The 144,179-nt window shown below is 41.1% G+C and overlaps 2 protein-coding genes across 3 annotated transcripts; both read left to right on the forward strand.

Moving 5' to 3' along the window:
• The first annotated feature begins 2,056 nt into the window (after positions 1-2,056).
• ITGA6 (integrin subunit alpha 6) lies at positions 2,057-78,403 on the forward strand. 2 transcript variants are annotated; one of them, XM_072961163.1, is made up of 26 exons: positions 2,057-2,445; positions 35,736-35,860; positions 37,526-37,605; positions 38,971-39,226; positions 40,895-41,026; positions 44,164-44,374; positions 45,035-45,228; positions 45,374-45,462; positions 46,168-46,286; positions 53,050-53,148; positions 53,400-53,461; positions 58,089-58,249; positions 58,425-58,568; positions 59,978-60,093; positions 60,196-60,385; positions 60,476-60,559; positions 60,656-60,735; positions 60,887-60,964; positions 61,052-61,154; positions 62,578-62,751; positions 64,055-64,153; positions 64,243-64,353; positions 64,453-64,551; positions 70,713-70,838; positions 73,903-74,032; positions 76,192-78,403. In XM_072961163.1, exons 1-25 carry the CDS (start codon positions 2,264-2,266, stop codon positions 74,008-74,010), a joined length of 3,222 nt encoding a protein of 1,073 aa, XP_072817264.1. In that variant the 5' UTR covers positions 2,057-2,263; the 3' UTR covers positions 74,011-74,032; positions 76,192-78,403. The 2 variants fall into 2 exon arrangements, with proteins under 2 accessions (XP_072817264.1, XP_072817263.1); XM_072961162.1 differs by lacking the exon at positions 73,903-74,032.
• A 14,155-nt stretch (positions 78,404-92,558) lies between these two features.
• PDK1 (pyruvate dehydrogenase kinase 1) lies at positions 92,559-123,256 on the forward strand. The gene is made up of 11 exons (XM_072961174.1): positions 92,559-92,908; positions 94,746-94,887; positions 96,971-97,042; positions 99,055-99,239; positions 99,558-99,653; positions 100,672-100,749; positions 102,220-102,296; positions 104,066-104,164; positions 113,586-113,696; positions 116,523-116,636; positions 118,651-123,256. The coding sequence occupies exons 1-11, from the start codon at positions 92,707-92,709 to the stop codon at positions 118,789-118,791; spliced, it is 1,317 nt and encodes a 438-aa protein (XP_072817275.1). The 5' UTR covers positions 92,559-92,706; the 3' UTR covers positions 118,792-123,256.
• The last annotated feature ends 20,923 nt before the right edge of the window (positions 123,257-144,179 follow it).

Genomic DNA, 144,179 nt, shown 5'->3' on the forward strand with positions numbered 1-144,179 from the left:
ATTGTGTGAGCTGTTTATATATTCTGGAACTTAAGCCCTTGTGTATCTCATCTTTTGCAAATATTTTCTACCATTCTGTAGGTTGTCTTTTTGTTCTGCTTATGGTTTCCTTAGCTGTGGAAAAGCTTGTAAGTTTAATTAGGTACCATTTGTTTAAGAGATGTTTTCAATAGCTAGTTTCTATGTTGCCTAAAAGCAGCAAATATGATCTTCTCTGCTGTTGGTGATGAAGTCAACAGACCAGGGAGCCTGAATGTGAAACTGATTAAAGTAGGTTATTGGGTACTTGTTAAAACAGTGTAATGTCCAAGATTGTCTACTGAACTGGAACCCACTGTACCCCACTTTGGACTATATATGACTGGAGATATTGATTGGGAGAGAAGTGGGAATACCCTTATTGTGCTGAGGGATTCGCTCTGGCAGCTGTGTCCACCCATAGACCCTTGATAATGTTCAGGTGGCTTTTCTATGTGGCACAGGCTGCTCCCTTGGTACAAATACCCCTGGAGGTTAAATGGCACACTTTTGTTGTCTTATTTGTATCACCAATTCAAACAAATAAATGAAACGCATTGTTAAAGAAAACTTACACCAATAAAATCCCCATCCCCAACCCCATGTGCACCCTGTGCTTCTGTTTCCAAAGCAGGGATGTCACATTCCAAGGCAGGCTCCTCAAGGCATTCCAAGAGCCTTCTGGCTGGCACTTAATCTTATTTATGCCATGGGGTCCCTTTGGCAGACTGCTGAAGACCATGGCCCACTTTTCAGAACCAGGTTTTTAATGCATAAAATAAAATACATGGGATTACAAAGGAAGCCAATTATATTAAAATATAGTTAACACAATGTTTAAGAAGTTTGTTACAGCAATATGATACATACTTTTAAATTGACATTATATAATAAGATCTAGCTAGAGTTTATCTAATAACTACTGTAATTTAAGATATTTGCAACAAGTGTGATGTGATGTAAACAACCTATGGGTTCTACAGGAGACTAAGTCATAGATACCTACTGCCACTGTGGTGTTGCCTACATTCATAACGGAAGGAAATGCTAAATGTCAGTTAGAGGATTAGTGAAAATAAAAGTGTAAAAATTTTTTGTCATCCAAATTCATAGTAACCTGAATTCTCTCTCCCCTGGTTAAGAACTCCTCCTGGATAAAGTTACCCCAGGGGTTCACACTTCACTGGAAGCCCCACCCCACGTCCTGAAGGCTGGAGCCTTTAGGCCACCCACACAGAGCTCAGAGCTCTCTCTGCGGGGAGGTTTTCCTTCCAACTAGTCCTAGGAATTTGAGGGCAGAAAAGAAGGGCTCCTTAGCTCGTGGGTGCCACTTTAAATAATGCATCCTTTACTGTGGAGGGGCTTTTGGGTCTCAGAACACCTGGAAACCAAGTTTTAAGTTGCCTACGCCAGTGTGACTTCTCCCCCAAATTCTTCTTTTAAGCTGGGCACAGATCCCTGGACGCTCCGGGGCAAGGCTGAGCTTCAGTTTTCTCATCTGCAAAAAGAAAATACTCACTGCATAGGATTGTTAGGAGAATGAAATAATAGCTGTGCGTTGTAAATTGCACAGCACTATGAAGGTTTGCACTGTTATTCTTTTTGACGGTTAGGTCTGTGAGGGAATGAATGAGGAAAGACTGCATTTGCACGTGGGCCTTGGTCAGCGAGCACCCGCTGATCGGGCGATCAGGGCGAGCGCATCACAGAGACTTGCCTTGCTAACAGGTAATAAACGCCTTTCCAGTTCTGCGCCGAAATTGCAACCGTACAATTAAAGGGCTTCTCTCCGGGAGGACCCCCGGCCTGGGGCTGCCCAGCCCGCAGCTCGCCTCCGGGTCTCCCCGCCGCGGCTTCCGGGCCAGGTGCGGTGCGCCAGGCAGCGCGGGGCGGCGGCGAAGAGCAGCGACGGGCCGCACCGCAGCCGGGCCGGCCGGGAAGGTGCCGGCGGCGGGCGCGCGAGGAGGGGCCAGGGGTGGGGAGGGCCGGGGCGGGGCCGGCGTCCTCGTCACTTGATAAAACGCCTGCGAGTCTCCAGAGAACAACGGGCTCATTCAGTGGTCGGGAGCTGCCCGCGAGGGGGAGCGGCCGGGCGGAGAGCACGACTCGTCCCGGGGGTGGGGCCGGGCGCGGCAACGAGAGGAGACCGAGGTGGCCGTGGCGGCAGCGGCGCCGTAGCCTCCAACCCGGCCCGGAGCGCAAGGCGGCCGCGCAGCTTCCCGCTCCTCTCCCCGTGCGCCGGCCCATGGCGGCCGCGGGGCAGCTCTGGCTGCTCTACCTGTCGGCGGGGCTCCTGCCCCGGCTCGGCGCCGCCTTCAACTTGGACACCCGCGAGGACAATGTGATCGAGAAAACCGGGGACCCCGGGAGCCTCTTCGGCTTCTCGCTGGCCATGCACTGGCAGCTGCAGCCCGAGGACAAGCGGCTGTGAGTTTCCCGACTCTGCCCACCCCACCGGGGCGCCGGGCCGCGCGCGAACCTGGACGAGGGCGCGCCGCGTTCCCGCCGGCCCGCCTGCCCCGCCCGCCCGGGACACAGTCGACCCCGCCGGGAGCGGGGCCCGGCGCCCCGCGCGCTCGCCTCCGGCCCCGCCCGGCGCCGCGCCTCCCCCCTTTCAGCCCCGGAAGGAGGAGAAGCCGGGGGTCGACCCCTGCGAATCGCGTCCCGGTGCCAGGCGGGGCTGTCCTCGGAGAGTTTACATTTTTTTTTTTAAACGAAGTGCTTTCGGGCGGTCCTTGCCTTCGGGCATGTTTGCTGGGAACCAGGCAGGTGGCACGCTTCGCCGAGCTTCACGTGTGTGTTTGGGGCGGGGGCGACGTGGGAGTGGAGAGGTTGCCGTATCGCTGTGGTGAGGTGGCTGGGAGGGTGGTTCAGGGAGATCCAGGCCTTTTCCAAACTCAAAGAACACCCCGTGTCCCCGCAGACCCACGTGCCGCGGAGAAGTTGGAAAGTCACCTTTCATCACGTCCTGCGTGGCTCTCTCCGAAGGGCGGGTGCCCCAGTAGGAGAGACTTTTGCATGCCCTCCCCCACTTTTTAAAAGATGGAACTAACCAAGCACCTGTTCTCGGGACTCTATCAGCTGAGAAAACAAGACCCCCCTAGTGGTGTGTCCGGCCCCCGCCCAAACTCCAAAGCTTCCGGCGCCACCCGAGACCCTCTGGGCCCAGCATTGGGCAGGCCCTGCCGAGGGGTTAAAGCAAAATGTCCGTTCTGGGCTGGGGCTTTGCAAACAAGGTTTGGAAGTGACAACCCCCCACCGTGGCATAGAGGCGCTCCTCCCTGGAGGAAGTGGAGACCGGCACTCTGAGATTCTCCTTTTCGTTCTTAGACAGTGTTGGGTTCCCACATGATCAAACTACTTAGGCTGGAGAGGGTATTTGGGAGTTTAGTCGCCTTAATCGCTGTGGGGCTGCATTCTTGATCTGTGCCACCGAAAAATAAACTTCACAAAAGGTTCCCCCTCCCCCCAGGCCTTTGGTTGAACTGAGGTCCTTCCAGGACCAACAGACCGGAGAATGCAAAGTGCGGCCACAGAAAAGAGAGGACTTTGTGTTTGTGAGAGGGAAATGGAATTTTAGGGCTGGAGGAGACCTCCTGATTTCAGCAATTAAGAACTTTGGAATGAGTGAATATTGTGGGCCCCTGAATCTTAAAATCAGATTTTTCAGATAACACCTGCCAGCGAAGCAAAGAAATTAGTTGGGGGTGGGGAGGCTGAGGGCGGGTGGTCTGCAGGCTTGGCCAGCTGCTTATACTCTGCTTTCTCTCAGTAGAAATCATTGTTAAGCTGTAAATTTGAAATGAAAGGTGGTTTCTGTTAACTCAGTTAATGGATGACGTTTAGTGTCTCTGAAACCTTGCATGTGTAAATAAATGTGCATCCACCCATATGGAGAATGAACTTGTTAGTGCAGAAATGATTGTGGGCCAGCAGAGGGAATCCATTGTCATTGGCATTCTTTGGGCCAGTCGCCTACTGAAGCTGGTGGTTTCCTTGAAATACTTGTTCCAGCAAACACTGTGCAGGGGAACGACTGGGGCAAGAAAATACCCTGGGGATGGAGACTTGTGAAACGTGACTTCAGCCAGGAATCTCTGTCACTAAGGGTAGCAGCATGCTTGCTAAAACTTGTTCTTGCTGGTGGGCTTCTCTGTTATTAGAGCTGCTGCAAGGGTGAGAGTAGGCCTGTGTTTGAGCCCTGATGCCTTCTAGAAATGCTCTTCTTAGAGGTGACAGAGGGAGGTGGCCCACTTTAAGGGGACTGTATCTTTCCCTAGAGTTTAAAGTGTGGCAGTAACCACACTCTTAGGGGTCTGTGGTTTATGTCAAAAGCCGCTTCCTGCCCCGCTTCTTTTGGTCAAGTATTGCAACAGCATTGGCCCTCTTGGGAGAACCAGCACACACGGGCCATACCCACATCAGTTATCACCTTTGTCAGTAAAGGGTGTGGGTATAAATAACAGCCAGTGAGGATGAGATCCCATGACTCATGGGCCAGCTTCCTAAACTCTGCACTTTATGGAAAAGCTCAGTGGGAGTATTTCAGGGACCTGGTGAGAGACCTGAGCTCAAATTCCTTCTCAGTGTTTAACAGCTGTTAGTCTGAGCCTTAGTGTCTTTATCTGTAAAATGGAGATATTACTGCTTAATAGGGTTGTTATGAGTATTAAGAGTTAATATGAAAAGTGTTTAATTCCTGCCTGGCATGGGTATTTGCTGACTATGTGATAGCTGTTAATCGCGATAAATTTAGAAGCAGTAATTGAATCCCTACTGTGTGCCTGCTACTCTACAGGTGTTAAACATCCTGTGATTCTCACTCTGTCAAAGAGGAAAGCCAAAGGTTATTGCAGTTTGGGTAATTTTAAACTTAGTCACACTATGAAACCCGTTTTCAAAGCAATTTAACTTTAATCCATCTTAATTAGACTTGTAACAAAAGTAAATTTCTTAACAAAGGACTTGATTGAGGCAGGTGAAGTAAAGTATCAAACATGTGTGAGCAGACCAGATGAATGCAGCATTATGGAAACCACCATAGATTTTTGTGGGTTAACTTTTCTACAGTGCTATTTAAATATTTAATAACATCTTCAACTCTGGTTAAGACTTTATAACAGAATAATATTGTATCTGAGAGCCTTAAAACATGTTGGGTGTTCCAAAAACTTTGGGGACTGTAAAACTGGAATAGAGACCGTAAAACTTCACTCTGGTTTTTAGGCTGTGTATTAAAGAAGGTTCAGGCTCCAAAAGATTATTAGATGGTTGGTTCAGTTACTGAGGTCAGGGTCTGAGCGCCTTGGAATCTTTCATTTCTCTTAGGTAGTTAAGGTTGAGTCACCCCGGCCTAGGTAGACAGTATGGGATGATGTCTGTGGGTATGTCCGTCCTCTGAATCATCCATCCCTCTTAGATCCATCTCTTCCCGGAATAGCTGTGTGTGACTGTCTACAGGACAGAATCTGAAAGGAAGAGTGATATTAAGTGAGAATAAGTGATATTCTCATGGAGCAATTCTGGGTATGTCCCAGTCACCATTTTGTTCTCTTGGGAAGTTTCTGATGACTGCTGTCGTCCCAAGGCTCTCCAGGCCCACTATCACTGCTGGTGTGACTCTGTAATGTCGGCTCTTGATTTTTTGCAGACCTTTGATGTTCCTGCTTTAAAATTCATGTTTACTAAACTAGAGATCATCTAGTCAGACTGGCTCCCTTTACAGATGAAGATACTGAAGCCGAAAGTTAGGAAGTGTCTCAAGTTTCACAAGTCCTTAAGCAGAATCTTAGCAGAATCTGGATTTGAACTTGGTATTTCTGACTCATGCTCATTCCACCTCTAAAAGGAGAAGTCAGAAGTATCCTTCAGACCTGGAGAAATTGGCCGGCATCTGAGTTGTGGAAATGTACTTTGTTAGGCTGATTTATTAAGCTGCTCCCCATGTGGGTCAGGGCTGTCTAATTAAATATCTGTGCCTGGGCTCTCTTCCTGTTGACCCTTATTCCAGCTGGCCTTGGATCAGCTTCTGGGTCCTTCCTTCTTTGCCTGTCACTCCTTCCCCTTCTGAAAAAGCCCAGTGAGAGGTGACAGGAGCCAGCCCAGGATCGGAACTATGTCCAGGATGTCTGCCTAAGCACTTGCTTCCTTGCATTCACAGTGCCATGTGGCTCAGGGCCATCACCCAGGGACTGTGTAGGTCACCTTAAGTCCTGAGAGTGGAGAACAAGCCAAAATGGGCAGGGAGATTTAGAGAAGATCTTAGGACTCTGCAGGAAAGCAGAAATAGACAAGTTTAATTGTAACCCAGGCTGGTGTGAGCTCATCCAAGCAATGACTTAAGGTTGGAAAGAAAGGGTTGGAGTATTCCTGTGGTATGAATAATATATCGGGAAAGTCAGGTGAAATGCCCATGTAATAAAGTTCTCCGCTATTGTAAAGAAGCAGTTACTGTGTTCTTAGCTGTTTAATACTCTATTTTGGCATGACATTTAAGCTTTTGTAACAAAATAGTACTGGAACTGTGGTGCATGGTTCCCCTAGGACCTTGGCTCAGGGTATGGCTGTGGACAGAGTGGCCAGTGAATTATTTGGCACTTTTAAGGTAGACAGTGGAGACATGATAGAAAATACTATCCTATGCTTAGATGACAGGGTCAGTTTTACCTGGAACACTGATTGGTTCCGAGTCAGCTCACCTTAAAGAACAATCGTTGTGAGAACCAGTTTAAATTTCTCCATGAAAGCCTTTAGAGTCCACCCCATACTATAGCATTTCTTCTTCCTTTGAAGGTCTGTAGCCCTTAGTACCATGTGCCTGCCAGTTCTGATGGCTTTGTTTAACTGTTACCTGCCATTTTCAGAGAATGATCTAATCCCTCCCAACTGAATGATAGGTTATGTGAGGGCAGGGGTCTTAATGTTCATTTCTTTGCCTGATAGCACCTACCATATGCCTTGCAAATACAATAGAGTCAGATCATACACTCAATTTAACTTGTGAAATCAACTTTTCCAGCTCAGGGTAGAGAGGGAGAAAGCCCTTTATTTAACCCTTGGCCCTTCCCTGCCCCCATTAGGCATTGGTCTTTGCTGCCCCCAGGGAAAGGGAAACTGTAGTGGTAGAGCAGAGAGACACCTAAAACGTTAATTCTTCGTTTTTGAGTTTTCAAGAGCCCAGGTCCCAGCTAAGGGGTTTTCATGAGTGATTTTTAATTACACTTGACTTTTGCCTTAAAGGCAGACTTTCGAACTTAACCCCAGATATACAGGCTGACTTCCACTGCAGTGGGTACTCAGGATCTGTGGGTGGTTAAAATGAGACTGGATAGGGAAGGACAGCTGTAGAATAAGATCCCAAAAGCTACTTGACAAGGGTGTGCGGGTCAAATAGAAGTGAGCATGTTGAGGGCATTTGTGAGCTGATGGCTAAAGCTGTAGGTATTCATGGACAGGAAGGGAATCTTGGCTGTATGTAGCTCTTCAAGTGCAATGGTGGGGAAGCTGCTGACCCCTCCAGTGAGAGCTGTAGGATGGTGATCTGGGTGGATCACGTGTTGGGACCAGAGTTCTAGTGGCCTTTTGGGAGGGTGGTCAAGGTTGAGCCCCAGTAATAGGCACAGGGAACAGGGCCAGCCCCCACTGCTCGTCTTCCCCTTCTCTGTTTGGGTATAAGTTTAGAGTCAAATAACTAGGAACCTTAGGGGTTCTTAAACCTACCTGGTCATCAGAGTAACTTGGGGAATCTTTTTATATTTAATTTTAAAAATATAATTTTAGGCTCAGCCCAGATCTGTTGTACCAGTTTACATAGATGTGATTTAAGAATCTGTTCATAGAGTTTGAGCTAGATGAGCTTTCCTTTTTTTTTTTTTTTAAATGCAGAAGGTAACACATCATGTAGTGAGTAAGAGCAGATTCGAGAGCTAGAGTCTAGATCCCAGCTAGAGTCTTGAACTAGATAGGACCAAATCCTGCTCTGGCATTTACTAGCTGTGACATTGTGCAGGATACCTACAGCTCTGCTCCCGGGTCCAAGGTGTGGGGTTTCCCCCTTACACCACCAAGCAATTCTCAGATACCAGCAGTATGTCTTAGAAATCGACTCAGTTCTGACACTCTCTACCTGGAGATCGCATCAGATTTCACAGATGGGGGGTCAGTCCTACAAGACTGCCTGTCCCCCATTTCAGATGCCCGTCTCAAGTCCAAGTTGCCACCTGTGCAGCTGACAGACCAGCTATAGATTCGATCTTCCCAGGACCCCTTCCTTGGGTTTGATTAATTTGCTAAAGCAGCTCGCAGAATGCAGAGAAACATTTTACTTACTAGATTACCAGTTTGTTATAAATAGATATAATTCAGAAACAGCCATATGCACGGAGCAAGGCGTAGGGGAAAGGTTTGGCGCTTCCATGCTCTCTCTGAGCAAGCCACTGTCCCCAAATCTGCGTGTCCACCTACCCGGATGTTCTTCGGACTTAAGCCTTTTGGGCTTTTATAGACTGCATTACACTGGCATGATTGATGAAATCATTGGCCATTGGTGATTGAACTCAACCTCCAGCCCTTCCTCCCGGGAGGTCAGGAGGGTGGGACTGAAAGTTCCAACCCACTAATAATCAAGTGCTTGGTTCTCCTGGCAACCAGCCCTCCTCCTTAGGTGCAGTCGGAAGCCACCTCATTAACATAACAAAAGACACCTTTGTCGCTCTCCTCACTTAGGAAATTCCAAGGGTTTTAGGAGCTCTGTGCCAGGAACTGTAGATGGAAACCAAACATGTATTTCTTACTATAAGTCACGGTACCTAATCTCTCTAGGCCTCTCTTTCCTCAGCTGTAAAGTAAGGATAATTATACCTTAGACTAGTCCTGGCCCAAAGTAAGCACTTTGTGTTTGTTAAATAAATGTGGAGACCAAGGCTTTAAGAGGTGAAGTGGCCATGTCACGTGGCACAAGGTGCTTCTAAATCCACATCTTCCTTGCTTCCTGGCCTGTGCAGGGTGTGTGCTTTCTCTTTTGGGGGTTTGATTTCGATCAGGTTTACGTATACATCATCCCTTCTCTTCCATTTTACAGTTAACATGTTTGGAAAGCACATCTCAGAAAAGTACAGAGTACATCTCAAAGTACACCTCACCTTTTGGTGGCCTTTTGGTAGCTGCCAAGCAATATATAAATACCAGCAGGGTTTCAGTATACAGAGGAGATGAATGGGCAGACCGGTGAGGGGATGCTGAGGTTCTGGACAGGCAGTGACTTCAGGCATAGGACACTCATTCAGGGTGGAGTTACTCATAAGGAATACCAACTGTCTGGTTTCCAGATATTCTCAAACCTCTGTGACTTTGAAAGTACCACCCCACCCCTATCCCTGGCAGGCCGGGTAATTTGCACTCCACCCAGGGCAAGGCTGATGACGATTTGTTTTTCTTAGTCCTTTGTTTGGCATTAATGTATGTTAAGAAGGAGCTTGTGCAAAGCTGGATCTGATTGTCAGTGCTGAAGCTGCCTAAAATTGAAAGATGCATGGACAAAGTGTGGAAGTGGTGTTTTAGCAGATTTGTGTTCATTTGCTATACTGGTATTTAGAATTGCACACAGAGATCTCTTGGTACTAAATTAAGAGGCTAGTTAGTTGTCAATTAGCCCTGAACCGGCACAGGTCGATTGACTCTACCAGTGTGGGCCCCTGTTAGCTAATAACAAGGTGGAATGATCGCCATGTAAACTGCTGCTGTCTGGCTTTTTGTTTAAACAAACAGGGCAGGACAATTCCAAATCCAGTCACCTGTTCCCCGGTTGGTGTGTTTGCAGAATGACACCTTCATAGGCCACAGTGTAGCCGCAGAGCTTCCCTACATCACGCGTGCGTGCACACATACACAGGCTGGATTCTAGTGTTGGATACTGTCATTTTACCTAATCCCAACTTGGCCAAAAAAAAAAAAAAACCCCTTTAAGCCTCTAAAACCAATTAAGCGGTAAAAACAACTGTTCTGAATTAGGGGGAATGGGGAAAGTGCCATGAAAGAGTGCGGAAGGCCAAACCAGTGACATGGAGCCATGGATGCGCGCGTTTATTTGCCTACCAGCTGGATGTATTTTGCATGTCGTACAGTATGAAGATTACTTTTTTGAAAAGCCACTTCAGATAGAAGAAAAACCTTTTAGAGAAATAGGCTTTATGAGCCCGGGAGTATAGAAATAAAAATAAACTTTGGTATAATTTGAAAGGGGCACATTGGTTAGTGATATGAAGAATAAACAAAGCCCGGGGTAATGCCTGTGTCCCCGTGGTCTGTGCTTGCTTTCCTGGGTGATAGCCACGTTGCTATGGTCTGTTCATTTTGAAAGGGACATTCGTTTGTACTGAGGTTATTTTAATTCGGTGTGTGTGTGTGTGTGTGTGTGTGAGAGAGAGATACACAGGATCATAAACATTTAAGACCCAGAGGGTAGGATGTCACTGAACTGCAGGTCTCCTGAATCAAGTAACCTCTTTTCTTTGAAGAATCAGAGTCCTGTCTTCAGGATATACGGCCGTTGATAAGGGATCAGTCTTCTGTGGTCCTGATAAAGCAACATGCTATAAAGTTAACCAGAGGATCCCATGAGACTGAGCCATGGTGTGGGTGTGGGACGGCAGTATGGCTGGCCCATTCTGCACACTGGGAGTTTGGAGTTCTGTGCTCTCCCTCTTTGCTGAGGAGAGTGAAGAAATCTTTCCCACGTGCCCTTCCCACTGATAACGTCCTGTCAAATGATGACCTGACCCCTCTCCTACTGGCAGGTTAGTTTCACCTGTCCCATCGAGAACAAAGGTGTTTTGAAGTAGCGAGACAGAAATGTTTAGAATTCTACAAGGCTCTGGAGAGATTGGAGATAGGTAAGAAAAGATATTTAAAAACCTAGGGTGAATGTGAGGTCTTGAAAACCTATGGATTGGGCTTAAGGAATCCAGCTTTGCTGTGACACAAATAAACCTAAGAGTTTTTAAATAAGGAAAAGCTTCAAGAGGCTTAGATGTGATCAAATGGATATACAGAGACCTCATTCTAGGAAAATGGCTTTGCCACTGATGCCTCCTGGCTGCTGGGGAGAGTAGGTCCACGGGCCAATTTAGGACAATACTCAGAAAAAATTGAGAGCTGGCTTTCAGATCTGGGTGACGAATAGTCTCATGTGAACCCACAAGTGCAGAAAGAGATGGGTCTAGACACTGTTAGACCTTCTAGAGGCTCAAGGACAGGGACTTGGGGAGGACTGAAGGAGAAGCCCACTAAATTAGATGGTCCAAAGCTCAAGGGAGGACTTTGGGGGCCAGCTGGAGAAATGTTTTAATGCCCAGCACATGGTAAAGCTATTTCAGATTCCATGTTAGATTGGCCAGATTGGAAAGAAAAGTACTTCCTAAGTCTTGTATTTAGGAAAGGCCCAAGGGAGGGAACTGAGAAAGGGTGTAGGGTGTGGAGAGGCAGCTTGGGGACCCCTACTTAGAGCATGATTGCAGAAGGTGAGTGCTGAGAGACAGTGACTCCCTAAGGTCAGCAGCGCCACCAACCAGAAGCCAGCTGAGAAGGTGTTTCACTATCATAGGGTAAGAAATTGGTCTTCTGTAAACTCATTTCTTTCTTTGTGTGTGCATGTATATATACAGGAATATTTTATATTTCAACCTAAAAAAATAGGGATTTTTATCTTTACTGGAGCATGAGGACCAAGTAAAAACTTGGAAGGGAGAGCACTCTGGACTTGCTAGAAAAACCATAACCAGCTTCCCCTCCCCTGTAAAAGTTGTTAATAAATGCCCAGGCACTGTTCTAGGGCTGGAGATAGAGCAGCAAACAAAATAGATAAAATTCTTGCTCAGATTCTGATGGAAAAGATAAAGTAAATAAGGTATTATGTTAGATGGTAATAGTGATATAGGGGAAACTAAAGTGGAGAGAGGGACTAAAGAGTGAGAGTTGGGTAGGGAGTGGGTGGCCACCGGGCAGCCAGGGAAAACTTCCCTGGGAAGGTGCAAGCCATGTCAGTATTGGGGGAAAAGTATTTCTGGCAGTGAGAACAGCAAGTGCAAAGGCCCTCAGGCAGAAGCATGCCTAGCGTGTTCAGGAACAGCAAGGAAGCATGTAGTTTCCTTGGCGCCAAATTGTGTCAAGCTTTAAAGATCATTGAAAGACTGGCTTTTACTTTGGAATGAGATGGGAAGCCATTAGAGGGTTCTGACTTAGGTTTTACATGGATTTCTCTAGCAGCTAGATTATTGAAGATGGACTGTATGAGGGCAAGTTTAGATGCAGTGATCTTAATGCAGAAGGTCTTTTTAGTAATAGGTAAGAGATGATAGTGGTTTGGCCCAAGGTGGTAGTGGTGAAGATATTAAGAAGTGGTTGGATTCTGGACATATTTTGAAAGTAGAGTCAACAGGATTTCCTATGGACTAGATACAAGAGAGAAAACCTGGAAGGATAAAGTTGTCATACAGTGGTTTAGGGAGGACTATAAAAGGAGTAGATTTGGGGGAAAGAGCAGATGCTTAATTTTGGAAATCTTAGGTTTGACATGTCTAGACATCCAAGTGGAGTTGTTGAGGAGGCAGTTGAATAAAAGTCTGAAGTTTGGGTGGAAAGGTTTGGATTGGAGATGCAAATAGTGGAGCCATGTGCTTCTAGGTTGTACTTAGAGGGATGGACTGAATGAATGAGATCACCAAGGAAGTGGTGGACAGAGCTGCAAGGCACTCCCACGTAGAGGTTAGGGAGATGGGGGAACCAGCACCAGGGACAGAGAGGAATGGTCAGTAAGGTGGGGAGCTAGGCAGTGTGCTATCCTGGAAGCCACATGATGAGGTCATGTCAGAGAAGGAGTGACCAATCAGTTGTGTCAAAAGACACTGAGAATTCATCACTGGAATAGCAATGTGGAGGCCCTTGGTGACCGTATCTGAACCCTTGTGGTGGAGTGGGCGCACTGCCTGGTTGCAGCAAGTGAGTTTGTGAGAGACTAGAAGAATTGGAAGCAAGGAACACGAACTCTAAGTTCTGCTGAAGAGGGGAGCAGGACAAGAGCTAGAGGAGAAACTGGGGTTAAGAGGGAATTCTCTTCTATTTTTTAAGATGGGAGGAAATGACAATGAGCTGGTTTGTTGATGAGGATAATTCAGTAGGAAAGGCCAAGTGAATGCAGGAGAGAGAATTGCCAGTGTGATGTCTGCAGTAGGTGAGAGGGGTACACCCAGTGGGGAAGTTAGCCTGGTTACTGGAGCACAGGTAGCTCATCTCATCACTGAATAAAGGGGCACAGATGCAGGTAGGTGGGTAGTGGGCAGTTATCCTGGTGGGAGACTGTGAGATTTTTTTTCTGGTTGCTCCTAATTTCTCAGTGAATAATAGATCATTAACCCTAAGTTACTCAATATCTGTGTAGAAGTTTGCCTCGTAGGAGGAAGAATTCCATTCTAGAGACAGAGGAATGTGGGGTTTGAATCCCAGCTTCTCCACATTCTACTGACTTGACTTCGGAAAAGTTGCTTGTCCTCATCAGTAAAATGGAGGCACTAATGGTAACTACCCCGTAGGGTTGTGAAGATTAAATGAGGTGAGTGGGGGAAGGGTATAACTCAGTGGTAGAGTGTGTGCTTAGCATGCACGAGGTCCTGGGTTCCATCCCCAGTACCTCCCTAATAAATAAATAAATAAACAAACTTAATTACCTCCTCACACCAACCAAATTTTTTTAAAAAAGAAGTTACTTTTAAAAAATAAAAAAATAAACGTGGTAAAATAAAAATTGATAAATGTGGTAAGTAATAAAGCCTTTAGCATAGTGCCTGGCACATCCAAGAAACATCAGCCTTTACTGTTGAGAGTGCCGTGAAGTAAAACATGAGTGTAATTCCCTCACGTGGGGAGTTTTTATAGCTATCTTGTCTTCATAGTCTGGCAGACAGCAGAGGTTACCCTATGGGGGTCAGGTCAAAGGTGAAGTTGCTCCATGGGCTGGGCTACAGCCAGAGTTGGGGACAGTTCACAGACAGGTGGGAACTATAATACTGCCTTGAAGAAGAGGGTAAGGGGAAATATGGGTCCTGGTGGAAGGAGGAGAAAATGGTGATGGGCAGAACTCTCTAAGGATTTCCAGTTTCTTATGTTATATTTGAGCTACAGAGAACCACAGATTCTTATTTTGTTAAATTCTTACTTACTTTTGTTAAAGGCTCACTTTGTGCTGAGTGGGCGTTTCCATGTGGGAGTAGCTGCAGCTCCAGATCTGGTTCTGTCTTGGACGGCACAACGTCTGTGTGTCCTGCAGGCCTGGTGGACACCAGGACGTTGACAGGTGGATGTGTGCCATGCAGGCTGGAAGTGAGCCGGGAACACACAGGGGTGCTGGGGCCTGGCATCCTGTTCCTACTAGCCGAGTTGATTGTCTCTGTAATCCTAGTCCACACACCGAGAGTTTCACTGCGTGTACTGAATAGAAATGACACATGTCCTCATCAAACTGTCAGGGATGCAGAAAACAAGGCTGAATGATACTTTGGGCTCTAAAGTACTGTCAGTTTTCAGTCCCTTTCAGGATAAGTGGTATAGACTAAAGAGGTAGCTTGAGGTAAATCTGAATCTGAAAATAAATAGACCATCTCTGAAATTACGCAAGGATGTGACTCATCAGGACCTTAGCACCGTCACCCCAGGGCGGGCTGCAAATTCTTTAGGGGACATCTTCCGAGGTAGCTTGGTGGTAAGTTATTTTTAAAAATCTAAGAATAGTGCAGATTGAAGTAGTGTAAGTTTTTAATATAAAATACGAAGCTTTAAAGACAGTTCAAGCTCTTGGTGGTTGCTGTGCCTCTGCCCCCAAACCCATTCATCTCCTCCGTCATCCAGGGTTTCTGTGAAAATGGTGGAGAAGCACTGACTGGCCCAACCCTTTCTCTGCAGAGGGATGAGTGACACCCAGAAAAGTCAAGAGACAGCTCGGTAGTAGCAGTATGAGCCCTGAAACCGAGCCACCCGAGGCCCAGTCCACCCAGTGCTATTCCATACATGCCTGCATTTTGATGATGTGGCCCATCCCTGGAGTTAGACCTGTACGGCATGATCTTGCTCTCAATAGAGCAGCATCTTACATTTTTAAATATCATCCCCCATAATGGTATGGAATAGCAATAGCAAATATACAGCCACTCTTGCCCTGTCACCCCGGCTAACTGGGGGCTTTCCAAACAACCATAGCACTGCTAGCTGAGTCAGTTCTCCAGGTCAGCATGAGTTAGCCTCTGCTGACACACGGGTGTTTGCACATCGGACAGCACCTGTTTGCCCTCTTGACCTGGCCAAATCCCCGCATGTGGGAGGCACTCTACACGTCTGCCTGATGGACACAATCCCTGCTGGTTTGAGCTTCTCAAGAGCAAGGCTGATGGCTTGTCCACTTTTTGTTCAAATCTAATAGAAAGGGATACCCAAATGGCATTTGTTAAGCCCTTGGTGTTGATTTAATTTCCCAAATCAGTGAAAGATTGTAGAAAATAGGAAGTGGGATGACCATTTCTTTAGAATGAGCCTTTACACTCTGGTACCACTTACACATGAGATCTGCCATCTTAACCATTTTTAAGTGTACAGTTCAGTAGTGTTAAATATATCCACATGGTTGTGAACACCCTGGTACTTCTTAAACATCTTCTGGAGTGCCCAGAAATCAGGATGGCCATAGTGTGAGGCCGTAAAATATTGATAAACCAAACTTCAAGTACCTAAACATAGAATTGTGCTAAATCCTATTATCTGATATGATATGCTGATGTAGATTAGTGGCAATGGAAGTAAAAGTTTAACAAATTAATGATTTTGGAAATTCTGTCTCCTAGCTTAGTATATGTTCTCCAATTTGGTAAAGGACAGCTCCTGGTTGAATTTTGCAGCTGTGTCCTTGGCTCCGTTTGTGGAACCTTAGGATTCCTCACACAGACCCTTTGAGAAACGGAAGTAATTCTTTTACCGAGTTGTGAGAAAATTGCAACAGATAAATAGCCTGGCTGTTTCTGACTTACGTCTTGCTACTCTCCGTTCCTAACTCTCAGTAGCTTTAAAATGAAACAGATTTCGGTGGCACGCTGACTCCAGGTGAAGCTGAGGTTGGATATGACAGTGGCACGTTCATGGGTTGAAATTCAGAAGCGTGTGTGTGTGTGTGTGTGTGTGTGTGTTCAGGAACATCAGATTAGACTGACAGCTGTCCCTGTTGGTTAGGGCAGCTTTAGTTTGTCTTGCAAATATTTTCTGTGTTCATGCTATCCTCCCCACTCCCACCCACCCCCTGCTTCCTTTAGAGCCATGTTAATCTCATACCTGAGCAGTTTATCTTCTCCATGTGTTCCTTGTCTGTCTGGTTTTCTAATGCCTAATTTCTCTATTGCCCAGAACCTGCTGAATTTAGTTTAATAGACTTTCTTTGTTCTTACTGATGTTTTCATTATGAAACTTCTAGTAAGCTATTTGGGAGCTGTCAGAATAGAAGCTTACTGATGGTTCTGAATTGTGGGCCCTCTGAAGGCAGGGGGTTGGGTCTGAGGGATCTGTGTTCGCCCAGAACTCTGACATGGAGCCTGACAGGCGTCACTCAAAAGTAAAATCAGAAATGTGCTTTAAAAGAAATCCACATGCAAGCCCTAGTGTTTTAACCTGCACAAAGAGGGGGCATGTTCTAGTAATACTACCTGTAATGCGTTTGTGGATCTCTTTACCATCCTGCAGAAGTTAGGATGGAACCTGGGGAATGATCTAGAAAGGTAGACACCTCCTTCACTTTACAGACCAAGAGCTGGGGGCCCAGGGTTTATTGTTGGCCCCACAGCCAACTACCGACAGAGCTGCAACTCCGTCCTCCGGCTCCTGTTCAGAGGTCTTTCCCCATTTGGACCCCATACTCCACCCCCAGTGCCCACCCCTGCAGGATCCATCTAGCCAGGGTGTCTGCTTTATGAAATGTCACTGGAAGCTTAAAGAACTGTTCAAGCCCCACCCAACTTCTCTGAAAATCTTTACTCATCAAAAAGAGTTGCCTTGAGGGGCAGGATATAGCCCGTGGTAGAGCAAGTGCCTAGCACGCATGATGAGGTCCTGAGTTCAATCCCCAGTATTTCTGCTAAAAACAAAGAAGCAAACAAAAAACCCTCATAACCCCTCCCCCCAAAAAGGTGCCATCCTGAGTTCCTATCTCAAGATAAGTATTTCTCCATTAGGAACTGGGCCTGGCATTGCGTTTGGACACAAGCCCAGAGGCAGTTGTGTGCCCCCCACAAGGACCCCCCACACTCTGTTTCTGAATGAGTGGTCCAGGCTCCCGTCACACCTCTGATTCTTGCTTTAGACTAGAGGAAAGGTGAGGTGCTGACTCAGGCCATGACTCACTTCCGCTCCTCCGTGGCAGGTGTGGCCGCTCTGGGCTGGGCTGGGCTGGGCTGGGCTGGGCAGCGTCCACAGCATCCAAGACAAAGGCATTTGAACCCTGCAGCTATTTATCAAAGGTCCTTACCGCACTTTAGCAGGGCATATAGGGATGCCTCCGAACTGAGCACATCCAGTCCTTCAACGGAGGATACGAGGGGTGAGGACTTTGTATCATTTCTCTGTAGCTGAGATGTTCCCCTGAATGCTGTCAGTGCCATGGATTTTATAGTGAAGGTGAGGGTTCCTCTCTCTGATGTCGTTGCATTTTACTCTGTACCTCACTTGACTATGGTGGAAAGCCTGTCCTTCCTCCCAGCTGGTGGGATTTCCTCTCCTCTGTATATTTCAACCTCTGCTCATTACAATAAACGTGCACTTTATTGTAATGGCCAGCCGGCTAGCACAGCGCCTGGTGCACCGTAGGTCCAGGCTTATGTGCTTCTTTATTGATGTGTTGTCATGCGTCTGGAATGGGCTGTGAAAGTCAGTCTCTGACTCCTGCCTGCCTGCAGCTGCCTACATAAAGATAGCACGTGTGAGCTTGTCTGACACAATTATGAGGTTTTGCCTTTTCATGATTTCTGGGCATTGATTTTTTTTTTTTAATCTCTACGACCATCTATCTCTTGTCATTTTCTCTGCAAGGCTTTCAGTGATCCAGTGTCCATCAACCTACATCATTTTAAAAATTACATTTTGTTTAGTTTTGAATAGGTAATAAAGTCGCATGGTATAAACATAAAGGCTAAAAAAAAGGACGTGACATGAAAATCCCCTTGCACCACTAGTGCCCTGTTGTCATTTACTTCCTTGGGGGCAACCATTGCTTTACCAGTTTGTTGTAAATCCTTTCACAGGGATCTGCAAGTTTATAAGCGAATATAAACGTGAATATGCACATTTTGTGCACATGATAGCAAGCCGTATGTGTTCTTTTGCACCTTGCTTTTTTTCCTTTGGGATGTTTTAAAGCTCCTTTGATGTAAAGAAAGAGCTTCCTTAGTATTTTTAATGTCTGCATAGTGTTCACTTTTAAAGATGAACCATCATTCATTGAACCAGTCTGGATATTCAGGTATTTTCTAATCCTGTGCTGTTCAAAACAGTGCTGCAGTGAAGAATTCCGAACCTCCCTCCTTTCACCCTGAGCAGAAGATCAGTTCCTAATGCAGTGGCTTGCCCAGGGTTGTTTTAACGATCATGCCTGGTTCTGGACGAGTGGCTGGCTGCACTTCATGACTTTCTATCACAAACTGTATCCTACCATCTGATATCATTAGAGGCTGTTCAGCTGGTGGGGTTGCTGGAATCTTTTTGACAGCTAGAGTTGACAGTCTTAAGCCCAGGCTGTTGGATTCCTGATGGCTTCAGCATTTGTGCCCCACCTGGACTTAGGCTTGTTAAAAAGTACTTGTTAAAATTAGAACGGCTTGTTGGAATGTGTGTTAACCGGATACTGATAAGAGCACATGCAGTGCTTTATCACTGCATTAGAGTTTACAAGGGTATGTGACATTTCACTTGTTCCTGCAATGCAGAAAACGCACACCGGAGTAACCTGTACAGATGACACCCAGCGAATAGGCAGGACAGCCAGGACTTGAGCCCACTGGGTCTTCCTGGAACTCCCTTAGCATTTCTGACTATGGTTTTGGCTTGCCAGTCTGTTACGGGGCAGGCAAGAAGGCATGGGCTAGCCAGAGGTGGTAGCTGCTCTCAGCTCATACCATGTTGTCCCGATAATCACAGGCCCAAGTAGGATGGATGTTCAGCCGGTGCATCTCAGTGGAGTAGTTCTAGTTGTTAAACGATTGAAATATTTTTAGTTGGTAAGAGCTTTGTCCAGTCCCCCTTAATGTCCCTCAGCACTGCCCTGGCCACTCTTCCCATAGGACACCCCCCTCCTCCCATAGTTACCACAGTCCAGCAACTAATGGGGAAATGTCTTAGTACAACGAGGGTCTCTAGTGCCACACCACCGTCTGTGCTGATGGATTGGTTTCCAAGCCACACTGGCTGCTAAACATTTTCAGATACCATCTTTAAATGTGAGAGTAGGGTGGTGAACATTTAGCAATGTAACTTGACTTCTATAAATATTTACCTATTTATATACATACACTTTTAAAGGTGTTTTCATTGTTGTTCACAGCGTCCTATTTCTAAATCTTTTTTTTTTAACCTGAACATCTTTTGGTTTTGCTTTTTGTGTTGCTTTGTTGTTGTTCCTGTGTATAAGTCTGGGTAGCAGATCTGAGGTATCAGGAACCCAGAGCCGCTCCACCCCCACGCGGAGCCTCGGGCCCCTAGTCCACAGTCCACAATGGTAGAATCTACATTCTAGGCATGATGAACAAAGGCACAAAGAATAGACCCGAAGGCACACATGCACCAGCTCCTAGAGAAGGATCCTGGAAGCAGCAGTGTGCTGCTTGGAGACGCATCCCATTGGGCAGGACCGAGTTATACGGCACGTCCTGCTGGAAAGGGACGCTGGGGTGAGTAGCCTTTATTGAGGGTGGCCTTGTGTGCAGCTGAAAAGTACTATGGAAAGGGGCGAAGCGGTGCTGGGTGACAGCCAGCGGTCTCTGGCATAGCCGCTCAAAACCTGTTGTTCCAGTTATCTCATTTAGAAAATAAACTATGTGATCATACTAATTTCCTTTTCAAAACATTGAAAAATCTGGATTTTCTACGCCATTGAATTAGTCACATGGGTATGGTGGCCTGCCAGGTGTGTGCTTTTTAAATACACCTTTTTTCTTCTTGGTTTTTATTAAAAGTATTTTACTGAAAAATTATGAAAATGAAGAATTCATTTTTTCCTTTGCAGATGAGCTATTTGGTAACAGCTTTTAAGGAATGAGTCTTTTTTTTTTGAGCTAGCACTGATAATATGCTCAGTGCACTTGGCATATAAAAACCATATGCTAATAACGTACTTGAATTGAAAATTAAGTACAATGACAATTATAAAATAAACTTCATTTAACAGAAATTGACTAGATGCCTATGTCCCAAGCACTGTGTGAAGGTCAAGGATGGGAGGGTGAGCTCACGGTCTAGTTCAGACAGGTCTTTGGACTTGGTTTCTTGAAAGGACAGTTCACTAGAGGGACAAATGTGATTTGATTTGGCAACTGGAAAGTCAGGTATCTGATGATTCAAAACCGCAGGAAGTGATCAAATGCACAAGCGGCTGCTTTGTAAAACTAAAAGAACAGGATTGCTTGGGGACTTGCATTCTTTTCTTACTGCAGTAGATGACAGTATTTTTATTATCACTCTTCAAGTGATGTCTCACTGGTAATGAGCTGCTTGGTCAGCTGAAAAGCCCTTTTCAGCTAATGATTTTATTCTTAAAATGAACTGGTTATATATTTATACTTGATCATTTTTGATTGATCTGAAGTGGAATTCTAGCCATTCTAAATGGAGGCCAGTATCTATTGTGATTTAACCTTGTTGAGTGCTAACTGTATTCTTTTTCCTTGAGATTATTTAAATCTTTATTGTTGGGAGATAAGAAGCAAGTGTTGAATGAAGGCCATTCCAAAAATTGATGCCAGGGATTCCTTCCCCACCCCCGTCTCCATTGTGCTAATATGACCACTCTTGTTGGCATTCCAATTAAATAGCTGGAAATGGATGCCGTGATTTCACATTTTGCCCCCTGGTAGGTGGTAGAGGTTTCTGAGTTGGAAGAGGGGTTGCATGTTGTGGGTAATAAAAACATGTTCTGCTCTGGGTGTTCCTTTATTGTGTGGGCTCCCTTGTGCTTGGTCAGAGACACACCTATAGAAAAATGTACCAAGTCAGGTAAGAACTAGAACCCTCAGGCTCAAACGTCACAGGAGTTTCATAGTCACTGGAGACTGAATTTAGTTCCAGCATGTTTCTCCAAGGAGACAGGAAGAAAGTCTCAAGAAATCTTGGAAGGCCAGGACAAGATGACTGGTTTTGAGATCCACATAAAGGCCACAGGTATCCTTTGGGCCCCTGTGGCACAGATCTCAAAGCACTTTATAGACCTTAATTACAGCTGGCCATGCTCTTGTAAAATAAGTTATCTTTTTAAAAGGCGGATAGATCAAAGTGCTTTAGTGACATAACCCAACAAAGCAGAAAGAAGATTTTTGGGTGTAGTAGTTCAGAGCAAGATGCGAGAGTTCAGCACAACTCCTATTTCAACACTTAACAGCTGTGTGACATCAGACAAGTTACCTGTCCTCTCTGAACCTGCATCCACATTTGTAAAATGGGGGTGGTAATGATGTCTACTTCTTAAAAGAACTCATAGCGAAGTGCCTGATACATTGAAAGACCATGGGAGATGATAACTCCAGTGTATTATTAATAATAGCTTGTTTGCCCAGATTTGCGGGTAAGGTATGCATTTCTTATGCGATTTCTTAGAAACTTATTAGAAATCTAGACTTTTGAAAGTGAGATTGTAGTTCATAGAGAAAAGGGAGCTTCAACCTTTTAATCACCTGTGTAAATGGGAAAACCAGAGGCTGGGAAGTGAACAGATTTGTTCCACTGTGAATTTTAGCTCATACTTGCCCTATTGGATCTGCCAGTTACTGTAGTTAAATAGGGTTTTGGTTTTTCTTGGTGAAACACCCCTTGAGGTTATTTAAAAAATACATATATATGACACCAGATTCCTGCCCTGAAAGAGTTTATAGTCTAATTAAGTGGACTTGGGAGAAATCCTTGTCTAGGAAAGAGAGGTGAAACTCAAGCAGGGTCTTGAGGCAAATTCATACATAAAGCCTAGAGCTGGAGTTTGGAAATTGCTGTTGAGCAATTGAGTGGAGTAGGGGCGGGACGGCTTGAGCCAAGGCACCAAGGCCTTTGTGTGCTGGAGAAGTGAGGGGAGCAGGGGCAACTCAGGTGATGGCTAGTGTGGGCAGATGGCAGGGAGGCTCCCATGTGCAGTGGGAAGAGCATGGCACATGGCCAGGGCATAGGACTTGAAGTCCTACCCATGCCAGGTGTTGTCTGAGCCTCAGTTCCTTCATCTCTGAGATGCAGACACCTACTTCCCGATTGCTGAGACTTAACTTGAATAAAAGTGTATGTTAAGGACTTGTAATTATAGAGTGTCTTACTGTAGAGTGTTAGGGTAATACTGCAGTTGTCCAGGTGCCACCAGCAAAGGACCATCCTTACAGCAAAGGAGCCACTGAGAAGAGTGTCAGAGTGAAGTGTGGAGGCAGAGCCAAGAGAACGTATTGATGCCTTGGATGTGGGAGATGAGGGAACGCGGGGAATCAAGGATGACTAGGTTTCCGACCCGAGCAGCAGCCTGGGTGGATACATATGTTTATTGAGAGAGGGAAGGCTTGTGCGGAGCATGGCGGGTGGGAAAGCCGAGTTCTGTTTTGAACATACTAAATGTGAACTGCTAAGTGCAGACATCTAGTAAGCAACTGGGTTGGAGTGTGGAGCTAAGGGGAGAGGTCTGGGCTGAAGAGAGATGTTCTGAGAGTTATCTGTTAGTAGAAGGTGTTTCCAGCCCCAGGACAAGAGTATAGCCAGAGATAAGGACAGACTCCAAGGTCTGTTGGAACGACAGCCCCAGTGAGGGGGAGGATGAATCAGGCAAGTATCAACGGTCTCCCTGCCCTTTTCTCCAACTGCCCAGTCTAGTTCTTGACTGGATGCAACTGGAGAAGTCAACACTGAACCAGACTCGGGAAGGCCCTCTCCTCTTAAATGAGGAAGTGAGCCCACAGTTCAAAGCTCTTCTTGAGGGGTAAGATAGGAATGCATGGTGGACAGAGTTCCTAACCTTGGAGAATATTCAGGTAACGGACACTTCCAGTTAAATAGGGGGAGGAAAGTTTAGGGCTCTCTGCATGGTACCCTCCTAGAAAATCATGTAAAACTCCATAGAAGAGCCCCCTGTGCTTAACCCTACTGCTGTGATTGCGGAGGAATTTGACATTCTGGGGATTCCTCTCAAACTGAGTGAAAATGTGGTTTTAGAATTTGATTCAGAAAAAGGTGGAATGTAGTCAGTTTCCTTGCCAGTCTGTGTCCCTCGATCTAGCTCCTCTTAGCAGGTGGTTAATGGTTTTCATTATTAAGGTCTTTAGACTGATAATCATAAAGGCTCAAACACATCCTAAAAAAATGAAGGAAAAAAATCTACATTTTCTTGCTTCCCTCTCTCACATTTTATGATTTTGATGTCATTTTACATCTTCATGTTTATTCTTTTGCTATTCACTGTAGTTATCACATTTCCAATTATGATTTTCTCTTTTCTGTAGATTCTGACTTCTTTTCTCTTTAGAGAAGACCTTTCAATATTTCTTTCAGGGTAGGCTTAGTATTGCTGTATTCTTTTAGTTTTCACTTGTCTAGAAATTCTTTATCGTCTATTCTAAATGATAGTCTTGCTGGGTAGAGTATCCTAGGTTGCAGGTTAGTCTTAAATGCAGGCTGCATCACCAGCCATGGGATCTGGGCAGGTCCTTTTTGAAACTTTGTTCTTGTTTCCCTAAAATTAGGGACTCTGATGAGGTCAAGCTGGGCCCCAGGAGCTCCACCAGGAAACCGGGGCCTGATGGGAGTCGGTGGGCAGTGGATCTGCCTAAAGGGATCCCAGGACTCAGTTACGGTCCACACGGCATCCAGCACCTGAGGAGGCAGAGAGGGCTGGGCTTCACCGCAGTGATGCTGGAGTCAAGTGGAGGTGTGGCCAGGAGTAGGGGACAGGGCAGACGTTCTGCGGGGAATGGACTGCCTCTGCACAGTGTCAAGTGTGAGTGAAGAGCCTGGTGGAGAGGACACATTTAGATGGTCTGGTTGGAGTCCAGGCCATGGAGGCAAACTGCTGTCTATGTCAAGTGTTGCTAAGCATTGAGTTTTAAAAGACTGGTTTCCTTTGTGCCTCTCAGGAAGTCAGGAATCCTGGAAATTGGAACCACTGACTCCTGACAGGTCCAGTTGAGGCAGGAGGTGGCCCAGTCATGGCTTGCGCAGAGCGCTCCTTGATCAGGGAGCTGCGGAAGGACTTGCTGAAGGAGTGAACGGAGGGATGATTGACAGGCAGTGCTCAGACTCACTGCCAGCATTTCACCATCATTTACTCAGATTTGTTGGCAAAACTGTTTTTAAAAATGCCACATTATTTGTAATAATCAAACTTTTACATACAGTTTAAAAACCACCTTACAAAACAGAATGCAGATGCTTTTTGAAAACCAACTAGAACCCCCAAAGGAATGTCTGATTTGCTGGAATTAAGCTGAGGGATCAGAAGTAACAGCAGGCAGTGCTGTTTTGGATTTTCTTCCACCTTTAGGGCCACTCAGAAAAACAGTGGAAGGTTTCTCAGTTTAAATCTGTTGTGTTGAAATTATTAAGAGTGAACTTTAATAATAAGCATAAATTACTATAATGAACTTAGTTCATTAAAAATACATGGCAGGTGTCCTTCAAGTGCTAAGCTCTAAGCTGGACACTGGCCACAGCAGTGAACAGAACAGGTGTGGCCTTGCCTCCATCAGCTGACTTGGGGAGGGAGGTGGCCAGTACACAAGTCCTCTCACATAGTTGGAATCACTAACTGTGGTCATGCTATGAAGGGAAGGTGAATGAGAACTTACAAGAGGTGGGACCAGACCCAGCCTGGAAAGTACACTAAGGTTTTTAAGCGGAGACCTGAAGGACAATGAGTAGGATTCCAGGGGGACAGAGGAGCATGTGCAAAGGTCCTGAGCCAGGAGACAGCACGGTGGATGACGGATTTGAAAGAAACCCAGTGTAGTTAAAGGTCAAAAGTGAGGGAAAGGGTAAACTCAGGGTGTACTTTTCCCATATACTTGGCCTCAGCAAAAGCATTTTAGGTAACCATCCAAATTCAAGGTCTTGGTGTCTGAGTACAATTCAATAAGGAAGAGACTGTTTAGATTTCCTGCTGTAATAGGCAGAACGCCTGCAAATAGTCTATGTTCTAACCTCCCCCATCCCAAACCTGTGAATGTATTAGATTAAGTGGCAAAAAGGAATTAAAGTTGCAGATGGATCAAGTTTGCTAATCAGCTGACTTTAAGATTAGGGAGATTGTCCTGGATTATCCAGCTGGGCCAGTGTGATCACCGTGATTCTTATAAATGAAGAGGGAGGCCAGAAAGAGAGTTGAAGATTGTTGCTGCTAACCTTTCAATGTGCATTGAGGAATGCTGGCAGTTTGAAAAGCTGACAAGAGTGGGAAACATTCTCCTCCAACCTTCGGAAAGGAACTGCTGACACCTTGATTTTCAGCCCAGTGAGACCCATTTCAGACTTCCGAATTACAGGAACTTTAAGACAGTAAATCTGTATTGTTCTAAGCCACGAACTTTGTGGTAACTTGTTACAGGAGCCATGGAAAATGAACACACCTGCCCAACTCAGGGTCTCATTGCATGGATGGCTGTTGCCACCAAGTCACTTGGTAGTAATGACCTCTGGTACTCTGTGGTTTGCAGAGCAGTGGGGAGTGGCCCTTACACTTCCTACCTGGAGGGGGCTGATTGATCTGTGCGCATTCTTCAGTAAATATTTATCATGCGCTGCCACGTGCCGGGGCCTGTGCTGGATGCTTGGGATAAGTCCAAGGGTTGAAAACGAGACTTTTCGTGTCCTCGTGGAGCTTCCTTCTAGATGTGTCACAGCCCTGACCTATGCAGAGGGCTGACAACAGCCGAAATTTCATGTCCAGACATTCAGCCAGCTGGTAGGACACGGCTACGTGGTTGTGAATAGCAGTGACTCTCCCTGAAAAAGAAGTCAGCTTCCTATCTTGACTACCTAGATAAAACTAGTTTTCCTGTAACATAGTTATACTTAGTTTTTGGGTTGTTTGGAAATGATTCTTCACGACTAGTAGCACACATTCAATACAATAATATTTGCTAATGCACAGCTCACTGCTCCTGGATATAAATTCTTGCGAATGCAGAGTTCTCACATATATTTTTTTCCTTACCATATGTATTTTTAGATCTCCAAATAACCAGTCATCGAAATAAGGAGAATAGTTTAAGTTTTATAACTTTAATAATATGGAATAGTAATATATAGTATATGTGGTGTTTGGAAAGCCTAACATGGGGTTAGTCTGATGATTGATTTTTCTAATTCCAAAGAGGGAAGAAGCAGGCCCTTTCTCCTCTAAAGGAATTTGAGGAGAATTTGAGGTGCAGGGCTTAGATGAAAAAATGAGCAAGCTTTAATGCCTCCTCTTCTCCTCTTCACCAGGTGGAGAAGGAAAGGACAGAATTGGGCAGGCCACCAAGTTTGCTGATGGGGGCCGGGGTGCTGGGAGGGTGTGGACGTTCCCTATTGACCACTGGTCCTTGGAAAGCAGGTCGTTCTCCCTCCAGCCAGAGGAGGGACAGTGCTTCTGGCCAGGAGAGAGGGGCTCTTATAAGGCCAGTGGAGCTTTGGTGACCAGACAAGCTGCCCTCGGGTAATCTGGTCATGTAGGGATGGACTGTAGGGCCTCCAGGCCAAAACAGCTCACCAGTACCTGTGAAACCGCGGCCAAACCCAAGTATGAAGCTGGAATTTCCAGGACAGTATTATTAAATTCAGGTGGTTGCACCAGTCAGGTTACATGGCTAGCTTTCTATCTGAGGCTGGGATGACCGTATAATTTGTCTACCAAACTGGGACGTTTTTGACAAGGAAAGGGAGCCCAGGACAGCAGGTATGAATCAGGAGTGTCCTCGGAAACCCTGGACCTGTGGTCAGCCTAGCGAAGGGCTGGAAGCTTTAACCACTTTGTGGACAGTCTGACCAGAAGTGGCCCAGTACAACATGGTCTTTGTGTGGAAGGGCCTAGACTTTCCAGAGGAAGAGAAGGCGTGACCCCTGAGAGGCCTGTCCACAGCACAGAGCACTCTCCAATTTGGGGTTTTACAGATGTTTCCCATACATCCTTAAATATAACTTAAGATCTCTTTTTTATGCTCAGATTATTTTCCACCTTATATTTGAGCCCTTATAAAATTGTTCTGTGAGAGCTGCCCTCTTGATTACTTGAACAGCAAAGTTTTGTTTGCTATAAACAAATTAGCCTAAAAGGACAATCAGTTGTAATTGTGGATGCTGATAGAGGTTAATTTTGTTTTAAAATATTTTAAATAAAATAAATTGATTTTTAAACAGGAAGCAAAGAAATTAGCTCACATTTAGTAATAATTCCTCAGGATTGACACCCTAATTGCAAGTCTTGGATGTTGTTATAAAGTTTAAAATGTCCTAGAAATGCTCTGGGAAACTGGTTTAGACATTGCCTTCTGAAAGTAATGTCAAAGCAGCATATGGGGTGTGAATAAAAGGGCCTCATGGAATAAGAATAAAACTATGAATGTTTAATATAATGTTATTTTAAATGTTGGCATAAATGATCAAATGTTGTCAATGGACTATTTCTCCTACATTTGTAAAGGCTTATATATACAAAAAACTTTTTTTAAAAATTTTTTTTCCCCATGCATGGAGTCTTATGAGGCATACCTGGTGTATGAGGGGCAGTGATAATGATGCAGAGATGTGTGGTGACAGCTGGGAGAAAGCTAGTTGCCTTCAAACTGTGAGGAATCTTGGCTAGGTTGAAAATCTGATTCCTTTAAGTAATGACTGAATTTTGACTTCCGGTTCCAGCTGGGTGACTAGCTGTACAGATTTCCCTCCGGGCTCCTCAAGGCTCCATGATGGCTGAGAGATTATTACTAAATGGCAGAAAGCAGATGGGATCTGGCTGATGACCTGAACGAGGGAGGAGGCCACACTCAGGATCATCCTGCAGGGACTGGGGAAAGGGGGGCAGATGATCTGCCCTGTGACCACAATGAGAATCATCAGGTGAGGCAGGGGTTGGGAACGAGGCGTGACTCTGGAAGGCCTGTGTGCTGGACCACAGATGCCAGGTGACACCGTCATTCCCTGTCTCTCCAGACAGAGTAGAGGATGCTGGCATTTAATAGTCTGGCAAAAAAACAAAACAAAAACCCATAGTACTTTTTTGGGGGGGAAGGGGATGGGAATGTTGACAGGTGCATGTTTTCCAAAGCTTAAATTGATTATAAGTCAATTAAAAATAAGAAAGAATGGATTTTTGTAGAGGTAGGCAAGGCAGTTACAGTATTTTAAAAAAACAGCTAGGGAAAGCTAAAGCTTCTAGTGTGAATGCTGGCACCCCAAGAACTAAGCCTTTCTCCTCAAGCATTTGAAGACTGGCTTGCAGTCCTGACAGCAGCTCCCTACCCACTCACTTAAAGCAAATCCTTCTGTCAGCAGACCCCACCCAGGACTCCCTTTCAGAATTCCTGATCCGGGTGAGACCAAGCCAAAAATGGACCTTTTTAGACAAGAGCAAAACAAGAGAACCCAGGATTATCAGGCATGTGATGAGAGCTAGCCCCATAAAAGGGAAGTAAACCAAAAGAAAAATTGGAAGAAACAGAAAATCCAGGAACAGAAAAAGAATGGAGGGGAAAAAAATACTTCTAGGCAAAATGCTTAGAATTTTAAGAACATGTTAATCCACAAAATAAGAATAGGGTGCATTGTTGCGTAAAAGGCACAAGCAAAACAAAGAGCGAGTTTTTGGCAATTACAGATATAACTGATGAGATTTCAAAATTTCACTAGAAATACTAGAGAATTAAGGCAAATCTCAACCACAGAGAGGGAAGGAAAAAGATTAACCCAGGAGGTCCGACACCTGACTAGCCATGCAACAAGTGGCATGATCTATGCACTGTAAGAATTTCTTGGAAGTTAGTGTCCTAAGTGTCTAGGCTGAAAGAGGCCACGCAGTGCACAGTGAGTAAAGGCTCGCACTCACGCTGGGTACAGTGGGGAGCCTAGGAGTTGCCTTAAAGAAATGAAAAGTGGACTTACGATGGAATTTTCATGGGCAACACTGGATACTAGAATAAATTAGAGCAGTAACATTAAAGTTCTGAAGAAAGTGTTTTCCAACCTAAAGTCTTACACCCACGCCATCAGTCAAGAGTGAGAGCAGAGTGACATTTTTTTATAGCAGGGACTCAGTTTACCTGTCATGGTCTTAGGATGATACTTAAGAAAATAATTCAAATGGGAAACGTGCGATCCTAGGACACAACAGATGAACCCCGGAGGGCAGTGAGGGAAGTGCTGGGATGACCCGGTACAGCAGGCCTAGGGGAACAGGCAGCCCGTGGGGTGCCAGAAGGTCAAGGGCTCTGGAGGAAGCCTGAGTAAACAAGAGATCCTGATCCTATATAAGGTGTGATTGGGAGCTTAGAAATGATGGAGACTAGAATAAAAGCAAACAACCTAACCGGGGGTTACGAGAAACGCCAAGAAAAGCAAAAGTCACAGTCCAAATGTGAAGTACACCAAACAATTGATAGACTGTAAGGAAAACAAGTCTGTCTGACCTTGATGCTAGGAGCAGTATCCTTGGAGGCCAAGGGCTTCTGATACTGGTCCCAGATAGAGGATAATTTAATGCAGTTTGGTTCAGCACTGAATATTTACCTGGTTACATAAAAGAACAGGTTACCAAACTGTGGTTACCAGACAAAAATGTAAATGGTAATAGCCCTGCTAACAGTGTAAAAATATGGCCAGGGGATGGTAGGACTTGGAGAAATTAAGAGAAGTCGGGGAGAAAGTGTCAGAGTGCTGATGGCGTAAACTTCTCAACTGGGGAGTGCAGGGATTTTGTCAGAAGTTGATGAAAGGAAAATAGAAGTTAAAATATAATTACTTAAAGGGTAGCAAATAGAAGAATTAAAGTCATATAGTTATTAAACATAGGAGGGAAAGTAGCAAATAGTTTAAGCTCTCCCCTTTTCATATGTGCGGTCAACAGTTAATTACCTAAAGCTGATAGATAAATATATCAGCATCTTATCTAGAGTCATGGAGAAGTAAACCCAGAATTAAAAAAAAAAAAAAGTTTTGCCCAGAGAGTGGGGCTTGGAATGAGTGGAAAATCTGTGGCTTTCTGCTATAAGTTTTGTTTTGTTTTGTTTTGTTTTCAGTTCTTTCTTTTTGATTTCTTGCCATTTATATTTATTAAAAATTAAAGATTGACTTTGAAGATGGGTTAAGTGTAGAGGTGACACAGTTGAATTATTAATGCCATCTTCTAATTTAAAGCTAATTCGGACAAACTAAGAAGGCTGTGTTTTAAATTAAGCAATAATAGTGTCCTTGTTCTAATGAAGCAATATTTCACATTTCCTGGGACAGAGTTGCACAGTTAGAGGCAGAATCTTTAATCCTTGAGGAAATGAATTATTGCCAAAAACAATGAAGCAAAGCTGCTATTGTTCTTAGAGTTTTCAAAGTACCCCAGTACTTAGAGCTTTTGAAGTAGTTATGCAAAAGAATACCAGCTCTACTTGGGGGAGAGGTTGACTATGTGAAAAAAGAAGTATGGCATACTTGGGGTCTGAAATAACCCTGTGGCTAATAGCATGGTAGTGGGTCCTGAGTCTGTGCTAAGAATTCTGATCCAGACTCCAAAGACCTGAATTTATATCACGTGCTCAGTCGCTGCCACACTTGTGTAGTTAGCCTTTCACATTGTTTTACTCTTTCACATTTTATTTCTCATCTTTAAAGATGATATGGTTTTGAGTTTAGCATTTAAAAGGAGAGTTTCCAATGTGTTGGAATCCTAAAGCAGTTTTGGTCTCAGTACAGCTTGAAAACAGTAGAGGTGATTGTCTACTGGCCCTGTGGAAAGCAATTTGGGAAGTAATCTTCCTGTTCCTTTTGGTGTCTAAAACAATCTTAGCTCAAACCAGGTTCTTGCCCTCCCTTGACGACAGTCTTTCTTTTGACCTGATATGGGAATAGGCTTCGCAGACCCTGTTCCGTTCGTTTCTACCACTTCCCTTCAAAGGCCATAACTTCTGTCCCTGGGTCTGTTACTCTGAACGTGAGTTGTTCCTGTAGTTCTTACTTCCTCCTCACTGGGTGGGTTGGTATAAAGAACCCTGTTGCTGCTGCTGCTGCTGCTGCTGCTTCTTAAAAGAAAATGAACCGAACAGCCTGGCAGCTGCTGCCCAAGCCCTGGGAGTTGCTGTGGGTATCCTGGCAGTGCCCAGAGTGCCTGCTGCTCACACTGAGCCCAGCCTCAAAGGGATCTGAGCAGAAACGATTTGAGTGTGGCCTGCACCTTCCCCCAGATGCAGACCGTCCTTCCTAGAGCTGCGCGCGCTCGCCTGCTGGCGCAGGAGCTGGCTGTGTTCCTGTGGCTTAGATCAGTGCCCAGGTCCTCAGGGACTTAATTAGGATGTCAATAGGTTGTACCAGGGATGGTCTCGTTGACTAGACACGGATCTATTTTCAGTTATTTGTCCTTGCCAGACATAGTCTCAGCTGATCATCTTTGATTAAAGCTGGTTCTAAGCAGAACTAAGAGTTTGCTTATTTTCTGAACCAGGGAGGGCAATTTTACCTTGAGGATTAAGACACCTGCTAGTTGCTGAGTTTGGGGGGATTACTGTGTTCTCTCCCACCAAGGTGCTTCCTTACCTTTTCTATGACTGATTTTATCTGACCTAACTCCACCTGATCCCCCCTCCCTGCAGTCATTGTTCTCCTGATTCTTCTGTAAGTGCAGTGCAGTCCCAGGGAATGGAGTGCAGCCAGAGCAGCACCCCCCCCCCCACTAGTGGGCATCCACTCTTCCTCCTCTGGCTGCCCAGATGGGGGCTGAGGCCACAGAGCACCCCTGCCTCCCTCCATATGAGTTCAGGCAGATTCTGAAGTGGGCTCACTGTGCCAGCTGTCCAGGGACCTGGGAGGAAGGGCAGTGCTGCGGACACAGGAGGCAGGGTGACAGCTGACGTTATTCTCCAGAGGTACATTTCTCTTATTTTGTCAAGTTCTCTTTTCCTATGTGTTGCCTGCCCCTACCACCAAAACAAACAAACAAACAAACAAAAAGCAACCTTTCCTACTGCTTGCATCCTTCTGTGTGGTCAGCTTTCAAGTGCAGTGGCCACCACAAATAAAATGGGAGGACTTCTACAAGCGCCCGGCTCTTGTAGCACACAGGAATTCTTGTTGCCATGGCCCCTACAACCAGCCAGCAGGCTGGAGTTAAAGGTCTACCCTGCCATGCACGCGTGTTAGAGGCCTGCCCTTTAAGGGTCAGGGGACAGTGTAAGATGCAGGGACCAAGGAGGGAGAAACCCTCCCCACAGCCAGGGGAAGAGGGGCTGGAGGGAGTGGCCCGCTCTGAAGGACTGCCCACATAAGTGGAACAATGTCCGCAGCCTTTTCAACAACAGGAAACCCGGAAGCACCTGTCCCCTGACGGGCACAACGCTCAGTGAAGGCGGGGGCTCGAAGGGCTCCGCGGATGCGCTTCTGTGACCCTTCGCACCCTAATGCGGAGCTCTGCGGACCAGGCCGCCCAGCCCCAACCTTGCTGCATCGCCGATCCCCCTCCTCCATTTCCTCCGGCTCCTTCCCTCTCAGCCTTTGCAGCCTAAGGAAGCAAAGCTGTGCCCCTGACCAGGCCACCTCCAGCTCATGTCATCGCTAGGTGACACTCTTCCTCCCCGGCAGGTTTGGCGCCCTCTGGACCGCGCACAGCACCCTGCCCACCTCGCATTGCCTCTGCTTCCCTGTGGTTTAAGGAGTCGCTTGTGGATCAGGCTCCCGCAGGGCCAGGGCTCAGCAGGGAGGGGGCAATTCTTATGCACCCTAGGAGGCTCTTGGGTGTGAAATGACTAATGAATGAGTGAGCGAGTGAGCAAGTCAACAGGAAGGAACAAGCTGGTACCTGCCTTCCGTAGCTGGTCAGCCTCCTTGGGCGGGCCTGAGGAGCGGGAGTGGTCAGAGAGGCTACACAGTAATAACCTTGGAACTCCTGGCCTGTTCTTTATGGCCTTCCCCATTGGAGTTGGTTACCTTTGCAGGAAAACTCCTCCCCTCCTTCACCCCACCCAGCTGCAGTAATGCTTTGACTCTGCCTTCCCTTACCTTCCTGAATTACTTACTGATTCAGAAAATGAAACGGTTCTTGTTTCAGTGTTTCATTTGTGTAGGTTTTGCCCTTTCAGCTAAATCGCAAACACCTTAAAATCCTGGGTTTTATTTCCTAGAAAGCGATTTAGAGGAATGGAGAAAACGTTACTCCAAAGTAGCTTTTTTTCCCTGGCTATCATCTGAGATCTTACTTACCCTCCTTCCAAAGGCCTCTGTTTCCTCATCCGTAAAGTTAAGGAGCTGGACGCATTCTCTGGTTCCTCCAGTGCCAACATCCTGTGCTTCTGTGCTTCTGATCTCAGCCCTTGGCTTATTCCTCCCAGACTCTGGGACGGGGTTCCTGCCCCACACCTGCTGGGTAATTGAACTTGTTCACACACAGTCTAGGCTCATTCACCTCTCAGCTATTTGTCGGGGCGCCTGGGATCAGGGATTATGTTAGTGGAATAGATGGAGGGCAGCTCTTGGCCTTGCCTCTGCCTAGAAGCTCCACGCACCAAGGACTGCACCTTGGTCCTGCCCAGTCTCTGCTCCAGTTCTGTACCTTGGTGTTTGCTACTTCGTCCCTTAAATGTAGGACGGATTAGAGGTGGAGGCTGATGGTGCCATGCTATCTAGGGCTCAGAGGAAGGATGGTGCTGGGGATACGTGTTCCCACGTGAGCCAGCCCTCATTTTGTTAGACCCACTTCACTGGCTCTCCATGGGCAGAGTCTGGCTCCCCTCTCGTTTCCTGAGTTCATTTCCCTCCCATTGTACCCAATACATTGCATTGGTTTAAAAAAAATGTACATCCTTTATTGGGATTGCAGTGGAGACAGAGGTGGTAGGGACTGTCATTTGTGGGGTTTATTGTTCGTTTTTGTTCTTTTGGCATCTGATATTTGTGAGTTTCTTGAAGGCCAGGAGTGGCTTTTCTGTTTGGGAGTTTGTTGTCTGTTCACTCTTTTCCCATCCCTTTTCCCTGACTCCAGCCTTGTTTCTCTTTCAGCTCTGTTTCTCTCTGTCAAATCAGGTGTATGTTGTTTCTTTTTGTTTCTTTTCCCTGTTGTTCATCAGTCAGCCAGATCCCAAAGGTTGCAATACTGATGGTATTATTAACGAAAGTCAGGCAGCAGAAAAGTAATGGGTCTCTAAAGATCCCCCTGGCTGGGAAACTGAGCTTTTAAGCATTGTGGCTTTGGATTAGGAGCCCCTCTTACAGGAGATGGCAGGAACCCTGGGGCGGGAGGAGAGAGGGAATATTATGATGTCTAGTACATAAATGGTATTCTCAGACCCTCCCTGCGTCCTTTGTGGAGGCTGATGGGAAGATAGAGGGAGGAGCTTGTTGGAGATGACCAGCGCCCCAGGAAGTAAGAATCGATGCAAAAAGAGGCTGCAGAACAGAGCAATTCGGTCCAGTTTTTTTCTTGGGCAGAGGTTTGGTCCTGAATCAGTATTGTTAAAAGGTAAGCTGAGGCATAGTACAAATTTTATAAGTTTATCTGAGCAAAAGTTGGCGCAAATCAGGCAGTGTCAAACTGGAAGTGGTTAGGAGGGCTCTGCCCACAGGAGCAGGGAAAGATTTAAAGAAAGTAAGGGAGCAAAGCAAGGAAATTATTTAATCGGCTGTGGCTGTTTGTGATTAGTTGTCCTCAGGGTTTGGTTTTGTAACCTTGAGGCATTTCCAGGCTGAGATCTTGCTTTGCTTCCTTAGGCTGCTACAGAATTAAGGTCACCAAAGTCTCATGGCCTCCTAGTTCATTAATTTACCAGTCTGTAAACGGAAAGTCTCAGGGATAGTCAAAATTACCTTTGAAAAATACCTCAGGAAGGCGTAGTTGGAAGTGGGCATATTATCGGTTGTTAAGTTTGGTGTGACCATTTTTTTTCTCCAGTGTGGGAGTGTTTGTTTTGTCTGAGTTCCTCATGATGTCCTTGTCTCAGATGTAGGAGGCAAGCCCTATGGGAAGTCTGTCTTCTAAAGCACCAGCCACACTCAGCGGAGATACTGGTACTATGGTAGTATGATGCTGATACGTCTGCCTTGTTTCAGCAGCCCCACTTCCTGTGCTTGCCTTGCGTTAAGGTGTGTGTGGGTTGCATGAACCAGCCACAGGGCTCTGCCTTTACCCTCCCTAGCAGAGAATTAGGGGTCTCCTTGACAAAGAATAATCCTGATATCTCTTGCTTCTGACTAATTGAAGTGTTAAATGCAGTATTCAGCTTAAATCTCCATATTCTCTGTTTTGTCAACAGGTTGCTTGTGGGGGCCCCACGGGCAGTGGCCCTTCCGCTGCAGAAGGCCAACAGAACAGGAGGCTTGTACAGCTGCGACATCACCTCCCGAGGGCCTTGCACGCGGATTGAATTTGATAACGATGGTGTGTTCTTCTGCACTTGCTCGGGGTTCTGATCAGCTCGCCTGTACCCCCACTTGCCCTTTCCAGGAGGAAGGAACGAGGGGACAAGGATTTATTCTTGGAGAGAGTATCAGCCTTGACTGTTTCTTGCTTGCCTTGAGAATATTTACTTTCTAAATCACTTGGGCTGCAGGATGTTTGTTGCCCCGCCTGACTTGCTTTCTAAACTGATACAGTGTATTGATGTTGCCACCTAGTGATGTGTTCCGGTTCCACAGGAGATTGTAGAAAAACTGAATTCAGAGCAGGGAAGAAAATTGTGCACATCTTGTACTTGGCAGCCAAAAGTTCTCATTTGCTGTTAAAAAATATTTGTGAGAAAGACTACGTGAATATCAGCTCTTTCTAGAATAGAGAACTGACCAACATGGATAAGTTTTGCCCTACTATCTATTAGACAGAGGTTTGTTTTGTTCAGACTCTGTGTGGTAGGCAGAGCAGTTAGTGTCCTGAGAAGCTCCAGACAAACCTAATTTGACATACTTGGTCTAAGGAGATTTGCTGATTCATGTTAATGTTCTCTTTTTTCCATCTTTTAGAAACTTTTTTTTTTTTTTTTTTTTACTGATTAGAAAACAATACACGTTAGCTGTGGGAAACTTGTAAATGACATTGAACTATAAAAAAGAAATTTCAAACCCACTGGTAATCTAGACATAATCACTCTAACATTTTGGCTATTTTCCTTCTGTTAAAGTTGTTTACTTTTTAATATTTTTGTAATGATTCAAGTAAAAATTATGCCTGCCTTCTCATTGAGGAAGGCAAACATTTGGATGTAGGGTCATACAGGAGGTTCAGATCGATACTGAAATGAGCACATGGTGATACTTGTGGTTTCTCTCTCTTGCTCTTTTTTGTAGGGAGGAGATAAAAAAATATCGCTCTCTTTTTTGCATTCATAGAAAGATATCAAGTGAACCTGAGGCTTTGTCTTCCCATCTCCAGTAAAGAAAAGAACAGTTCATGCTGTAACAAATTTAGGAGTATGTAAAGTGCCTACTTCTTGTTAGTTTGGATGGTAGTTCCAATTTGGAAATTGGATTTTTACGTTGTTGCTTTAAGGGGCATATGTTGGAGGGCTTACTCCTTAGTCTTAAAACAAATACCTTTTTATACTTGACCCTGCAGGTCAGAGAGGGTGAAGAGCTACCAGGTAGAGATATGTATTTTATATAAAGAATTTTATGAAACATTCATACTAATAACCACTTACCCATATTCTTAACATGAGAAGTAATTTTTCTAGAGTGAGTAACTGAATTTTCTAAGTACTTAGACTTGGAGTCAAGGTAATTTAGAAGCTATTTCTTATATATATATATATATATATATATATATATATATATATATATATTTAATTTTCCTTATTGAGGTATATAGTCAGTTTATAATGTGATTTCTGGTGTACAGCACAGCGATTCCATTTTATATATATAATAAGTATATAGAATATATATATTCTTTTCATATTCTTTTTCATTACAGGCTATGACAAGGTATTGAATACAGCGCCCTGAGCTATATAGTGGACTTTGCTATCTATCTTATATTTTTGTTCATTTATTGGTTCATTGTGGTGGCTTTGAAGTCCTGTGTGTATGTAACCTGTGCTTCTTTCCACAGCTGACCCTTCATCAGAAAGCAAGGAAGATCAGTGGATGGGGGTCACCGTCCAGAGCCAAGGTCCTGGGGGCAAAGTTGTGGTGAGTGTGTCCATTCCACAATGTCCAAGTGCCTGCTGGGTACCAGCACTGAGCTTACAGCAGTAAACAGAACAGGCAGAGCTCCTGCCTGCATGGAGTGTACATTCTAGAATACTGACTGCTTTAAAGCAGGAATTGTCATCAAGTTTCAAGAAGAGGTCAAAGCATTATTTTTCCTGTGATTCCTGATATACTTTGAAACAGCTTTGCAACCTGTTTTTCTGAAGAACTTTCAGATTCAAAGAACTTTTTAAAAAAACTTTATTGAATATCCTTAAAATTCTAGATGGTCTTTAAAACAAAAAAGCAAAGCAAAACTAGATGTAGTTTTTGTCCCAGGAATGAATGTAGATGAGTTATAAAAAATGTGAGAATGGACATGGAAAGTAAGATCCGATCATGGATATACAAGATGGCCTTGGAGGTGCCAGGCTAGATTATGATGATCTTTTGTGTCTCTTTCAAAGTTTGCTTGCTGTAACAAATTTATGTAGAATTTTGAAAAAAAAAAAAAGGAGAATTTCACTGAACATTGAATTTTTATAGTTAAGGAGTTGCATTATGGGAAATTGACTTGGACATTGTATTTTCAGCCTGTGTTGCATGGAGGGTGACCATGAATGACCTGTAAAATTAGAGATTATTTCATCTCTCTTGGCAGCGTAATTCTCTCTGACTTTTTCTTTTTTTTTAATTTTGTGGGGAGGAGGTAATTAGGCTTATTTATTTTTGGAGGAGGTACTGGGGATTGAACCAGGAGCTTGTGCATGCTAAGCATGTGCTCTACCACTTGAGCTATACCCTGCCCACCCCTACCCCCCACCTTTTAAAATAAACTTAATCTTAGAGTTTAGAGGCTAAGTTAGTTTGGATTGGTTATAAGGAAATAGTGTGGATAAAAGGGAAATGTCTTTGTTTTAGCTGTGTTTGCCTGATCCCTCAGAAAATAAGCCCATGATTTCTCTCCTTTGGAACATGATTACTTATTTTCACAAATAAACTGATGTGAAGCTTTATACAGCCATTAAAAGCCAATTAAACTGAGAAGATGAAATAAGGTGTTGCCCATTGTTTATGTGACAGGTACATTGACAAATAATTGCCCGGATTAAAGATTGACGTTCAGTATTTGGATTGGAGCGTTATTCTCTGAGTGAAGCTAAGGCAGAAGTCCTATGCTAGATAATGTCTCCCTTGTGACACTTTGGGGACAATTTACTGGTTTTTGGATCCAATCTCAGGATGAGGACGCATTTAAATCCCATTTAGATTTAGCCTCTTTACTATTGACAATTTTATCAATTTAGAATAAAAAACGTAAGGTTTGCAGACATATATGGGCTACTTTCTTCCATCTGTTTGCAGACGTGTGCTCATCGATACGAAAAAAGGCAACATGTTAATACAAAACAGGAATCCCGTGACATCTTTGGAAGGTGTTACGTCCTAAGTCAGAACCTCAGGATTGAAGATGACATGGATGGAGGAGACTGGTGTTTTTGTGATGGCCGACTGAGGGGTCATGAAAAATTTGGTTCTTGCCAGCAAGGTGTAGCAGCTACTTTTACTAAAGACTTTCATTACATTGTGTTTGGAGCCCCAGGCACTTATAACTGGAAAGGTATGACATGTATTTATAGAAATAGAGATTTTATATGACTACATAATTTCTAGTCTATGCACCATAATTTAGTACATTTTAAGTTAAAACAAAATGTGTTACAAGGCACTTGTGTGTTATAGAAATAGGATAGGATATTAAAATATCTAAGTTCTGATTTTTAAAAAGTTATAATGGTGGAAATGTATGTTTTAAGAGATTTTAAAACATGATGTTTTAAAAACCAGCAATTTATGTTAATGTAAGTAGTTATTTTTTTTCTGTAAGAATATAATTAACATGGGTATTTTTTGCTGTTTTATATTTGCCTATTTCATGAAGCTGAAAGTTCTAATTTTAAGGTAGGGATCTGAAAACTGAGAAGAACTGAGTATTGTCATGTGCAAATAACATATTAATACAGAATTTTGTTTCATTATATATTGAAAGGCTGTGTTTTGCAAAAACGCAGTAGAGTTAGAAGGATAGATGACAAATTAGGGAGTTTTGAGATGCTAACTTCAGATAACTTGGGGAAAAGTTGTTTAATGGTATTATTGAGATAATATCTTGATGTGGGTAAAAGGAGACATTGGGAGGAAGGGAACAGAATGGCCCACATTTTTTGCCTGGATGAACCTGGTCAGAGCTCCTGGAATAAAAATTTAACTTCTCTGAAGAAATTAAGCAGATATAGAAAACCCCTGTGTTATAAAGGACAATTAACCTAACTCTAATCCATAATGAAAAGAAATGCATCTGATTTGAAAATAAAACTTTTTTTGGAGAAAATTTATTAAAATGAATTCTATGTTATAACATTTTCGCTAGTCAGGAAAAACTTGGGATAAAAAAATCTCCAAGTTTTAATTCTAACTATTAGAAATGATCCTTGAGAACACCTTCCTCTGTATGTCATTTACTTTGAGAGCAAAGTTTCTTTGGCCTCCCTGCCCACAACCGAGTCTTTCATAGAACAGTGTTAGTCAGGTGATCTTGACCCAACTGAAGTGTCACATTGAATTTAGAAAGAATTTTATTTTAGCAAGAATAGATGCCCTACATGTAAAACAAAACAATAAAAACATCCACCAATCATTTATGCTTTAGTTTATGGAAAACATGTCTTAATCTGTTTTATGAACTCTGACATAAGATTTTACTATTAAAAAAGAAACCATACAGTGGGTTTACCATATGAAATCTCTTTTCAGTTATTAGTTGTAAAATTTTTTTTGAAGATTTTAAATCTTTGGTCAAAGTGATTTGAAGAAAAGATCAATATATTAATTTCACTTTTATACTATAAACAAGAAGGTAAATTGATTTAGAATGATAGAAAATGTAAAATATGCCAGGCTCATATAATTTTTAAAAATGTCTTTTGTAGGTTTGCTTAACTAAGTAAACATTCCATTTTCCACCTAGTTTCATGGCGTTATAAAGATAATTCATGAAAATGCATGGATTTTTTTTTATTAGTGGAACAGATTTCTTTGATGTAAACATTTACATGAACATGATTTTTTTTAACATTTCATAACCTCAAAAGTCATCACTTTCTTCTGCCTTTTCTTCCGCTGAACTTTTCTTTCTGTGCTTAGTGGTAATGTGGGGAATATTTATCACGAACCATCTGTTTTATTTTGTTTCATTTTATTTTTTTTTCTTTACCATTTCACTCTTTAGGCATTGTTCGCGTAGAGCAAAAGAATAACACTTTTTTTGACATGAACATCTTTGAAGATGGGCCTTATGAAGTTGGTGGAGAGACTGACCATGATGAAAGTCTAGTTCCTGTTCCTGCTAACAGTTACTTAGGTAGGAATGAGAGTAGATGGCATGCCTACCTCTTCAGACACCTCTATGGGACGTTACTGTCACAGGACCCTGCACTTTTAGGCTGAGGACAGGCCAGGTGGCGCCAGGAGTCTGTGGCTGCATTTACTGGAATGTAAGCCTTAGAGATCCCGAGGTTCCTGACTGATGCTTGGGATCCTTCCCCTCTCACCTGAGCTCCTTCAGGGCAGGAGGAAACCTACCAGCTTCTGAAGTCTTATGTCCTCCCGTACGGAGGTCTGTTTCCTGAGCTAATATCGGCCTCTGTCACCTGGAAGGGGCTGTTCATGCAGCCATGGTAAAAGTGCATGGACATTATTAGCGGGGAGATGAGCTGCCTTCCCTCTCCCTCAGTGCGGCTTTCTAGAGATCCTCTTTAAGAGCTACATTTCTGAAGTTACTCTTGAGTGGCAGGTCAAGACCTCCAGGTCCTTCCCTTGTGATTGCCATACTCCAAGGCTTGGCCTTGCTTCTGGATGGGCCCTCTTGTCACAAGGCCCCTGGCGGGTGGCATGGGGCCTTTCCAGCCGAGCCTGAGCAGGACTGCTAAAGCAGCTTGGAGGACACCCAGATTGGGTCTAAGTGCCAATTCCTTAACTCCTAAGGCTTGTTTGCATTACTAATGGGTGTCCTAAATTATTCATGTGCATTATGGTAATTACACAAAGGCTTTTAAAAGCTTTAATTCTTGGTATGAGTTGACATAAAGAATAATTACTGTGCATTTCTTGGAAAAATATAAAAAATCTCCTAAACCTAAATAGTAACCTATTCTTTTAAAAAATAGAGACGTACCCATGTTCTAGGGATATTACTGGAACAACAAAAGGTTAAAAAAAGGAGGAAAATAGATGTAGATCTAAGAATAATTCTAAATAAGGTATTAGTAAACATATTCTTAAAAAATTATTCTAATTATATAGATAATGTATGAACAATACTGTTAATCTAAAAAAGAGAACTTTTCAGAAACTCTGCCCCTCCTCCCAAATTAAAAACTTGATGTGACGGCACAGAAGGGAGAAAAGAAAAGTTATGCTTATCACTTTATGTTAAGTGTCTACCATGTATTGCAAATAACGTACTATACTTAACTGCTTTATAGGTCTTATTTGATCCTCCCAACAATATCATGAAATAAGTATTATTTTGCTGATGAAAAAAAAAACTGTGATTTAGGGAGATTAATTTCCTAGTCCAAGATCACACAGTTAATAATCTGCCAGCCAGGGGAAGAAATTCTTGTGGATTTCTAGGGCAGAGTGGGAAGCAGCAGGGCGTGTGAATACTGTTAGTGATTTTGCAGGACAGGAAGGGGACACAGGGCTGAGTGGTTTGTAGTCTCAGTTATTAAATAGGGGTTTTCAAGGTAAAATATTTTTCAAAGTAAATATTCTCAACACACCATTATTTTATTTGAATGTATTTTAACAACCAGCTTCTCTTCAAATGCTTATTTAGAGATTCATTAATGATATTTCAATTTTAAAGGCTCTGGTCAAGAAACCAACACTTTGGTCTTTAAGGTAGATGTCTGTGGATTTTATAAACTTAGTTTCTATTGGAACATTTGAAAATATGAAACATTTTTTATTAGCCACATTTGCCATTTTAGGATGGATTTCCTTAAAAAGGGATGCCTGCCGGGGAGGGGGTGGTGGTCAGGTTTGTACTGTTAGGTTTTGGTTGTCCATGCTGTCTGTGCATCTGTCGTTTCAAAAAAAAAAAAAATCAGTGGGTTTTAGGAATAAAATGATCTGCTTGAGATTTTGGAAGCTGGCAAAGAGGGTGGCTTGCCAGATGCTGAGGTGGCCTCATCACCCAGCAAGAATGGCGGTAGCTATCGCACCTCTTACCAAGCATAATTGCTTTTTCTTCAATCTCTTCCATCCCGTGCATGTGTACAGGCCTGCTGTTTCTGACCAGCGTTTCCTACACAGATCCCGATCAGTTTGTTTATAAAACACAGCCTCCCCGGGAGCAGCCCGCCACATCCCCTGATGTGATGATGAATAGCTACCTAGGTTTGTGACCTCTGAGATGACAAATAAATTGTCTTGGTCATGGTCATTTAAGAATTTTTTTTTGATCCATGCAGAGCATAAATCTTTTTATTTTCTATTTCATTTCAAGTGAAGCACACGTAAAAAGCATGCCACGGTCGAGGCTCTGCCGCCAGATGGTTTTCAGAGCTGGAGTCCATCGGGTCGCCCTTTCCTAAACTTGTAGCTCATCATATTTTCCAACCCACTTCACAATTTGAGAACTGCAGCGGTAGTGGTGATGCTTTTCATAAATAAAACCCAGTAAAAAGGGTGAGCTTATAGTATGCTGCATCAGCCCCACCTTTTTGTAGGAAGATCTGATGAATTTGAATGGTTTTGATCTCAGTATTTGTGATCTGATGTTCTACCTGATACTTTGTAATGAGGTGCTCGAACATTTTTCTGCCCCCGGAACAAGTATGTAATTGATATAGATGACAGCTTGCTCACCTCTATTGTTTATGCTAGGTTCTCAAATACCCTAGCTCATCTATCATGGTTTTGTTTGCATGTTTGTGTCTGGGAACTAAGTTGACCCCAAATAATGAAATTCTGTCTCTGATATGTTAATGATGTTAGCATTTGTTCTTGCCTGACAACTAAGGAGCTTGATGAATATGGAAGTTACTAATCACTACATTATAGTAAAACCCTTTAATGTGCTGTTATGCTATGTCAGGTTTTATCTCTGTGTATATGATGTAACTTTTCCACAGTAATTCAGTGTCTAGCTTGATCTCCTTACCCAGCAGTTTGAGTATTAAAATGGGGTTCAAACTGATTCTTAAGATGCATGAATACTTCATGATTCAAGTTACACAAATGCTAAAAAGCATAGATGCTTTTCCTTAAAAGGCTTAATAACATTCCCATAGAAAGCAGTACGGTAACCTGCTACTTTGTACCTGTGTCAAAGCTCTTGACTCTGAGACTTACATATCTTGGGTGTGATAGCTGGTAGGAAGGGTCAGAAGAAGAGGAGTAGGAAACAAAAGGAGAAAGTAGTGATGGAGTGACCAGTTTAGAGACTGCCTTAAAAACAGAGTTGATGTGACCTGTGTTTTGTTTTTCTAGGCTTTTCTTTGGACTCAGGGAAAGGTATTATTTCCAAAGACGAGCTCACTTTTGTATCTGGTGCTCCTCGAGCCAACCACAGTGGAGCTGTGGTTTTGCTTAAGAGAGACCTGAAGTCTGCACATCTTCTCCCTGAGCACATATTTGATGGGGAAGGGCTGGCTTCTTCATTTGGCTACGATGTGGCGGTGGTGGACCTTAACAGAGATGGGTAAGAACCTCTTAGGTTATTTGAAATTTGCAAAGAATTCGTGGCTACTTTGGCTTCAACAGGTCTTGAGAAGAACCACCCTTTCAGGTTAGTTGATGGGAAGAGTAGTTTTGCTGCCAGATTTTGCCATCCTGTCACATCTTCACCACTTACATTCAGGCAGCAGATACTCATTACCCTCCCCAGGGTGTAGAATTACATTTTCAGTTATGTCTTAGGATCATGGGTCCATGAGAATTACAATTTGCAAAGAAATTAACTCAAAAAAATGTCCCCTGTATGGTTTTGTTCTGTGGTTTCTTAATTCTGGTTGAGCGTCCAGAATGCCCTGTTGAAAGTAGGGGTTGGTGACAGTCAATACAAAGGTCTCTGTGGCTGGTGGTGCCAGTTTGGGTCTGTGGTAGAGGGTGGAAGGTGGAGGGGAGTGGAGTCTTTACTGGGAGTCTCTCTTCACTATAGATGTAACTTGGGAACTGGCTTCAAGTTCTTATCCTTGATATTTTTGGGGGTGTTTATTATAATGAGGCTACCTTGGTCCAGATTTGAGGTCCTATTATTATCACAACTCTTTGTATCCTTAGTACCTGGGCTGGTGGGATTCTCCCTAAGCTCGCTAGTATTTTAGCTGATGGTTCACAGTTCCTCTCACTATGTTTTCAGGTGGCAAGATATAGTTATTGGAGCCCCACAGTATTTTGATAGAAGTGGAGAAGTTGGAGGTGCAGTGTACGTCTACATTAACCAGCAAGGCAGATGGAATAATGTCAAGCCAGTTCGTCTCAATGGAACCAAAGATTCTATGTTTGGTGTTGCAGTCAAAAATATTGGAGATATTAATCAAGATGGCTACCCAGGTAGACAATAGATTGGGAGATGGTCACAATTAATAGATAATTTGATTGTGTAAGATAGGGAGTACTTAATGGCATCTTACTTTAAAACATTGTATTGGAATGCTTTTAAAATGTAATGTTTGTTAAACTGTGCTACTGTCAACAGATATTGCGGTTGGAGCACCCTATGATGGTAAGGGGAAGGTTTTTATCTATCATGGATCTGCGAACGGAATAAATACCAAACCGACACAGGTAACTGGATAACCTAGATTTCTACAATAAAGGTCTCAGCATTTTGCTTTCGAACGGAGTGTTTAGGTTGATGTGAATTTTCACACTAATCATGTTTTATTTGCAAGTCTACAATAGTATGAACTTTGTTTTTATAAAAAATATATCATTAGAAGGTAGTTTGGAAAGATATGAATGCAATGACCTGCTTGTTTTCATTGTAAAGTTTCTTTGGTAAATTAGAAATCAAAGTAAGCCAAAGAAAAAGAACGTTCTATCCTGACAGCATAAATAGATGGAAATGAAATACGTTTCCTTTAGTAGCGTACTAAATAGAGATGAAACTGGATGAACATTAAGAGATGATTGTAATTATATGGAGAATTTAGACACCAAAAACTAAAAACTGTTTTAGAGAAAAGTAAGTAAGACATTTGGAGGGCAGGTAGAAAGGTTTGGTTTGAAATACCCTGATTAACTTAATATAGTACACAAGCTCATCAGAAATTGGCTCTTTTGTTCTTTGAGATACAATATACATCAGGTGACTTTTATAAAATAGTGTTTGAGTCATGTGTATATTTATTTTTAATTTATTTATAATTTAATATAATTTATAAGTAAACTTAAATTTCAGTTAAAAGAGACTTATGTATCTTTTTCAAAGCATGGATAAGAGGCTCATTCTGGGGCCCAGTGTCCATTCTGATGCCCTGTTCCTTTCAGATTCTTGAGGGTAAATCACCTTTTTTTGGATATTCAATTGCTGGAAACATGGACCTTGACAGAAATTCCTACCCCGATGTTGCTGTTGGTTCCCTCTCAGATTCAGTGGCTATTTTCAGGTGTGTTATCTCTGACTTCAGTTAAGCATATTCAATAATCAGCTTACACTAGAATTTTTTTTACCTTTGAGTTGAAATTTGTAACAACTATACTTCAAAGGCAAAGGTTTGTATGAATTTTGAATATTTTTTTCTTTTGAGAGTTGTATACCAATAGAATAAAAACCTATTTTGTAAAACCTTGCTATAATTTTGAACTAATTTTTAAAAAAGGTCAGACTTGTTGAACATCTTTACTTGTGAATATATTTCAAAACTCCTTTTCATAAAAATTGAAACACATAGAAAATTTGAGAGTATAAAGAATACAAAGAAGGAAATAAAAATCTGTATTTCACTATCCGTTACTGAACTCCAGAATTTTGGCTTACACTCTTCTAGTTTTTAATTTTCTGTGAATATACATGTGCGTTTAACGAAGTTGAGACTGTCAGGTACATAATGTGTACCTGCATTTGTCAGTTTGTAATGTATAGTGGACTTTTTCCATGAGTGATTTTATAATGTAACTTGTCCCCTGTGTTGAGCACTTTTCTGAAATGAAGTTGAGGACTGTCTGAGACATCACATGGCTGGATCATAGTTTATTTAACAACTGCCATACTGTCATTGGACGTTTATATTGCTTTCCAGGTTTGGTTGTTTGCTCCCATGATACACAAAGCTGTAGTAAGCATCCTTACTTTTGTTCATGTCCTGGATTATTTCTTTTTTTTTCTTTAACATTTTTTATTGACTTATAATCATTTTACAATGTTGTGTCAAATTCCATTGTAGAGCACAATTTTTCAGTTATACATGAACGTATATATATTCATTGTCACATTTTTTTCTCTGTGAGCTACCGTAAGATCTTGTATATATTTCCCTGTGCTATACAGGATAATTTTGTTTATCTATTCTGCAGTTTAAAATCCCAGTCTATCTCTTCCCACCCCCCGCCCCCTTGGCAACCACAAGTTTGCATTCTATGTCTGTGAGTCTACTTCTGTTTTGTATTTATGCTTTGGGTTTTTTTTTGTTTGTTTGTTTTTTTGGATTCCACATATGAGCGATCTCATATGGTATTTTTCTTTCTCTTTCTGGCTTACTTCACTTAGAATGACATTCTCCAGGAGCATCCATGTTGCTGCAAATGGCCTTATGTTGTCGGTTTTTATGGCTGAGTAGTATTCCATTGTATAAATATACCACATCTTCTTTATGCAGTCATCCGTTGATGGATATTTAGGCTGTTTCCATGTCTTGGCTATTGTAAATAATGCTGCTATGAACATTGGGGTGCAGGTGTCATCCTGAAGTAGGGTTCCTTCTGGATATATGCCCAGGAGTGGGATTCCTGGGTCATATGGTAAGTCTAGTCCTAGTCTTTTGAGGAATCTCCATACTGTTTTCCACAGTGGCTGCACCAAACTGCATTCCCACCAGCAGTGAAGGAGGGTTCCCTTTTCTCCACAGCCTCTCCAGCATTTATCATTTGTGGACTTTTGAAAAATGGCCATTCTGACTGGTGTGAGGTGATACCTCATTGTAGTTTTGATTTGCATTTCTCTGATAATTAGTGATATTGAGCATTTTTTCATGTGCCTGTTGATCATTTGTATGTCTTCCTTGGAGAATTGCTTGTTTAGGTCTTCTGCCCATTTTCAGATTGGGTTGTTTATTTTTTTCTTATTGAGTCATATGAGCTCCTTATATATTCTGGAGATCAAGCCTTTGTTGGTTTCATCTGCAAAAATTTTTTCCCATTCCGTAGGTTGTCTTTTTATTTTACTTATTGTTTCCTTTGCTGTGCAGAAGCTTGTAAGTTTCATTAGGTCCCATTTGTTTAGTCTTGCTTTTATTTCTTCTAGGAGAAAATTTTTGAGATGTATGTCAGATAATGTTTTGCCTATATTTTCCTCTAGGAGGTTTATTATATCTTGTCTTATGCTTAAGTCTTTGATCCATTTTGAGTTTATTTTTGTGTATGGTATAAGGGAGTGTTCTAGCTTCATTGTTTTACATGCTGCTGTCAAGTTTTCCCAACACCATTTGCTGAAGAGACTGTCTTTATTCCATTGTATATTCTTGCCTCCTTTGTCAAAGATGAGTTGACCAAAAGTTTGTGGATTCATTTCTGGGCTCTCTGTTCTGTTCCATTGGTCTATATGTCTGTTTTTGTACCAACACCATGCTGTCTTGATGACTGTAGCTCTATAGTATTGTCTGAAGTCTGGGAGAGTTATTCCTCCAGCCTCTTTCTTTCTCTTCAGTAATGCTTTGGCAATTCTAGGTCTTTGACTGGATTATTTCCTTATGATAAATTCCTAAAAATGGGTTGCTAAGTTGAAGGGCATGTGTGTCTCAAGATTTGTGATGCAGATTCACCAGAAGGACCTCCAGAAAGGCTGTGGTGATTTGCCTTCAGCTTTGCCTTCATCCCTTATCCAAGTGATTCTATCACTGCTGGAAATCAGCAGTAAAATTTAAAAATTTTTTAATTTAAAAAGTAGCACATTCTTGTAAAAAAGTTAATGTAGAAATGTAGTTAGTGCAAGTTCCCCAGTATTCTTTTCTTCCAAGAGAAAACTTTTAATAGTTTTGAGTATCTCTCCACTTCTAGGGCATCATCAAAAGGTTCTCTATTCTGGTTTTTAAAAATTATAATCTCTTTCAGTTCTCTCTCCTTACTCTCTTTATCAGCTTAATATTATTCCATAATATGCATTTAATGAATCTTCAGTTGATGGAATTTTCAGATGGTCTCTGACTTTTAGCTGTTATAAACAGTGTGCTATTGTATATATCTCTATGTAATGGATTTTTGCTTTTGCTTTTAAGAAAAATTCCTTGAAATAGAATTACTGGGATAAGGGTTAGCACATTTTTTTTCTTAGTGCGTATACCCACATAAAAGTTGTAATTTATGCTCACAGCAAAAACCTACCAGAGAGCCGGCTCATTTTTTTCACATTCTTACCAACATTGAACATGATGAATCTGTTTATTAAACAAATTTTTGCCAGTGTGACATGCGATCTCATCTTTTGATTGAATTTGCATTTCTTTGATCATTAGTAAGAATGAACCATTTGGTGGTTTTGGTTTTTTTTTTTTCAGGCTATTTGGCTTTATAGTCATTCTTATCTCAAAAAATCTCTTTAAAGAAATCAGCAATGATGTACAGTGAAACCCTAAGTGAAAAAGCTGTGGGAAACAAAAGCGTGCCATATGTTGGTGCCATCATGGCCCTGTATTGTTCCAGGAGGCTGGAGTGTAGATATAGCCTCTATGTGTGAAATAGCATCATAAGTAAAACCCCTGGGGATAGAAAATGACACCAGGACACTTCTGAAGAGAATTTTATTTAAAAAAACCAAAAATACTGTATGTATATAGAATATTGTAGGCAAATGGTTTTCTGATTAAATGGCAAGATCTATGAAAGCCGTTTTATGTGAAAACTAAGAACCGTAAGAGAAGTTAACAGATTTCAAAAGTGAGAGACGTGAAAACAAGTGGAGAAGACTGTATCTGGGATATTAGTGAGACCAAAGGAGGAAGTAAAAAAAAAAAAAGTTAACTAAATGAACCTGTGTTACTGCCTTTATATGCCTGCTTCTCTCTGTTCATATAGGTGTCAGGTATTAACTTTAAAATAGTCAGCGTTTTTAAAAGGTGGAAGAGTATAGTATAACAACTATTTTGGCAAAGCTTCCATCAAAAGCAATGTGAATGTCTGGTTTTAGTGTGAGGTATAGACCTCATGTATCAAGAAGACTGGAATTCCTGTAGCAAAGTTTGGTCACCTAGTCTTTCCCAGCAGATAACCTATCTTTAGTCAGTTGAATGTTTGCCTCTGTATAGAGCTGATATTTTAATATCCTTAATTTCCTGTCCTCATAAGTAGGCTGACTATGAACCCATAATCTTGTTCCTTGTTTCCTCAGATAGTATGAAAGTAAATTTCAAAAGCCTTTGATAATAAGGAGAGAGCCAACACCCTTATTTTATAAACAAGGAAAGCAGGGGGAGGGTACAGCTCAGTGGTAGAGCGCATGCTTAGCATGCACGAGGTCCTGGTCTCAATCCCCAGAACCTCCTCTGAAAAATGAATCGGTAGACCTACTTACTCGACCCCACCCCCCATCCCCACCATAAAAGGAAAGCAGAGGCCCAGGGCTTGCTTGAGCTTTTAAGGGTGTATCCAGTGAGAGCAGTCTAAGTCTTCCCAACTTCAGTCCTGGGTATTTCTCCCCTCTAAATCATAGTAGTACTTCAGGGTAGTTAATAAGTAGATGCCAAATTAAACATCAGACAGCTGAGCCAATATGATTTGCTTTATGTATTAAAAGTCATTTTTTGTGACTCATATCATGTGCACTCAAAATAGTGTGTTTTGTGTTTAAAAGCAGATATAAAAAAAGGATTTAGGTAGAAGTGTATGTTAAAATAGTTTCTTTTGAAATTTGTGTTACATTAAAGCCACACCTATGGGATTGCTCTCATCTTTAGGACTGTTACTACAGGCACACCTCATTTATTGCTGCACTTGTGTTATATTGTGCTTTGTGGATACTGCATTTTTTTTTTTTAACAAGTTGATGGTTTGTGGCAAGGTGCCATTTTCCCAACAGCATTTACTCACTTCATGTCTCTGTGTCACATTTTGGTAATCCTTGCAGCATTTTAAACTTTTTTCATTATTATTATATTTATTACGGTGATTTTGGATGTTACTGCTACAACTTGCTAAAGGCCCAGATGCTGGTTAGCATTTTTTTAGTAATAAAGTATTTTTTAATTAAGGCATGTACATTGGGTTTTTTAGACATACTGCTATTGCACACTTAATAGACCACAGTGTAGTGTAAACATAACCTTATATACACTGGGAAACCAAAAAGTTCAAGTGATTCGCTTTATCATGATCTGCACTATATTGCAGTGGTCTGGGACCAAACCCGCAGTACCTCCCAAGTGTGCCTGTGGTTTGTATCTTAGAAATTAGCAGCTGTCTAAATGTAAAATAACAATAGAAGGGTAAACAATTAAGATAAAGGGAAATGAAGAAACAGAATGTGGGCAGCATTTGCCCTTTTATTGGCTCCTGCCTTCTTTATGCACTCTCTCTAGCCCACTAGTAGATTGATTCCAGAAACTCAGACTAGCTGTTTGGAATTTGGAATGCATTTTCCTATCGAAACACTTTTCTCCAGGATGGCCAGGTTTACAACAAGCCCACTGAAGTTAGTGTGACTGAATCTCTATAGTAATGAAACCATAGAACCTGGTCTGAGTTCTGCCTGGGGAGCAACAGAGGAGGGAGGCGCGGTGGAATCTCCCCACCCAACTTGCACCCCCAACAACCATACGCTTGGGTTTCTTGTGCCTGAGGCCGATGTCGAGCCTGTGGTGACCCTTTGGCTGTGGGGAGTAGGGGAAAATATTTAAGGGAGAAAGGTGATGTTTTTACCTGGTGAGATGGTCTCAAAGTGTGGATTTAGTTTCTTCCATGTTTGTGAGGCTTTGCTTAGAGAGATGTTGTGGGGGTAAAAAAGTTGTAGTCAGTCCCCGCAGCAGGACAAGACTTCAGGTTGGGGATGGGCTACTCCGAGGGAGAAGGGCAGATGTTTGTAAGATGGGGACCTATAAGTTCAGGATTTGTCTGGATTTCTAAAATTCATGTGTATGTAGAAATCCTGACAGTGAGCATCCCAGGTGTAACTTTTTTGGAGGGTTTTTAGCAAGATTACTCAATTCAAAGTACATTTTTTTTAAGATCAACGTAAATATATTATAATTTATTACCTAATTATTTACCTAATAGGGCAACAAAATACAGATTGTTTTAAAATCTATATTTTGCTAATTCTAAAATCATTTAAGATTTCTTTTTAAAAATGCATATATTCTTTGACTTGGAAATTCTGTTTAGGAATTTATGCTACAGGAAATGGGTGTATGTACATGGATGCATAGTTGTGCATACAAGGATGTTTGTGAGAGCAGAAGGCCTAAAAAAAATCAGTGTTTACTGATTAGGGACTGGTTAAATACACGATGTTACACTGGCATACGCAACACCACCAACTGAAAAGCAACCAGATGTGACATGTGAAGTAGTAATGAATGAGGAATGTTCTGCAACATATGCAGAACAATAAGCATGAAAAACTCCCACTTAAAAAAATTTGATACATGTTCTTGTATTTAATTTTACAAAATATTTTTTTAACAGAAACAGACTGATAATGTCTGGAAGGACTTTCAAGGCTTCTTGGGGGTTTGCCTGGGGTGAGAGATGTATTTGCCTGAAAACTCTTGAAACTTTTACATATTGCCCATTTTATTTTTAAAGTTTAAAAACTTAAAATTATAAAACATTTTATAATTTTAAAGAAATGTTATATTTAAAATTTTTATGAATACTGTTTAATCAGGTTTTAACCTGTGTCTGTTAAGTTATCTTCTTTATCAATTGGGGGGGTGGAATCACATGTGGAGACTTTTTTTGCTGTGGATTTAAAAAAAATTTGTTTTGAATTATTTTATTTTTGGGCGGGGGTTAGGTTTATTTATTTATTTATTTTAATGGAGGTGCTGGGGGTTGAACCCAGGGCGGCGTACATGCTAAGCACACCCTCGCACCACTGAGCTAGACCCTACCTCCCGCTGTGGTCATTAAGATGCCGCAGGGGAGGATGCCATCTCATTTATGAGCTCATCTTACGTTCCTGTAGCCAAAAGCTGAGCTTGTTTTCTACTCCATTGTCTTCAGATCCAGGCCTGTGATTAATATTCAGCAAACCATCACAGTAACACCGAACAGAATTGATCTCCGTCAGAAAACGTTCTGCGGGGCGCCTAGCGGGATATGGTGAGCGTTTGCGCTGCGTCCCCGTAATCCCCCCGCAGTTTCACGCCTCTACTTTGTGGCGACCCTGATGCCCTGAGACCCAGGGACGATTGAGAGAAATGGGCAAAGGGAAGGGGAATCTGTCAAGTCAATATATAACGTTTTACTCATCATTAGTCCTTGGGGGGATTTGAGAGTTGGGGAACACGTTGGGATTTTTTTTCTGGGATAGTAATGCATCTTTTAAGAAATATGTGTTTGATTTTACACAGCCTCAAGGTTAAGGCCTGTTTTGAATATACTGCCAAACCCACTGGTTACAATCCTTCAATAAGTAAGTATCTAGTACTTTAAAAATTCTGTCTTTTCTATCTGCCAGGTTGGAAGTTCTGCATACGTAATAGGAAAATAAAACTGTAATGGCCAAAATGGGTTCGTAAATTCTTATTTAAAGAATTAAGTCGATCTGTTATCTTCTCTTTAATCGGGAGGGTGAAGCACAGGAAGGGAGAAATTCTGCATTTGGTCCCCATTTGAATTTTCCAGAGCAGATGCTTTAGGACAGAATGCCTTGGAAAGTACTCATTTGCTCCCACAACCGTTTCCTCCATTTCTGTCTTTAAAAAGCAGTGTGGAAAATTGGTTTTGTGGTTGTGATGTGGTGGACTGCGTTGGAATAATTGCCAGTTGATAGTCTCTCTGCTGCCCTGTCCCCGCCCGGAGGCCCCCCGGGGCTAGAACGCCCAAGCCCCCAAGCTGTGGCCCCAAGGGCAGGCGCTGGGGGGATTTGAAGGCTGGCCTTGAGAACTTAGAGACTTGGGCTCTGCTCCCGGTTCCAAATGGTGACCTTCCCACAAAGCAAGTCCCTTAACGTTTGAGTTTTTATTTTCCTATCAGTTAAAAAAAGTGCCTCTGATAGGAATTAATACATAGGATTGTGGTGGAGATCAGATGAGATAAGGGGGTGAAAGCAGGCTGTCATATATAAGATCTTATTCTGTTTCCTTTTGTTATGTTAGTCATATGGACCCTGTTCCTGGCTGGGCTGAGGCTCTCTGCTTGGCAGGGGAGATTCTTTTTCCTTCTGGATTCCTTCCTAGAAGTAGTGAGGCTGAAGCTGAGATCAAAGCAGCACAGGCTTTATTCAAGGACTGAAGAAGAATGGAGGAGTGGGAACTCAGTTCACAGAGTCACTTCTCTTCGCGCCCATATGGGGAGAGGGACTCAATGTGACTTAATTTTGCAGAGTAAAGACAAAGGGTAGAGGAGCCAGGCTAATGGGGAGGCATATGCATTAGTCTGCCCAGGAAGTGGCAGGGCTTTCTGGGGGAGTGGGTGCCACCCTCTTTTTATCCTTCTTTTGGTCCGTAATGTCCAGTCAAGGCAGCTGGTAGGTGTGTCATTTAATATGTTATGTAGTAAAATCAGCAGATGATGAGACTCAGGGTCTAATGGAGGTCAGATTGATTGTCATCTTGGTCCCAGCTGGTTCCATCTGGTTTTTTGGTTTGTGGCATCCTTTCTCATCTCTGGACCCTTTAACTTTAAAGGTTGATGTCAACTCCTGCTAGAAGTGATTGTTGAAGGGTTTTGAGCAAAGACCTGGTGCAGTTCTGGCAACACTTTCTTCATAATCCAAACAGGAGTTTTGTCACAAGTTTTGACAAATGTTTAACAATTCTCTAACAATAGTGATGATCACCAGGGCCTTCTCGGGTTTGTCTTAGGAGCAGCCGTACCTCCTCAAGAGTAAGCCATCTGCTCCAGCTCCAGAGTGAAGGTGGGGGCCTGGGAATTTAAAGGAGGAAGTACAGAGAGTGAGGGTGATTTCCTTCTGGGCCTGCCGTGGTGCCACAGCTTGTATTCTGGTGTAGCTGTGCTGCCAAGGCTTTCTGGAAGGATGAGGTGGCTCTGTCCTCATGGTTTTCAGTTTTTACTCCACCTTGAGGAGCAATGAGTTCTCTTAGGGTTTCTCCATGTTTTCTACAGTATGACTGTTCTCTGTATTAAAAGGTGTCCCTTTTAATATTCCCAAAATTTGACAAATAAGTCTGTCTTCACCCAATCCACGTTGTCATAGGCCCACTTGGCCTTCATCTTCCCACATTTTAAGCTGTCCTCGGGCAGTTCCTCCATCTCAATCATTTTAGGCCCCTCTTCTGCTGTACTGTCTCCCCGTGGGATCTCTGGACCTTGTGTGTGGCGGGTGTGGTGTGCCTTTAGTAGGACTTTATTCATGGACTGTGTTCACTTTGCCTGTTATGTAGCTTCTATTTTATTGAGTATAGAGAATACTTCTTTGTGTGGCTTTTAATGACAAAACATATTTTATGATTTCTCACAATCTGTCATCCTCTCAATATTGTTCTTGTCATCTCTACCCAAATGCAATACTCTACACTTGCCAGCTTGGATGACGGGCCTTTTACCATTGCATTTGGAAGTAGCCCAGAGAGACCAGGAGAAACAGTGATTCTTTGACCAGACAAAGAGAGGAAATGGAGACACATTTTTAGTCTATTAGTCATTTTCTCAAACCACTCTCAGTTTGCCTGTAGAAATGAAATCTCATCAGAATACTCTTGGTCTTCCCCCAGATCAATCATTTATAGAAAATAAATTACAGATGTTCTGCTAGCTTTAATGCTGCATTTGACACCATGTGGGTTAATATTAATATTTTGTATTCTATAACGACTCCATTAACCAAGTGTTCATGGGTGGCCGATTATAGATAGAACTTTTTTCTCTGAAGGCATTGAGAGAAAACCTGTTTTCATCACCTGTGCTTCCATGGCATTGGGAAACTCTAAATCAGACTAAGTGGAGCTTGCACAAAGCTGCAGAAGTTAATACATCTAAAATCTGTCCCCCGTGTCAGAGTGAGAGCTTATTGTTTGACTAGGCTGTTTTAACTCAGCAGTCCTCAGATATGGTGCTCAATATGTACAGATATTTATAATTGAGCCTTAATGAGTATTCTAGTTGGCTTGCCCCTCAAAAGGTCAGCAGAGGCGGCCAGCAAGGATTTTAAGATGATGTGAACTGTCTGGAGGGTTAGGAAAGGTTGGAGTCGGTCTGGTAGATAAACGGTTTTAATGCACCCACACCCTCCCCAGCTCTTGCCGTGAGGGGCACTCAGCATGTGAGCCTTCGTCTGGTTCATTGTGAAGGTAGCAGGTCACTGATAAATGGCTGATGTCAAGGCTTACAGGGGCCTAAGATGGAGGCACTTTTCATTTGGCAGCTGTGACATTTAAGAATTCTTCAGATGGACACAGAAATTACCATTGAAACTGTTGTTTCTGAATTTTGGTCTTATGCATTGGAACAGCTATTGTTTCAACATAAGAGTGACATCACTGTGTGTACGTGTGTGTGCCGATGTGCACTGGGTATATGTTGACGTGTGTGCCTGTCGATCTAGTCTACAGATCGTATTTGTGTCTGGTGTTGTGCTGTCCCTGGGGAGTGCAGTGGTGAACAGATTGGGGTGGTCCCTTTGCCTGGGGAAGATGATCAGGCAATTACAGTACAGTGGGCCAAGTGTAGTGATTAGAGAAATAGAAGTGTCTGACCCCCCAGGATGGGCCAGGAGAGGCTTCCTGGAGGCAGTGAGGTCCACGCTGAGATCTGAAGGTGGAGTATTATATCCAGGCAGTGAGGGAGAGGCAAAAAGGAGGGGGTCCAGCTGGCAGAGGAGAGAATGACTTCTGCAGAGGCTGAGAGGAAGTAGGAACCCACACATCTGAGAGGCTTTTTATAAAGCAGTCGTCTTTTGTGTTTGTGACAGAGGCTTAGGAGCTGGCCCTGCCTCTGTCTCTTACTGTGCGACCCTGGGCCAGTCGCCTAGTTCTGTGTACTTCTGTGTCTTCACCTGCAAGAAGAGGATATTAAAACAGATGCTCTCAAAAAGATCTCTTCCAAACTTTAACATGAGCATGAGAATGTGGGTTATGTGTTTTCTCCATTTCCTGGACCAGATTTCTTTTCCTTGAGGCCGCCTTCTCTGGCCCTGTACACACTTCGGTTTGCTTCGCCTTCTGATGGTTAATGATTAATGATAAATAAATGTAAGTAGTTCAAGTATTGGCCCCTAAAGAAACAAAGCTGCTACGTTTAACAAACTGGCAAAGAGTGTGTCCTGATCATCTGAATCCTAGCTTGTCTATGAGCTCCCTGAGTGTGGGGAATGGAGCCTAGGGTGTGCCTTCTGGGGTTTGGAAGTGGAAACCTTGGTTGTGGGAGTTTTATTAGCTGACAGATGTGCCCTCTAGCCACTGAGAGGGGTTCTTTTACCCCTCAGTTCTTTTTCTTTTATAAGCAAAAAGTCTCATCCTATTGTCAAAAGTTGTCTCCATCTTTAATGTATGTATTATTCCTGCTTTTTAGACAGCTATCCTTTTTCCCAGCTTCTTAAACTTGGATGTATGTTAAGAACCACCTGTTGATCTTTTTTAAATGCAGATTCTGGTTAAGTGGGTCTGGCTGGGGCTCAAGGCGCTGCATTCCTGACGTAGCTCAGGAGAAACTGCTGCTGCTGATCTGGAGACGAGTTTTGAATTTAAGTGTCAGACTGGAAGAGGGGGTGGGTTTAGGCCCCTAGGGTGTGTTGGGTGCCCTCCGTAGCGGTAGTACTCAGAGTTCTTGGAATGCAGCCAGAAACGGAGTTCTTAGATTCTGCTCTGAGGTTTTGACTTATTCTCGAGCTCCCCCAGGTGGCCCAATGGACATATAACTTTCAAACATGGTGAACAGCCATGGGCAGGAGAGGACAGCTTGATCTGAAACATCAGGCAGTCAGGATGTACATTACCAGGAAATACGGCAGAGAGACGATGGCAACGGGAGAGAGCATTCTACAAGGAATTAAACTATTTTTAAAAAGAGCTCAATGTACTTATTGCTGTGCTGTGCATGAATGCACTTTAAGGTCGTATAACGCTGTTGACTTTGTCTAGCCATTGTGGGCACACTGGAGGCTGAGAAAGAAAGAAGAAAATCTGGGCTGTCATCAAGAGTTCAGTTTCGAAACCAAGGTTCTGAGCCGAAGTATACTCAAGAGCTCACTCTGAACAGGCAGAAGCAGAAGGCATGCGTGGAGGAAACCCTCTGGCTCCAGGTGAGGACGTCAGACGGTCAGATCTGTTTTTTAAAGGGGACAGAGTGGGGTCTTGGTGACATATGTAGATCTGACATTATGCTAGCAACCCGTTATCTGCTACAAAATAAAGCACTGTTTTGCAGTTCCCCAGTAGCGTTTACACCGCCCTTAACTCTCTCTGCATACTTTTCAGGAAAATATCAGAGATAAGCTGCGTCCCATTCCCGTAACAGCTTCAGTAGAGATCCAAGAGCCAAGCACTCGGAGGAGAGTGAACTCCCTTCCCGAAGTTCTTCCAATTCTGAATTCAAACGAACCCAAGTCAGTTCATACAGATGTAAGTCTTTCTAACTTCCATTTCGCCAAAGTTTTTGCCATATTATTATGCTAAATCAAACGTCTCTGAAGGCAATAGAACGAGTGATTTGCTTTTGTATTAAATTCTTTTGTATTAAATAAGCTTTTTAATGTATGCAGAGTTTGAGAAAATGTGTTTCCCAAATTAGCAATGAATACAGAAACATACAGAATACAATTTGGAGCCAGAGAGTATTTTTCTTAATTTTGGGCCACTGCAGCTTCCTGAGACTATAATTGATAGAATTTATTATTCTCTCATTAGGTTTCTCCTATAGCTGTATGTAGAAAGAAAGATACATTGTATTTTACCATTGAGAACATTAAAATGTGGAAAACAAACTGTTAGTCTGAATATTAAAATCAAGCAGTATCAAAATTCAGCAAAGCAAAAATGTATTAGTGGTGAAATAGTCATTGGGTGCCTAATGTAGCCTGTGTAATCCTTGGAAGCAAAATTTATATTAATAGCTTGCGGTATACCTCCTGTGAGATGGAGTCTGTTTGCTCAGGTTTAGGATGGCAGAGATGCAAGATGAGGCTGGAGGACCGTGACATCTTGATTTGGCATTCATGTCCTTGTTGTCAAAATCCAGCTGGTACTGGAGTGTCCACTCTGAGGCTCTTGGTTCTGGTGGCCCACTGACAAAGCTCTTCACGAGTAAGTCAGGCTTAGGGGCTAATGCCTGAATCTGCACATTGTGATCTGTATTGTCTCCAAGCCTTAGTTCCTTGTACCTTGTATAATTTTTAATATGCTTTTGATGTCATTGATTATCACATTAATATTTCTAGTGTATATTCCAAACTATGTAGTCACGTTAAACATAACAAGCAAGGAGACCATTTTCCAAATTATTTATCACTGTGATTATCAAGCACCCCTCAGCACTGTGCGAGATACTCTACCGTTTGCTTTCCTGACCTTAACCTCTGTTTTCCAATCTGCGCATTGGGGCTCTTAATAGTGTCTCCCTCGTAGGTCCATTGTGAGGATTCCGTGAGTTAAAATGCATAATCATGCGTTTGGTAGCACTGTCATCATTACTGGCAATTCTTTCAGCAACCCTACAAAGTAGGGTGGAGGTCCCCCCAGCTCACCTGTGATGAAGCCTAGACTCTGAAGGGTTCGGTGACCTGCCCGAAGCCACACAGCCGAGGGAGCAACAGAGGCAGGCTTATTCTTTCCTTGCCCCGCGGTATCTCAGTGCCCTGATCAAAGTGCTCTGGAGACAGTTTTGTTAAAGGGTGTTCGATGCATGGCAGAGTATATTTGTAGCTTGAATTCTGTATGAATTGTCACACAGGGAAGTGGGCTATGATAGGGAAACAGTCACCTAGTTGAGAGTCCTAAATGACATAAATGACAACGATTTTGTTTTCCTCCAGGTGCACTTCTTAAAAGAGGGATGCGGAGAGGACAACATATGTAACAGCAACCTTAAGCTAGAATATAAATTTTGTACCCGAGAAGGAAATCAAGACAAATTTTCTTATTTACCAATGTAAGAATCACTCTGTAGTAATAGTAAAAATGACTCTGGCTTTGCAGTGACTTTGTTAAGAAAGGGTTACTGAGAACTTTGTCATTTTCTGTTTTTTAACAGTCAAAAAGGTATCCCAGAGCTAGTTCTAAAAGACCAGAAGGACATTGCTTTAGAAATCACGGTGACGAATAGCCCTTCCAACCCGAGGGATCCCACCAGAGATGGAGATGACGCTCATGAAGCTAAACTCATCGCAACTTTCCCCGACACCCTGACTTACTCAGCATACAGAGAACTGCGGGCTTTCCCGGCAAGTATCGTTAGGACCAGGTTGGAGAAAAAACTAACACCATGTGGCAAGTGAATGTATTGTGCGATCTGGTGTGTTTTTCTGTTACAGGAGAAACAGTTGAGTTGTGTTGCCAACCAGAACGGCTCACAAGCAGACTGCGAGCTCGGGAATCCTTTTAAAAGAAATTCCAGTGTAGGTGATGCCTTCACATACTATATTTCAATGTTTTAAGTACCATTACAGCGTTGATATGCTCAGTCTGTGTTAACAGCTATTTCTGGTTTTTAGGTTACTTTTTATTTGATTCTAAGTACAACTGAGGTCACCTTTGACACCACAGATCTGGATATTAATCTGAAGTTGGAAACGTAAGAGTTCCTTCAACCTTCCGTTCAGAATTATTTCGGGAAAACACAGCCAGTCAATGAATTGGCCTTTATCTAGCTCATAAAAGAAGTGTAATTTAATGAGAAAACTGACTGTTAAAATAAAACCCTATTGTTTCCTTTTCATTTTCAGAACAAGCAATCAAGATAATTTGGCTTCAATTACAGCTACAGCAAAAGTGGTTATTGAACTGCTTTTATCGGTCTCCGGGTAAGTGTTTGTGTTTAGCATAACAAATCAGTGTTTGAAAGAACCATTTACATTCCTCACTAAAACTGGTGTTTTTTAATTTAACAGAGTTGCTAAACCATCCCAGGTGTATTTTGGAGGTACAGTTGTTGGTGAGCAAGCTATGAAATCTGAAGATGAAGTGGGAAGTTTAATCGAGTATGAGTTCAGGGTAAGTGGCCGCAGCGGTCCTTTTATTCTATATACTGGAAGCTAACATCATATATGGTGTTGAATATGTAACTTAATAAATAATATCAATAAACATGATAAAGTGAGTTTGCCAGTTTTTAAACACTATCCTGGCTTAGGGTAAAAGTTGTGTCTTCCAGAATGGAGAGCCACAGCTGCCATTCAACATAGGACTTTGTTCAGAATCCAGTTCAGGTTGGTCTTTTTCTTATTAGAGAGCTTTAGTGTATATGTGGTGTAGAGACAAAGGAATTCTCGATTTTCGCCCCCAGAGTCTGTCTGTAAAGCAAAAACCTCAAAGTAGTTTGTATTTGGCTTTAGAATGTGTTATGATTTATTTCTTCCTCTGTTACAAGGTCATCTCTCTTATTGCTTGTGGTTAATGTTCATTGACCTTTCCCATGCCCAATTTCGTGATGGTGAATGAGGCTTTGGCGTAAGCCAGGGAGGAAGACTAATGATTGCTCTGACCCATTTCAGAGTAGCTGGTCACAGTGACTCGTAAGTCCAGGGGAATGAACATAAACACACGGTACAGAGGTGGCTCATAACTCATGTGGGTTTGGGTTTGTGCGACTCAAATCGCGTACCTGAAAGTGTCGTGACCATGTTGAGGTGAAAGTGAAGTGGCACAAATGGGCCCGCCCTTGACTCCAGCAGGATGAAGACACTGAAGTCTCCTCTGCGCATCTCTTAGCTTTACAGGCACAGCTGTGACAGGTAGGGGTGGTGGTTATGACACTGCCTTTGCAGGTGTAGCTGAGCTACTCCGGGTCGCAGTTGTTTTTCCGAGCCTCCCCTGGGTGGTAAGGACAGAGGCAGCTTCATTTTTGCAGTCGTGGGGGACTTCTTAGAAGCAGGTAATGGGTACACTGCCACCACACAGGCTTGGTCCTCTGCCAGGCAGAGTGGTTACAGAGTTGCATGCAAACACACATGTGACTTCCCTGGGCATATGGAGAGTGTGGCATATCTACAGTGCAGATTCTGTTGCACACAGAAGTTGTTCCTGGATTGATTGAACAGTCATTTCTCTTTGATCTTGATCTTTTTTCTTTCTTCCTTTTTTTTGGTTGGGGGTGTGGTAGGAAATCATTTGACCTATTATTTATTTATTTGCTTTTTAATGGAGGTACTGGGGATTGAACCCAGGACCTTGTGCATACTCAGCATGCATCTACCACTGAGTTATACCCTCCGCCCCCTTTCTATTTTTATTGACGAGAATCTTTAAGCACAAATCTCTATTTTGAATACCCTACCTGTAGTCCATTTTTGGAGCCTATGCTGTTATTGTAGGATTATGCCAGATATTTCAGCTTTTTCTCTTGGCAATAGGAACTGCTTACTTAATCTTATGTTGCGAGAATTACACTGAGATAATACGTATTATTTTCTAACAGGTCATTAACTTGGGCAAACCTCTGAAAAACCTCGGCACGGCAACCTTGAATATCCAGTGGCCAAAGGAAATTAGCAATGGCAAGTGGTTGCTTTATTTGGTGAAAGTGGAATCCAAAGGGCTGGAAAAGATAGCTTGTCAGCCACAAAGTGAAATAAACCCCCTGAACCTAAAGGTACGTCAGTGGATTTCTCTCATGTCTCCGTAGATGTAAAGAAGAGAAGGGGGAAATCATTACTTTCCCTGGGAAACTGACATTCTGGCCTGTTGACTTTTTCTTTGGTGTCACAGTTTCTCTTTTATGGTTCAGTAACCAGATCAGGCTAAGGAGTTCTGCTGACGAGGGACCGTTGTACACATAAGTCAGGGTCTGTCAGTGCCTTTTGAAGAAAATGACGTTTCTGTAGTTTTAAGACCCAGTGTGACATCTGAGGGGGATGGGGACATGCTCCTGGGGATGGGCCAACCAGTGTTAACTCCTGGTGGAACCAGACTCATTCCAAAAGGTGGTGGCACCTTAGCAAGTGACCTTGAAGCCTTTTCGTTTTTTTTTCAAAGTAGTGAATATTTATTGAGTACTTATTGTGTCTCAGGCACCATCCTAAGCTCTTTGCTGCATTTTCTCAGTTCATTCACTTGATAGTCCCATGAGGTATTTTTCTTATCGTCACCATATCATAGATGAGGACACTGAAAATCAGACAGATTAACTTTCTCAGCGTCACTTGGGAGTTAAGAGGGCAGTGCATTCAAGCTTAGGTCCACACGCTTTCAGAGCCTGCGCTGTTAACCCCTCTCTTGACAGCTCCACACTCACGTAACTGGCTTCTCCTTTAACCTCCAGTTTGATAGAGATTTTTGTTATTGAATGTCTGTTTTACTGTAAATTCTAAGGTGACTGCATGTGATCAGTGTTCATAGTTGGTGGCTTATAGAATGATCCTCTATTCATCAGCTTGGAGAAGCAAGATGGTCCATTATTCCTAATCTTTATTTTAAGAAACCTGGCATTTCAAAACATCTCCCTTGGCTTAGTTTTCAGTAGTCTACTTTGAAGAAGTCATATGCTAGATCTTTTTGCTCCTTTCCTGATCGTCAGTGCCATTTATTCATTCAAGATGTGCTGACTTTTTACCATACTGAGCTGGGTGCTTATGAATACAGGAATGAGGTTTTGATCCCTGATCTTGGGACACTCAGTTTGGTGGGGAGACAGAAGAACAAAGAGAGCCTCTTTCTTTCTCTGAGTTTTAAGGAAATAAATTACTTTAATCAGGAAATTTGAAGTGAGGTTGGTAACAACACTTGGTGGATTTTACACTTAAATTACTTCTGTGTTTTTGGTGATGGGAGAAGAGTAAAGATGAATTGTCGATCGTGTGAATTTGGCATTATTTGGGAGGGTGTACTCTAGAGTGTGTACGACAGTGCCAAAGAGTTACATTAGGTGGAACTATCTCGGGTATGATTCTTTCCAGAAGTCTCACAACTCAAGAAAGAAGCGAGAAATTGCCGAAAGACAGACGGACGATGGCAGAAAATTTTCTTTATTTGCCGAAAGAAAATACCAGACCCTTGTAAGTAGTTTTCAAGAGCTGTGCTGGACAGAGGGTGGCAGGGAGGGCTTCCCCAGCCCGTCACGCTATGACTCTTCTTCTCTCCCCAGAACTGCAGCGTGAACGTGAACTGTGTGAACATCAAGTGCCCTCTGCGGGGGCTGGACAGCAAGGCCTCGGTGGTCCTGCGCTCCAGGCTGTGGAACAGCACGTTTCTGGAGGTGCGGCCCTGCCGCGAGCCCACACCCCGCGAGACATTGGCTGCCTCCTAGGGCGTGTCTCTCTTCACTAATGCATCCGCTAACTGTGTCCCCAAACAGGAGTACTCCAAAATGAACTACTTGGACATTCTTGTGCGGGCTTCCATTGATGTAACAGCTGCCACCGAGAATATCAAGCTGCCAAACGCAGGCACTCAGGTGAGGATCCCCCTGTCTTCGTCCAGCTCAGAGCAAATCTGTCCCCTTCACCCCAACCTGCAGCCTGAGGATGGGCTGCTCTGGGACTTGTTTCCCTCATCGCACCGTTACGCACTTGTTTCCCTCATCGCACCACTAAGGAGAAGGTAGATTGTGTCTTGAGGTGCTGCCCACCCTGAGCTGTATTTCAGTAGAATCATGGGAAAAAAGAAGTGACTCTGGGGTCACCTGAGTCTGTGGTGAGGGGGGTGGATTTGAGAGCTGCTGGCTCAAGGAGAGAATGGCTGCACCTCCCAGCTCTGTAAAGCCCCCACGTCTTGTACCTTCACTGATGCTGTCGCCATTGTTGGAGGTCCCCCCATGACGGTAACCTCACCGCATCATGGGGTAGCTCATGGCATGTGTGGCCAGCTGAAGTTATTAGAAACGATCTCCAAATACGAATCCAGAACTGAATCTTAAAAAATCCATTCCTAGTTATGCTCCCTGGAACAAGTCCAACATAAGTCCTCTCTCAGCCACATAGCAGCCTTTGAAATAATTGAAGGAAACTGTCTTGCCTCCTTGGACAACATGCTCTTATTCTCTCTAGTAGTAAGCACCCGGGTCTCCAGGTCCCCGTCCTGCCTGGCACAGCAGAACTGGTTCCAGATCTCTCCCCATCCGGGGCCGGCCCCGTTTGGGCAGTGTGACCCCCAGATGGGCAGAGCTGGACGTGCGGTCTGCCTAGTTCGGCTTCTCTGGAACTGCCTGCCTCCCAGCATCTCAGCCCCACACTTCTGTCAGTCCAGCCTAAAATTTGGTTTTTTAATGGTGGCCGGTGATTGTTTGCATTTCTAGCAACTACTATTTTGTGTTTATGTTCTGCTAAGTGTTTTTATCAGAATTTGTTGTCAAGCTTTAGTCACCATATCCCATCCTTGAGCAATTAAAAAAAAATCTTAAGTGCATGCCTTTAGTGCATGCGATTTACTCACATTTTATGTGATTCACTTTTGGTCTGTTGTTTCAGTTTACTGCATAATTTTGCGTCTTGATCATTTGCTCTTTCTTGACTTTCTATCCCCATAAGCTTTACCTTTTTTTAAAACCAAGAAGCATGCCTTCTGTGTCTTCATCTAGGTAATTAAGAAAAATGTTGAACTGGAATAGGAGCAGAAGCTGGTTACCACAGTGAAGGAGGGGTTTCTTGTGGGGGTCTGACATCAACAGGGGCTTATATCAGGCTCTCAAATGACCACAGGTCACAGTTGGGAATGTTTTGCAAAAGAGACTGAATGGAGAAAGAAAGATTCTGAATTACTGTCCTTAAGTTGATCTACTGATCTGCTTACAGGAATGTCCTGCCTTAAGTCCTTTAGGCAGCTGAAAATTCAGTGAGTCTCCCCAGTCACTCTGGTTTCTGGAATACTGTGGCTGTTAGCTGTTAGAGTGTGTCTTCCAAAACAGAGCACATTTGGGGCAAGTGCTAAAATAAGCTGGGCGGGATTCTGGAGCACATGGTGCAAACCAGGACTGTCCCAGGCTCACCAGGACATACCGTCACCTGGCCTTCTGTTGTCTTTGCAGGTTACTCCAGCCCACCTTCCTGCTTCTTACCAGTAAGGCATCATAAGGACTGTCAGCTAAACCACACCCTCCCTGAGCATCCTTTCTCTCTGACTGAAGGCAATCGCTATAACTTTCTGTAACTTTGAATCAGCAACCCTGAGAATCATTGAGTTTTTAGAGCTGGAAAGAGAAAATACTTTAGAAGGAAGGGACTAACATGAATAAAGCATTAATAAAATGTCTACCATCTATTAGATGCTTCACCTACATGCTATCCTTTAAACTTCAGAAGAATGCCAAGGTAGACTTTGTATGCATTTTACAAAAAAAGGAAGCAGGCACAGAGAAGGATGTCATTTGGGCTCCTGGATTGAAACCTGTGCCTGTCTGACTTCAGGGCTCCTGTTCTTTGACTCTGTGACAGTTGCTCCCCATTAAGCCCCCAGATCTCAAGTTCAGATGAGAAAACTGAGTCCAAGGAAGATTGTCTCCCCCTCAGGACCAGCATGTGGAGGTGAGACCAGACCTTGGGCTCATGACTCCTCGTCACGTGCTCTTGTTTTCTGGAAGATGATAGATCTGGGGCCCCTGGAATCCAGTCTAATGGCTGGGGCACAAATGCAGATGACGTCCTCTTGGGCATTTCATGTTCTTGGGGCTGGGAGAACGTGTGCCTGCTAGTGGGAATTGGAATCTTTGCTGGAATCCTGCTTGGTTTGTTTAATAATTGGTACATTTGAAAACATTATTAGTCTCACAACTAGAATACATTTCTTTTGAAAATGGAGACTTTTTTTTCCATCTCTGATACTTCTGTTAATTGTGATTTCTGAGATACAATAGCTCAGATATCATATCTACACCTTCCTTTAGTATTTTAAGGTGCAGTTTTTTGGGGCCTAAAGATTTAAACTTAATTCAAGTGTCAGGATGCCTTCTGTTTTATTCCCCCACTTACTGAGGGTTTTAATTTCATCTTTACCTTGGGTCATCTATTCTTTCCAGTGTCTAGATCATTCTTCTTTGGAGATAGAAGCAAATGAAGTTGAATAATTAATTCAGTCTTGTCTTTTGGTCTTAGTATTGAAATTTTCCCCATTGCTTTTACTCAAATCCCGGCTTAAAGAAGACTGAAAAAAACCTTTATGTTTCCGTATAACCCAAGGAATTTTCAAGAGATCTGTGTCCATTTCTTAATAAAATACTTTCAAACATTATTAGAACAAAGTCAGAGAGAGCTGGTCACCTAACTGAATCAGATAAGATGGTTACCTTTAGCATCAATTAAATGAAAGCCATCCAGTTAAAAGCACTTACTAAGGACACAATGTGTGCTTTTCCTGCAAAAATGCTAGAGAAGCAAAGTTGAGTAAGACCCAGCGTCAGTGTTAAGAATTTCACGGCCTAGGAGACAGTGTCTGTCTAGGTCTAGGAACCAGGAGAGAATTGTTGAAGGAGAGTATTACTTAGGAGTTGTATTCATATACCCCCACTTCATTCCTAAGGAGGTAGAAAGAGAGTATCTAAGCTTCCTGGCTGCCAAAAATAATAGGAAATATGAAAGGCACATCATCCCTCAGGGTAGGAGATTCTCTCTCTCTCTTTTTGGTTCTAAATTCAGAGAAGAACTTGAGTATGGATCCTTTGATAAGACATTTCTGATATGAAGAACACTTACTAAGGAGGGCTGGTGCCTTTATAATAGAGTTTTATAAAAGATATGCAAGTCCCTTCATAGGGTGATTTCCTATACTGGTGTTTAGCACGGAGGACTTTACATTCGAGAGTGATTTAGGGAAACCACTCTGGCGGGGGCAGGCTAATGTGGTCTCAGCACTGCTCACGGTGATGGAATTTTATGCATCAGCAGAGCTTCAACCCTTTTCCCCTCTATGGGCACATGATGGATGAGGTTCACATGCACAGGTCATCCCTCTGGAAAGGCCGAGATTTTAATGAGACCAAAAAAAAAAAAGTTTTGGGAGTTGGAGTAATTTCTACTCTCCTTAACCTGTCATTGTCCATCAGTAACAGCTGCTGTGACAAGATGAGACAGGGCTTCCCGAGCTCTGGGAGTCGCAGCTCACAGTTGGTCTCCTCTCTCCCAATTCTAAGGCCAGTCCCAGCTGAAGAATGACCCATATCAAAAAAACAAAACAAAACAAAACACTGCAGTTGACAGTTTAAGGAAACAGACAATAAAATCTTGCTGACTGGCCTCTATCCCCTTCCTGGACCACAGTGTGGCCTTGCACGCAGACTAGGTTTGCAGATCACATCGGTCCTTTAACTGTGCGACCCAGCCCCTAGCTTCAGTCCTCAGTCTTTGCTGCAGTGTGAATTGTTTTACATTTTCTAAAAGGCTCTAAGATCTGGTTTGAATGGTAGCCGACCTGGGACTTAAGCTCTCATCTGGGTTCCCACCTACGCCTCACCCCACCCTCAACCCCACAAAAGCAAAAAATACCTGTTCAGCCCTTAAGCTGTTGGATTGCAGCCACTTATGGGAGTGGTTCCCCTCCTGATCAGCCATTTAAAGGGCTCTGGTGCTCACTGTGACTATAAGGCTGATTTCCCCTTGCATGGGACCAGTCTCCACTCTCCACTTCAATGTTTTATCAGAGCTTATTCTCAAAAATGAGGATGGCCCTTCCAAGTCATCACCTTGCCCCAGGGACACACTGTGTGCCTTCCCTGTGCTACATACTAGGGAAGCAAAGTGAAATGAGATACAGCAGAGGCTAATGGAAATAATCTTTTATCTTAGAATAGTCCAGTTTACCAATCACATCAACTATATTATTTCTTCACTGGTCTCTCACCATTCTTTCTTCCCTACTTGGTGGGTACTCCTGTGCTAGAACCAGTCATTTCAAAAAAAGGTTGTTTTAGCTTAAAGCTGGGACACCTGTTGGGGGAAGGGAGGCAAGGGGAAGTGAACCATGAGGCCCTCCTTGGGGCTGGGAGCTTGGGTGAAACCTCATTGAGAGCATAACAGGAAACGTAGTAGCTGATTAGGTGTTTATGCTGGAGACTCTGAATGTGAATTCTTTCCTATTAAATGTTTAAAGAAAAGCAATTATTTCAAATATATCCTAATAAGCCAAATGAGGTTGAGAAGCTGTTTTCTAGTATAAGTAGGAAGGGAAGTACTTTAAGAAAAAAATTTTTTATAGAGTTCAACTACAGAAGTAATAAAGCACAGTGTAGACATAGAGGCATTCTTAGGCAGCATCCAGAATTCAATACTAATAGAGAACACTTGACTAGGAACTCTTCTCAGAAGTTAAATTGCTCCAAGTTTTTTTTACCTTTCAATTTATAGTCTCAAAATTAAAAAAAAAATCAGAAACTGAAAACTGGTAGATCTCTAATCAGTATGGTTTACAAAATCCTGTTTATAGCTTTCACCAGGTCTTTTATGTGCTCTGAAAAATAGTCTCCTGGCATCATAGAAATCCACTTGAATTCTAAACCCACGCAACCAAGTTGTTGCAAATTGCCATGAGCAACGTTTTAGATTTCTGAATAAACACTAGTTCTATTGAATTGGTATCTGCCAGCTATCAAATGTTTAGACCTTAAGCTTCTTATCAGCTGCTTAAAGTTCTGTGCTGCCTCTGAATGAATCCAGAGTCTAGTTTGCCCATTCTCATTGCTGTAGAAGATGACACCGAGCCATTTCAGGAAATTTTATTCTTTATGATGGGCTTTAGTTTGCTATCTTGTTCCTGAAGTCAGATTCAACTGCTCGTTGCTCAGGAATCTAATACTGAAAAATAAGTGTTGGGTAAAAAGAAAGCTTTATTGAGGAAGCTGACAGTCCTGGGGAAAAGGTGGACTCATGTCTCAAAGAACCAACTCCCAACTCCCCAGGCTTTGCTCCGAGGGAAAAGAGGAAAGGACTACATGCTGGGGAGGGGGACAGTCTTCTATTTTCAGAGACAACTGTCTGGATTCTGTGGTTCCCAGTAGCCATCAAATCTTACTTGTAGTTGGAACATTATCTGAGCCATAAATCTCTGGTCAGCTGGAGGGCCCTGCAGGGTCCTGCTCAGTTTCAATCCTAAGAAAAGTTGAAGTGGTATCAGTAATGCAGTTCCATCACTGTTTTATGTTTCCTAACATCTTTAAAATCTGAGTGAGGAATGTAGGCTAATTGTGCATACAGTGACCCTTGTTGCCACTGTTGAATACTTAATTGAGAGAGAGGGGAATCATTCTCAAAAAGACACCAGGCTGTATAGATGTAAAAAGATTGGCTGTGTATTGATAATTGTTGAAACTTGGTGACAAATAAATGATGGTTCATTGTACAATCTTCTCTACTTTTGTTGATTACAAACATTTTAAAAAGGTAAGTTAGCAAAGAAACAATTACTTTGTCAGAACACAATCCAGCATTTTCCAGATTCTGGGAAAAGATCTCCAAGAAATGCCTCTTGAAGCAGTATTCCATTATTAAAGGAAAGGATCTTACATCAAAAAGGCATCTCATCCAACCATAGTCTGCATTGTCCAAAATGTGTATGGAAGCAAAATTAGTACTGTAAACTCCCGGTATTAATTCTCCAATTTATAATGATACTACTTTCTTTTATGCCCCATAGGTTCGTGTGACTGTGTTTCCCTCAAAGACTGCAGCTCAGTATTCAGGAGTACCTTGGTGGATCATCCTAGTGGCCATTCTTGCTGGGATTTTGATGCTTGCTCTATTAGTGTTTTTACTATGGAAGGTAAGTCATATCTAGCATTTGAGTTTTGTGAAAGGAATTTTATTTCACGTTTTTAAAAAAGTAAACTAACACTGATAGTATATAAATTTTTTTCATTGCTTCCTTTTCCTAACATTTTACTGTGAAAATTTTCCAACATACAGCAAACTTGAGAATTATATAATGAATATCTAAATACCTACCTCATATTTTGTATTTGAAGGTATGTTTGTACACTGTAAGAGATTTCTTAAGTATATACATTTTGGTGTTTTTCATACATAATTTAGCATGTTTGGCAAATAATACTTAAATTTTTTTTTTACCACTATGGCATTTTCTTTATCTAAGATCAAATTCTGAATCTAAGCTAAATTTTTGGGTATCACATTAACTGGAATCTGTGTCCCTGTTAATTTCAACTTCTGTAAAGAAATGTTCATGGCAGCCATTGGGGCTTGTCACAGTTGTAGCCAGATTAGGAATAGAAAAGCATGAAATTTCTCAAAGTGGTTATCACTGCCTGTATCACAGAAGGAAGATTTGGGTTTAGTATGATGTTCTTCATTAGAATTTGGTCCTGCAAATATAATATAGTATCTTCCCCCTGCTTTCTACCAGTGAATAGCCTATGTTACAAAAAAAGTATGAGATGGATGCATACTTTTGTTGCCAGAGATTATGGATTATTCTCAGTGAGTAATGGAGGTTCACAGACCCTTATCAACAATTACAACTTGTAAAAAACTCAGAACAAAGTTTGTAATGACTTATTTGGTAGCACAACTTGATATGATGGGAGAAGAGTTTATTTATAGACTTTATCCTTTATTCATTAGTCTCACTGCAGAAATACTAATGTTTTGATTACTATGACATTATGTATGCAGTGTATTACTTTTCTAAAATGCCAGAAATTCTGGATTTACAAACATGTCTGGTCTAGTGGTAAAGGATTAGGAAACACAATTGTTAATCTCTAGGATCAAACCATCCTTATCTTTTCCTTGGATCTGAGAGGATAATTGACAAGGGCTCAGGATATTCTCACTTTCAAATATTGGTCATCTCTTTTTTGCTTAATTTTTCCAAGTAACTTCCTTTTGCCAATCTTGGATAATTTTCTCGTGTTCTCCGATTGTGTAATTGACGCTTGGTGTCTATTCGTGCCAAGACTCCCTCCCATGGGATGTTAGCCAGTCCTACCTCTGATGTTTACTCCAGGTAGTAGGTTTCTCTGATAAGCACAGCCAGCCAATACAGGAGATGCTCTAGAAATTATGTTGATATTGAAAACTGAATGTGAGGTTTGATATTTGAGGGTGGCCTGCTGCTCTCTGGAAGAAGTCACAAGGACAGTCTTTTTCAGAGCCAGTCAACTGGCAGTCTATAATGAAGGGAGGTTGAGAGTTAAGAAACCCAAGCTATTTAATCTTGCACAAGGCACTTCATCCCCCTGGGGTTTGCCTTCGCTGCTTAATAAGTGGATTGGACTAGGTGATCTCTCTCTCTTTTTTCTTTTTTTTGGATGTTCTAAAGTATCCAGACTCACAGGTGAACTCTAAAGTAATCAGACAACTTCTACAACCCCCACATGAAAATCACTTTTATTTATACTTTTCTTTCTGAAACTGAACTATTTATTTTTATGTGTTAAAATAACAGAATTTGAGGGCCAGAAAGGACTCCAGTTCAGCAGCCTTTAAATTGGGTTTTGTACATCTATATAGGTTCCAAGACTAAGCTAGGCAGGTGGGGGTAAGGCCAACATCCCCACTTCAACCACAGTAGTTCTGACTTATTTGCTTAAATATCAGGATTCTACATAGGATTTCGGTTGGGGAGTGGGGTGTTGGTCCTCCAGACTGGTCCAGGCACCTTCATTTTGTAAACAAAGATGACCATGCCCCATGGATGTTAAGAACGTTGCCAAGTTAGAGGCATAACCAGGAATCTTGGTTCCTGGTTCATTCCTTTCCTCACTATTTAATAGCGCATGTAATTGAAGGTTGGTTGGGTGTGCTTACTTACAGTAAGTTGAGAGTCACAAATAAATATCAAGATAAATAGTTTAGATCAATGCTGCCCAATAAAACTCTGTAATAATGGAAATGTTCTGAAGCTGCATTATCTATTAAAGTAATCACTATTCACATTTGGCTGTTGAGCACTTGGAATATGGCTAGTGCAACCAAGGCACTGACTTTAAAATTTAATTTAAATTTAAAGAGTCACACGTACTTAGCAGCTACCACTTATATAAAGCAGATCTAGATTTTTACCTTCATGGCAGGCTAGGATGCAGAATTTTCTGGGGAGGGAAGAAATTTGTTCAGTCAAGTACATTTCAAAGCACAGCTCCATGGCCTTATGAACTAGATAAAAGTAAACAGAAAAGGTTCTCCACGGCTGAATGAGGAAATTTTAGTAGAAAGTGGAATTACAGTTTTATACTCATTTACAGTGACCTAACCTGAGGAGCATAGGTTCCTGCCACTTAAGTGTTAGAGTGGTTCAGAGTGTGGGGAGATGACAGCAATCATTGCTTCATGATGGTGTATTCGGATTTATATTGTGATTTATCCCACAAAGGCTTCACCTTAGATGGCATTTATTCTATAAAACTCACTGTGAAAGGCAGAAAAATACTCACAGTATCTATTTTATTTAGATTTGTGCTGTCTTAGAGAATTTATTCTTTAACCTTGGAATCAAAAAACTGTAGATGTCAATCTTTTGCCTATTTTTGGAGTCGATATTCTCTGCAAGAAGAAACCATCAAAAGATATAACCAGATGTGTATATATTTTCCCCTTTCAGATGATTTTGTTTCCCTCAGGATTCGTTACAAATGGAAAAATCAATTAGCTAACTAATGTCATCCATATAAAATCTGACCAGAGACCCATGGTAATAGAGTTGGGTTAATTGCTGTCACAATGTAATATAGTACAGGAGCTGTTCCCTTTTGGTTGGTCCACAGTGCTCTCTTTGTAAACAAGCTATAAATAAAAAACAGGTTAAAATCTGAGATTTTCTTTTACACAAAACTGTAAAACTGACTAAATACCTTGCTTCCTTGTAGTGTGGTTTCTTCAAGAGAAATAAGAAAGATCATTACGATGCCACATATCACAAGGCTGAGATCCATGCTCAGCCGTCTGATAAAGAGAGGCTTACTTCTGATGCATAGTATTGATCTACTTCTGTAATTGGTAATTGATCAATGTTTTTAATTGCTAGCTGTGGGACCTGCTATGGTTGTGGTGGCTAACTTTAAAAGCAACAGCTTGCTGTGTGTGTCCCATTAACAGATGTTTCCAAATGTCCACAATGGCTTGCCTTGCTTGAATTTATTTTACTTTATTTATTTCACTTGAAAGCTTACAGTGTTTTAAAAAATGCACAAAGAATCTTGTTGCAGGTGAGTTATTTTGTGGTGTTGTTATTGTTAAATACCACCCACAGCACTGAAGAAAACTGCAAACTATATGTACACACAGAAGGAGGCTTTAGACCTCTGTACGAACCCAGTTTGCCCCACGGTGTTAATCAAGTATGTAGCATCCCACTTGGAATTTCAAAGATGCATAAGAAATCATTCCAGATTTCTTGTCCATTTTGGAATTCCCCACAGTTAGAAGCTTGTGTTGACTGCCTAATTAACCTGTTGCATGTTGGAAACATTGTGTTTCTCTTGAAGAGAAGGCTTTCTCACTGTCATCTTTTGGATCTCCTTGCTATAAAGTGATGGGGGAAGGCTTGGAATGCTTTTATTGTTGCTCAGGAATTGTTTTATGCTAGCTAAGCATGCAGCTTCCTTTCCCTGCGTATCTACTACAGGTCAAAGACCATTACAACAGACTATAACTACTGGCATGATGGACATTATGACCAGCTTCAGAAGATGGTTCTTTGTCAACGTGGCCTTCAGTATACAAACTTCTAATATAAAAATGCTGTGGACAGTTTTTATTTCAATATGTTGTAATGGAGTTTGATCTTGTTTCATGTTCCTGGAGATTTTTTTCAACCCTGGGTCTCAGTTGAGTTTAAGTTCGTGTTTGGCTCCTCTTATTTGTAAATCCATGGAAATGGGAATTGGCAGCGATTCGTTTTTCCATTTCTGTGGGCACAAGGGGATAGAATTACTCCTGTAATCCCTCCCCATGGCACTGTCATGATGAATCCCAACATTTCCATTCCAGTTTTATATATCACCCTTGATTTCCTTCTTTGTTTAAATGGGGCAAGAGCCACATTTGTAATAGATAGGTGTTTTGGCTTTTTTGCAGAGAATAGAACTAAGGCCTCAGAGTAAAAATTCTTGCTCCATTTTTCCTATTGATTTAGTGATAACTATGTACATAATTTTATTTTGCCCCATGACAGGTTCATAAAACCATTCACAATAAATGTTCTGACATTAATCAACCATTCTAAGTATCTTGCTCATCCACTTTCTATCCACAGTGTCAAATTAAAAACACATCTTTTAAAAAACACATATATTTTATTCATTTAAAAAATTCAGTCTGATTTTAAAATTTACAGGTATGTTCTCAATATAAATCTATTTTGGATCAGACTGAATTTTTTTAAAGACTAATAAAATATATATTCATTAATTTAAATGTACATGTTGCCTCACCTTTTGCAAAAAAAAAAATTAGGGGATGCTCTGAAATTTAATCTAGTGATATTTTCCTCAAATTCTTTGCATGATTGATTTTATTGCAGAACACAGTTACTACATGATTAATGAAACAGCTTAATTTGGAAGCACAACTGGAAATCCAGGCAGTATAAATTACCCTCTAGCTATTGAGAGATGTGTATTGGAGCCTCAGAGGAGGGAGGATTCTTAAATTGACCCCCCTGAACACTGACCTGTTTAAACAGTAATTTGTAAAATATTTGTGACCTGATTTCCATTTTGTTAGTGGAAGAGGGGCATGAAATAATCTTTGGCTTATGGCCTTGAAAAATTTTGTCCTTTAAATTAACATGATGTTCTAACAGTCTGAAAATTAGATCTTTTACACATAGTACTGTGATTATTAAAAAAGGAGGCACTATTTCATAAACCTTTCCACTGTTGAAGGTAGCTTACGTTGTTATAAAATGTTAAGACAAGATGGAAAAGGGGACTTTTCTTCCAGTCTTACAGCTGTACTGTTCCGTTTATTCCCACTGGCTGTTATCATTTCTTTTTGACCTATTACTTCCTTCTTAAAAGAAAACCATGTCTTTTATTCTTTGTCCAAGTCCAAAGATAGGCGTAGCTGAACAGAAAGCTTAGGCGTGCCCATCTGGTGGATCTGCTTTTCTTGGAGTTATTTAATTGTTTCTGTTTTTTTTCCCCCTTCTCCAGTGTGGATTCTTTAAACGCTCTAGGTACGATGATAGCGTTCCCCGATACCATGCTGTAAGGATCCGGAAAGAGGAGCGAGAGATCAAAGATGAAAAATATAACGATAACCTTGAAAAAAAACAGTGGATCACAAGGTGGAATGAAAATGAAAGCTATTCCTAGGGGGGCCAGACAAGCTTCACAGTACCCAAACTGCTTCCCCCACCCCAGCTCAGAAATTCAGGTGGATTTAGAAGCCTGTTCAATGCCTGAACATTGATTTCAGACAGACAACACACAATACGAGCCTACAGTGCTAACTGCGGACGTGGTTACATAGCTGAGGCTCCTGTTTGGCTCAGCCAAATTTAAAGCTGTTAGAATGGATTTTTCTTTAACTGCCTTAATTTAATGTTCTGGGTTGCCTTTGTTTTTGGTGTGGCTGACTTACATTGTGCTGGGGAAGGGCCTGCCCAGTTGCATGCCCACAACATTCTCCCGATAGTGTAGCTGGAAGAAGGCACCACAGTCACCGCACCAACAGAGTGACCATCCCGACCTCAGCACCGCCTCTGCAAACGTTCTCCTCGTGGGACTGGAGAACCTGTAAGTTACCTGTCCTGCATCACAAGACTATGCGATCAGGGTGGCTGTGTTCCTCTTAAAGTGCCCTCGTAAATTAAATGTGCAATAGAAGGTGATTCCCATCCTGCCATCTTTTCCCATTTCCTAGATGTGTGAATCCTGCTCACGCCAAATACATACACGTTTCATCCCCCTTTCACTAAAACACACAGGTGTAACAGATTTGAATGCTAGTTATACTTATTTGTATATGGTATTTATTTTTCTCTTTTACCAACTATTTTGTTATTGACTAACAGGCCAAAGATTGTCCAGTTGACCCTTCAGGTTGGATTAAGCAATCAGAATTAGAACATGAGAGGTCATTGGTTGGACCTGAATTATTTCCTGCAAAAAGAATATAATAGTTCTTTATAAATGTACCAGAGTTGTTATACTTGACAGATAAGTTTAAGTTATTAAAACATCTCCCTTCATGACAGCCCTCACCCCCCCAAGCCCAAAACATTCAAGAAATAGGATTTAACTGTAAAATGTTTAATTTTTATCAAACATTGGATATTTTTTAGTTTAGAACCCTGTGTGATGTTTCTGAATTGGATGCTATAACTTTCAGGAACTCTTGGAAATAATGGGTTTGTTTGTTGAACTTCACTGCAGTTTAGTCACTGCTGCAAATACTGTATATTCAGGACTTGAAAGAAATGGTGAGTGCCTATGGTGGATCCAACCGATCCAGCGTCAGACTACTGAATCCTGATACCAAAAATCAGAACATCGTGGCTTTTATGTTTTTCAGTGTTATTGGAATCATTTAATCAGTGAGTCGATGTTCTGTTTTTTGCTTTGTTTCCTTCCCTGCCTATATCCCCCCAAAGACTTTGGGACTACTCTACCAAGAACTTTAAATTGTTTTTTAGTTTTAAAAATGAAGGGAAGGGACGAGGAAGATACTATTATATACATTCAATAGAGACTGAGTAGTATGAAAGCTAAATTTTTAAAAATTACTGCACTTCAAAATGTTAAGTTATATGGGGGGCAGCAAACAGGTGCTAATTTGTTTCGCTAGCGTGTGAGCAGCATCTCAGAATCTTTCAAAAGAACAAAATACAGCTATGTGTGCATTGTTGCTTTGGAGTTTTAATTTTCTTTTTTCTTTTCCGAAATCTTATGCCCTTAAGATGCTAAGGACGTTATTCTAGTTGTAATTTTCTGTTTGGAATTTTCATCAACAAAAACAGTTTTACACGTGATATTTTGTTTACAGAAATTTCTCTAAAACAGGTCATAACAGTGTTTAAAATCTCAGTTTCTTGCTTAGGTAATTTGGAACCTAATGCCCTGGCTTTCTAGGTGGCCGAGAAGCTGGTATTTTAAAAGTGTTCATAGACCTTTGTTGTAAAAACCAATGTCCTGAAAAGGGGAGGTGGGTGGGGGTGCAAGGGTGGTTCAACAACAAAAGAAACAAGAATGTAGTGGTGTTTAAATTTGTAATTGTTAAAAATGTCATCTCAAGTCAAGTCACTGGTCTGTTTGCATTTGATACATTTTTATACTAACTAGCATTGTAAAATTATTTCCTGATTAGAAAATACCTGTGGATATTTGTATAAAAGTGTGAAATAAATTTTTTTATGAAAGTGTTTATTGTTTAGTAACACAGCATGGTATATGTGAAATTATAAATAACCTTCCATTGCCTTTCTTTTTATTGCAAGCTAAACTATAAAGTTTTTGATGTTTTAATTTAATCGGTACACTGAGAATAATCTCAGATCAGCCAAAGATTAGTGCGTGCCCCCAAAGTGCAATGTAAATATGATTGATGAGATTTTCCCCTTTTGGCTCTAACTGTTCAGTTGAAAATATTTTCAAAAGAAAACAAACTTAAAGATAGTTTGTTCAAGATACCTACAAATTGGGAGATGTCTATATGCACTGATTCATCTACTTCAAAAAGCTTATTATGCTCATGAAGGATAGGGTATCATTTAGCAGTGGTACCACGGCATGAAGAATGCAGGTTCTGTGGCTAAGTTGCCTCCTTAGAACACACCTGTGATGTAACAACAGCCCAGCTGTGACATGCATCATTATACTGATCACCAAGGACTGATTTGGCAGAATTGACAGGTCAGAAAATACTTTCTTCACCAATGGATTCTATTTAAATTTAAGGAGTTTTATAGAACTTCTCTAACTGGATTATCATAATTTAATAAGTATAAGGCATGTATATAGTGCCCAGACAATATAGCATACCCTGGCATGAATAAATGGCCATTCTAAAGTGTATTATCTGTCCAGTCTGTTAGGTAATTGTTTTCCGTTGTACTTGGTATTACAAATTAAATCGTAGCCTTTTTAGTTCTTTGAAGATCAGATAGGTGTCACCACACAAGGAAATGAGTGATTGGCACTTTTTTAATGACAGGCCAGTGGCTGTGAACCTTTATTAGCCACAAATGGGTTTATCCAGTTTAAATGACTGCAATAAGCTATAATCAACATAACCATTAAGAGTGTCAGTCACTGTGGTTTGGGCAGCGCTGTGGCATAAATGACCTTGGCTGGAGGGCATGACGGTGATGTGTACGACTCCTGCAGCTCTCCTCTCTCGCCCTCTCAAAAAATACAGGGATGCCAGGCGTGATAGGGCTGTGATTACGGGGATATCCTTGGATCCATCACAAACACTGACATGTCATTGTTGGTTGCAGATTACTTGCCACAGCCTCACAACCGGTCATGCACAGTCATGGCTTATGCCCTTGTGCTCGAGAATATTCTAGAATGTGGGGTAGATGTAGGTGGGGAATTCTTTAAATTGCCCAGACCGGGGAAGTAAGGATAAGCTTGAGCCTTCTCCCCTAAATGAAAACACCTCAGTGAGAAGCTGATCTCTGTCTAGTGCACTGACCCACAGGAGGACGAAGTGGGAAGACAGTCTGGGGCCGACAGACTGTTGTTTTAAAAGAGGAAGAGCGTGAAATGCCTGCTGTAGGTGGCTGGCTTCCACAAAAGCACATCCTTGGGGCTGAGAAAACAGGAATGTGGAAGAGTTCTTTGATCAGCATGGGTAGCATAAAGTAAATGATTAAAGGCAGCTCCTCAAGACCAAAAGATGGGTCCAGCCACTATTGTTGTCCAACTACTTACACTGAGGAGAAGGCGCGCTTCAAAGAAATGGAGAAAATGAACTTCAGAATGATTTCAAAAGGGTGGCTACTGCAAAGAAGCTGGGGGCATCTATCTGCACCTCCAGTAGTTCCTGATTACGGTCAAATGGCAAGTAAGTGTTTTCTTTCTCTCTTGTACCTTCAGGCTTTGCTGACTCTAATCCAGCTATCAGAATGTGAGAGTGCTGTGTGTACTGGTGGCTGAGGCCACGTCTGCAGAGATGTTACCAACAGACCCATCTACGAGGGCGGTTGCAAAGGGGTTCATGGTTAAATCCTCTAAGGAGAAGTGAACTGTAAAACACAGATTAGAGTGAGAACACTGGTCCGGCACAGCACAAGGGTAGACCGGGTGCCACAAAAGGCAAAACTAACCAGGGAATGGTTGAAGGCTACCCCGGAGTGAAGGAGACGACTGTGGTCTTTGTAGCAGTCAGCAGAGCTGAAGGCCCTCCGTCTTCTCTGCCCTGACCCTGCAGCATCTCTCCGTCAGGCTGCCTGTGCTGGGGTCATGGGTACGGGCAGAGACAGGCCCATGTTAGCAGAGGTCAGATAAAATTTCTCACACGTTAATCATTCTTCTAGAACATCCACAAGAAATTTCAAACTACAGGGACGGCGTGTGCTTCTTTATCTCAGAGCCTAGCAGATAAGTATTCAGTTCAACCATAGTCAGTGGATAGATTTAAGGGAGAGTCCTGTTAAGATCCTGCTGTTGTAACATAGAGATACTTAGATGTGGTTTCAGCCTTTTTTTTTTTCCCAACTGGAAATAAAATTTCTAGGGATGTTACTAGGCTCTGGGGACACACATACAAATAAGCACTAGCTCTGACCTTTTATAGGAAGCTAACCCAAAAGCACCTCTGGTACTGACAAACAGAGGTAATTGTACTCTGTGTAAGTAGCAGATTAAAAATCTTGCGTTAAGATATCAATGGTTTACATATGAGGTCAGTGCCCCGTCCTGTGTGGATAGATCTTGCCTCTAGAACCAGTCCCATTTCCAGAAATTTTGAAGTAGTCATTCTCAATCTGGGCTGTCTATTTGAATTCCTAAGGAGCATTTTTTAAAAGTTCCAATGCCCAGATCACATGTCAGACTGACTCTATCAGAATATCTGAGGGTGGGACCCAGGCATCAGCGCTGTTTAAGGCTCCCCAGATGACTAAGTGCAGCTAAGGTTAAGAACTGCTTTAGAGGTCATTGGATGGCCTGAATACTTACGGAAAGGGTTCTGTCCTCTGTGGAAATGCCTCATCGCTGCTTGTGATGCTTCCACTGCACCAATAACGAGCTTAGAAGCTAGCAGCATTTTGCCATAAGAAGGAGGCAGCTGAACAGGATGTGTAAGAGTGAGGCTGGAGTCAGACCGCCAGGGTGTGAATTAGCTGCACCTCTTGGAATACAACACTGGTGAGTGACTGACATGTCTGCACCCCAGTGTCTTCCTGTGTAAAGTGAGATTGATATTAGTACCTCATAGGTACATACCTGTCATATCTCATAGGTTCTTATAAAGAGTAAATGAGGTGGTCGGAAAATGCTCATTAAATGTTAGCTATTTTTATAATCACACTTGTTATGTAGAATCTTAAAATGGTAAAATAGGAAGCAGGCATGGAAATCTAGTTCTACTTCCTCGTTTCACAGATGGGGAAACAGTTTATTTTAACTGTCACTGACCTTTCGTCTCCTTACTTTTCAAGATCTATCACACTCTATGATTTACCTCTTATAGCTACAATTTGCAAGTCTAAGTACCCTTAACTAAAAAATAACGTGAGCCTAAGTCTTAAACTTAAACTGCTCATCAACATAGGTCATTTTGTACAAAAAGATTAATCTTACTTTTATGTTAAACTGTTTCAAACCCTTAATACTAATGACCGTAATGAGAGTTGGTGTTGGAACACATAACAAAGTTTCAATATGTTGGCATCTTGACATTGCTATGTACTGACTCTTCTCTTTTTTTTTCCCCTGAAATGGAAGAGTGTGAAAAGAGGATTCTTTTTTTGAACCCTTTCTTAGTTCTTTCCATACACTATTAAGTCTTTGGTTTACTGTAATGGGAAGAAGGCACGTTGTAGTTCTGTTGCTTACACCTTTCCTGCTGTGCAGAAGGGGAAATGCTCAGAGCCCATCTCGTGCTTGAGTTACAGCATGTATATTAGAGCAGAGTTTGCCACAGGACTAGTTTGAAAACTCCCAATTCTCCCTCCCACGTGTCACAATACACTGACTGAAAGACCTACTAAAGTCAAAAAAAAAAAAAAAGCACTTTTCCCCAGACCACTGCGGGGGTCTGATTCCAAGGTGTCATCAAATTGCTGACAGAACTCCAAGTTCTAAGGCACTTGCCAAACTGAGGAAAGCACCCTGGTTTGGAACTGGGTGAGAGCATCCTCCTCACGCTAACACGCCTGAGGCTCACCTGGCGGCCTTGTTAAGCTGCAGGTTCTGCTTCGGGCAGTCTGGGAAGAAGCCTGAGAGTCCACATTTCTAACAAGCTCCAGGTGCTGCAATGCTGCTGGTCCATGAGTTACACTTGGAAACAAGAGTCTATGGAGTGGGTCTTCCTTCCAGGTTCAAGTCACTTCTCTGCCACTTCCTACTTGTGTGATCTTGGGGAAGCTTACTCACCCCTAATGGTTTAATTTCCTCATCTGTAAAATGGTACATGGAATAAGCAGGTTTATAACCTAGGCCTCTAGGAAGCAGACACCAGTCTACTCATGTTTATACAATTTCCAATCCCTGACATCCTCAAACTTGTGGATAAAGAGCAGCGGGGGCACATAATAGTCTTTGTTATATCTGAGTCTGTAGCTTTCACTGTCTTGACATTAGTTTAGGCAACTCTTATGGGCCATGCCTTCAGGTTACCTGCCCTGCTAGACGCAAAATCCCATTATGGTGAGTCCCATTACCACTGAAGGGGGAGCTACATGCCAGTTCTGGTAGCTGACCCACAGAAGCAGTGATACCTTGGTCCAGTGACAGTGACTTCTCTACAGTAACAAAACAAAAAGACTGAAATAAGGTTCAGGCTAACCCTAAGAATTAAGTTTTTGCAATCTGACAGTTCCTTAATCAAGCAGCAACAGTTCTTCAGTTTCTCTTTGCCTGTTGCCACCACAAACAACCCAACTGCTCCTGCCAGAAAACAAAATAAATTAGTAAAATGCCTAAGCCATTGTGATAGATAACTAAGGATTGGCTTGTTCAACCTCTGTTCCATCCTTCTTCTAGTTAGAAGGACTGGAAATCTAAAAATACTTTTCCAGACTCCCTTGCAGCTAGGGGTTTCACATGTGAATTAGAGTCTATGAATTAGGTACCTCATTTGAGATCTGCAAGGTGGACTCAGTGGGTGTTTCTACTAGCAGGCATGGTCATGGATACCTAACGTTCAATGTTGAGTGTCTTCTAGCTTTCTGAGTATCAAAAAGGGTTAACCAGTGGTAGTCTCTTGTCTCCTTTTCCTGACCTTGGTTTGCAGCTACAAGTATCTGTCTTCACCTCAATTTCCAGAGACACCCCCCCACCAAGTGGGTCAGTGTTTTAGAAATTATCCTCAGAGGCCCAGCCTAGCACCCCTTTAAACTATTTTGTATACATGTAATTTCCTGAATTAAATCCCTTCACACCAGTAATACCCAGAGTGGTTTCTATTTAATGCCCTGAACCCTGACTGATAAGGCCACTCACCCAAAGAAAATGCTAAAAGATCTAGGAAATTAAAAGAGAAAATAGGTAGAGAAGATGGAGCTGCCTTCTTCCAGCTAATGCTGGATTCAGAATACTTTTACTACTTTTAAGATCAACTTGATTCTCCGAGATATATGTCACATCAAGGTGAGTCATTTCTTTTTCTAAATCTCCAAAAGAAGGTGGAAATGTGTATGTACATTATCTGACTTAATCAGAAAATGAAGGGAATAAAAAGAGAAAAATGTGAAGAATCATTATTCTGTGAGAGAATGACATTTCATGATTTGAATGTGTTCATTAAATAACGGTGATTCATAAAACACATTACCAGTCTGCAGAACATGGAAATAGATAATGAATGTGTGTTGTTTTTATCTGCCCAGCATCCCTTCTTCAGGTGAAAGGATCTGCTGTATCCCTCAGGAATCCTTTCTTCTCCCAATTTAGCCCATGATGTTGGGTGGGTATGAGTGTGTGTATACATGTGAGCCACCTCTCCACACCTATTTACAGTTTACACAGATGGAAACGTGGCCCCTGCCTGGCCAATCAGAGTAAATCTGGTATTTTTCTAGAGTGATGAGGGCCTCACTACTGAGATTTTGCCTGTCTGGGATTAAAGCCTGCTGCTACTCTGTCAGTCTCTAAATAACAGAGAGAGTCAGCCTTGTGAAGCTTGTGAAGCCTACACCAACAAAAGCAGAGCTGAAATATGGGGAGAAAGAACAGAGGAAGAGGAGGCAGACAAACTCTGATGCTTTGGGTCTACCACTTGAGGAATTTTTTCAGTGACTTGAAACAAAACAGTCTTTTATTTAAGTAAGTTTGAACTGGGTTTTCTGTACTTGAGTCTGCAAGAGTCCTGCCTAATACAAAAGTAAAATCCGTCAACCCTAATGCATCTCTAAAAGGATTATCAAAAGAAGACATTCTGAGTTTCCTTTCCTTAGATGGTTTAACCAGTGAGTTGCTCCCACCTTTCCCCTTGGCTTCAAGCATTCTCTACCTCCTGCTTCACCAAAAAATGTAAGTTATCATATAATGATTTTCTTAATTTCCTGCCTGGATTTGAGCCCTGGTCTGATTTACTTCAACACAAATGCTCTCTCCACTAGCCTACACAGTCTCAGCATTCTCTGTAAAAGTAACTACTTCATTGGTTAGTGCCTGTCCCACAGAAAATGCTCAGTGAGAGAAATGGCCATAATCATTGGTGAGAGTGAGCAACCTAGCCAAAGTTAAACATTTAGAAAGTGGTGGAGCCTTGATTCCAGCCCAGTCTGCCCACATCAACTCCACACATTCGAAAACACACTGACAATGCATGTCCATCAGAGATGTGTCCCTCCTCCCCCTAAGGCAACCCTTCCAGTCCTCCAGGACCCTGTTCAGGCACTTAACCTCTCCCTCTTCTTTACATCCAGCTTGCTTCTTAAGTCGCTCACCTCCAGCATTTAGAAATTCTCAAGACTTTCCCATTGTAAAATATATTAAAAAACCTATTCATCTCCACAGTGGTCCTATCCAACGACTGTATTTATTTACAGCTGTCATCACTACTTTCTCATCACTGTTGTCGTGAAGTCATTTCTACCACGAACCTTTTGGTTATTCAGTCTAAAGCATACTTCTCACTTCTCATTTTATTTGACTGCTGGAGAATATTTAATGTATTGAATGCCCCCTCATTTTTGAAAGCACTTTTCCTACTATTGGTCATCCCTTAAGTATTTTTGCGTTGAGGGATTGTCTCTGGCTTCCTATAACCTCCCCAGGTGATCTCAACAATTCCAATGACCAGCTGCATTAGAGATAATGAATTGTCTCCCAATGTCCCTTCTCTCCTTTTACCATAAAACGAATGTTAGCTGGACGGATATAGAGTCGTCCCTCAGTATGAGCAAGGGGATTGGTTCCAGGATCCGCAAGGATACAAAATCCAGGATGCTCAAGTCCCTTATATAAAATGGGGTAGTGTCTGCATATAACCTAGGTACATCCTCAGGTATGCTCAGATAATCTATACATTACTTATACCTAACAATGTAAATACATATAAATACAGTGTAAATGCTATGTAAATAGTTGCCAGCCCGGGACATTCAAGTTTTGCTTTTTGGAACTTCCTGGAATTTTTTTCCCCCAAATATTACCTATCCGAGGTTGGTTGATTCCGCCAACGTGGAACTCCCAGATACAGAGGGCCGACTGGACTACCCAGAACAAAAGACGTCTCCCCACTGTAGTTGTACCTAGGCACAGCCATGTGGTATTAGCTCAATAGAAATGTTTGGACACAGGCCAAAAGAAGGCAAATGTTACAGACTGGAAAGCTGTGTTCCTTGCTATGCTGTGCAAAATATTTAATAACACCATCATCTGTGATTCTTGGGGGCAGACTATATCCTCACCCAGGAGAAAAGGAAGGAAAGACTGTTGATGTATGTTGGCTGCTGCTTGCTGCTTTTAGCACAGGCCCATGAAAGTGAGGAGCTCAGGCAGGAGCTACCCAGTTTGAGTCAAGGGTGGAAGGGAGTACAACTCTGACGAGGTGGCTGTTTTCCTTCACAACCTAAAATCTTAATCAACCTAATGTATTTCTGACAAAGTTGAAAACTCCATGGAGCATTTATATACCAGACAGAAACAGTTAAACCAAATTTCATCCTAAGACACTATCAAATTGTAAGAGGCGCCATTTTTTACAAACTAGTAAGAATTTTAAAAGGTTGCTAATTGTAATGCTTTCTTGGCCCTTGAAATTTTATTAAGGGCTTGTAGATATTTTTAGACAGATTTTAATCATTTTATTCCTTATGCATATAATAATAGGAAAATGTAAGTGAAACAAATTGGTGAAGATTCTCCAAGAACTTCTATACTTCTTTATGTTTACAAATATAAAGAATCTTTCAAATTAACCTTTTTACTCAGACATAGTAAATGTGGTTTCCAAAAAACAGTATTGTGATGCAGCATTTCAGAGAGCCGTCCACTATTCCAGATTTTCTTCCAGACAGCCCACACCCAGTCTGCAGTTTTGATGATCAACCACAGACAATGTCAACACCTGTTTGGACAGGAATTGTAAGAGTCTACTGGTTTGTGAGCTGTTAAAATCTGGAAGAAAAAAGGTCTAAGCATCAACGAAATATGGCAACTCACATTGCTCTGAAGAGGAGATGACTTGCTCCGAACTTTTAAAGGCATCTTCAGTTACAGTTTCCTGACAGACAGTGAGGGCACTTCAGCAGGTGATGAAAATGGAAAAGGACCTTTCGGCAAAGCCTTTCACTTCAGTTGGCCTCCTGAGAGTGGAGGAGGGGCTAGGTGGACAGCACAGTACCCAGGAAGCAAAAGACTAGCATTTGAGGCTGTGCACTGTGCCTTGCCTGTGGCTATCTGCAAGTGGAGGGGATCATAGGCCAGCTGTGTGTTTTGAACGAATGATAACAACCATAATCCAAAGTCTCACCTAATGACTTTTGTGCTGAATTATGCATGAATGAAGGCCAACAAGCTTGGGGATCTTTTGTTTTGTTTCTTGGAATAGGGAGGGTTGGGATTTTTGAGGATCGTGATGGGAAGGGTCACATTACCATCTTTTTCTCTCAGGGCCTCTGAAGGTCCTAATCTTAGAGTCATCCTTGCTGACCACTGTAAAGTAGCCTCCATACACACACACACACACACACACACACACACACACACAATCACAGTACTCTATTTTATTGTCTTAATAGCTTTTAGCACTCTGAGATAAACTTATATATTTATTATCTGTCCCCTTAGAATGGAAGTTCCATGAAAGCAGGGACCTGGATGTCTTGTTCATTGCTGGATCCCCAGAACCTTCCCAGCACACAGCATGTCTAAAGAAACATTTATGGAATGAACAAACCCCAGAAGTAGGCACCTAGAAACCAAAGAAGAAATGAAATGGAAGAAATAAAGGGAAATTGATGTGAAACTAGAAATGTGGGTCTTCCCACCCCAACAAAATTTTAAAACAAGAAAAACTTGAACTTTGCTGATGGCACGTATAATTCAGACGTCAGTAGATGTCATGCCTGTCTGATTTAGCTCAAATGGCTAATTCCAGTTTGTCCAAGTCTGGAGTTCTACATCCTTAGCAGTTTGCGACCTCAGAGTCCCCTTCAACCAGACCACTGCCCTAGGCCCAAGTACAAATGCTATCCCAATTCTTATGCAAAATTTATCCTTTTCACCAGTTTGCACAGACACAAAAGATCCAGTCTCCACAATCTTTTTCTTTTTTCAGTGAGCTTTACTGAGGGTTCGGGGAGCACCCTCACTATAAAACAGCCTTTGCAATCGCCACCTTCCTTTCCCCTCAGATTTGTGAAATGAATTCCTCTCTGAGCTTCAAGGCTGTTCTGTGAGCTTTCCCTGGGACCTCTCTCAACTCTAGTAACATATCAAAGTACATACTCTAGATAAATACGATGTTTTCCCTAAAACAAATCCTGGTGAACAGGATGGCCTCCACATGACTGCACAAGTAATTACTTGAATGACAGTGGTCCTTAAAGAAGGCAAACACAGGTAGGGAAAATCATGTTTCAGTGGAACACAATGCATTGTTTAGAGCACAGTTTTCTAGGGTGTCTGGTTCTGATTCACCAAATTTGAGCTATTTATAACTGTGTAAATTGTAGATAACTGATAATGCAAGTAATTCCTGCCTATATCCATGCAAATACATTCTGTCAGGTGGAGGTTCCAAAGGGAAAAAGTCAGTTTTACAGCCCTTTTCAAATTCACTTCTGTATTTCTATTTTTAGACTTCTCCTTTGGACTGGTTGTAACATCTTTCCAGATTCCCTCATTTAATGAATGTCTTAATTATGATTTTGGCATGGTCATTTAATTTTTTCAGCTTTATTGAGGTATAATTGATAAAACTGTAAGGTATTAAAAATATACAATGTGATGAAGTTTTCATTTTATAGTTGCATGAACTATAATGTGTCAAGGTACAATTTACTATTTTTTTGAAAGTTACCTTTCTAAAGTATCAGTCAGAATTCTGGGGCAGGAAGTGGTAGCGCATTCAAAGGGGAAATTGAAGAGCGTTTGAAGGCACTATTTACAGAGGTGTGGGCAGAATGAAGAGATGGGGATCATGAAACACCCCAGCAGGGTGAAGCAGCCCAATTAACAGCAGAGGGAAATTGGTACCGCCGCTAGGGCTCACTGGCCACACTTAAGAGGGACACAAATCATGGCCTGTCAGGGAGGAAGGGGCAGAGGAATAATCAATCATGACTTTTCTTTCCTCTTGTTCTCTGAGCCCCATGAAGCCAGAGGGTAAAGGAGACAGGGTGAAATAGTCTAGCTTGTTTCCTATTGCTTTTTCCATTATTTTCAGTCAAATCAGCCCAACATGAATTATAAAATGTCAGTGAATTTAGAAGATCTGGCCCAAGTCTGCTATATATAAAGATTTTTATAGAGCTTTACATTAGGATTATACTTTTATGTACATAATTAAATAATATAGCCCTTTAGTAAAGTTCATATAAAAGAGATACCACCCTTTGATCACTTTCTCCATTTGATCACATATTTCATGGTCTTATGTTCAGACTGCTTCCTCTAAGATTTTTTTTTTTAACTGTAGTCTTAACAACCATTATGTTAACAGGTACCTGAAAAAAATCTAATTTTCTCTCCAGTTTCTGGACCCTAAGTCTTCAATCAAGAAGCAAAAAGGTGATGCAATTTTATATGTGTTTTTATATACTCATTCTCTGTATATTGGGTGGAAGCTTGGTGAATATATTTTGGAGAAAAGAAGAGTTGAGTTGGTTTCTGGGTGAACAAACCTTGATGCAGTAAATCTCAAGCTCTCTGCCTGGTCTTTGTGCTTCCATACAAGTTAATGTTCAGCCAAGGACCTTGACAGGCTCAGGTGGAAAGCGGCAGAGTTGCAAATAGGGGCTGAGGAAGCCGAATAATACTTTGCATGACAGTGTGAGAAGAGCTTAGAGCTCAGGGAGTGATGTGGAAAGAAGGGGACAAGGAGGAAGTTAACGTGACCTGAGGCTGGAGAAGAGTCGGAAACAGTTGAGGGACTGTTTTAAGGATGTCTAATATTCAAGTTTAAATTGTCTTCTCCCAAACTTTTGGTAAAATTGGCTTCAGGCTATACATGAGTATGAGTGGTTCTGATAGGATCCTAATAAGGAAATTAAAAAAAAAACCCAGCAGTAATGATTTTTAAAAAAGAGATGCCGTTTACTGAGTGTTTAGTATGTCCCAGGCATTGTGCTAACACAGATGGCTATACTCTCTCTGTCATAGTCACCCAGTGAGACAGATATTATCCCCCTCCTTTTAGGAAAGAAGGCTGAGGCCCAGAGAGGTTAAGTAACTCACTCAACACCAAATACTCAGTGCATGAAAGAGCCAGGATTTGACACCAGAATCCAGGCTCTTTTCATAGCACCGCATTGCTTCCCAGTAATCCTCCCCACTCCATCCTTATAAGGCTGTCTGTCCTCTGGATGCCAACTGACCGTCATTGACAACAACCCACCCCTCCTCTAAGGATGCCTACTTCACAGTCAAAGCACTGTAACCAAATTTTCAGCAGGTGTAAGTCAAGTCTGTCCCTCTATTGTTTCCACCCACAAGTCTTCATCTGCTGTCTGGGCCACTCAGAACAAACCTAACCCTTCTTTTAAGGAGCAGACTATCTAATATTTGAAGATATGTGTAAAATTCTTCTACCATGTTGGACCCTACATAATATGCTTTGTAATAGCAGGCATCTATGAAAGGGATCCTCTCTGAATTGCATGTGGCTTTAGTCCCAGCCACTGAGAACACTACCTGGTTCTTAAAGTAGGCATTCAGCAAGTATTAATAGAATGGATGAAAGAAGGCCACATTTGGAGAGTACAGAGGATGGTTGGTGGGGCAGCAAACATCTAAAAGAGATATTACCCTCTGACCTCTTTCAATACATGTCTCACAGTCCTATGTTCATACTGCTTCCTCTAAGATATTTTTACCAAAATTGTAACAACCATGGTAACAGATATCTGAAACAATTGCTAGAGGCACCACTTTTGGAGAATATGTTCAAATGCTGCTTCCACCTCATCCCCTCAACTACCTACACTTGTTCCCAGGTGTTCAATGTTCTCCTTCAAGCCAAACCTGCAGGACTAATGAAACTGAGGAAGTCATCTGTTAGATCCTCTAAACTATAACCTGTGTAATAAATAATATCATGTCACCTGCCTTCACTGATCAAACTTGCCTAAATTGTCCTTGCAAACTGCATAACTTCCAAGCTTCACATAGCTTAGACAATATAAGACTCCCTTAACATATAGACAACCCCTCTGAGATATGGGTCACTAGGGTAACGGTTGCCAAAGTTGTTCTTCAGGAACATGGAGCTAGTCTTGCCCAGTTCCAATTTGTTGAGACCACCAACCATTCCACTGGACCTGCTGGAATGCAGGATGGATGACCTTTTGACATCAGAAGGTCAAAAACTCCACCCTCAGATTATACTAACCCTGCCTTTTTCTGAACATGCATCCCAAGAAGAAGCATATAGCACAGTGTGCCTGTGCAGAATGCCAATTACTCCACCTTTTTCTTACCTCCAGCCACCTTTCCCCAGGCCTCAGGCCTCCCTGCTTCTTTCTCCCATAAATATCCCAAGCCCCTTGCCTTAGGGGAGGTGGGCTTAACATTTGTTCTTCCTTTCCGTCACTTTGCTGTAAACTTCAATGTCTCAGCATTTGGCTTGCTGTGCACTGGGCAAACGAATCTCCTTCAGTAACACTAACACACACTAAAAAGAGATTCTCATCTCATTTTTCATATGTATCATATTTTTATACAATCCAAGACCTGACCACCATGAAGAAATGAATTGTTATTCTATACCAGGAACTCCTATGTATATTTATTATTATTATTATGATTATTATTATTATTAAATATGTAATAAAATACTTTTTAAAATTGATAAACTGCACACCCATAGACAAGTAATTTTGTTGCGTCTAAGACATACCAAGGCACTGGGGGTGGGTATATGGGGAAGTAGTAGTGGAGAGAAGGGACAGTGGTGATTTTCATTGTAGACTGCAGGCTTTGCAAGCCTATGGAACTAAATCCAAATTAAAAATTCTCTAGCTTTATGTTCACTATTTAGAAATCTGGAAAGGATGGAGCAACCAAACTGTGACATTAAGTCGACAGTTAAAGAGAAGGGCAGAGGGCATAGAAGGACCCTTTAAACACACTGCTGCCCATGCTGAGCATGCCTGTTGATAAGGCCACAAGTTGGGCTGCCAGTTCTCTTCCCCTGGAACTGCAGTCACTGTGATATTATTTAGGGCCACACTCCGCAGTGTTCACCATGGTACCACTCAGGTGCCACTGTCTGGCAAGGGTCGGCTCCTGAATCTCTCTGGGTCTTCCCCTGTAAAGTGTGGGCTTGCATCACAGAGGAAAGTTTCTGGAAAACGCTCACAGGAGGACTCTTTGGTGCCTGGAAGCGGATCGCGGCCCTGTCCTTGAACCTTTCGGCTGAGCCTGGGAGGGCACAGGAAGCAGAAGGTGGGATTTGTTCCCAAAGGGCCTGGGAGTGGGGCGCACCACACCGTGAGTGGGTCATAGCGGCCTAGGGCGCGTCGGCCGCCTGCAGGCCCTCGGGCCTGACGCCCAGGACTGGCAGAGGACCCGAGGGGCGCCCCGCGGCCCGGCCTCCGAGTGCACCCCGCCCTCCCGCTCTCCCGACCCCGCCCCCCGGCACAGGGGGCCGGACTTTAGCCCGGGGGCGGTCCCGCGCGCGCTCCCCGCCTCCCCCCGCCTCCCCCCGCCATCTCCAGGCCCCGCCCAGTAGCGCGGGGGGCCGGGCTCCGGCGAGGGGGGTGGTGGCCGCGGCGGTGACAGCGGCTCCCCGCCCCCGAGGCCGCCACGTCCCTCACGTACCACCCGGCCGAGCCGCGGAGCGGCGACCTGGCGCCCGGGGCTCCGGCTCCTCCGGCGGGGCTCGGCATGAGGCTGGCGCGGCTGCTGCGCGGAGCCGCCTCGGCCGGCCCGGGCCCCAGGCTGCGCTCCGCCCGCCCAGACGCCAGCCGTAGCCTCGCCTCGGACTCGGGCTCCGGCCCGGCGCCAGAACGCGGCGTTCCGGGCCAAGTGGACTTCTACGCGCGCTTCTCGCCATCCCCTCTCTCCATGAAGCAGTTCCTGGACTTCGGTGAGTGCGGCCCGGGCCTCCGGCCTTCGAGCTGCGGCCGCTGACCCCGGCCGGGCCCCGCCGGCGCGGGCGCTCTCTCGTCGCCGGCGCGCCCCGCACCTCAACGTCTTTCCCCCAGCGCCTTGGGTGCTGCCTTCCTCCCTTGCGGACCGATCCTTGAGCTCAGGTGCAGGCGCCGCGGGCCGGTTAAATAACCGGGGCCATATGCCTTTTTTTTTTTTTGATACTGTGTATTGTTGAGAAACAAACCACGGGGCCCGAGGGCGAATGACCCCCCGCCTTTCGGCGCACGTGTGCACATCCGCGCTCGCAGCCAGGCGCCTTCGGCTGAGCCCAGCTCGCGTGAGAGGCAAGCGTGCGGGACATCTCCCGCAGTCAGACTCGGATTCTGCAGAGTGATGATAAATGCTCGGTTTTGTATGTGATGATTGCATAAAAGTGGCGTGGTATAGGGGAAGCAGGTTACAACAGGCCCAGTGTATCAATAGAATGTTTTCCTTGCCACTGCCGTAAGAGGGTTTCCACCAACGGCACATTCATTTCGTCGACAACAAATAATAAGTCTGGAGCACGTGTAAAGTGCATGAGTACCAGATGCTGTGGGGTGTACTACGTTTTACCTCTGTAGAAGTGAGTAACCACTTTCCTCTTCCTCGGATAGGTGCTTCCTGGTTTTCTCTAGAAAGGATGCAGAGGAATTGCAAAATCAGGCATTTAACTTCGACTTCTCAAATGGGGGCGCTAAGTGGAAAAGGGAGAACTAGTAAAGTCAAAATTTTGAGTAGGCAAGAGTTATCTTCTGCATTGTGAGTGCTGTTAGGTCACTAACGGATCACTGGTGGCTTGAAAGATAGCAGCATGTTTGGGCACTTGATCTTAAACTTGTGGTTTACAGTGGCAATTTTGCTTGGCTCAAAGCTCTTGGTTTTCGTTTTTACTTTAAAATGATTCTAGTGTGAATAAGGGGTGAATTTGGCCGTGTTTACAAGTATGCCATTAAACTTTCACAAGAAAATGGGTTTTTTTAAAAGCATAATTCCTGTACAATTGACAATCTAATTTTTGCTAAGGTTGTCGCTTGCTAAAACAGCAAGATTAAATTAGTGAGTGTAAAATGCATTACTGAAATAATATGACTTTTTGTTTAACTTTAAATGGAACTGCTTGCCAAAGGACATCCTGCAGTTATTCTGCTTAGCATTTTGAGATAGGAGTGGAGGAAGGAGCAGGTTGCTTTCCAGGAGTCAGACAATTGAATAAGGACCTGCTGGGGAGAAGCTTGAAGATGGTTGCTAAACAGGTGTTGGCATTTTTTACTTTCTGTTGCCTGAACGCCTCCTCTCCATATGCTCTTTGTTTATGGCGATTAGTATAGTGGTTCTGTGATATGGCATCAATGAAACTTCCCATGAACATGTCAGAATTTCTGCTGTTTCTTAGACAGATATTTGTGTCTCATAAATTTAGAATTAGGAAACAGATTTTTTAAATGACAGCAGCACCAGGTGATATGGGATAGGCTTTCACAGGTCCTGTGTAAATTGAATTCTGTGCCTTGCTCAGACTTGCTTAGGTTGTCTTTGTTCAAAGACGAGATGTAAGTAAGGGAGACATTGCTGCTTTATAGCGTGGTTGGAAGGTCAGGAACTGGAGGGTTGTTCAGAATGCCTCACAACCCTAGAGACTGTGCTGTCTTGTCCCTTGACTCCTCTTCCTTGCCTCCTCTTCCTTGCCCTGTTATTATGGTGATGCTGCAACTTGCCAAATAACACCCTCTGTGTTTCTCCCTGCCTCATGGCTTCCACTTAACTGCTGTTCTCACTGTGTTTGGTTTCAGGATCTGTGAATGCTTGTGAGAAGACCTCATTTATGTTTCTGCGGCAAGAGTTGCCTGTTAGATTGGCAAATATCATGAAAGAAATAAGTCTTCTTCCAGATAATCTTCTCAGGACGCCATCAGTTCAGTTGGTACAAAGCTGGTAAGATTCTCTGTCTTGTGTTTGTAATTTCGATAGAGTTGTAGACTTTACCTCAAGTTAAAGCAAGTACTTTTTTAACTCTTCCGTGGAATCTTAAGGTAGTAGCAGCATTCCTCCTCCTTTCTTTGGGTTTGTCTGGGCTTGTCTCCTGAATCCTGGACTGTACCACTTTTTGGCTTTGAAAAAAACAATCACCTGCACAGAAATACAGACATTATATTTAAGATTTGTGTTATTAAATCTGTAGGGATGTTATATAGTGTAATAAAAATACCTTATGTTTGTTGATAGCTAGTGGTTTATATACATTACCTTTAATCCCTTCAATAACCCTGCCCAGTAGGCATTATCATCTCCATTTTTCCAGGTGAGTAAACTGAGGCACCTACAGGTCAAGTCCTTTGCGTAAGGCATTACCACTCATGGTGGAGCTGGGATTCAGACCTAGAATTGTTTGTTTCTACTACACTATGCTGTAGTCAGATTGATGAAATATATTAAAAAGTGTACTGATTATATTTTCTTGAAGTATATGTTTATAAATCACAAAAGTTAAAATCTTTGTTTTACCATTTTAAAACAATTAGAAGTTACTGAAATTGTGTAGAAACTATGACCTCTTTTCCAAAAAATGACGGTAGAGGTATTAAGGGTGTGCACACATATATGGCCACCTGGATACAGCTTTTCTTGTTAATCTTATTAAAAACATTATTCTCTTAAGCACTAACATTTCAAACGAAAGAGTTTGCCAGAGTTCAGTCTTAAATGAAAAAATTTATTTTCAAGACATTCCCAATTATGATTCATGGAGACTGTAAGCTTTCCTTTTGTTGGTGTTATAGTTTGTAGGAGAAGCTGATCTAACATCAGTTTTTTTTATAATAACTGAAAGAGTATGACTGCTGCATAAATGATAATCAGATGCTATTTAGTCCAGGAATGGAACAGTTAGAAACATGGTGTAAGTAAGAGGCATTTGTTTAGGAACTCTGATGTAAGGAAAACATATAATTTTCTATGGAAGCTTATTCCTGTTTTTTTTTTAATTCTTCATTAAAAATAGAATATGAGTAAGTCTGAGCTGCATTTTGAAACCTTATCTGTGCCTAACACATTGTAGGTATTGATGTATCTCTTGAATAAAGAGCATAATTATTCTTGCTAATGAAGGGCGAAATAAGGGTTAAAACAAAACAGTAGACATCAGAATCACCTGACTGTGGAGTGTGTTGACATACAGTAGGCATATTGCTTGCTGGGAACAGCTTTCCAAACCCACATGTGGATTTACAGATTTTTAGGGAACTTTCACTGCCCCTGGATGTGTGCTAAGTTAGGGCACTTGTAAATCAAGTGCCAACAGACAAGTCAGAGCAGACCTTATACTTCCGAAGGTCACTGAACGAGCTGATGTGTTCTGGCTCTGGGCCTGCTCTGCCCAGTGATGTGACCTTGAGAGGATCATTTGGCTTTCCTCATTTCCCTTCTTTACCAGGTGATTTGCTCCCTTGAATTGTTAGGTAAATTAAAAACCTACACTTTCATGACTTTTGTGTTTTTGTTCAGTTCTGTTTAAAAGGACCATGTGTTAGATTGTGGGCTTTCAATAAATGTTGATTGGATATAAACATCTAAAATTAAGGTTTTAAAGCACAGACATTTAAGTAGATTGGCCTCCACATTTTACTGAGACTAAGACAAATTAAGCCATTTGCCCAAGATCACATGGTTATTAGTGACAGACTTAGTTCTTCTGACAGTCTGTATTTGTACTGTAATGTACAGTGGTAATTTTAAGAAACTTAAAAGCTGTTTTAGAATATAGAACTTAAAAAAAAGAAGTAGGAAATCTTAAAATTCTCAAATCAAACTTAACCTGTTTTTAGGAGAAAACATGTACCTTCTGCTGCTTAATGCCAGGCACTTTGAATGTGAATGGGTATAAAAATCCTACTTCAACCATAATTTTTTAAAAATTAATTTAAATTAAGAAATGTTAAAAATACTTTTGGAGCATTTTCACCATACTGAACTTTCAAAATGTAAAAGAACAGATGTACCCTGTTGATTTGCATTTTAGGTATATCCAGAGTCTTCAGGAGCTTCTTGAATTTAAGGACAAAAGCGCTGAAGATGCTAAAACTGTTTATGAGTAAGTACACTGTTTTAACCCTGTTCTGAGCACAAGTTTTGCACTCTTTGAACATCATATCAAAAATATAAATGTATTAAACTTAAACCTGCTATTGGGTCACTTTAGGGAAACTGATTAACTTTTAGTTTCCCACTGCTTTGGAACATATGGCAGCATATGTGCCTCTAGCAGCCCATACAGGTGAGGCACGTACATAAATTTGTAAATTGGGCTGGGCATGAGAAAGGCTTTATGTTCCTTCTAACTCTAGTGTAAAGAAAGACACAATTCCAGTGTGAGGATCAGTGGAAAACTAGATGTGGCCTCAGTGCCGCTTGGATGATAGGGGACTGGTGAGGACTCTTAACCTCGAGAGTGCATGCTTCTGAAGGACAGCCATCTTGAATCCACGATCATGCAGAGCGCCGCCCAGATTGTCCGATTTGTGTGTGTGTTTGAGAACAGCCACCAGTCTAGATTCTTAATGTAAAAATCCCCCAGTTTTGAAAGATGGGAAACTAATTAAATTTTTAACACTGAAATCCTACAAAAACATATCTGTGGGTCTCCATTTTATAACTTGTGGTCTGTAAGACAGTATAAGTAATAGGACCTATTTAATAATCAATACAGGAGGACCAGTAATCCCAATAGTCCCCTAAGGTAAGGTACCTGCTTATTCCAATGAATGTTGCTCAGAACTTAAAACCTACCTCTTTTGTTGTCCTCCTGGTCTAATATACTTTTTTTTTTTTTTGACTCTCTTGAAAGGGGATAGCAACATTTCACTTTTTAAACCTGATTTTGGTAAAATAACGTCAAAAATTTACTTTGCACAGTTTACGCAAATGATGTCATTTAATCTTTAAAATAACTACTGAGATAATACTATCAGTGCACAAAGAGGTTAAGTAACTTAAGATGGCATAAAGGTCACATAGATAGCAAATTATAGGACCAGGATGTGGATGCACTCAGTCTTAAAAGTATACATTATGCTCTAGAACCTTCTGAAAACAGTCATCCAGAGCTGAATTTTAAAAATAAGGTGAACCGCCAGGCAGAAAAATACTGTTTTTGGTTTTAACAAAAGAGAGAGAGATGTGAAATAAACAATTAAGGAGTGACTAGAAATGATGAGTTGTTTGTTGTTTTTGAGTTTTGTTGTTTGTATTTTGGGTAAACAGTTTGGTTTTGAAACTGATTACAAGCTAGGAATTCCCAAAATGTTTTGAGCAGTGGGAGCATAACTGGAATAGATTAATAATACTCCAGATGATGCCTTTGAACGGGAAAGCACTCGTTCGGAAGTGTAAATTCTGATGGGTGTGTTACAAGATGGATTTTGTTAATTTATAACTAAGACTTCTTTCCAATTTTATTTAGTTCTTTGAATTAATCATGAATAATGTCTTCCAAATGCCAGAAGTGAGAAAGCTGGATGGCTTGAAAATTTTTCTTTTAACACAACAGTTCAGTTTTCCTCTCCTATTTTTTTAAACTCATTAGATGAATGGAATTAGAATTGTTTTCTTCTTTTCTATTCTCAGTGGCCCTTTTTGTCTTTGAACCTAGGGAATAGTTCCAAAACAGACAGCCTTTATTGGCTCATTCATCTTCATTCCTTACAGAGCGTGTGTTCCCTAGAAGCAAGTGCTCTGTCTTGTCTTACACTAAATGTCCCTGGAATACCATCCTCATAGTCAGTTCTCAGATAACCTTAGTTAATAATGGTTTAAAAAAAACACCTTATCACCTGTAGGATTGTATCTTCTAGCAGCTTTACTTTAAGGAGTTCCAAGAAAATAACTTGAGTTTCAGAAATTTCATTTTGGAATTTCTTAACATCTTCATAGATTCGGTGTATTTTATGATCTGAAATATATTACATTGAGTGTAAGAAAACATGTACTGATGCTCCTTTTACTGAATTAGGGATTTCTTGCCAAGTATAGTTGACTAAACTCAGATTTTAGTATTATGTTCACTTGTCAGGATATTTGGCCATTTTGACAGACAGGTTTGTTTAGCTTTACAGATACTGTGATACGGATCAGGAACCGACACAATGACGTGATTCCCACCATGGCCCAAGGTGTGATTGAATACAAGGAGAACTTCGGGGTGGATCCCGTCACCAGCCAGAATGTTCAGTACTTTTTGGATCGTTTCTACATGAGTCGCATTTCAATTAGAATGTTACTCAATCAGCACTGTAAGTGTCCGGAAGTCAAGAGAAGAAGCTAAATAAGATGTGTTGGTATATTTTAAATTTATTTAGAAAACTTCCCTTTAGGGAGAACATTTAATTTTACTTTTTTTGTATGTGTATTAAGAAAAATAAAGACTGCCATACAGAGGAAGTTTTTTAATTGAATTTTTATGTTTAACATTATGTAAAATACCATGTTTATGTGTAATGAAAATTCTTGTTCTACGGTTTGGTGCCAGTTAGAGAAGCAGTATTTAAATCTGGACAAGGGCATTAAGTATTTCAGCTTGTTTTATTTGTTTGCTTGTTTTTTGTTGATAGCTTTATTATTTGGTGGAAAAGGGAAAGGAAGCCTGTCTCATCGAAAGCACATTGGAAGCATAAATCCGAACTGCAACGTGGTTGAAGTTATTAAAGGTAAATACTTAACATTTCTCCTGTCAGAAAAGATGCAGAAATCAAAATTGTTGAGTGTTATTTCTTCCTGTTAAAACAACGATTTATATCATGAGATAGAATGGTAGGAGTGAATGTATGGGTTTAAAAATAACTTCATAATGGTAATTGTGCACTCTGTATAGGGTGAATGTTTTGTTGATACAATGCTTTATTAGGCAAAGTGTGGTGATGTTATGAGGGTATGTTTTACCTCAAAATGTTCCTCCTCCTCCCTTTCTGTTGCCTGTGCCAGGAGTTGTAATTCATAATAGTTTGATTTGCTTCTTTCCAAACTTTTTTCTGTTTATACGATGTGTACTCATACACTTACATAATTGTTGGTTTTTGGAAGATGGGGCACTCTGTGTGTATCTTTCTATAAGTTTATAAACACTGTAGCATGTTCAGCACATGTAGATATATGTCAGGTTCTCTGAATGGCTGTCACGGATGTATCAGGACGTGTTAGTTCACCCTCCTGTCGATGCATGTTTAGGCTGTTTCATCTTTCCTGTTACCAGCAATACTGCAGTGAACAAACATCCTTAGATATGGGCTGACTTTTGCTAGTATTTTAGAAGGCAAGATTCCTAGAATTTAAAATACTTAAAATGCATTTAAAATTTTGATACCTCCAAAAATGTATCAAATGATGAATGAGAGTGGCTGTTCCCTAAACCCTTACCAACTCTAAATTTTTGTTGTATGTGCTGTAAATAGTTCCTTCAGCCTGCTGTTTCTCTTTTTACTTTGTTAATTGTGTCTTTTCCCATACAGATGTTACAATTTTTTTGTAATTGTATCTGTCATTCTTCCTTTATGGCATTTAGGCTTTGTCTTGTCATACTTAAAAAGACCTTCCCCGAACTAAGATTACTGAAGTGTATTTTCTTCTATAGAAAGTTTTAAAAATTTCATTTGTCTATACTATTGCCATCTTAATGCATGAAGCAGAGGTAAATTTATTTAATGCTTTTTTTGTTTTGATTCACACTAGATGGCTATGAAAATGCTAGGCGTCTGTGTGATTTGTATTATATTAACTCTCCCGAACTAGAACTTGAAGAACTAAATGGTAAGCCTGTTGTCTTTTCCTCAATGATTAGTGTTGTGATTACCTGAGAAGGAATGACAAGAAGAACTTAGATTTGTTTTATTATAAAAGGACTTTTCATCAACTTCTTCATTGGATATAAAAGCTGAGGGAGAGCAAATAGTGTTAAAAAAGATGTATATATGTGTATATGTGTACATATATATTTTTTAATTTAGTTAGATTCTTCCTAAAAGACATTTTTGCTTTTTATTCCCTATTTTCTTTATTTTTAATGGATTTAATACTGATTCTTTGCTTATTTTTGATTTTCTGGTTAGTCATAGAAAAAATTGATGACAAGAAAATTACATTTGACTTTTATATGCACTTCAGTGGTGTAAGGTTTGCCCTCTAAGATGTCTACTTCCTGAGTTGTAAACCATTGTTTATTGTCAAGGAAGTGAAAAGACTGGAGATACAAAAGAGGAAAGAAGGATGCTCATCTACTGGGGAGTCTGTTTATCTCTGATGGTCTTCTTTTTACCCTGATTAGTGCCTTTTGGACCAAAGAGATTTAGATGCCTTGGAAGGCGATTGCTGAGTCTCCCTCCCTGTTTTTCCTAGAGGTAGGGTAGTTTGGTGGAGGGGAAAGCATCTCTTAAGTTAAAATGACCCTTAAAAAAGATTAAAATTACATAGGCTTATACTGAGCTGTCCTCTGGACCTTAGAGTGGCAGGGCAGTGGAATTGCCTGGTGTTTTTCTAAAGCCATATTCAGTCTTCTGGCCCATAATGCACAAGTGATAGTTTGGGAACCTAAGTTGCTGTGGGCAGTTTCCAGATGTCCCATCCACGTTTCCAAGGGACAGTTTATTCAGTGGAGAATCCAGTTTATGGGCTGGATTAGAATTCTAAGGTATGATGAGTCTTAACTCCTTTACTGAAAGTTCTGCTCTACTCATCATCTGCCCTCTGTCCCTACCTGGGCTCCAATTAAATGTTTAAATGTAGAATTAGTATCCCTTGATAAATTGATGCTAGCTCAAAGTTTTTATTTGGATCTATATCCATAGAAATGCCTAAAATAAAACATTCCACCTGGGTGAAACATTTAAAAAATGACTTTTTAAAGAAAAGATGTATGTATGTGAGTTGGACCATGGAATTTATAGATAATAACACTTCTTTTTGGAAAGTAAGATTCCAGACTTAAGACCGAATGTCCTTTAAACAGTCTCAGTGTCATAGAAAAGAATGGGAAGATGGGTTGGTAGATTATTTTGCAGGATTACAAGAGTGACTGCAGGGCTCATGTTGCCACAGGCAGTTATAAATCTGTGTGAGCGTGAAGTTCAAACACTGATGCAGTAGAGGACTGTTGCGGCCCTTCTCCCCCAGATAGTACTGTCCTCCATAGTAAATGTTTTCTTTTCATCCACACAATATATTCTTGAAAATGCTCTAAGCACATCTCTCTGTACTTTCATATTTTTCTCTTCTGCTCTGTAGCAAAATCACCAGGACAGCCAATACAAGTGGTTTATGTACCATCCCATCTCTATCACATGATGTTTGAACTTTTCAAGGTTTGTAAAATAGTATTACATCACCTTTATCAGTCCTTTCCTGAGGTTAGGAATCTGCTCTAAAAGTTAAATACGCCACCAGGCTTTCCTCAGTTTCATGAAAGTGTATCATTTCATGTTCAGTGTCATGCCACAACGCTGGAGATATAAGCTTTTTGTCAACACTGATGGGCCCCTCAGTGAAGTGGTCAGCTCATACCTGGGAGCCAGAAACACCTGGGTTTGAATTCCAGTTCTGCCACTTAACATGTGTGTGACCTTAGGCAAGTCATGCCTCAGTTTCCTCCTCTGTAAAATGAGGATAATCCTATCCAGGTTGTTATGAAAATTGAGAATAACATACTAAGTGTCCAGTACAATGGTAGCACACTATAGGTGCTCAATAAAGTTTTATTTATATTTTTACAAAACAAAATATTTAGAAGAACTATTCTCAACTTTCCACCCTTAAAGGACCACAGTCCCACTGTTATGCTTTTTTTTTTTTTGAAAAAATCATTTATGTAGAGTTACAGGACTTCTGCTGTTATGTTTGCACTTTACAACAAATTTTGAAAACTATATAAAATTATGCTGGTAATGTTGACAGTACATTTTTTGACACTTGCTGGTAGACAGGAAAGTAATGAGGAGTGGTATGGGTTCATGTGACTGAAAATGACTACCCCAGTCAAGCCTGTAGTGTCTCAGTGTGGTTACCATGTCTTTAGCCAGGAGTAGACTGAAAGAGAGAAGAAGTGGCTTTCAGCTTGATCACGAAAAAGAAAAATACACTGAAACACAGAAAAACTGGCTGATTGTCTTAGAATAGCAAAGATTCAGGAATTCTCTTTGTTCTAAGACAGCAAGAACATGTCTAATACCTTACAGAAATCTTTGTCCCCAAGTGGTTAAATAAACAATTGGCACCTAAAGGATTGAAAGTAATTTTTTCCTTGAAATTTTCGTCACATGAAGATCTTGTTCCCCATGATGCTTAATAAGAGAAGTATTGCCATATGGTGTAACAAATTTTACAGTATGTCAATAATAATAATGGCTTCCATCTGGAACCTGATTAAATGGCCCTTGGTGGAGATGACAGACTCTCCTCCTTAGGGGACTTGATCCCGATTGGTATGCCAGGGCCACACACTCTTATTTCCACGTTCAGCCCTGTCTTCCGCCTTTGTAACTGTATCTAGCCTCAGCAGTTTCTACTCCAGCACTGCATGTCGTGTTACCACTTAGTGCTTATGATATGTTGGCATTATGTACCCTGTTTCCTTTGGAAATAGATCAAAACAGTTTTAAATTGTAAATATCCTAACTTCAAACTAGTGGTAAATTAGATTCATTTCTACATCATATTAAGACTTACTATTAATACTATATGAAAAAAATTGTTTTTTCTTAAAGCAATCTATGACAATTAAAATGGTTCTTAAAAATAGAGATGAAACTGTTTTCAAAAATAAGGTTGCCTGTTATCTACCAAATTATAAAAATATTTGGGTAGAAATTTCTGCTTTAATGTATAACTAGTTAAAAGTGGCTGGTTTGGAAAATATGCAGAATTTATTTAGGATCTCTAAATATCTACCAAGTTCTCTAAAACTGACATTTAAAAAACTAATTCTTTCAATATGGTTATAAGAATTATGATTCTTTGGCATATTTACATTGAATTAAATTTTTAAAAATTTCAAGTAGTGCATATGTAGTTGAAAATTATTAGTTTCTCTCTTTCTGTAAAGTTGTGTTTTTAATGTAACCTTAATGTATTTCAGAATGCAATGAGAGCGACAATGGAGCACCACGCTGACAAAGGTGTTTACCCACCTATTCAAGTCCACGTCACACTGGGTAATGAGGATTTGACTGTGAAGGTAAGTGCTGTTTTTTTGTTTTAGCTGATGTACAGGCATACGCATACTTTGTTGAAGACATTCTTTATTCTTAGGAAAAAGAAATCTTATTCCTAATAGATAATAAGCACATTGCTTCATTTATCTGGCAGGTTATGAAATTTTCTCTTGAATCTGTTTCTATTTTGGTCCCTCGCCCAGATGATTGAAATTAAAGTACATACTGGAGACAGACAGTTTAGCAGAATCATGGATGTCCACTTTGATATCCACTTTGATTAGTGAAACCTAAAATATTTGGGTATTTGTAGTATATAGATAGCACATAGTTTTTCATTTTTAAACAATGGTTTTCGGTCTACTTTGATTTTAATTGGTTCCTTTGATTTTCATAACAGCTCTTTAGTTAGAGGGACAGGTAATTTTATTCTCAATTTTATAGATTTGAAACCACACATAGTGATTAGTTCATTATTATTAGACAGCCAATAAATGACACATGATGTGAAATCAGTCCTTTGACCCTACTTCCAGGCTATTTCTACTACATTTTACTATCTTAGAGTATGATGATGTTTCTCTTTTTCAAATAATCATTTAAAATTTTGTATTAAATTAATAAATACAGAGAGTATAGAGACCAAATATGTCAGTTCCTTGCCCTTTGTAAGTCACTACTCAGAGATAGTCTTCTTGTTATTCTGATATTTATTACTGTATTTTAAAGTAGTATTCTGATATTGCTATTTCTGAAATAAAAATTTTAAACAGCAAATATTAGCTTTCAGTTCTGGTGGCTGAGGGGTTAGCTCTCTTAGAGCACCTCCCCTCTCCACACGCCCCCAGCCTCAGTTGTCATCTTCCCAGTACTCAGGTTCATACATGGAATTCTAGATTTAGAAATAATCATCTCGCAGAACTTTGGAAGGCATCTACTGTTCCTTTTTTTTTTTTTTTGAGTAATATGATTCAGTGGTTTTTAGTATATTCATAAGGTTGTGCAACCATACTATGGTGTAATTTCAGAACATTTTCATCACTCCCAAGAAAAAACTCATGCTCATTAGCAGTCACTCCCCATTTCCCACTCTCCTCAGCCTTTCGCAGCCACTAATCTACTTTCTATGTATGGATTTCCCTATTTAGGACATTTCATAATAAGATTCATAAAATAATACATTTTATAAGCGTATTCAGATTTTCTATTTCTTCCTGAGTCAGTTTCTGTAGTTTGTGCCTTTCTAAAAATTTGTCCATCTCCCTGGGTTTGCTAATTTGTTGGCATCCAGTTGTTCATAGTTTTCCCTCATAATCCTTTTTACTTTTTTAGGGTTGGTAGTAATGTCCCTAGTTTCATTCCTCATTTTCTCTATTTGAGTCTTCTCACTTATTTTTTAGTCAGTCTAGCTAAAAGTTTGTCAATTTTGTTAATCTTTTCAAAAGACCAACTTTCTGTTTCATTGATTTTTCTCTGTTGTTTTTGTATTTATTTTATTAGTCTCATCTTTATGATTTTCTTCCTTTTGTCTGCTTTGGAGTTTGCTCTTTTTTTAGTGTCTTAAGGTGGAAATTTAGGTTATTGATTTGAGACATTCTACAGCTCTAAATTTCCCCGTAGGCACTGCTTTTTCTGTATCTTACAAATTTTTTATATTGTTTTCATTTTCATTCGTCTCAAAGTGTTTTCTAACTTCCCTGTGATTTCTTCTTAAACTCATTGATTATTTAGGAGTGTGTTTAATTTCCATGTATTTGTTAATTCCCCACCTTTTGTTTTGTTGTTGATTCCTAATTTCATTCCATTTTGGCCAGAAACATAGTTTGTGTGATTTCAGTTCTTTTACATTTATTGAGACTTGTTTTATGGCCTAACATATGGTTTATCCTGGAGAATGTTCCTTGTGTCCTTGAGGATAATGTATATTCTGCTGCTGTTGGTGGAGTGTTCTGTAATAGCTATTAGGTCTAGTTGGTTTAGCGCTGTTCAGGTCTTCTGTTTCCTTGTTAATCTTTTGTCTACTCGTACCCATTATCCAATGTGGGGTATTGACATTTCTGACTCTTAGTGCTGAATTGTCTATTTATCCCTTCAATTCTGTCAGTTCTTGCTTCATATATTTTAGAGCTCAGTTGTTAAGTGTATATATGTTTATAATTTTTTTTATCTTCTTGATGTATTGACCTTTTATCGTTATAAAATTTCCTTGTCTCTGTTAACAATTTTTGTCTTAAAGTGTATTTTGTTTGGTATTACTACAACCATCCCAACTCTGATTTGGCTTTTGTTTTCATGGTGTGTATTTTTCCAAACTTTTACTTTCAGCCTCTTACTTTGAATCTAAAGTGTGTCTCTTATGAATAACATATGGTTTGATCATTTTTTTTTAATCCATCTTGTCAGTGTCCATCTTTTAATTGGAGAGTTTAAGCCAATTACATTTAACATAATTATTGTTAATGTAGAATTGATGTTTGCCATTTTGTCATTTGTTTTCTGTATATGTCTCTTTTGATCCTTTATTTCAAGATTGCTGCTGCCTTTTTTTTGTTACAGTGTTTTCTAGCTTATCATTTTAATTTTCTCCTTGTTTTTTTTTTCACTTCTATTAGCGTTATTTTCTTAGGGATTGTCCTGGGATTAGAATTAACATTTTTATTTATAACAATCTAGTTCAGATTAATACCAACTTAATTTCAATAGTATACACACTTTGATCCTATATAGGTCTGTTCCCTCCCGCTCCCTATCCTTTGTGTCATTATTGTCATGTAAGATACATCTTTATACATCAGATGCCCATCCATACAGACTTATAATTACTACTCTATGCAATTCTCTTTTAAATAATACGGGAGAAAAAAGTTACCAACAAAAAATACATTTAAACTGTCCTTTATGTTTACCTATATGGTTAACCTTTCCTGGTTCTTTTTATTTCTTCACGTTGATTTGATTTACTGTCTGTGGCTCATTCATTTCAGGCTGAAGGAGTCCCTTTAGTATTTCTTGATGAGGGAGGTCTACCAGTGATGATGCACTCTCAGCTTTTGCTTACCTGAGAATGTCTCAATTTCTCCTTTGTTTCTGAAGGATAATTTTTCTGGCTATGGAATTCTTGGTTGATAGTCTTTTCCTTTCAACATTCATTTTTTTGAAATTGTTAATCTCACTGACTTTGGCCTTCATGGTTTCTGATGAGAAACTAGTTGCTAATCTTGTTAGGAATCCTTTGTATGTGATGAGTCACTTTTCTTGTTACTTTTAAGATTCTTTGCTCTTGGCTTTTACAGTTTAATTATGATCTGTCCAAGTGTGATCTCCCTGAGTTTATCATACTTGGAGTTTGAAGAGCTTTATCTTTTTCATCAAAATTACGAAGTTTCAGCTATCATTTCTTAAAATATTCTTTTTGCCCCTTTCTCTCTTTCCTCCTGGAATTCCCAGTATATGCATGTTGCTACCTTGATGGGGTCCCACAGGTCTTTGATGCTTTGTTCTTTTTTTTTTTTTTTTTCATTTTTTCCTTTCTGTTTCTCAGACTGGGTGATTTTAATTGACCTGTCTTCACTATTGCTGATTCTTTCTTCCACATGTTTACATCTGCCGTTGAGCCCTTCTAGTGAATTTTTGTTTTGGTTATTATACTTGTCAACTCCAGAATTTCTACTTAGTTCTCTTATATAATTTCTATTGCTTTTCTTTACCTGGTGAGACATTATCCTCATATTTTCCTTAGTTCTTTAGAAATGGTTTCCTTTAGTTTTGTGAACATATTTAAAATAACTGATTTAAAGTCTTTGTTTAATAAATCTGAGTTTCCTCGGGTTGAGTCTCTGTTGATTCCTTTTTCCCCCAGTGTGTGGACCATACTTTCTTATTTCTTTATATGTTGTATAATTTCTGTTGAAAAATTAGACATTTAAAATTATATAATGCAACAACTCTGAAGATCAGATACTTCCCTTCTCCCTAAAGTTGGTCATTGTTATTTGTTTAGTGACTTTTTAAAACTGATTTTGTAAAGTCTATATTCTTCGTTGTGTGTGCTTCCTGCTTGGTTCGGCTAATGGTTGAACTGAGATTTCCTTAAATGCCTTCTCCCAGTCTTTGTCAAGGGACTCTCTATTAATATTGGGGCACACCTTCAATACTCAGCCAGACAGTTGACAACTTTGACTTAACTTTTAGGTTCTCCTTGTACAGAGCGTCAAGGTTAGTCAGAAGTGAACCCTCTCAGGTCTTTCCTGAACACAGCCCTGGGCATGAGCATGACCTTCTAGATTCCCAGGATATTCTTGAGCTTTTCTAAGCCCCTATGGACATCTCATTCCTGAGCTTTTCCTGTTAAGTTTATGGATAGCCTATTGTTTGCCTTAACTGTTGTACACTGCCTCATGCAGCCCTTAAATTAATCAGTCATCTCTAATTTTTTTTGACAAGTGTTTCTGAGGATGGAGGGGCAGTGGGTGCGCGCAAGATTTTTTGCATTGGGGAGCTCAGAATCAGGTCAAAGAAAGACAGTCTCCCCAGTGGTTGCTAGGCTGCTGGTTTCACTCTGCAAGCTGTTGATGCTGTAGGGATGGGAGGTGGGAATAAGCCAAGTTAAAACACCACAAAGCTTGTTGTTTTCCTTGAGTAAATGCTCCCTAGATTGATACACGCCTTTGGTTAGTTCCCAGAGTTCTGACCATTTCTGCGTTTTGCTTTGATGGAGGACTTGCTGGCGTTCCCTTCTCCATTGTTTTTGCTGATGTCACTCCTGCTGTTCCTTTTGAGAAAACTTATGTGTACTCCACTTTGTGTTCCTCTGTATATGACTAGTTTTAGGCGACAGGTTTTGTTGTTTTGTTTAATTGAAGTTTTTAAGCTCTTCAGCTCTTTTCTTAAATTTCATAGTGTTGTGACTTCATGTGGGTCTTTTTGTACCCATTGAACTGGGCCCTTTAGGATTCCCGCTGTTTGCTTGATATTTTCTTCTTTACTGTTTCTTTCTGATAGTCATATTTGGAAGATGTTGGGCTTTATGAAATGACCCTTTGATTTATCTTTTTTCTCTTGTTTTTTGTATTGTTAATTTTTCATTTTGACTTTGAATTCCCAACTCTTCTATTGAATTTTTATTTCCATTATCTTATTTTAAATTTCCAGGAACTTTTATTTTTTATTATTCTTTTTTTATAGTTTTGTGCTCTGACTTTATTTTCTTTTATCACTCTGAAGATAGTAATAGTGGTTGTTTTTTTAAAAAATTAATATACCTTAGCTCTCTGCACTGTTTCCTCTGAATTTCTTTTTTCTGTGTATCCCTCTTGGCTATTTATGTAAAAGAGTGAGGCACAAATAAATATATGGTAATACCATCTGTTTGCTGCAGAAGTAATGCGAATGTGTCACTTTTTTCAGCCCAGATGCTAATGTGTGTCTATTTTTTGGTTAGTTATGTGTCACCTACTTGCCCATTAAGGTTTATTTGATTCACAAGTCCCAGATGTCTGCTGCTTTGGGGCTTCAGCTGTGCTACAGCATGGTCTTCCCTGTACCCTTTTCTGTTTGTTTCATGTGCTTTCTCAGGCTTGTCTGCAGATCCTTGGCATTACTTATGGTCATCCAACACTGCATGGATCCAGGGTCACTGAGCTCTTAGGCACTCAACAGAGACTCATTCTGTGCTGGTTAGAGACTCTAGTATAAAGAAAGGTTCATCATAACCCAGCAATTCCACTCGTAGGTGTATACCCCAAAGGATTGAAAACAGACATTTAAGCAAAAACTTATATCTCAGTGTCCATAGCAACATGATTCACAATAGCCAAAAGCTAGAAACACCCAGATGCTTATCAGCTGATGAATAGATTAACAAAATGTGGTTTACCTGTACAGTGGAATATTATTTGGCTGTAAAAGGAATGAGGTATTGGTACATGCTACAACAGGGATGCTACAAGATTGAAAACAATATGCTGAGTGAAAGAAACTGGTCACAAGAGGCCACATGTTATATGATTTCATTTATATGAAAAGTCCAGAATAGACAAATACGTAGGGACAAGAAATAGATCAGTGGTTGTAATCAGTAAAGAATCCAGAGTTTCTTTTGAGGTAATGAAAATGTTCTGAAATCGACTGTGGTGGTGACTGCACATAGCTGTGAATACAGCACACCTGGTTTTATTGTACTTCGCTTTATTGCACTTTGCAGATACTACATTTTTTACAAGGTGAAGGTTTGTGGCAGCCCTGCATTGAGCAAGCCCGTCGGCATTATTTTACCAACAGCATTTGCCCATTTCATTTCTCTGTGTCACATTTTGGCAATTCTCACAATATTTCAAACCTTTTCATTATTATATTTTTTACAGTGACCAATGATCTTTGATGTTACTATTGTAATTGTTTTTTTGTTGTTGTTTTGTATTTTTAAATTAATGTATGTACATTTTTTAGACCTAATGCTATTGCACACTTAACAAACTGCAGTATATGTGTAAACATAACTTATATGCACTGGGGAACCAAAAAATTCAAGTTATTCACTTTATTGTGATATTTACTTTATTGTGATGTCTGGAAATGAACCTGCAATATCTCCGAGGTATGCCTATATATTAAAAACCACTGAGTTACACACTTTAAATGGGTGAATTGCATGGTATGTGAATCATATTTAAGTAAAGCTGTTTTCAAAAAGAAAGGGTCTTGAACAGACTGTTCCAGAAGCCTGTGTGACAGCCCTTACCTTAGGCTCTGCCTCGTCACATCCAGGTCATGTGACTGCATCTACTCTTGTTAGCTCTTTACATGTTACATGCTTGCTTTAATTTTCTTCCGTAGAGCTGTCATCCCCATCACTTACTCTAGACTTCCAGGTTCAAGGCTTAGGGCTTTTTCCTCCTCCATTCTTTAAGCTTGTTTAAATTATTGACATTAAAAATTTTTTATCCCTCTACTAAGAACCCTGTGAGAGAATTGTTTATTTCTGTCTTACAAGTCTAACTCCTCTTTCAGATTTGGTGTTTGGTGTTATAGCCACATCTATTAAATTAAAATTTAAATGTATTGGTTCATTCACTACTGGTGATTTTGCAAACCTGACCTTGAAAAAGCTGTTGAATAAGAAACTTCAGGACCTCTGGGTTAGTAAATTTCCTGCCTTCAGAGCTGTCATCAAGTTAGTAGTGACTCATTTCCCTTGGACCTGAAAATCCACATATATTAGCCCAGGGAGCCCAGTGTTACAGGAAACAGGACATTAAGGATGGCAGCTCTCAGTCAGATGACTTTGAGAAGTGGTGATTTCATGCATGGAGGAGAAAACTTTCAAGATAATTGACAAACTTCTCTTCCTCTGCCTTTCTGTTGACATTCCATGCCACCCTTCTCTTTCATGGTCTCTTCCCTTTTCCTTGTCATAGGCTTATGTTCCTGTGATTCTAGACTTTTTATTCAAATAATCTTAATCAGAGGTTTGTTTAATTTCCATATCAATTTCTCAGTATATTTGTCATCAGAGTGCTGTTCTTGTCTTAAAAATATACAGACCAAAGTCTGTCTCTGTTATTCCCTCCTTCCATTTCCGCAAAGAACTCAGGTTCTCTGGTGTAGTATCTGTTACAATTCTCTTGGAAACTCTTTCAACCACTTTAGAAACTTCTGGTTCCAGTGTATTGTGTTTTTGCCTGCAAATCAGAAGAGCTTACCTTTATCAGTTTTTAACTATATGTCTACGGCTTAGAGTACCCCTTCACCTCTGGCCTTTTTTGCTCCACTCTCTGCTTTTTTCATACCAGCTTAGATAGTTAGAAATCACTTCTTGTTTCATTCCTGCAGGGTTACTATAGTGTTTCTGGATGGAAGGTTAAGGAAACCAGGAAATATTTGTTGAAGTGTATCTTTTAAATCTTAATATCTGTTCTCAAGTGTTGTTTACTTAATATTTACAGAACCACATTTTGGACTTATGTTACCAGTAAGTGTGCAGCAGGGCGTTAAATTAAAGGATGAATAATTAAATTAATGAATCTCAGAAAATTCCCAGAGCACTTTATTCATCTTATTAAAATAAATCTCTTCACAGGGCTTTGAATTCGTAGCCAAGAACAATTTCAGGGTAATGCTACATACAAGTTCTTAACTGCAGTATAAGAATACAGACGAACTTTATTATCTAGTTATAGATATATCAGAGGCAAGTCTTCAGACAGTATTTCAAAGATTTTTATTCTAAAAATAGTATGAACTTACATTGTGAAATATATATACATAAAGATTTTTAGAGATTACATAAAAACTATAAGCCATTCAAATATTGACTTTTTAATACATAGTATTGTTCTCATCTGTCTATCTATATACATGTGTTAAAAGCAGGTTTGCTTGTATATGACGACCATGTTAATATTATAGAGTAGAATCAACTTAGATTTTGTGACAAAGGAAAATGGCTGTAGCAGATTAGAAGATAAGCTGTATAGTAGCTAGGAAAACATAATGAAGACAGTCTGAAAATAAGTTACCAAATTCAGCCTACCATATGATTTGAGTTGGAAAGTGACATGAGTAAGAACAGTACAAAGTCCTGTGTACCTTACAACTCACCAGAAAGTTGTCTGGGAGTCTGTAATGTGAAATTACTGCTAGGAGAGACTCTAAAACACAAGGAAATGGCTGTTTTTTCCTCCCTCGAAATGAAAATTACATTTTTCCATAGTAGAAGTAATTGTGAAAAAAATTTAGAAACTAAAAACCTCAAAGAAAATCACTCATAATTCCACTGACAAAATTATTTCATTATAGGCTTTTTTTGTAATAAAATTTTTACAGAATTAGAATATTATAAATGCTTCTTCATATCTTGTTGCTACTTAGTATTTTGTGCACATCTCGTGCCGGCACATACCGCTCTACAGGGTACTGAGTGGAGAAGCAGTGTTCTATTTCAGAATGCGTTTTAGTTTAGTTTAAACTAAACTTGGGGTGGCAGCCCAGTGTTAGCTATTCTCCACAGAGCTGATAGATATTCTTATACATGTCTTGCATACTTTTCTGATTGTTTTCTTAGGATAAACATTGTTGGGTCGAAGGGTACATGCATTTTTAATCTGGTTATCAAACTGCCTGCCAGAAAGGAATTAGAAATTTATTATTACATCCAAGTTGGGCTTAGCTTTGCCCCATTGTGTGCTGTACTGGTTCATCAGTGTGACTGCAGTAATCACACAAGCCAGGGTGCTGAGTTTATATCACAGTGGAATTCATTATGTCTTAGAATTCTACATATTAGAGGAGTTAGCTCCACTAGTGAGGGGAACGTTTACATTCACAACTTGCATCGCACGGTATTCGTTTTTGAAAAGCAGAGCTCTTCAGCCAGCACTGTGTGTGCGTCGGTGTTTTGCTGTTTGGTGGGACCTGGTCATAGGGCATGATCCTTTCTCACCTTAGATGAGCGACCGCGGAGGTGGTGTTCCTCTGAGGAAAATTGACAGGCTCTTCAACTACATGTACTCAACTGCACCCCGACCTCGCGTGGAGACATCCCGAGCAGTGCCTCTGGTACGTGGTCAGGAAGTCCTGAAGTGTGTTTGTGACTTGTCAAAAAATACATCAGTTACCACATAAATCAGTTAAGCTATTGTGTAGGGTTTACCACAAGGATGAAGGGAAGCTATTAGGGAAAGAAAACCACTTTTTAAATTAAAAATTTTTAAAAAGCGTAAGGCAAAGAATTATAATCTTAGAGTTCCTGTTGCCAAGCCTAATAGTGGTATGTCAGTAGTTCTCATGTGGTAAACCACATTTTGATACACTATCTCTAATGTGAAGCCCAAATTACCAGCTTTACTGGCATTTAGTCAACAATGGTTTAATCTTTAGTGGCTTTTTTTCCCCTCAAGTACTTGTAATTAGATTACATATTCTAGGCTTAAAAGTAAGGCTAGAGTTCTAATCAGTTTGATCACCAACCTGAAAATGTTTCAAACTGGAGTTGTGTTGATTTTTTTTCTTTTTTTTTTCAGTTTATCATAGTCACCTATTTTCAGGTTTAGTAAGATTAGTGTTTGAACGGACTTAGTTCTGGTCCTCCAACCCCTGGAAAAGCACTTTGCCATATCCCTCAGTTCTGGGAAAACTGCTCTTCCAGGCTTTGAAGCTTCTCTGGCATATATGCTGGAGTTAAGCTGTAACATGATGAAATACAGTATAAGGTGGGTCTCTTTTAGACTGTTTCCTGGGATGTTACTAAGAGGACTTCATTCTGGTTACACAGCACAGATTCTGTGGCTCCAACTGTAATACAGTTCATTTCTTACCAAACTGTTGAAATTATTCCTCTAGTAATGTGCTTCTCAAGTTGAGATGTGGGCAGGTGTCCATATGACAGGGGACAGAAGAGGTCAAATAAACACGAGCATCTTCTTAGATCCTGATTTTACTCTAGAAGTAAGTGGAGAAAAGGGATATACTGCTTATGTAGTAAAGAAATACTGTGGACTTTTTGTGGAGAACAGCATAGCGTACTAGTCCGGGCTCTGAATCTGTCTGGCCCATTCCCCAGCTCAACTGCATCCTAGCTGTATAGCCCTGGGGAAAATTACTGACCACTCAATACTGTGGTTTCCCCAACTTTAAAAATCAAATTATTGTGACAATCGAGTTAGTATGTAAACATACTTTTTATAGTGCCTGGCACATAGTAAATGCCATGTAAGTGTTGTTTCAGATGCAAAATTTATGTGAATTTTTAAGAAAACAGGAGACTTGACATGGCACAGGCTCCCCTGTACACCTGCACAGCCTTACGGAGGGTGAGTCTGTCTAAGCTCTTACAGAGGCTCCTTCCTGATGTCATGACCGCTTTGTAAGTGGACCCAGTAAGCGAGCACTGGGGCAGCTGGGAGGAGGCTGCTTGACATCCACAGGAGTGGTCCTCTTGTCTACCTGATTACTGGGCGCTTCCTCCATGTGGATGCCTTCTCCTGGGCATCTACACGGATGGAATGTCTTCACGCTGCTCATGCAGTGTTCTTGGGACCATTTCTGGAACCAGTTAATGCATCGGTCAGGGTCCCACCTGGAAAGAGAACTCAAATTATGGTAAATCAAGGAAGGCTTATCTCCAAAGAGGCAGATTACAGAGATATGGGTGGGAAAGTACAGGAATCCAGGCTTACAGCAGCAGAGCTGTCACCACCCTGAGCCAAAGGGAGGAGAGGTTGCAGAACCCAGAAGGGCAAGTTGCAGAGCAGCTACTCTCCAGGGCCCAGCCTGCCCAGGGGAAGTGATCTCAGTGGGAAGGAGGCAGGGGATAAGTAGCCTGACTTGACTCCCTCTGATCTCCCACTGGATTCCCCACTGACCGGACCCACTGGAAGTAGAGGGCATGGGAATCCACTGGTATCTTCCATTCAGGTGAGCCTTCCAGAACAAGGAGAAATGTGCAGGACAGATAGTTGATTTGAAAGGGCAAACAGAAACTGGTTTAAAAAAGTCAAGTAATAAATGGTAGAGGTAGATAAGGCCAGACCCCAGATATGTTAACAGCACTCTGATTCCTGAATCCACATACTCTCTTCACTAATGTATTGTATGGAATGTTATTGAACACTGAGTTGGTGATAAATAACCTTTTTTACATTTATCTGAATGTTCTCCTTTGTATTAAAGAACTGGTAGGATTTATCCAGGTAAAGAAGGCCATTCCAGATACTGGAACAGAATGAACAAAGATGCAGATGTGAAAAATAACATGATCTGTTTGAGGAGCTTAAGAGCAGGAGATTTAGTTCAACTGGGCTGGAAAGTGGGAGGCCGAGACCAGATATTACTGGGTCTTGAAAGCTCTTTTTAGAAGCTTGGATTTTTCCCTCAACGCAATGGGTTGGGGGTGGTGGGGGTGTGGTGGGTGTTAGGGTACTTTGAGGATTTTTAAGCAGGGAAGTGACCTGTCGGTGAGAATTGAGTAGACTTATTAGCGAGCTCTCCAGGTTCAAACACAAGCTGGAAATTCACGGTACGGAGGCCGGAGATGTATCTGTTAGGCTGCAACCAGGCTCTTTCTACTCTTGCTCCTGAAAGGGAGAACATGTTTTAGATGATACTGCGGAAAGCAGTGTTGGGATACTCTGGAGCAGCCTCATAAAGAAAAGCAACAGGCTTTTTCCAGACCCCCACAAGTTATATAGAAAAAAGAAGAATGAGGAGTTTTAAATGACTAGAGGGAAGTGCCTAATGCAGTACTCAACTAGCTCTCAGCAATAACGTAACAGATCTTTTAATTCAGGCTCTGATAGCCCTGGGATCCTCCAGTAGCATTTATTTTAATTGGAAAAGTGTTTCGGTGTGTGGCTTTCTGAAAAGAATTTCATTTTTCTCCAACAGGCTGGTTTTGGGTATGGATTGCCCATATCCCGCCTTTACGCACAGTACTTCCAAGGGGACCTAAAGCTGTATTCCCTAGAGGGTTATGGGACAGACGCAGTTATCTACATTAAGGTAAAACTATATAGTCTTCTTATAAGATGCCAATATTTAACAGTACTGAAATTTTCCTCTACCTCATGCTATTAAATTAAAAAAATATATATATATATATTTTTTTTTACATAGAATCTCATCTATTTTGATAAATGATCTTTGACTATGGGAAAGAAATGTTCTTATCTACGGTGATTGACTATGGTTCACAGAAAAAAAATGGATTAAAGTGGGAGAATCAAGAAGTTCTCTTATAAAAAAAAACTTACAAATTTAATTGAAACATAAGACACGTGAATGGGCATTGACTCACCGGTCTTTTGATGCACTTGCTAAGGCCTTTCCTTTGTATACAGGTTTGCAGATTGAAGTTTCAGTCGTCTTTGCTCAGAAGCTATACTTACAGTGCATTGTTCTGGTTTCTTTAATCAAAGAAACAACTGAGCGCATGATCCTTTTTGATTTTTACACAGTTCCTTACTTGTCTTTCGAGCCTTATTTGACAGCAGTTTTTATGTAGCTTTCCTTCATGGGTATTTACAGAGCATTCCTCTTAGTTTTCGAAGAATCCTTCCCCACTGTTTTTGTGCTTTGTTTAAGCAATACTTTGACTCAGTTTTGGAGTTACAATGACATGTTAAGTACATAAACAGATATGGTAACAATTATAGGTGACTTGTGATAAGCATTATAGCTCACTGGTGGGAGCAGTAGGCCATCCCTACTGGCCTGGGATAGTCTGTGTGTTTATTCAGGCAGAGATCAGTATATTTTACAGGGATGGAAAGCACTGGGCCCTACCAGTCCACTGGATTAGTTCAGCAGTGGGCTATTGGTACCTAATTATTTAGTACTCTAGTTTCTTGTTCTGGCCACTAGATGGCACCTGTTTTACAGAAAATGGTGAAGACTGTATTAGAAAATAAATCTGTCTGAAAAGGTTAAATTCTTTCAAGATAGTAATTTTTCTTTTTGAACCATCTCAATTGTGAGGGACTTGAAGGCAATACGATGGCAATATTTTTATCATCAAATGTATTATTTTTGTTTGAGTCTAGCTTCATTTAGGAAAAAAATAGAAGCAAGTATTATTAGAATCATTAAATAATAGTGTCAAAAAATCCTACCAAGATATCCTAACTTGAAGATAACAAGGAACATAGTTTACCTCTGGTTCCAGTAATTTAGAGGAAGCTGAAATAGAACAGTGAATTAATGATAATAATATGTTGAAAACATGAAGTTACAGTCAGCCCTCTGTATCCCTGGGTTCCACATCCACAGATTCAAATGTGGATGGAAAATATTTGAAGAAAAAAAAATTGAGAAAGTTCCCGAAAGCAAAACTTGAATTTGCTGCACACTGGCAACTATTTTACATAATAGTTCCCATTGTATTTGTAACTATATAGCATTTACATTGTATTAGCTATTACAGTCAATCTAGAGATAAAGTATACAGGAGGGTATGTGTCCATTATGTGCACATACTACACGATTTTGTATAAGGGATGTAAGCATCTGCAGATTTCTGTATTTGTGGTGGGTGGGGGCAGTGACGTGGAGGGCAACTGTGCGTGATGCAGAAATCGCAAATGCTGCAAATAAAATTGGTGACCTTAATAGCAGGAGAAGACACAAGATCAAATCCAGATTTCATTCAGTGATCGTACAGTTACATATATTAAGGAACGTATGTGAATTCTTATGCTTTTACACTTCACTGACGTTCAGTTAACCAGCTTCTGCAGTGGGTCATGTTGTATAAGCGATGTCTACCACACCTGTGTAAAATATCAATCCAGCAGCTTCCAGGCTGCCTGGAGAATTACCACAAGCAATAAGTTCAGTCAACATGCACACCAATAACATGTTTCAAATATATGCTCTACTTTAAAATGTATGTAGACAGTGTTATGATAAAAATACAAATCCAATAAAGTATTTAATTCTTTTTGGCCATTGTATATTTTCTCAAATAATGGATTTTTTAAAAATGCCTGACTTAGGCCGGCCTCCTTTCTTCTTTCAGGCTCTGTCAACAGAATCAATAGAAAGGCTCCCCGTGTACAACAGAGCTGCCTGGAAGCATTACAACGCCAGCCATGAGGCCGATGACTGGTGTGTCCCCAGCAGAGAACCAAGAGACATGACAACATTCCGTAGTGCCTAGATACGTTTGGGACACCTGAGAAATCCAGATGTGGCTTTTGTATTAAATTTGGAAGGGATGGTGTTCAGAACTACATTATTACCAAATACTTCCTGTGTTGATTTCACAGTTAACTATTTGGGTAGAGTAAGTGGAAAGTGAATTCCATTTATGCCTGTTAAATCTCCTAAAGGATGAAATTGTACCTATTTTACACTTATATTTTCACAGTTAATTGAACATATTTTTAAACAACTGTAGTTTTGGTCAACTTTCTCTTTATGGTAGACTTCAGAAATATGAAAGTCTTTGGGTTTCTACAGGAAGCTCTGTGGTGGTTTTTTTTTTTTTTTAAATACTTTCGTGTCTGCTAGAGACATTTTCTTAATACTGACTAGCTAGTTAGCCATTTCTCTGTTTTTAGAGGAGTTCTGCCATCCTTTAAGTAGTAGTGACAGATGTAATAAGATGGTCTTCAGATTTAGGTGACTAGCTACAATTAAAGCAGTCAGCAGCTGCCCCGTAAGTATAGAACCAGCCACCTTTCAGTATCTACATGCATTGTCTTTACTCTGCAAAGGGTTGTAATGACTGGTTTCTTATGGAGCTAAGCTAAGATCATGGGCAGTCTGCTTTGAATGTGCTTATGATTGATGCAAGGGGAAATTTTTATACTGAAAGACAAACTAACAGCTGCTAAAATTCTAAACTGAATTTAAGAAATTGAGAGCAAGGCAGTGAGTCCCCATAACTGAACTATTGATTATTGAGATTACCTGGGAGAGCTTCTGAGAGTTTTTCTGGGCCCTACTCCAGATATACGGAATCAAGACTCTGCAGCTGGAGCCCAGGAATCTAAATTTTTAAAACACTTCCTAGATGAGTCCGATGCCTCACCTAGTTAGGAAAGTGTGCTTTTAAAGTGAGTAATGATATCGTGGTTGCTAAAGTGACAGATTTTTAGGTTTTGGTTTTGACCTATCAAAAGGTCAGATTTCTCGACTCTTGGAGAGACAAACTGGTGCAATTAGAAGCATAATTAGAAACAGGAGACAAATTGGCTGTGGGAGAATAGTCAGGTAACCGAAGAATTAGAACCATAGGTGTGCAAGTATTGACAACATACATTTTATAAAAATTACCTACACTTTCATCAGGAAAAAGTCACCTTGGGCTTATCACAACAGCCCTTTGCATTTGTATGGTAATTTGAAAACACGAATACCTTGGTATATTATGATACCTCTGTCAGGCTTTAAAACATCAATACAGAGCAGGCGGTATCATCTTCGTTTTGAGACTGAGTGTGGCCCAAAGCTGCCCAGAACTGGAGGCTGGGCTCCAGCTTTATCTGCCGATCACTGTCAGCCGCCTGGTCTGAGAGACCATGAAATTAAGGAGACGAAGTTGTTAGTCGTACCTCATCTTCTAAGCTGACAGGGAAATACATTGAAAATAAATTTTAAATTAAGATTTTAAATGTTTGAAGAACAGCTTTACTATGTAGACGGTGAACTTTATTTACCTGGAAAATACACTGAGTTGAAACACCCCATTCTCAGGATTATGTAAGTGTAACAATTCTATACGCATTTATAACTTGGAAGAGATGTTAAAGGGCCGTTAGTCCAGGATCCTCACCTAAGGGATGAGGGTCCTGAAGGCTGGTTGGCAGCTCCTGCTGCTCAGGCCACTGAATGGGGTGGAGTGGCCACTGAATGGTCTTCAGCTGCTTTTCCACAAACTCTTAAAATAGAAAATAGGCTGATGGAAAATAAACAGGTTCTTAAAAAAAAAAAAGAGAGAGAGAGATGAAGATCCTGAGGTTCGGGGTGTGTGGGGTTTGCCCGGGGCTAATTAGCTGTGACCACATGTCAGAAAAGATCTTTTCCGTATTATTCCTTAATCATGGATTTTTATTAAAAAAATAGGATATGCTAGTGGATTGTTTATATTAGTTCAGTGTGCTAGTTTTTTAGCTTTAAAATTACACTTTTCTTGTGATGACGTATTTTCAAATCCTTGGAATCAAAATATTAACTTTCTTTCCTAAATGAGACATTTGTACAACGGATATAGACGATGTTTTTACTTATGAAATGCCCCTCACAAAATTAAAGTTTTTCCCTCTTTAAGAGCTAAGAAATGGTGTTTTCAAAGGAAAAGTGAAATCTTTTCCTTTAGCTTCTTTTTAAAGATATAACAGCTTTTTTTTTTTTTTCACTTTGTTACTGAGGTAAGGGACAGCAAATTACATGCAAAAATATTCCGGGGGATAGCTTTCTCCTAGTTGGTTTTAAATCATTGTGCTACTTAAAAAGTTTAGATTCTTATACTATTTTTCCACCAGCATTTAATACGATGCCATGTAGATTTAAAAATATATACTGAAGGCTAAGAAGTGGATACTGATTTTTTTTTTTTATAACCGGGGCATTTAATGAATGTGCCAGCAGTTTTTAGGAATAATTGCAAAAAATATTCTGCCCTATACTTAAAATATTGGCTGGCTTTAGATGTCTTCATACTTAAAAGTGAAGAAAGTGATCACTGTTACATGAAGATGGTGAAGTGGCAGGCTCCCCTCTTGTTTTATAAGATGCTGTGTATGGCAATAAACTGAAAACATGGATTAACTCTTATTCTGAAAGGAAATTGGGTCAATTTAGGTTTTTTTAAACTGTAATTATGTTTTTAAAATAAAGGTCTCTTTCATCAAGGGTCAGTGTTCTGTAAACGTTCAAGAAGTCACAGCTAAGGGGTCTACCACATCTCACTATGGTCAGTGGAGGGAGGGTTTGGGATTTACAGCGTGTCTATTCTAATGGCGAAAGCGAGCAGTAGAGTTCGTACGGTTTGAGTTATGGTAGATTTTTGTTATGCAGACATCCACAGATGACTGACTTATTGCATAAATGAACATCTGTTGTGTGATTTTTGAAAGCTTATATTAATGTGCTCTTTGAATAACTTTTTATAATGTAAGTAATGTAGGGAAAGTCTTAATTTAACTGCCATTACCCTCTACTTGCACCAGCTGAAAGTCAGAACTAAACTACTCTAGTCAGAGATAGTTTCCTACCCTGCTCCTGATTGATGGGCTCTGACCACAGCCTCCCTACACTGTTAAAGTTCCCTAGCAGGGCTCCACTGGTAAAGACCTGGGGAAATACACGACTAGTGTCAGGGCCCCTTTGTGGCCTCGTGAGCAGCCAGAGAGGAAGCCCCAAATCAGTCAACCAGTTTCAGTTTTATATCTTTAACTGCTGCGCCATCAATGTGAAGTTTTAACAGAAGTGTCAGCGGGGTTGAGTTAAGCTGGTTTGCAAATGTGGCTCTTCCTGGAGGAACTTTTCATCATACTGTATACGATTAACTTCTGGCTCCAATCATTAATTTTCTTATAGTCAAACCCAGCACACCTGAAGAAACGTGGCACGAAGGGTTTTATGTATGTCAGAAAGAACGCACCACTGGGTTGCTTAGTCCTGGCATTCTTCAACTACTGTGCCTTTTGTCTGCCTACGTGTTTGGAAAGAAATAGACATGTACCACCCACTCTTCATACTTCTTAAGCAGTCTCTAACCATAGGCTTTTAACAGCAGGAGACAAGATTGCCAGTTTCTTAAATTTGTAATATGAGGTTTCATCTGTGTTTATATTAGAACAATTTTTGTCACATAGTAAACAACATAGGTGTGTATTACTATTATTATTAACAGTCTTCCCTCACTGGGACCAATACTGTAAATAGCCCAACTATGGTATTAAAAAAAAAAGTTCAGAACCGAGGTTGCATTTTTGGAGTTTGGAATGTATTCCTAGGTCCCTTCATCCTGGTGCAAATTTGCCAGTTTTTGTTGCAAAACTTCAGTCTTTTTTTTCTGGCCTTGGAAAAGCTTTTATACTGAGGAATAGTGGCAGCTACCTTTTGCTTTGTTAAATTAGAGATTTTTAAGCAAAACTATCCAGTAAAATAAAGCAGAGACACTTTGATTTGAGTGTTGTATTCACTCGGGGGTTATTTTCTGAAAGTGTCGAGCTGCCCTTGGTGTAGCTGCCATGTAGGCTGTTGGCCAACATTTCAAGTCAAAACTGAATTTTCTGACAGCTGTTTATAATAAATTTAAAATGATGAAAAATTCCTTTATGAAAACATTTTATGAGGCCAGGACATTTTAAAGTTCAACTGAAATACTAAAAATGCCGCAGTAGTCTTGCCATGGTTTTATATTTGGATGTCAGTTATATTGTTATAATACTGTATGGAAATATCCAATTGTCTAGAAACTTATTTCAAAATGGAGCACCTCTGATTACATAACTGAAATAAAATAGAAAATGTCATTTATTTCACTATGTAGCAGTATAGAAAAAAATCTGAATATGAACAATCTTTGCATTCTTTACTCTCAGTATTTCCTGTAACACCCAGTGTAAAGTAGGCACTTATAACTATGTTCAGTAAATGCATAATGAATAATTTGCTAACATTGTGTTCTTTCTCAAAGTGATACACAAAAGTGAGTAAGCAGAATAAAGAAAACTATCGGTAGTAACCAGCACAAGAGACCTAGCAAAAGGAGAAAATACAGAAGAGAATGAGCAGTTCGGAGAGTAGCAACATAGCAGCGCTAAAGCTACGGGCTTATTCTAAAGTATAAAAAGTAAGTAAGCACACACTGTTAGGGGAGGTGAAGCCACAGCCAGACAGCAAACAGCTAGTGGCAGTCCCTCCAGGAAGCTGCTGTAGGCTGCGTCAAAACCTTCAAGAAAAACCTCTAGCAAGGACTAATCAGAAAAAACGGGGGCCACACGAATAGTATTTAGATAAACAAAAAAGGACATAACTACAGACACTGAAGAGAATCATAAGTATACCATTAACTTTATGAAAAAAATTTGAAAGCACAGAAGAAATTATTTCTAGAAAAGTGAGTATTACTGACATTTATTTAAGAGATTTTGACAGTTTAAATCAACAACAACTAAGAAAATGGAATTAGTAACCCCAACCGCGCTTCACCAAAAGACGCGGTGCTAAATGTTTAACCAGAATATCAAGGAACTCATCATTCCTGTCTTCCAGGAAACTCTGAGAGAATAGAAAGAGAAAGCCACTCAACCCGTTTCACAGAGTTAGTGAAATCCTAAAGCTAAACCTGATCAAAGATGGTATGAAAATTTGTAGACTAATCTCACTTATGAACATAGATGAAAAAAATTGCCAGTAAAAGAACAGTGTTTAAAAAAATACGTCATGAAGTAGGGTGTTTCCTAGAAATGCAAGGATATTTTAATATCTTCACAATCTATGCAATTTATCATGTTAAATGATAAAAACCATATGATTACCTCAGTGGAGACAATTCAATATTAATTTGTTATTCTGGAGTAGAATTAGTTGTATTACAGGTGCTTAACTAACTCACTTACACAGGTCATTGTTGGATATTACAATAAATCTGCATAGTGGCACCAGGTAGATGAAAGACAGATATACTGGAATGGTCTTTGCTGGGTTGGGTCCAGTAGGTTCTACCATGGGAAATGTGACTAGTACTATGGCCAGATGTCACCATTTGCCAGGTAAAAGTTACTGGCCTGGGGATTCCTCCTTTTCACTCTAGTAAAATAGTTTGAAACATGGAATAAAGGAGCATTTGGTGTCTTTGTGTTTGGGCAGACACAGGCTTAGGGAAGAGGCCTCGTATTGTCAACAAGCACATTTGTTTGATAAAGCCTACTCTTTCTAGCTCTGGAGTGGCAAATCCCCTTCATTCTGGAGGAAAAGTTCCCTTTCATCTCAAAATCAACCCTCGGTGACCAATAAAAGCAGCTAATGGGAACAAGCGCCAGTTCGGAGCATCGGGTGATTGCTCATTTTCTGTGGTGCACAGCTGACCTTGATCATTGTTGTGGGGTCAGGCGATGTCTTCACAAGGACTTGGCCAATGGGAAGGTATAGCTAAGTCCTCGTAAGCAATGTTCCGCCAACTTTAACGTGCACACGAATTACCTGAGGACCCTGGTGAAACAGATTCTGGCTCAGCAGGTCTGGAATGGGGTCTGAGATTCTGCCCTTCCAACAAGGTTCCAGGTGACACTGATGCTGCTGATCCAAAGACCACGCTTTGAATAGCCAGGGTTTAAAGGTTGTGGGATAAACTGCTGTGAGCCAGATACATCTAGCAATCTGATTCTTAGAGTATTAAGAAGGGTTAGGAAGGATTTATTCCCGGTATCTGGAGTACTTGGTGGGTATGCCCATGACCCTGAGGTCCGAATCCCATTAGTTAGCTAATTTTTGATGAAATCTGGGTTTTCAGGATCTTACCCAGTAGAACAAGTAGGTAAGGGAAGTCCTGGATTTGCCACTCCAGAGTTAGAAAGGGTAGGCTTTATCAAACAAATGTGCTTGTTGACAATACCAAGCCTCTGTTATAAGCCGGGTTAATGCAAGAAGGTGATGCCCGTGTGTAATGTTTATCTTCATTTCCACTTCATGGGAGGGCCGTGGGAGGTACCAGCCATCTTTGGTGGATAAAAGCTTCCCCAACATCCTTACTGTCTGCTCTAGACAATAACAGAAATCTTCTGGTGGTGGGAAGTATGGACCCAAGACTGAAGGCCCTGGCACTTCGCAGCAGTGTTGGGGCACACAGAACTTGGGACAGCCCCCTACAACAAGATCCAAGTCAGAGTTTCTCTGGTGAACCTAGATGTGGACTCAGCCTGTATAGACCCTGGCAGGGCACATCAAAGTCAGTAATACCTCCCGTACCTGTGACTGCAACACTCAGTGAATGTTTTCCAGTAATTTAGCAGATGATTGCAGTGATTCAGCAAAATCTAATACATGACTGTCTTGTAAGTAGGTGACTGCTGAGGGTATAATGAAGGGCAGTTGGTTTATAACTTGGCTGGAAAAGTGGATGGCCTCGTCACTACTAATGGGTAAAGATGTTAAAGTCAGTATCTGAACAGTTCCTGCTGGGATTTTGATTGTGATGTGTTAAATCTGTACATCAGTTTGGGGAGAATTCATAACTTAGTATTGAGCCTTTCAATTTATGAAAATGATACATATCTCAGTTTATTTAGACTGATTTCGATTCCTTTTATCAGTGTTTTGTAGTTTCAGCATACAGATCCTGCACCTATTTCATCAGAATTAAACCTAATTTTTTTCAGTTTTTGGAAGCTATTATAAATATCCATTAAAAATCTTTTTGCTTTCCAATTGTTCATTGCTAATACATTTCACCCTTCAAGTCTTTAGTACAGCCCCTCAAAACAAATGGCGGCTCTGGAGTTTTACCAAGGACTAGACATGGCTAAGATAGTTCCACCTGTGGAACCTGTGGTCTTCATCACTGAGTAAATGGCAGCATGTCCAACCCAATGTTGTGCTTCCATGAACCTGACCATGCCTTTCTTTCTAGCCCTCTCCACCTAGACTACCTGTTGTTTGGCTTCACTTGTGAAAGTCTTCACCTGAAAAGGTCAACAGTGTAATTTTACTGTCCCACTCCAGGGCTGTTTGAATTTTCTTCTCTGGTGCCACAATATGGTGTGACCACACTACTTTCCTAGTTCTGCTCTAACTGAGATTCTGGAGATTTATATTGATTATGTCCTTATCCAAGCATCATCAGGGACACTGACGTGAGCTCCACATCCCCTAACAAACACATCAAAACTATATCTACCCGAAGAACAATTCTCACAGAAAACTAGCTGGACACTGGCAGAAGATCTCACACAATCAAGGCTGCAAAAATGATCTCCACATAATGGGGTAGGATGAAAAGGGCATCAAGACAGGACCAGCACCCCTGGGAAGCATCTGTGAAGGATGGAAGGTCCACACGGGTAGGCCCTCACCCTGGAAAGCCCCCTTGCCTCCTGGGAGGTCCACTGGGACAGACAGAAGGGCTGGAGGGGCCTGGACTCTGCAAGGAGTGTGTGTGTGCTGGCTTGCTAGCAATCAGGAAGGAAAGAGACCAGGGCTGACAGCTGCCACCTCACCACGGCATCTCTGGCAGACAGGCCCCGGGAGAGGACTCAGTCTAGCTGTGCTGAGACAGCCTGAAGGGCCTGGGCCGTGATCGGGGCTGAACCTCAGAGCCCACCAACAGCACATGCAGAGTGGTGCCAGCGCCAGCATTGGAGCCCATCCTCAGTGCACACATGGTAGGGGCAGTCTGGCAGCAGGCAGCATTTGCTGGCACACACACTGGGTGGTGCCACAGAGAGGGACATGCCTGGGCAGACAGGCCCTGGAGAGGAATACACAGCAGCTTGTTTCCCAGCAGGCATGCTCCAGTTCCACCCACCCCACACAGTAGCTCAGGGCCAGATCTGGGGCAGACAGGTCTCGGGAGAGGCCTGCCATGGGGGCAGCCCAGGTCCCCGGCAGCTACACTACCACCTTGATTCCAGCAGCCACGGCACCCTGGCCCCCAGCACCAGCCCACTTCAACTGCAGTCTAAGCAACTAGGCCCGGCATGAGCACAAGGAAGGAGGGGACAAGACCTTGGGCAGCTCCTGGGCAGAACCGCGGCACAGCAGCACATAAGTTTACTGTGACCGCAGAGGCCCTCTTCAGCGATCACCCTCCTGCAGACAGACCACACACTCCAGAGCACCAAAGCCCTATTGAACTTGACCCTTAAGGCTGCTACCCCAACCACTGGGGAGCAGACTCGGACCCTGACAGAGCAAAGGGGAGGCCCCGCCCAGCATCCAGCGAAGGCTCTGGACTCAATCACCAATGACACCCCCATCAAGGGGACAACAGCCAGCATGCTCCGAGGAAAGGTGTGACTGGCATCCATACCCAAAACAGCCCTCACACCAACAATACAGGCTCACAGTCTACACAGGGATGTTCCTACAGAGAAACACCGCTCTAAGACCACAGTAGAAAACTGTTTCTCCTAAATGCAAAGAGACAAAGAAAATTAAGTAAAATGAAAAAGCAAGGCAACTCCCAATCAAAAGAACAAGAGAAATCCCCTGAAAGTAATCAAATAGACCTCAGTCTACCCAATGCCCTGTTCAAAAATGTAATAAAAAGGAATTAAGAGTATCAATAGAAATATCATTATAACAGGGAACAAGGAACTAGGAACTAGGAAGAGAAACCAATCAAAATTACACATTTCAACCGCCAAAATGAAACCAATATAGAAGGAATGAATAGCAGACTAAATAATGAAGAATAAGTGATCCAAAAGGTAGGATAATGGAAGTCAACCAATCAGAACAGCAGGCAGAAAGTCAAATGAGAAAAAAAAAATGAAAGCAGCATATGAGATCTATGGGATAATATAAAGCATGACAACCTATGCATAATCAGGGTTCTATGCATAGGAAAGAAGAGAGGAAGAAGGGGAAAATGTATTGAAGAAATTAGGTTTGTAAAGTTTTCTGCCATAAAGAAGGAAACATATCCAGGAACAGGGAGCGCAGAGGGTCCCAGACAAGATGAACCCAAACAGACCCACACCAAGACATCATAATTAAAATGGCAAAAGTTAAAGAGAGGATTCTAAAGGCAGCAAGAGAGAAAAAAAAGAGGCAAGGGAACACCCTTGAGCGAGTCGATTTCTCTGCTGGCACTTTGTAGGGCAGAGCAGAGTGGCATGATGTATTCAAAGTCCTGAAAGGGACAATCCTGCAACCTGAGATAATCTTGCTGGGCAGAGAGAAGAGAAGGAGAAATAATTTCTCAGATAAGCAAAAACTAAATACAGTAATACTAAATCTACCATAAAAGAAATATTGAAAGGTCTTCTCTAAATAGAAAAGAAGCAAGAATCTATAGGAAAGGGGGAAAAAATCACAATAGGAAAGGCAAATTTATAAAAGATTGACAATCACTTAAGCAAGCCAGTGAATAGATTATAAATCAAAGAATTTTGTCAAAGTGATTATAACTACAATTAACAGCAAAACGATAAACATGAAGTGGTCCTATTTTACATCCAAATCACAAAATGTGGGATTAAGAAGTAAAAAAAAAGATCTTTTAGAAGGTGTTTGAACTTACGACTACCAGTCTAAAACTCAACCATAAAATCATTATTTTCTGTACTAAAGATAAAAAATGAAAACCACCAGCACCACCACTACCAGAACATGTAGTCTTTATCTGTATAAAGCACATTGCCTCTCATTTCTGGAAACACAATGTTACTCAAACACCCTAGCTGACCGAGATCATTCACACTTGGTGGAATGACAAATTCATCATCTCATTTTAAAGACTTTAACAGAACCAAAGTACAGAAATATTTGATGTGTACAATATGTGAAGTATGTTATTGTTTAATGTGAACATTTTTGAACTATACTCCTACCAGACTTTTATAAAAAGAAAACCAACTCCTAAATGCCTAAATAAAACATAGCCAATTGGGAGGTAAAAAGAAAGAAATAGTGGAATTTAAAACACTTCATGTTTTGCTTTAAATGTGCCATGGGATTTTCCTCCAAAAGATGTGCTTTCCTAGTTATAGTTATTTGAGTTCTTGTTTAAATTGGTTTCCCTTCTGTGAGCATTAGTTGGTTTGCTTGGACAAATTAGTTAAACTCTGAAGCCTTAGTTTCCTCATCTGTTAACAGGAATTATAATACCTTCCTCGCAGGGTTGTCGTGATAACTGTATGACATGAAGGATGGACGGTGGCAGGAGGTGAGCACTTGGTAAATGGTAATTATGACATTGATGCCTGACTGTGGGAGAAGGTCCTTCTAAAATGGACTAATAAGTAGGTAGAAACCTGCCTGGATTTCAAAATGCGCTTTGGATAATTCACAAAGTAAGTAATTCACAAAATATTCATGAGATCCTTGGTTGGGTCCCAGAACTGCTATCAAAAGCACTGGTCCTCTCCCACATTTACCACAAGACCACTCTGATGATCAAATGAGAATGCAGATGTAGAAACAACTTTACAAACTGGATAGCAGCTTATGATTGTAGTGTATTAAAAGGAGGCTTAAACTCAGTAGAATGAATTATGCACAGCCTAATTTTGACATTTTTCTGAGAGTTCTTGGTGGATCCTTTCTAGAAAGCTGATGGTTAATGGAAAAGTCTAAGGAAAATCTCTTCTTCCACTTAGAAGCAAAAAAGACCCGGCTTTTCCCCCCAAGAATCATATCCTTCCAAACACATTAGTATACAGAGTAGTTTTTATATTTGTGCAAAAGGTGGGGAAATCTTGTTCTAGAAAGACTGAAGAAGAGGGAACATCCCCAAATTCATTCTTTGAAGCCACCATCACCCTGATACCAAAACCAGACAAAGACACTACAAAAAGGAGAAAATGGCAGGTCAAAATCTTTGATGATTATCAGTGAAAAAAACTCAACAAATATTGCAAACAAAATCCAACAATACACCTTAAGTTGGATTCATTCCAGGGTCACAAAGGTGGTTCAACATATGGTGTTTCACATTGATTATGCATATTAACAAAAGACAAGACAAATGATCATCTCAACAGAGGCAAAAGAGCATTTGATAAAATTCAACATTCATGCATGGTTAAAACTCTTACCAAAGTGGATATAGAGGCAACATATCTCAGCACAATAAAAGCTATAAATGACAAACCCACAGCCAACACAATACTCAACTATGAAAGCCTTCCCAGTAAAACCTACAACCAGACAAGGATGCCCACTCTCACTACTTCCATTCAACACAGTATAGAAATATTGTTAAAATGGTCACACTACCCAAAGCAATCTACAGATTTAATGTGATCCCTATCAAATTACCCATGATATTTTTCACAGAACTAGAACAAATAATCTAGAAATTTATATGGAACCCAAAAGGCTCATAATTGCCAAAGGAATCCTGAGGAAAAAGTTGAAGACATAACTGTCCCAGACTTCAGACAATACTACAAAGCTATAGTAATCAAAAAAGTGTGGTATTGGCAGAAAAACATAGGGTCAATGGAACAGACTAGAGAGTGCAGTAATAAACACACACACCTATGGCCAATTAACAAAGGAGGCAAGAAATACAATGGCAAAATACAATCTCTTCAGCAAGTGGTGTTGGGAAAGCTGGACAGCCATGTGGATGGCTACATGTAAATCAATGAAGTTAGAACACTCCCTCATATCACATACAAAAATAAACTCAAAGTGGCTTAAAGACTTAAATAGAAGACATGATACCATGAAACCCCTAGAAGAGTATATAGGCAAAATATTCTCAGACATAAATCCTAGCAATATTTTCTTAGATCAGTCTCCCAAAGCAATAAATAAATAAATAAATAAATAAATAAATAAATAAATAAATAAAAGCAAAAATGAACAAAATGGGACCTAATCAAACTTACAAGCTTTTGCATAGCAAAAGGAAACCATAAACAAAATGAGAAGATAACCTATAGACTGGGAGAAAATATTTGCAAACAATGCAACCAACAAGGACTTAACTTCTAAAATATACAAACAGCTCACTATCAAAAAAACAAATAACCTAATCAAAAATGGGCTGAACTCCTAAATAGACATTTCCCCAAAGATGATATACAGATGGCCAACAGGCACACGAAAAGATGCTCAACACTGCTAATTACTAGAGAAATGCAAGTCAAAACTACGAGGCGGTATCACCCCACACTATTCAGAATAGCCATCATCCAAAAGTCTACAAATAATAAATGCTGGAGAAGGTATGGAGAAAGGGAACCCTCCTACACCATTGGTGGGAATGTAAATTGGTGCACCCACTATGGAAAACAGTTTGGAGATTCCTTAAAAAACTAAACAAAGTTACAATATGATCCAGCAATCCCACTCCTGGGCATATGTCCGGAGAAAACCCTAATATGAAAAGATGCATTCACCCCAATGTTCATAGCAGCACTATTTACAATAGCCAAGACGTGGGCGCAACCTAAATGCCCAACAGATGAATGGATAAGGAAGATGTGGTATATATACACAACGGACTATTACTCAGCCGTAAAAAGAATGAAATATTGCCTTCTGCAGCAACATGGATGGACCTAGGGATTATCATACTAAGTCAGACAGAAAGATAAATATATGATACCACTTACATGTGAAATCTTAAAAATAATACAAATGAATCTATATACAAAAGAGAAACAATCACAGACATAGAAAACAAACTATGGTTACTCAAGGGGAAAGGAGTGGGAGGGGTAAATTAAGAGTATGGAGTTAACAGATAAAAACTACTATACATAAAACAGATAAGCAACAAGGATTCACTGTATAGCATAGGGAACTATATTCAATATCTTATAATAAGCTATAATGGAAAATAATCTAAAAATATAGATACAACTGAATAACTGTGCTGTACACCTAAAGCTAATATTGTAAATCAACTATAGTTCCAAAAATATATATTAAAAATTAATGTTGTGGCTAATTCCAAGGGTAGCATCTCTGGTGCCCTCTCAGCACAGTCCTATGTTTAAATAAGTCAATGATTAAACGTACTGCATGGGAATGTGATGCCTGGGAGAAGAGTTCAGGCCAATTTAACAACAAACGATGGATTTGAGTATCCACTCCAACTTGGAGTAAATACTCTAATGCTCCAAATTGTGGAGTATATTCTCCAAATATTGATTATACTATAATGACCCCGAGCAGAAACTGGGTGCTGTAGCAAAAACCAAGCTTTTGCCTGATTATCTGGGAGGTAAACGGTGCCAAGGTTTCCTCTTGGAACTTAATCCAATTCTCAATCAGTGTCCATGACATCCACATGGCAAGGGGGATACAATAAATGTTAACCATTTTTTGGCAGCCCACCATCTTTTAAATGGCTTTTCTGGATTCTAGTAAACCTCCACATTATGAGTCTAACTTTCTTAAGTCTTCTTTGCTGCTAGATTACAGACAGTAACCTGAGTGTTGGCAATCAGAAACATCTGTGCTAAGCAGCATGCACACAGTCTGAGCGGTTTCCCCGGGCATGAATGTCTGGCTTTCAGAGGGCATCGTGGTCGCAAGGGTCACGTTTATGAAACACAAATGGCTTCGGTGCTGATGCTGGTGCTACAGTGAAGCTGAGTTCCTAGATTTTAGTGCTCACGGGGCAGAGAAAATGGTGGCTATTTTTTTGTTGTTTTGTTTCTACTTTTTGTTGTTTCCCTTTCCTTTTTTTTTTTTTTTTGATTTTGTTTTTACTTTTTTTCCTTGTTGAGGTGAAATTCACAGAACCTAAAATTCACCATTTTCAAGTGTAATTCAGTGGCATCCAATACAGCTGTGCAAGCACCACTTCTCTAGTTCCAAACTTTTTCATCAGCCCGGATGCAAACCTTGCACTGTTAAGCGGTGGTAGTTTCTTTCTCATGCCGGTTTTGTAGCGTGGTTTGGAATATTATTCCTGGGAGCTTATCCTGGAGTCATATTCTACAGTAGTACAATCACGTGTGAGTGAAAATGCACAAGGGTAATCCTACAGAAACAGTTTGTGCCTAGATTCGTTCTTAGACATACTGCCTTCAAAGGGATGTTTTAAACCAGCCAAAGACTTAACGCCAACAAGCTTACATTTTAAGTCTATTTTAAATTAAAAATCCAAAATAGTAAGTACATTCTTTTTTTAAATTTTATGAGTTTGGAAATACAATAAACAATTGTGGAAATATAATTGGGTACATTATGTGTACAGCGCTTTCCTAAATGCCTGCTGTTCACATTTTTCCCTAAGGTGAGTTTAAGCCAGTCAAGAATTACGGCTTCAACATGTCCCCAAGTCGTCTTGCCATTCCTGGGCCTGCCTCAAACAAAAATAAGAGGTGCTGTTAATCTGAGGCAAGACAGCTCTCATTGTGTTCTCACTGCAGCAACAGGCTGCCCTGCGTCCAGGCTCTGCGTTATTTCCAGCTCCTGGCCTGGAGTGAAACGCTCTTCCCCAGCAATCATGTGATGATGAACCCAGCCACAAGGCCCGAGGCAGGAGGCTGGCCGCACTCCAGGTAGACGCTGATCCTGCACCCAGCTAAAGCAGGGCCAGCCTTAAAGGAGAAAGCTGAGCAGCAGCCAGCTTTAAGGACCCTGCAGGCAACAGGCGGGGAGTAGGAGCAGAGGGAGGGGCAACTCCCAGCAGCAGGATGGGAATTGGCGACTGACATTTGGAATCTGCAGCTTCCAGCTTCGGACAACACACCATTTCTAGTGTATACTTATTCTCCAACGTTTCTTGGGCAATTAACTAGAAAAAAAATTTTTGTTAAAGGAGCTATGTTTAGTGTTAGAGTATAGATGCCCAAGCCGTATTCGGTGGTGTGCAACTTTTATAGTAGGAAGCAAAAATCTGAGTAACTGTCTAAGGATGACTAACAGCAGCCTGGCCAATACTTGACTCAAATCGGGGTGGGACGCCTAAGGCAAAGAGGTCAATTTTAAAATACCGTCGTGCTTAATTGTGAAAGTGTTTATGACTCACTAGACTTGAAGTCTATGTGAAACCAGATCCAAAACATTTACCAAGGGCTGTTTACCACCTCCAAACTTGTTTTTTCATTCTTTTGAGTTTTGTCTCTTTGCTTATTCCATTTCCCTTTGTTCAGTTAAAATGCTTAACATTCTCCTGTGTTCTATACTATTCACCTGTGTGTGATGTACCTAGACCCTCTGAAAAAAAAATTAAAAGCTATTTGATCTATGATTGTTTATTTAATGAACATGTGTTTTTTGAGCGCCTGCTGTACAGCTGGCATTATGAAAGACACTGGGACTAAAGAGACAACAAGAAAAGCACCATTTTCAGGTGGTGCTTTTCTAGGTCATGGAATTAAATTTCTCGTTCTCAGTGTCATTTAATTGCTACTCAGTTGACCGAGTTCCATTTTTAGTTAGACTATTTGGAGGCTCATGGATAATTGAATATTTTCATAAGCTGCATGAAATTGTGTAATTTTAAATTTCTATAATGAAAAAAGCACATATAAGTCCCAAATTGTGGATTATTGTGAGTTATTATAATAGGCAAAACTGAAAATATTCTTGCCTCGGACCTGTTTTCCAAAGTTAACAGGTGTTTTTGAGATTCCTGTAAATGCACCTTTAATTTTCAGTCAGCAGATAACAGCACTTGATTTCAATTCAAAGCAAGTTATAATGGTGTTCTGTTTAACACTAGGACAAGTACACTTAAAGCTTCCAGCAAGTAATTCTTTAGTGAAAACTGAACACTTTCAAACTGAAGATTCTCTGATCTCTTAGAAGGGGGAACATTGTGATTCTTTGGTCAAGTAACTTTAATTGAACAAAGTGAAAGGCAGATTTTACTCTTCCTCAATGTACTCAAACAACTGGCCTTTTTTTTTTCCTGTTAAGTATGTTAAACACAACCTGAAATTTTATTTTCAGTAAATGAAGTAAGCTTTACGTTTTTCTCTGATTAACTTTTCTCAGGAGCATTGTAATGAAGTGAATTTGATTTAGTGCAACTTGCTGTATTAACTGCTACAGGCACTAAGTTATCCATTGCATCCTATAAAATCAAGATCACACAGAAAAATTCTTCCCAACAACCCAGAGAAGTAAAAAGGAAACATTCCCAAATACTAGGTTTATAAAATGGGCTTATGCATTTTCTTAAATGCTCATCATCATTGGAAGGCAGACTATCCAGCTGTTTGTGCTTGTGTGTGAAACCAGTACAGCTGTAGAAATAGCAAACACACATCTAAAGTATTATTTCGACAGCAGGTTTTTATTTTCTAGACTCCATGTATGATTTCAAATGAAATACTTGTTAGGATCTTGGGGTTTGGGTTGCATAAAAATTGAACCATTTATTTTCAATGATCTGAAAAGAGCCAATAAAATCAGAAATTTAGGGTGGAAGAAGGAAAACACCAAAAAGCCCTCAACACTGCATTTAGTGATGGTTTAGATTCAGGATCAACAAATCCACAGTTATATCCCGAGTATAAGATACTTTACCCTCTACAAACTTCTTCTCAAATTCTTAGTAAAATCTTTGTATTATACGTGACCCTCTCATTGAATGTTTTCCTCTTTCCTTTCAAAACAGCCAGGGAAAAACCCACAAAATATCAAAACTCAACCAGCATGAAATAATCTATATGATCCTTTAACCATGAAATTTGTAATTCGAAAGTCCGAAAGAGAATCTCCAGGCCCAGGTAATTTCATTGGAGAATTCTGCCAAACATTTAAAGAAATTAACATCAGTTTTACATAATCCCTTCCAGAAAGTAGAAGAAAGGGGGTCATCTCCCAATTCCTAAAGCCAGCACTACTCTGCTATCAAAACCAAAGACAGTGCAAAAAGGAAACCGACCCACCAATCTCTCTCAAGAACTTAGATGCAAAATCCTCAACCAAATATTAACAAATCGATCCAACAATGTGTAAAAAGGAGTATATACCATGGCCAAGTGGGATTTATTCCATATATGCAAGAAAGGTCAACATTAAAAAAAACAAAACAACCCCAAAGTAATCCACCATATAAACAAAGCTAAAGAAGAAAAATCAATGATAGTATCAATTGATACAGGGAAAGCATTTGACAAAATCCAATCCCTTCCAAATAGCCAGGGGTCCCTACTTTGGGATCTGGTGGTGTCGGCTCCACTCTCAGGCAACTTCCGCATCCTTGATATACTCCCTGTGGGGCTGCACCCTGAATGCCAGCAAGACTTTCAGTTGCCCAGGCGTGAGACCAAAGAAAGAGCCCAGATACGGCGATAGGCCTTCAACGGCTTATAGGATAGGGAAACTTACATACGCGAAGCAGAAGGTCCTGGAGCGACGCCCCACCGTAGACGGCAGACAGAGCATGACAGCAACGCTCACTTCTTGGGGGAACTGACGTCAGGTTGGCTCATCAGTTACCAAGGAAACCAGCAGCTGGGGCACGTCCCTCACGCCTCTCTGGTTAACAACCTTCAAGAACATCACAAGGACAGATGTCTCCCTTGAATAAACTAGCAGGTGGAACCGTTCTGGCCTAAGGAGTAGAACAACCGCTAGCTGGGGCAGGGGGCAAGCACGTTCTCGTTGAGCAGGGTGTAGGTGAAGCAGGACTGGTGGAGCAGCGGGTGTGCAGAGAGCGAGACAGCAGCCATCCTGAGTGGCCGGACTACGCATGACCCTACGTAAGAAAAACGCTTTTCATCTGCATTTTGTGAAGGACTCAGATTTTAAAAGAAATACTTGGATGAAAATGGTATAAATCAATCACAGATTTATCATATCATCATTTTTTAAGTCACATATCAGAAATGTGATTTTTTTTCACATAGGGAAAACAGTATTTTTTTCTAAATAAATAATGTAGTTGGAAAGTTTATAATTACTCCTATGGTATACATTTTACTGGACTAAGCTAATCACCTCACCATACTATTCCTGTTCCCAAGATCCACCATTATACATTAACGTTTGAATGAACACAGTTATTATATCGCCAGGATAGCAATTTCCAGATCTAGTGCTAATGTACTTCCTGGCTAAAGCTGAAACTATTAAGAGCAATTAACTAATTCATGAATTAATATTGTTTAGACATCAGCCTTTAGAACTAAATGGGATAATGTATCTAAAATGCTTAGCACATTTCCTGCCATAGAGTAAGTACTCAATAAATGATAGCCATTAGTATCAGCATTATAAACTAAAGAAGTCATGAGGTTTTCTACATTGACTATTGCCACGTGTAATTTTTTTTTTTTAATGTAAAGCCATTTTCAAGCTAGGGATAAATTTCTCAAGCCCATTTTCAAATCCATGGTCCTATATGATGGACCATGCCCTCCCAAGTCCAATCACTACTCTATCAATCCAAAGTTCAGTTAAAACATTTACTAACAGTTTTTCCCTGGAGTGAAGTTTAGCTATACAAGTGCTATGCATGCAAGTCAGTAAAACCAAATGCTACGAGCTAGTTTTATTGTAAAGGAAAAGCCCAGCTGGGCTAACAAGCTAAGTCACAAATCTAAGTGTGGTAAGTGTCGGTTTACTGATATAAGTTCTGCTGGGTTAACTCATAAATCTGAAGTTTAGTGTCAGTTTACTGGACTAACAAGCTAACTTGTAAATCCAAGCTCAACAAGTGTCAGTAACGTGATCTGTTCCGAATTGATAAGCTTCAGGGTACTGATTTCTTGCTTTTTGTTGTTTGAGCCTTATTGGCTAATAGCCCATACTTGTAATTAACCCTATAAAACCTCATGTGCACGTCTTGGAGGTGCTCAGAGCTTCGGAGCAGAAGCCCCTCTGAGCCCGCCGGCGTAATAAATCTGAGTACTCCAACCCTCCGAGTGATGCTTGTTTCTTGGCTGGCCTGTCATTTCCGTAACATTATGTAAAGCCCTTGTTTCAGAAATTTGTGTCAGTTGGGTACTGTGGGAAGCAGATGCAGAGTTAGGAGGGCAAAAGCTTATTGAGGGGTAACTAGAACAAAATTTAGAGATGAATTGGGGAGGAAACAGTATTGGGCAGGGAGAGCCTCAGATGATGATGCAGGTCTGACAGTCTTGGCTAACACAGCGAGCAGCTCTGGAGCAAAGCTTGCCCATGAGGACTCCCACCGAGGGCAGAGATGGCCGGGACCCTCACCATGCCCAGCCATTGGCTGGGGTCTACCCTGGAAGAGTGGCTTTGGCTTGAGAGCTGGAGCAGACCCTGAAGGTACCAACAGATGGAGCTTGTTGAATAATTGTACTCTTTCCAGCTGATGAAAGAAGTTTCCACATACTGAGGTATGGGGAAGTCATTCTGGAGTATACATAAGTTAACTTGAATTTTATGTTAACTAAAACAGCCCATTTGTGGTCCATCAAACATACATTGTATATTGCTTTAATTATTAAAGAAAAGGGTGCATTTAGCAAAAGAAAAGAATGTCCATGTTAAAAATAAAGATTAAATGCCTCCCTTCCTGGGGCGTCAGTACTGGTCCTCCTTCGATGATAAGATTCCTTTCCCAGGTGCCAGCGTCATACTGACTTGCTGTGTATGTGCTGATGGTTTTAAAATTATTTGCATTATTTTTAAAGCAATAAAATAATGCTTCCTCTTGGATACCCTATTCCTGCATCTAAATTGGTTAATGGCAGAACAGATGGAACCCATATTTTCTGTCTCCCAGGCTAGTAATCTTGGAAAGTCCACTTTAAAATAAAAACAGAATACAACAGTATACACTATACATTCTCACTAAAGTGCTATTTTCCTTTCTTTATAATTTATAAAAATAATAATTGGTTATTATTTTAAAAATTCAAAAACTTAAGAATATTACATAAAAATAAATTTCCCCCTCTGCACTTCTCAACTTCCAGATTCCACTCCCTAGATATGATCACTATTAATACACTAATGCATTGTTCCTGATGTTTTCTGTCCATATATGAACATACATATGCTTTCTGTGATACACCAAACACATATCCTTTTAAAAATAAAAACACAAACCTGTTTGCCTATAAATATTCTTCAACAACTTATTCTTTTATTTAACAATAACATTTTTCATGTCATGATTCTATCCATAAATCACTGAATATTTTTAGCGGTGATAATGGTTTTCCATTGTAATGGATATGTCATGGTTGAATTCAAACACCCACTTGATGACAAGTATTTAGGTTATTGCCTATGTAATAGGATATTAAATGAGACTCTTTCTAGGTCTCTGTTAGCTGAGGCTTCCAAGTCTGCAAATAAAACAGAAGGTGCCAACTACCCCAACACTCTGAGGTGACCTCCTAGACCACTTAGGTAGGATTTGCAAAGGAGGTATCTATAAGCTGGTTTGGGACCCTGAAGTCATCATCTATTGTAAGATACAAAATTCTTGAGGTTTATAAGATTGAAAAATAAAAGCTAAAATCTTAGACTGAGATGAGATTTTGAAAAATACTAAAGACAAAGAAAGGGGTCCTTTCATTTTGCTCAAAAGAAGATGGCCAAGAGGTACAAGCTTCCTGTTGTAAAATAAATGTCATGAGGATGCAATGTATAACATGGGGACAACGGTTAATAACACTGGATTATATATTTGAAAGTTACTAAGAGAGTAGATTTATGAAAAAAGATGGCAAAGGAGACACTGGTCCGCTGTTTGAACAATGATGGTAACAAGCGATACAGTAAAGGTTAAAACACTATTCCTACTTTGGCCTTACTTCCCTGACCATTACCAGATAGTAAAGGGTAGAAGTAAAATTGGCACGAGAGAACTGAAGCTAAAGATGAATGAAGGAAAAAAGCACCAGGAACCTCTAAGATCTTTATCTCCAAACCTGGAGAAGTTGTTTAAAGCAGAATTGTGAATTCTCAAATTATAAGCTCAGGTACGCCAGTGTCTTAGGTTGGATTCCCTGGAAACAGAATGAAGTGGAGAACTAAGTTAAAATTTTTACTGGGGAGAGTTCTTAGGAGATAAATGGGAAGGAAATGAGGCAGGATTGGGCAGAGCAATGTCTGAGGTCTCAGTCAATCCCCCTGAGAGTTTTGGAACTGGGATGGCTCTTCAGAGTGATGTCAAATAGAGGTGGAGGGCTGGGCCATTTTATTTGTGCATCAGTTCAGTTAGCTGCTGGACACAGGTCACCTCCTGGGGTGGGGGCGGGATATGGCTGTGGATGGAGCAGTTAGGGTCTGTAGATGATGTTCCCGGCAGTGGAGACTGGATGAATTGACACTAAGAAGGGAATCTGAGTGAAATAATAACACAGTATCCACTACAGGTAATGAAGGTTTTTTCCTTTCTGGCACTCATTAATTTCTGTTTAAGTCCTCTACTTTGGCATGATTTTCAACTTCTCTGCAATTCTGGCTCACGGGAAATCATTCTGCTGTTCCCCAAGTTGCACTGGAAAGAGTGGGGATCTGTGAAGTTGTCTTGGGTTGCCTGGAACCATCATTTAGACACTTCAACTCATTCTGCTCCTTCTGGGCAGGAGAAAACTCGCACACCTCGCCTCTCTCTCAGGGCTGCCCACGTTCTCAGCTGATCTTGGATCTCTGGACGTATGGAGTACTTCTATCTCTCTCTCCAGTCTGAACAAATTCATGTAGCTCAATAGACCACAGGTGGAGATGAAGAGAAGCGGGGGGTGTGACAGTTTCAAGAAAAGCAGCCTCTGACTGCACATAACACAGTTTTTTTCTCCATTTAATTTTTATGACCTGAGTTCCCTCTGGGCCTAGATTTTTTCTTTTTTTCTTTTTAATGTCCAAAGGCACAAGCTTCAGAGATTTAAAAAGCCTTTTCTTTGCTTTTCTGTTGTAACAGCCTTTCCCAGAGGCAATGAATGCATTGACTAAATGAATAAAGGGCAAAGAGTAAAAGAAATTCAGAAAAGAAAATCTTAGGTAACATCTCAAAATATTATCGTGCTACAATTACATCCAAGAATCCTAACAGGACCTGTGGATGAGATCAATGAAACTTTGTAACAGTCTTTGATGGTTCAGGGAGAAGGAAAAAGGATCTGATGATCAAAGTCAGGGAAGAGTCTCCTTTTTTTTTTTTTCAAAGTAGGAAGAAAGAGGATGCTGCAAACCATAGACTGATAACCTTAATGTTCCTCATAGGGAAAATGCCAGACAAAACTCAGCTCTTTTTTTTAAGATTGTTTTGGTTAGGCAAAGGCCTTCAAATAAAGTATCTGGACTCCAGCAAATAATTTGACAGTCTTCTGAGGTATCACTATGAATATGATGAGATGTCACTATGGTATCACTATGAAGATGCAAAAATAGGGATCAGAAAACAGAGGGTCTGGTAGATTTGTAATACGATGAACAACTGACCGCTGTGAGAACAGGAACATGGCCAAAGTCAAGTGGTCAAGGTACAGGTGGACATGGCAACCACATCTGACACATGCAGAAAGCTGGACAGAATGGAGCACATGCTCCTGAGGAAGAGGAGCCCCAGGGAACCCCTGGTCCTCTGTAAATGAGACGTGAAGCACCGGCCATGGAGAGGCCAATTATGTGGGGCTCAAAGGAAAAACAACTGGGGTTAATTTCTGATAATTAGATATTCATCTTAAAAGCAAATAAACCAAACCAAACAACAACAAAAAACCCCTGTGATATTGTGAGGTAATACATTACCAACAGTATGATGTCACAGAGAGAATCATTCATTCTACTAAACATACCGATTGGCTGCACTTCCCCAGAGAGAGATAGAGTGGGACTAGATGACTTCTAAGTGCTCCCACAGTTCTGAGCAGCTGTTTCTACTTTTTTTTTTTTTTGGTTGGTGGAGGTACTGGGGATTGAACCCAGGACCTTGTGCATGCTAAGCACGCACCCTACCACTAAGCTATACCCCTCCCCATTCTATTCTTAAAAAATGCGAGTGCTAAACCAAAACCATGTGAATTACCACTTTTTAATAAAAAGGTTTTAAATGATTTTCAGACAAACTAGTGATTCAGAAAGGGTTTTATAAAAGCCTGTGGATACACTCAGAGTTGATTTTATGGCTCATGACTGGCAATATTAATGGAAGCACTAATAAAAGTTATGATATGTAGTAATAAAACACCTAAGCATGGACTCATAAATCATCTACAACAGGATAAGGCAGGTCGTTTTTCCTTTGTGATTTAATGCAGAGTAGATTTTACACTAAACTTAGTTTTCCACAGGAGACCTATAAACCTCAGAATAGGCTAAAGATCCAGGTTCAACAATGCTGCTTCAAAGATAAAATAGACATGAACATACAGATATGAGAAAAATCTGACATTCCAGACTTACAACGTGGAAATGGTTTAGTCACCCCACTTGATAGCGTAAGAGCATGGGAGGTTGCTAACTGGGTTCTCCTAACTTCAGATTCAGTAGGCTGACTTTCTCCCATTCAGCTCTACCAAGATTTTTAGACCAGAGTTTGACAAGGAATTAAAATTTATACTAGCTTTGGTCACAGCTATTGAATTTGGAACTCAACTACTTACACCTGCCATCTGGTGTCAGGGCTGCTCTGTTTAGCTCAGGAATTACTCCCCTGACTACTCCAATCATAAGCCCCTGAACCCTCGCCACTCGGGGTGACCAGGCTGGTCAAAGCTCCCATCCACCTTCTGATGGTTAAAGTTATGAGCTAATTTGACTGGGCTAAGAGATGCCCAGATAGCTGGTTAAACATTATTTTAAATGTTTCATGTTTATTTATAAACATTATGTCTGTGAGTGTCTTTAGAAACATGCCAATTGGTAAACTGAGTAAAGAAGATTGCCCTCACCAGTGCAGGTGGGCACCATCCAATCCGCTAGGAGCCATCTAGATCAGAGAGGCAGAGGAGGGGCAAATCAGCTGTCTCTGAGCTGAGACACCCATCTTCTGCCCATACACTTCAGTGCTTCTGGTTCTTGGACTTTCAGACTCAGACAGGGACTTACTTACATCCAATTCTCAGACCTTTGGACTCAGACTGAATTATACCACCAGCTTTCCATTTTAATTCTGTCACTTTGCAACTCAAAGCATCCCAATTAATTAGCCATAACAGAGTTGCTTTTATGTTACTGGCTTCTCCCTAGTATATTTTCTGATAATTATCTTCAAAGAGCTAGTAACCTTGAGTAAGAAGAGATCTTTTTCATTGACAATTTAGAGAGGCTGGAAATTTAGTCCCTCATTTCATTTACTTACTTTGGAAGAGTGACCTATTCAGGCACACTAATTAAGAAGGAATGATGTTGAGGACCGAAGCTGTCCTGGGATTTGAGCTTCTTTTCCGAATTAAAATAAATTAGTCATTGTGACATATGGTATTTTTCCAAAAATGGTGACACCAGTGTATTTCTCCCCACTCACATGCTTTTTTGTGAGATGTGGATAATACCCCTCCCCACAGAGAATGGATCTAGGTACTCTTTCTTTGAATTCAGACAGAGCCTGTGACAGCCCTGGTCAGTGGGGAGTGATGGGAGAGGTGCTCTGTGGCTTGTGTGGCTGAGCCACACAAGAGACACAGCTTCTACCTGGCTCTCTCAGGACACCTGTCCTTGGAACCCAGCTTCTAAACTGTGTGCAAAGTCAAACCAGCCCACACGGAGAGGCTCAAGTAAAGAGGAATGGAGGGCCCCAGCTGACACCCAGCATCTCCCAGACATACGAATGAGCAGTCCTTTAGAAGACTCCACTCCAAGGCCTGGAGTCTTCCAGCTGAGGCCCCAGACACAGTCACACGCTTCCCACTGTGCCCTGTTCGAGTTCCTGGCTCCCTAAACTACAAGCAATAATAATAAGTTATTTTAAGCCACTAAGTTTTGGAGTAATTTGTTAAATAGAAACAGACAACTAATTTGGTCATTTTGGTTGAGATAATAGATATTTTGCTGAAAGAGAAAACATGGAAGTATGTATGT

This window comes from Vicugna pacos, chromosome 5, assembly GCF_048564905.1.
Source record: "Vicugna pacos chromosome 5, VicPac4, whole genome shotgun sequence".
Taxonomy (NCBI): Eukaryota; Metazoa; Chordata; class Mammalia; order Artiodactyla; family Camelidae; genus Vicugna; species Vicugna pacos.

Bases quoted from the DNA above. Each gene is read 5' to 3' on its own strand.
- ITGA6 (XM_072961162.1), top strand. From the start codon at position 2,264: ATGGCGGCCGCGGGGCAGCTCTGGCTGCTCTACCTGTCGGCGGGGCTC. The intron at 58,569-59,977 runs GTAAGTCTTTCT...GTTTTCCTCCAG, and splicing joins CCAAGTCAGTTCATACAGAT to GTGCACTTCTTAAAAGAGGG. The intron at 61,155-62,577 runs GTAAGTGGCCGC...ATTTTCTAACAG, and splicing joins TAATCGAGTATGAGTTCAGG to GTCATTAACTTGGGCAAACC.
- PDK1 (XM_072961174.1), top strand. From the start codon at position 92,707: ATGAGGCTGGCGCGGCTGCTGCGCGGAGCCGCCTCGGCCGGCCCGGGC. The intron at 92,909-94,745 runs GTGAGTGCGGCC...GTTTGGTTTCAG, and splicing joins GAAGCAGTTCCTGGACTTCG to GATCTGTGAATGCTTGTGAG. The intron at 94,888-96,970 runs GTAAGATTCTCT...TTTGCATTTTAG, and splicing joins GTTCAGTTGGTACAAAGCTG to GTATATCCAGAGTCTTCAGG.